Source organism: Onychostruthus taczanowskii, unplaced genomic scaffold (genome assembly GCF_017590055.1).
Source record: "Onychostruthus taczanowskii isolate IOZ18803 unplaced genomic scaffold, ASM1759005v1 scaffold12, whole genome shotgun sequence".
Lineage (NCBI taxonomy): Eukaryota > Metazoa > Chordata > Aves > Passeriformes > Passeridae > Onychostruthus > Onychostruthus taczanowskii.
This window is the reverse complement of record NW_024498351.1, coordinates 625547-768789: the sequence shown is the minus strand read 5'-3', so window position 1 is coordinate 768789 and position 143243 is coordinate 625547. Positions and strand designations below refer to the sequence as shown.

Sequence of the window (143243 nt, the reverse complement as noted above, 5' to 3'; positions counted from 1 at the left end):
ATGAGCAAGCTGTGTATGCTTCTGCAGCCCATGTCAGTCAGGAAAATTAGATCCTTACATCCCTCTCCCTCAAAGACAAGTAACCAGCTACACATCAGGCTGTGCAGGTCTCTGTGAGAGGCACGAGTGAGGCAGGGGAGAAGAATGCTGGCTTGGTTCTGCCATTGCCAAGGTCTTTCCGACAGCTGGTCATCTTGGAGAGCAGCAGTGAACAGTCTGCAAGGGCTGTTTGGAGATATAATGGGCACTTCTCAAATTATTATGGTATAAATACACACACACATATATATATAGACAGAGTGCTTTCTTATAATTATGACTCTAATGAGCTTTTTTTTTCCCAGTAAACCATAGGAATAAAATACCTGCACATTTGTGATTGTTTTAAATTATAGATTTATTTTTGTTTGCTTTTATTTGTTTTAAGATGAAAGCAAACACCCCAAGGTTATCCTGAAGAGGATCTAGGCATGTGAAGCTTTTGTTAATTCCACCTACAGAGAAAAGGTAAACTTTAAATTTAAAGGATGTTTCATACCATAATAAATGCAGTAGAGTCAACTGATTAATTGCTAGAGAAGAGTCATATGGGCTAATTTTCCACAGATATGGCCAGTACTGTCTCTGGTGTCTATGCTGAAGGTTATATTCACGAGCCTTTTACAGAACTGCTACCATTCTTTTGCAAATTCTTATGCAAACTGTGTTAGAAATATTTACTGTGATCTTTTTACCCTCTGTCCCTGTGTCCCCAGTAAGAGGGCAGTTGATTGAAAATGCAGAGACCAATGAGAACTTCTATAGAACATAATCTGAGGAGGCTCTAAAGACTACGTCAATCATTTGCTGACCTTTTTTTCCCTTTTAAATTAAGTCAAGAGCATTGAAGAAAAAACACAGCACAAATCCTCCTGAAAGGGTTAAATTTTTCCCTAACAGCTTCTCTAAGCAGAACTTATATTCTTAGTCTGACTTAAGGATATGGAATAGAAAGGCTGCCAACATCTGTTGTGGTCAGAGACAGATAAAAGAGACTAATTCAGAGCTGGAAGAACCCATGTACAGAACTCTGTGTTGCATTACCCTCTCCACAAAAGCACGGGAAACAGCGTTCGGTGGAATGGGCAATGGAGGCTCACCTAAACTTCCACCCTGCAGAGACCCAGGAGTTTCACGTGTTTATAGGTACCCCACCATCTCACAGAGAGCACTACATGAAACCTTTAGCTTCTAACTGGGGAACACCAGGCTGAGAATACTTCAGAAACACTGAGAGTATAACCACACTGTTATATAAGGGGGGTGAACAAAAGAAAGGAGAGAGACAGGTGATTTATGAGCCTGCCAAGCACTGGAAAAGTTAGCACAGAACAGATTAATGTGCTAAACAACTTTGGGTGTGGATTAGCCCAATCTTTATTAAGGTGGCCTGATAAAGAGAATACACATATAGACATGAAGAAAAGCTAACGCAGTTTCATTGACACTCTAACTCAGTTATTAAGCACACTTCATGTAGACAAGCCTACAACTTACTGAGACCAGCAACTCTTCACGAAGAAGACCACTGCATTATGACAACATTTGACAGGCACACAGTCAAAGCCAGCTCAAAATCTACAGACTGCAGAACTCCTGTGTGTCGTCACTTTTGCCAGAACTGATTTTACTATAGTAAGGGAACGTCAGTACCTGACGTAGTTTTCAAAAAACAGTTCTTTTATAAAAAGAAGGGAAATTACAGGCTGGTAACTTGGTTACGTTACAATTGAGATTGAAGCCCACTGTTTAGTACCTAAATGTTGTTTTGGTGCATGCTCAGCTGTCTTTATTCCAAGGAAGCAGCCAGCAAAGCCAGTAGAAGCTCTGCCCAAGGAAGGGCAGCCAGCCTGCCTCTAGTATCATAAAACCAGATCTATACCTCACCTTTTGTTTGCATCAGTAAGGAAGATTCAGGCATAGAACTGAATTTCCCTGGGGCAAAGGGACAAAGGGATGCAACCAGTCAAAACCTCAGCAGTTGAGATAAAATCTCTTCTGGATACCACCAGCCATTTTAAATTTCACTTTGCACTTCTTGATCTTAACAGCCTGCAGAAGTTCACTGAACATTTACCCTTTGAAACAGAAAACTCAGTTGGAATGGACGTACCACAATCCTCCAGCCCAACTGCCTGACCAAAAATTAACACACATTAAGAACATTGTGCAAATACCCCTTATCACTGACAGTCTTGGGACACAAATCACCTCTCTAGAAAGCTGATTATAGTGTCTGGCCACCCTCTCAGCTCCCTAATGTTAAGCCTGAAGCTTCTCAACACAGCTTTATCAGATTACAAAGCACTGTTTGCACCCAGCACTGGATCAATAATTAGGAATTCTTTAATAAACACCAGTTACTTCCTGTTTACTTTTAATTTTTGTGCATGCCTCAACAGGTGTCAATTTAAAGGCTGGCTTTTCTACTCATCCACCACATTGTCAAACTTTTTATTAAACCTAAATTTTTTTCTACTCAGTAGCACAATTATGTATTAAATACAAAGAATTGTTAAATCATATTTATTGAGGTTTTACCACTGTTGGAGACACATATTTTGCAACATTAAAAGCCTCAAAATATGTTTTAAATTATTTATAAGTATTTGTTTTGTCATATTGTTTAGTTTTTTTTTTTCAAATATAAATGTGTTTTGAATAACTGATCTTTACTTTAGATGCATGGAAATCAATTATTTAAAACATATTTTGAGGTTTAAACAACTATACCATGTCTACTTCTTCCATAATCTCAGCCTGCATGTATTAAAACCAAGATGAATCTGCCACTTAAAGACTACTTGCTGCAGCTAAATGAAGAATCAGATACAGCTCTTGGATCCCACTGCCTGTATCCCAGTTAAACAATAAGCCCAGGAGGCTGACAGCAGCCTTTGTGCAAAAGGTGATCCAGTAGGATTTTGCCATCCCAAACCTGCCAGACTCAAGATCTGTATTTCTGGGACTGCCATGGCAGCTCCTTGAAAAAAGGCAGGGTCTGAGCAAGAAATAGGAGACTTCAGCACACCACATGAGCTCTTCATGTTCCAGAGCCCAAGGCAGATTTATCTGGAGGCAATTTACCACGTGTAATTTACAGCAGACCCTCGCTGGAATGACTGGCACTCTTGCAGTGCTTCACATGTGCATCCAGCAGCAAGCTGCCACTCTGGGTGGGTGCTAATGCACAGGTCCAAGTACAAAATCCAGCACCAGACACACCATGGGGGTCTTCAGCTCTCCTTGAGAGAAGCTGAGCCAACAGCTCAGCAGCTGGGCTACACACACCCGTGGATGTGCCAGGATGTATCCCCCCTACTTCTGACAGGCATAATACAGGTTATTTTCTTGTTTTTAAGATTTGACAGTGTTCTTCAATAAATAATGAGGTCAAATAGTTATAATGAGGTTTTCAGCCTAAGAAATTTGGAGTTTTAACTCTTAAGCTGGTCCTTAGAGATGCTGAGCACTGGATTCATGTAATGGAAGAAATGCATGAGAATATGCAAGAATATGCAACTTATGAATCTGTGAGACCCTGGTAGCCTTTCAACAGTGTTTATGACCATGTAATTCAAAAGGCACTACCTGATAGTCTTTTGTATGTCTCATGCCCAATCTATAAGTTGCATACCTGAACCTGAGCCACAGCCTGTGCAGCAATAGCATCCACCCAGGAATATCTGCCATATGTGAGGGAGAAGTGCTTTGGACATCACACACTGAAGGTGTGTCCCCAGTGCACCCTGCATTGCAGGGCAGATACCCAGCCTTCAGCAAATCACCTCCCAAAGAAGCAGCCCAGACTAGGCAGCATCAAGCTCAGCAGATGACCTCTCTGTCTACACTGGAAGAGACCCAAAATAAGCAGAACTTAGATAATTTTATTGAAATTACAGCATCAGAAGTCCTTAACTAAAACCAAAACAACCTAAAGTAACATTCTTGTTACTTTTTCTTCAGAGTGGTAGGAGCAGCTTTTGTTCAACCCAGTGCCAATCTTTCTAGATATTAATATACAGAAGGTAGATTATATTCCTCTGCAAACACATCTTAGACCCATAACACCACTGTACTATCAAAAAGCAACCTCTAGCAATCTCACACCACCCTGTATCCTCACTGTTTTCTACAGGGAAGCAAAGCCTTACACTGCACAGGCAGGGAGCAGAGTGGTGAACACAGAGCTGCCATGTCCTCGATCACCACCCTGAATTCCAGAGCATCCTTTGGCTTGACCAGAGGGAAGGAGCTCGCTCACACTGCATGGGCAGCAGTTCCTGAACTGCCAAGCAAGATACCAAACTTGTAGGAGAACACAAACCTCACCAAAAACTTAAACAAGTAGATTTTCATTAGCCAAATATGCCCATGCATTATGCCAACAACATGGCAGGTTCTTAGTTATTCATTGTAATGTGCCCACTCCCCTCTGGGAAAGGACTAGAGACCTTCCCTGGATATTTTATGCTGAAGTAGCAGAAATTGTTACAGCATCAAGTATAGCATCAGTATTTCATGTTCTCATATTGCAAACCCTTTGCCACACACAGCAATCTCACCAGCTTTGATATTTATCAGTGACAAGAAAGTTCTTTTAAATCCTCACAGCAGTCAAAACACCCCACCAGGGAAAGCCTGGAGGATACCAAGGAGAAAGGACAAGGCTGGATTCATTATTTTTTTAACAGCAGCCCACTCTTTCAAACCAGTTGATACTTCTGAAGGCTGTTTGAGTGGTGGAACTGTTCCTAGGCTATTAATTTGGTGTAAGTATTTACTCTGAATAATATTTTTGTGATTCAGCTGCCAGATCGCTTTTATCTGTAGCAATTTCCAGTTAGTAGGTGTCATTTGCACATTGCTTTACATATATTTAAGGTTTTATGGATTAGCCGTGTGTTTCCCAGCTTTGTAACAGATTTCCAAGCCTCTTGTAAGAGCTGATTCAGCAATAGGACACCACAGGCTACAATATCATCAAATATATCTTGGGCAACAGATACATATTTTGACTTTATCCCTCACACTGCATCAGAGGTATAAAGTATTAGGAATACCAGCTTCAGGAAAACAGCAGATGTTTTTGCTCCCACAAGACCACATATTAAAATATGAGTAATGGAGAACGTGCCTACAGCCTTCCATAGACTGTCACCATTTTAAGTAGCTAAAATAAAGGAATGTCTTTTCACTCTTTAGCCCTTGCATCCATGGATTTTATGGCACTTTTTACAGTCTGCCTAACACCACCTCTGCTTGGCACCAAGCAGTCACACAAGACAAGAACCAAGCCTCGGCAGGTTTACAGTTAAAAACAAAAGAAAATATTACCTCAGGGAAAAAACCCTTGTAAGATCAATAAATATTATGCTCCTGTTTCACAGATGGATAGAGAGACCTTTCTGTGCTATATTTAATATACATAGCCTGCAAAGCAATACAGCACAAGCTTTATCCAGGCTGGGGATCAACAAAGTAAGAAAACACAGAACTGGCACAGTTCTTCAAGCAAGCATTTTTAAAAAGCCCCAAACTTCCAGTTATAACAGACTTACACCAGTTTATATATCGCTTACCCCCTCCTCCTTTTTCAAAGCCTCAGCTTTCTCCATTGTGGGTCGAGGAGGGCAGCAATCACCCACAGCAATCCCTGCCCACAGCACAGCAGGAAAGAAGGGAACCCACTTCCCCAGCCCCTCAGCCCTTTATAGTTTGTTTTGCCACCTGGTGTGAGACCAAGCTGGGATGAATCCTCCGGAACTGCTCCACCCAGAACACCAGGCTGTGTAATTCATGCAGCCTCATGGCTGTCAGAGCAGAAAAGGAACCAATCCATCTCCCACTGCAGCAGCAATTCTGTCTGCTAACCAGGGCAGCTGCAAGTTCTGCAGCAGGCCCAGAAGAAAAGTGTCGTGAGCTCCTTGCAAAGTTCCTGCAGAAATTGTTCCAACGTTCATCAGTTAAAAAAAAAAAAAAAAAAGCTACTCCCTCTCCTCCATGAATAACACCTTCCCAAAGAAGTCCCACTTGCAGTCAAAAGGACACTGGCACTTTGTTGGCACAGACCTTTCACAAAGACGGCAAAAAGAGTTGAAAGTTGTCAAATTATAGGGAAGCACCAACATTTCCCCATGGAAAAGAAAAGGCTATCAGCAGCAGCCTAAAAACAAAAGGGTTGACTTTTGTTTACGATATTGACTGTGAGAGCAAACTGGGCCACCCATTTAGAGCTGGATCCTGCTCCCTGACTGCACAGCTATTTTTAACTTCTGTCTTTTTTTAACAAGTCTGGCTATGAACTTTGCTACAGCTCCTCATACAAAGAGAATTCACAGACTTTCAGCAAGACTGCCATGTTTTAGATTAGGTGGCAATTTTAGCTGAAAAAATGACAAGGAAAAATGCGGCTTCTCTTACTCAGCAGATCTGTGCCTGTGTGTGTTTGGTTATAACATTTTCATGCTGGTGACAAAACACAGTCCCCTTGTTCTCAGTCATTCAGCCTGCAGAGCTCAGAGACAGACCATCCATATCCTATGGCTTCCCAGAGCACTTGAATCTTGAAGGCTTTGTTGTCTGGTTTGGGTTTTTTGTTCTAGGGGAGATTCTTTGGGGATTTTTTTTTTTTTTTTGAGGGGGTGGTGGTGCTGCTCTTTGTTTGTGTTATTTTTTTATATTTCTGTATGTAAGAAGTACAGGTGGATCTGCCCTACAGCTGCCTAACCACACTCTGTGTGTCCAGAATCTTCTCCCATCCAGGACCCTCAAGATCTGTTCAGCTACCAGCAGGCAAAACATCATGGGACTCACATTTAAGTTAAATTTATGACATTCTCACATAAATCCTCTGCCTCCAACAGCTAGAGCTTTGAACAAAACTTGTGAGATTTACGATAAAAATGACCAGGCATACAAAAACACCGCTGAGGTTAAGCAAAAACTTCTCAAGAGGCAGGTCTGCAAAGCAAGTGTGTCTTTTGGCCATAGCACAAACTCTCCTCCGGGCCTGTTGCCCAAGAGCCAGCTTTGCCTGCCCCTGACAGTGAAGCCCAGTGCAAGCAAAGATGTCCCAAAAGCCATGGCGCTGACTGCCACATGTACTGCAGAGCACGCTGCCTCTAAGAGAACCTGTGAGAGGCGGTGCAACGTCCAGGTCCCTGCAAAAAAAGCAGGAGAGGACAGAGGAGGAGCAGCCCTCCCTGTCCAGGGATGTGTGGGACAGCCTGGTCTTGAAGAAGCAGCACTCCTACAGCCTTTGTTCCTTGTGTGTGTTTGATGGCACGTGAAAGTGGAATTCCTCAAAGCTGGCCACAACACAGATGACATAGGAGCAGCTGAAAACTCTGTTCCTTCCCAGTGGCTCCCTCCAGAGCCTAGCTCTCAGCTTCCTTAACTTTAGGGGAAAGCTTTATTTGGGGGACGGCAAAGGTGTTGATGGCTTGGGTTTTTTAAAATATCTGCGTGATTTCATTAGATTCCCTAAGATAGAAAACTTCAGAAATAAAGCAGCCAAATACATAAATAAAAGTAGAGGAAAAAAAAAGAAAAAAAAAAATTATGTCACCCTCAAGCAGTTCCATCAAGGGATGACATTTTAAATCACATCATGTCTCACACCCATTTCTTAGTGCAAAATAAATCACTTGAACAGAGTGCAAGCCAATTTTTACTTTAAAAAATGTTGTGTCCTAAGGCTCTCTTCTTGAACTTCAAAAGCATACTTCATAATTACTCTACCTATCAAAGGAAACTCAATATTTCACCTCCAACCTTGCTCTGCTTGTGTTATAATTTTTAATTGTTAATAAATTATATTAATTTTAAACTGGTTATTCTCTCTTGAAATTACATATTTCAAATGGGTATGCAAACTTATTTTAAATTAACATATTTACCTTAAAATTATATATCAGTAATTTGTTTATGACTTTTCTTGCCTCTTAATTCTTGTATTAGGATTTCAGTCTTTGGTTACCTCATTTAGTTTTATTTGAATCCTGTTGTCTCAGTTTAAGAGTCCAAACCTATTTCATAGAGCTTGACATCTCTGGCAAGCAAAAACTTTTATTTATCTGGCATATTTATATAGTTTTGTATGGACTCATGCACTGCAAGGTCTTTTGTCACAGCTGGAAAATGTGGAGGTCTTGTTAGCAATTCTAAAATCTGCTCTTACAGGTGCATGCATTCACTCTTAAAGAACACAACACATTGGTTTTTATAGAAGGGCACATTGTTTTATTTAGATGTTTTACTTAATGCACAGTCCTTGCAAATACACTCAAGAAAGTCAGGCATGGCAGGTAGGGTGTTTTCTGAGGAGGAGAGGGTGCCTCTGGACAGGAAAGCAAGGTTCAGGGCATATTCAAGTGTCATAATGAAGGCATCACTCTTCGTAGATTCCCAGAGTCAGCATTTAAGAGTCCTCACTGATTTATTAAAGCTGGTCACATGCTTAAATTGATAAATAACAGTTGCAAAATGATAGAAAAATTTCAGCACGTTGTTGCCAAAATGACATAAATCAACACTCTTAAAAAACTCCAGCGTGCAGAAAATACCTTCATGGCAGGACCAACCAAAATAGCCTGCAGAATCTTGTGCCTGAGAGGAACCTGTGCAGGGAAACAGGCAAGGAAGTTCACCGAAGCAATGCTCTGCTGGATTCTGAGGCTCTCACCGTGGAGCATGGCATCCTGGAGCACACTGCAAAGGGAAAAAACACATCCAGTTGGTGAACTTGAGTATGTGGCTGAACAAAACATTTCCCCATTGAAAGAAAAATCTTCCCAGAGAGGCCTTTAGGATTTCTGGGCAGAACACAGGAAAGAAAAGCAAACCAAAGATTGTCCCTGAAGAATATGTTGTCAGTGTTAGGCTAAGATCAGTGCCTACAGGACACTATTCAGTACCAGGTGGGTACTCTTTAGTCTGCAGGGTGATTTTTTAATAAAAATTATAAGATGAGGACTGTCTCACCGTTCCAGTAAATTACATATCTACATTAAATTTTATTTTTTCTCCAAGGATCAGTAGATGACTACTTTTTTTTTTGCCAATTCTAGATGAACTCTGGCTACCAAATCTACAAGACAAATAGCCTGTATCTCAGTCTGCTACTCCCCAAACATGACACATTTTATCATCTCGCCCTCATTATTCCTTATGTACAGCAGTCTTCCTCTAGGAAAGAAACCTGGTCTTGTTCTTCCTTCAGCCAAGCCCTCTGCTCACAATGAAACCCACGGAGTCAATCACCTTTTTTGAGTTCTGGTGACACCCATCACAAGAAGATGGAATAAATCACAGGAAGATGGAAGAAGTACAAGTGCACCAAAGAACAGTTTCAAACCAGATTCATAGTTTTGAATGAATCTCAAGGCAGGCTCCCAAGTCCCAGCTCATGAAGATGAAAATGTAGCTCCTAATTCTCCCCATGTGTTTCAAACAAAATTTTATGAATGAAAGATGGATCTTCTTCCCCGTTGCTCCCTTCTAGCGCAGCCCCACCCAATTCCAGACTAACCCACCTCCTCCTAGTTCCATCTCCTCTGTGTGGTCAAAAATAAAGCAGGGAGCTGCACCAGCAGAGACACTGGATTTCTCCTTGCCAAAGAAGCAGGCACATGAGGTAGGAGGCAACATTTGCTGGAAACCCAGATGTTGAAACACGTGTTCTTCTCCAGAAAAATGAAAGAGGAAATAATAATGTGGAATGAGGCAGTGCAGTTCCTCTCTTTTATGTTGCGAGAACTTCCAAAAGAGAAGTTTCTTTCAAACAAAAGTGAGGCATGGGTAGTTTTCCAAATGTTCTCGTTTATTTATGATAGTTGTCTTCATTTAATGAGCAACGTGTTTTCTCTCAAGTCTGGCACAGCCACTGGCTGAAGCAACAGATGTACCACACTGATGATCCTGAAGAACAAAAACACATCTGTCTGCAGTAGTTCTTTTGGACTCTGAGGACTAAGTGTACAAGCCTGTGGGAACTTCACAAAGACTTGAAGTCCTAATTTATTCATTGTTGATTTATTTATATACCTTTATGCAAGAGCTTTAGTGCTACGTGATACTGTATATAGAAAATTTTAGGATGCAAATTACATTTTTTCCATATTTTAATATATCAAGCAAAAAAAAAAAAAAATAGAAGAACCTTTAGTCATCTATGAAATGACATGTTGTTAGATCTTTGTGTATTGAGGCAGGCAGTGGACATTTTATAATGTACACAATTGGCACACCTGGGAAAAAAATACATACACTGCTAGCTGAAATGCCTAATCTCTTCTTTAGCACATTTACAGTTTAATTACAAAACCTACTGAACAATTAAAATTCAGGTCAGCACACTGCAGCAATATCAGGCTTTGATGTGGGGTCAGTATTGGTCACAGTCCTGTACTCATTACACAGGTTAATCAATTTGGTGGAGTAAATATGACAGGACTGACCAAAAATCAATGTAATTACCATTGCTCTGAGAGCACAGGCAAGCACGGCTGGTTTATGTGTTTGTAAGTAGCATTTTTGTCTAACAAGCAGAGATCCAGAGCTGTTGTGTAAAGCAGGTTTTTTTCTTCTGTGAGCAGAAGAAACTGCACTTGTGACAGGGCTGGGAATGTGTGTTTATGACTGCCCCAGCCCTAGCCCAGCTCATGAGACCTCCTCGTTTTGGACGCCTTTCAAACAGTAACCTTCCATTTTAACGGAAATGGATTGCTACAGCCAGATCAAGGATTGCTTTCTCTTGCCCAGACATGGATTCTCCTCAGTGCCCAAATAACAGAAACCCATCACAATCTGATCACCATCAGGCTCAATAATCAGGTCGTTATTTGTCCAGCATGAGGGATGTAAAAGGCAAAAGTGTCAAACGCCTCTGAACTGGAAGAGAAGAGAGACTGCTGCTGGTTTTGGGTAGGATGCACAGAGATTGCTTCCTGCCCCAAAAGCCAGGAGTTATCGGGTTGTTCAGCCTGGGATTTTCGCAATAGTCACTGAATTTCTGCTGAAAAGAGAGTGACAGCAAGGAGGTTTGAGCTGGGATTTTTGCAACAGTCACCAACCTCCCAGGGAAATTCAGTGAGAGCTGAAGAGTTTTGATCCCTTGCATGGAAGTTGATAGCAAATTAATATGCATTTCCATGGGGGCAGGAGTGGGTCTGGGTGCCACAATCCCATAAGCTCTTTTGAAAATCACAGCCTTAAATGGTAATATTCTGATATTCCAAATATGTGGGGTTAGGTAATTTTTTCTAATTCTAAAAAATATATTAGTCATAATTTTCTTCTGCCTTTCAGTTCCTATGAGATAAAAGGAGTCTGGCTTTACAAGCAGCAAGATTTACCAAAGTAGCTCCAGAGAAGTTTTAAACCATTTTCTACAGTATTTCTGACTTTTTTTCCCCCCAATTTTTCTTCCTGTAAAATGTGTACCATAGAGGATGTAGGACCGAGGGCACTGAGGTTTGCCTGGGTTGACTCTGGGGCGTTTGCAATGGGTGTCACCTGAACCCTGCTGCTCACCCTGGTGGCACCGTCCCCAGGAACAGCCCCAAGTGACAAGGGACCAAGGGGGGGGCTGCGGGGACAGCCGGAGGGCACACACAGCCAGACAGAGCAGGACACTGCAGTGCCCTGCTGGGCTTTCACTAGGGTGTGTCAAAATATTATAACAGGGCAGTAAAGAAGAAAATGTTTTTTTAATAAACCGTGCATCGTCCCTTCATAAAGCAGAAGTTTAACTGCTGTAGAGACAAGGTCTGTGTCTCCTTGTGCTTCTTCACTGGTGCCTATTTCAGCAGCCCCTTTATAGACTAGAGGAATAACAATAACAGGAGCATTTAAGTGTTGCTACAGTGCTAATGCTTAGTACTAGGAGAAGGCGTTGATGAACAGCTCTTTGCTGCTCATTTTGTGTTTGAGTCCTGCTCCCTACAACACTCTGCTCTCTCTTGCTCCCCACCCACTGCATTTAAACGAACAAACCACGTTTTCTTTATGTTATCTCCGCCATCCCAGGAGCTTTGATCACCAAAGGAAACATGTCAGAGCTGGCAGTGCTCTCATTCTGGGGAAAATGTTGATATTTTGGACTTATTTTTCTTGTGCATCAGAATGACAGCAAGTATTTTCAACTAGTTTAGTCTTCCAAGGAAGGAAAGCACTCTGGTCAGGATAAGCTAATTTCACTTAGCTTTAACGTATCATTTGTAGGCTGACTTTATTTATTTTTTTAAGTACTTTATAACTGCCTCCTAAAAAAATTAAAACAAACCTTCAAGGAAAAATTGCTTGGAAAAAAAAAAAAAAAAACCCTGAGGCTGCTTATTCTAGCAGTAATTAAAAAGGACATATTAATATCTTGCTTTTATATAAAATAAAATTCACTAAAATGACCACAAAGCCACTATACATTCTTCTTTAAAAAAAAAAAAAAAAAAAAAAAAAGGCATTTTGTATGGAAAAGCATTGTGAGCTATTTTTCAAAGAAAAAACTGAAGCTACCAGGGACAAACACAATGTCTTTTTGCTCTCTTTCTCCTCCTTATTACCAAGTTTTACTCCCAGCTGTTCTGTGGACTTTAGCTGGGTCACTGCAGCCATGTGGGAGCAGACAGAGTGTTACCCCTGAGCAGAGTCAGTGGAATACCAGCACCCCACTAGGGACTGTAGAAATATGTATGTGTAGCAGACTGGGAAGTGTCAGTCACTGGAGCCTTCCCTCTCACCCTTCACAGCAGTAGAACTGGTCCCACGATGCCCTGACCATTTTCCTCTATCTCCAGAAACTTCACGTGGCTTCCTTTTTATTCCCAAGTCTGGGAAACAGGGGCAGTCCAAGGGCAGCGCAGTGCAGAGCCAGCAGGAGGTGCTCCTATAGCAAGGAAATCTGTCCAACAGAATAAATCCTACATCTGTGGCACCAAATTTCCCTTCTGCTATAACACAAAACACATTTGGCATACTCAAAAAAGGGCTTTTGGCATAGCAGGGGAGCCAGTTTGGGATCTCCTACTGCAGAAATCTAGATGGGTGCAACATTTCTCTTGTTTTTAAGTTACTGTAATCAAGCAAATTGCAAAGGAGAGAGGAAAAAAAAAATGTTGTTAGGTTCTAGTAGACTTGCAATTTCTGAATTTCTTTTACAAATGCCCAAAGAGTATTCCATCTTTATCCTCCCAAGTCACTGAGAATAACACATCAAAGAGCATGTTTGCATTTCTATAATAGATAACAGCATTGACATAAGCTTCAGGGTTCATACAAACTATAAACTGAATTATCAATCGCCTGTCTCACATATTTATAAACTGTAAGTTAAGCCTGAAGAAAAAAAAATTCCAACTACAGGTGAAATAATTATTCCAAAGCTTTTAAAGAGTCACTTCTGAGGTGCAATCTGAATTCTAGGGCGTGTGAATTATCAGTTTGGTTTGTACTAGCCTCTGCTTGCATAGCAGGAGTCAAATGGTAACCTGGGCTCTGCTGATCACTGCCATGGCAAGGCTGACATCGCTGTTTGAAGAAGAGATTGGGTAAAAGCTGCAGGTCTCTGTCTCCCTGGCTGAGGAAGGAAGGGATTTCCTCCTGCCATGCTCTTGCATTACCTCCAAAGCTCACGAGAGCTGGCACTTTCACAGTCCTCTGAGACACCAGAGCCAGAGCAGAGCAAGCCCTGATGGCCCAGAGCCTCTTCTTACAAACCTAAAACTATTACAGACTAGAACACTTCTCCTCGTGCCTTAAGGTGGAAGAAGGAAATTCTCCTTATTTCTGTAAAGCTCACACAGGGAGTGCCCGTTTTGGGAGAAACCCTAGTTCCCAGGTGAAGATGCGTGTCAGTGGGACACAGTGTCTGCAGACAGCTTGAGTCATTCATGCAGCAGCTCTCTGTACAACCACATCCAGGGGTTTGTGCTATGTTGTCAGAAAGGAAGACAAAGTGAAGAGGAAAACATTGCTGAAAAGGCTTATCATGCTGCCTCATGCAAATGTGTTGGAAGAGAAATTGAAACCCACAGGTCAAATCCCCTTTTGGAACTCCAGTACTGGTCTGCGCTCCTCACCAGAACTGCCCAAAGCAGCTCTTCTGCTCAGCATGTCCACAAGGAGAGGTAAAAACAGGAGCCAGAGGGAATAATGGCAAAGGTTTTGAGGTGGGATGTTCTTTTCCTGGGTAGTTTGACAAAGACCAACTGGATTCTAAGCTGGACGTGTTTGTCTCTAAACCTCACAAAAAAAAGAGTAGGCCCAATATTTTATATGAACTTCTCAGTAATATGTGGTTCTGGAATATACAACAGCCTGTAGGCATTTCAGACATGCAAAATTAGGAGACTAATTATTACAGTTCTGGTTTGAAAATTCAGACCTCTCCTGTTTAGGACTTAAGAAACTATCTTGTCTGAAATGACTCTAATTTTTCATCTTAGAGACTTTATATTGCATCAACCCTAAGTTCTTTTCCACAATACAGATAGGAACAATCCATTTCCTTGTGGATCCCCTATTGCATTATGCAAACACTGGAAATCCATTAAATCCAATATTATTAATGACCCTGTAACTGAAATGATTACCTGGGGGCTTTTAGCCATATGACAAGAGCTTTTCTTGAATGTATTGAGCATTTACTTTTTTCAAAAATCTTTTCTGACAGACAGGAGTGATTCCAAACAGGACCAGATGTAACATATCCAAAGTTTTGCCACGTGGTGACAAAACCACCTTTTGGAGAGTCTCTTAGTCCTGTCAGCATGATCAATTCTTGTTCACTTATGACTGCACCACAGTTGGCATTAGGATTTGGGGTCAGAGCAGCAAAAGGGATTCTGGTGACAATAGCAGCATTCACGAGCTCTGTCAATGCAGCATGGTTTATTTAATTCAGCAAACACTTAGCTTTGGCGGCAGAGAGAGGCACAGCAATGCAGACAGAAATATTAAGGTAAAAGTGCAGAGAAAAAAAAAATCTCCTGGTTAGACCATGTCTAGATTCAAAGGAAAATTGAGGGGGAGCAAGGGAGTGTTGGGGTTTCTCTTTTATTTATTTTGTTCCTGGGTTGTTGTTTTTCTGAAATAGAGTCCTGCTCTTGTGCTGCAAGAAACATGAGGTGAGGATCATTCAGTGATGAAGGCTCTGCAGCTGACAGACTACAGGACAGATTCAGCTCCCTTTCTTCAGCTGCGCTTCTCTGCAAACTGAAACACTCTCTGCTTTTTCTCTTTGGATACATTATCTAAGAGGATCGATACAGAGGAATGAAGACAGCTTTCTCAGAAACAGACACAGCACTGAAAAGACACTCCAACGGGCCCTAAAAAGTACTTGACTCTTGAATAGGTTAGTATTTAAAACATTGGACTGTATAAGTGAAAAATGAAAAACTGTTCCAGTAGAATATGCACCAACACTTTAAAATGGAAGTTTACAAACAAGAGACCCTTTGTTCAGTGGCACCATTTCCTTTGGTGTTTGGAGGCTTTTTTGTTCCTTTCTGGCTCCAAACTGCCTCAAAGAAACTGAAAATAAACCTTGCTCCAAAATCTTGCTAAAAAAAATTACTTCTAGGTTGAAACACAGAAAAACCCACACAAACTTGATGGGATGGTGTACTTGACCAAATCCTGTCAAACAACTTAAGAATTTGGTGGCAATGGAGAAGTGGGGCAGATCCTCATGCACATAAAGAAAAAGGCCAACACAACCCCAAAACGTGGCTGATAAATAACATGCAGGTGCAGTTACTATTGAATGCCCCCGATGTTTCCATGTGACATCATACTCTCAGGTGTCTTACGGGTTTCTTTGCTCCAAACGTCTGACAGCTTTCCTGCAGGCACTGCTCCGTAGCCATCACATCTGACCGAGCTGCTTGTGCCAGATGCTGTGAAATTTGAAGGAACAAGGGCTCCAGGGTACTGTAGTTGTTGTGAGGATCCTTCAGCTTTATGGAGAGTTCTCACCTTCCCCAGGACAGCATCAGCAAAGGTTCATCATGGACTGTAAATCACGTGTTTCTAGGCTGCATTCAGCAGAGGTGTGTTCTGAGAGAGAAGTTGGGCTAACAGAGTTCCATGAGTAGGTTTGTGTTCTTCTAACCATTTAGCTTGGTTTAAGCTTTTAAAGCCTTACAAACTTAGAGAGCTGTCCTTATAGTTTTTATGTAAATTAAATAAATCGGTATTCCTGAAAAAAGCCTACTGATAACACCTTCTGCTATACTGGTGTGTCTGAATGGCCAGACCTACTCACCTTTATAAAAGAGATGGTGGACTGTTTATTCCTCCTGGGAAAAGCACTTTGGTTACTGGCACAGGCCAGCACAATAATTTGCACAGTAGAAAACCTTTCATTGCTGAGGGAAAGTGCAGCCACCACCTCAGCCCAGCTAGGTGTGCTCACATTGTCCCACAGCTACATGGTCTAAACTCAGGCAGGGCAAGCAGGCAACAAATAAAATGTCCTGGTTTGGCTGCCTCTTGCCTTTCCAGGGAGAGATTGTGGAAACCACTTCCAGCAATCCTGTTGGGCACGGACTCTTTCTTCCTTGGCCTGATGGTACCCATGTCTCTCTCTCTGGAATCACAGCAATTTTGAAAGAAGCTCAGCCCTCAGGTCAATCTCAAGCCATGCATTTTCCACATCACCCAGGTGATGGCTGGCATTTGGGCTCCTGACAGAAGAAAAGGGCCAGAGAAGTAAAATGTTAACTGTTACACACTTACATTACACTAATGTCAATTATCAGGGAATTTGGATATGGGAATAGGCTACATGTGGAGGCTACTGTCCCTGGAGGTGTTTAAGAAAGATTGGCCGTGGCACCTGGTGGCATGGCTTAGTTGACGTGGTGGTGTTCAGTCATAGGCTGGGCTCAACCATTTCAGAGGTCTTTTCCAACACCATTGATTCTGTGGCTCTGTGGTAGGGATGGATCTGAGAATCAGTGTGAAGAGTGTTGCTGCCATTTCCTCCTCTACCAGATAGTAAATGGGTATTAGTGCTTTTAATGGGAGTAAGGCACAAAGGATGCTTTCCTTGCATGACAGATGACAGCCACCACAGGCAGAGACCCTCAGCCTGGAGGGAGGATGCCCGGTGGGAGCTCTTGCATTTGTGCAGAGCCCCACAGAACTGACAGGCAGGCACTGGCCCAAGCACGATGGTCACAGGCATCGCTCCACGCTGAGTTATATTTAACACAGGAGCCTAAATTACACAGCAGATCAGGAGAGCTCCCTTTGAAAAGGCTAATAAGGTGCCACCTGTCTCCCAGGTCAGAGCCAGGACTTTTGAAGGCAAGTATGTTTGACAAGCCCCAGATCAGCTGAACAAAGTAACATTAACAGGGCCCCCTCCTCTGCTCGGGCACTGGGCAAGAGGCAGCTGCCCTGGTGGCTGGGGGAAATCGGGAGCAGCCCCAGGGGATCTTGCAGGCTTCCCCAGTGTGGCTGAAGGGACAAGGAGCTTCTGAAAGATGAGAATGAGCTGAAGGAATTCATTTCCCCAAATGAGGATAACTCAAATAAGTTCAAAGATATGAACTTCCTCCAGAGCACAAGCTTCTCTGGGGCAGAAACCTGTTAATTTGGAGAGCATACCATGTGTAACAGGGGCTGTGTGGGCAGCTCCACAAACCATGGAGTGGAGAAAGAGGGGAGACCTTCCTGCCCGAACCAGACATTCATTCACACAACATCAAATCCACAGCCCAGGTCAGGGCGTGGATGAAGTAAACACACCTTACTGCAGCCCTGTGCAAGAGCTTGCACAAAGTAATGTACCTGGACATCTCCAAGAGCTGCCCTGCACCCTCCCTCTAGATCCACCTCTGCAGTCTGCTTCAGCTGTTTTTTTTCAAAACATCTGTAGTAGTTTCACCATTTTAATATCTACCTGCAAAACCTCCCCATGCTTTGGGTTTTAGTGAACTACAAACTACCTTAAAAAATGCAACATTAAATTAAAGAATTCACTGTTCATAGCTCCAAGTAGGGAACCAAGTAATTAATATACAGCTTAATCTACAGCTTCTGCTATCCTTATACAGCTCCAATGCTTTGGCCTGCAGCCCCTTTGCCTTAATTGCTCTCACTAAAGATAGCACTCTTCTAATGCAAAATAATCTGGTGAATCCTGTGCCCATATCAGGGCTAAATGCACAGTCTTTAAGAGGAAGAGAACTCAAAATTATAAGGTGTTTGTTCACATTCAAGGAAAAACTTTACTGAAACTCAAAATAATATATCTTGAAATGAAATCCTGTTAAAAGCTGATTTTTCTAGTTATCTAATATTATTCTGGTTATGGCTAATATCTCATGGATGATCCTTTGCTAACTTATAATGGTGAACCACAGCCTGCCTGCATGCCAAAGATACCCTCTTTAAAGAAAAATAAATACCACAGAACGCTTCTGATCTTTCTTGTATAAAGATTTTTTTAAATGAAACACTGTTTAGATGCTTCACAGCCAGCAAACATAAATAAATGTAATAAAAGTAGTCTTGGCTGTGAGAGAGGTCTGAAAAACTGAATTCCTCAAGGGACAGACAAATAAAACAGGGAAAGTTTTATTTCATTATCAACATAAGTAGCAGCATGCATACATCAGCTGGTACCAATCTTGGTTACAGCTTGAGGCCAGTGACCGATGGCATGCTGCAAATTCACATCCTGACTTTTCCATCACAGCATGCATTTGAGTAATTTTCTGCAGGTTTAGATTTTCCAATCTGCACTCCTCTGCTGCATCACCTTCCGTGTGCCTGGAATGACTGCCTGCAATTGGAGGTTCAGGGAGTTTTTAGGCTGGAAGTTGTATCCAACCAGTTGTTTCATAGACAAAATGAATTTGTTTAATCCTTTTCTGAATCCATTCATCCTGTCAGACTCCACAACATCTTGCAGCAAGAAACTTCACAATTTAATTACACATTGTTTGAAAAGGTATTGAAGTTAGTAAAAGTTATTAAAGTCTTTTAGTCAGGAAGAGTATTATTATCTGGAGTCTCTTGTTTTGTTGAAAAGCTTTGCTGCATGGGCATGGGCTGTTGGCTCAGCTGCCGACTGGAGGCTCACCCAGACATGCAAGTTTTGCAGCTGCTCCTTCCTTCTGACCAGCACAAAGCAGCAGAGGAGGCAAGACAGAAAGAGGAGAGAGAAAGCACAGCTTTCTGTGGAGATGTACAGGCCCAAAGCTGATCAGTCATGGTGTAACCCGGCAGATGAGCAGCAAGGGCCACAATCCGAACCCTTGCTTCCACCCTCTGCAATAGCCCAGCCAGCCTAAAGGGTCCCCCTGTCTATTTACCCTTCTCCAGCAGGGCAGAAACCATTCTCCTCCTTAGGCAGGGCATATTTGAAGGCAGCCTGAGCACCCATGCTCTGGCTGAGCTCAGCGGGAACCACAAGCAAACTGGGAGACTCAGAGCAGCACCACACAGGGAATTTTGGAATTTTAAGTGACAACATTCACTTACAGCTTTCTTCTCTACCCCACACTGTCCTTAGTGCCACCCCCATCAGCTCTTTTTCAGCATGGGGTCTCATCTGTAGGTCCCTGATCCAGCACAATTATGAGTCAGGGTCTGCAGAATTTGACTGAAATCTCCTTGCATGTGATGTTCTCCTTTGACAACTTGCAGAACTTTTGCTCACATTTCTTTACTTCCCTTGATCTTTGAGAGCCTCTCTGAAACTCTTAATTACAAGACAAAACTGCTCATTTCCCCTGGATGTGGACACAAGTAGTCTATGAGACCCACTCAAAGGAAAATGGAGCTAAAGGTGAAATGACCAGATGAAATGCTCTTCATCAAAAGGTGAGCCCTAGCTGCTGTCCCTACAGGTTGTGCCTCTCTGCCTTCCAGTCACCATGAAGACTTGTATTTTCTGACCTGAAACTGTGAAGCTGTGATGAAGCTGAGATCACAAGGCTCTGAACAATACCCCAGACTCCCGCAAACTCCTCTTTCTCTGGCACTTCCCTATCAAACAGTGCTGCCTTTGACTGGTACTCAGCTGTTACAGTTTAATACCTCTGCCAGGCAAATTAATGGCACTTACTTCCATGGGAAGTGAGAGATGGTACAGTAAAATAAGACCCAACTCCAAACACCATTCTCAGCAAGAAGGAAAATTCGCCACCTCGTTATTCGCCTTAAACATTTTCCCTGGGGGAGTGCCGCGTGTTTCACTGAGGCAGCAAGATCCTTGGTACAGCCTGGCTGCTGGTCCCCTCCCCATCCAGCTGCGTTTCGCGATGGATTTGGTCAGACAAAGGTCAGGGAATTTAAAAAAAAGTAAATAGGAGTCATGTACTGCGAGCACACATTCACTGCATTGCTGAACTGTCTTACTAACCCGGGAGTAGCCTCCCACACTCCCATGCCGTTAGTGCACAGCTGCTGCTGGAAAGTTGCCTGCAGAGCCTCTCTCCCCTCCCACCTCTTTCAAAGGACCTTGTCTGGAGCTACCAGGCTTCTGCTGGCAATATTTGTCAGGGAACAGAGGACTACTGTCACTTAAAAACAAGCAAAGGATTACAAGATGCTTTGATTTCGTTGGGAGCCCAGAAAGGGAACGATCGCCATTTCAAAAGCTAGAAGGAAACACTGGTGCACAGTCAGCTCTGAGTGTTCATTATATATTTGGCAGAACATATCAATTGGTGTATGCTGAATTCCAAAACAGGTCAAGCTAGAACCAAGCCAAGGGCTATTGTAAAAGGGTGGCTGCTTTACAAAACACCTCATATACTTATGGGGCTCCAGATACTAATATTGCACTGTACAATTAAGTACAAATAGAAATAAACATTTTCAGCATAAGGCTTCCAATGACACGTGCACAAAACCCTGCAGAAGGCCCTGAGGGGCTTTGCCTGGTGCATCCAAGAAGTTGCAGCGTGAGACACTCACCAGCACTTGTGAGTCCAAGCTAGAGGTGCAGAAGCAGGACTCTGTTGGAGGGGCCTTTGAAAGCCTGCCCACAGACACTGCCCCTGGGTGTGGCATCCTGGCTCCCAGGGATGGAGAAAATCTCATCCGTTCTGGGACACGAATAACATTTATTTATTCAGGAGCAGAACTTCCCCCTCCAAGAAAGTAGGAAATGTTGACGTAAATGGGCAAAACTGCTACTCTGAAATTAAAACACATTTCCTCAGCTAGAATCTCACATTAATGTGACGTCCCACAAAACTACTAAAGTTTGGATTTTCAAAGGCCCCTTCAGGGATATTTTACTCCACTCCCTTTGAACATCTTTTTGGTCCTTTCAAAAATGCCAGGCTAAAAATCCCTGCTGGGGGGCAGCATGTTGCCATGCTCTTTTCAGGTCTTACCTTTAATACAACATTAACCTCACATTTTGCATTTTTCCAAGCGTGGATTTCTGGGTTTAGTTCTGAGTCCTGCGTCCCCTTTTATCCACATGCTGTGGATTATCTGATCTGATGAGTCATCAGAAATAATCCTGCAACGGCACTGCACAATGTAAGGGTTAGTTTGCAAGCCACTTTGTGTCATCATTTATTTGAATAAACCATGCCACTTGCCCTGTATTTTATCTTGCACTCCAAAAAAAAAAAAAAAAAAAAAAAGCGCAGCCACTAACTACTATTTTTATCTCAAAATAAGATAACAACATGTGTTTACCTTCCTCTAAACAAAAGCTCTTACAGTAAAAATGCACTGGTAAGATTTGCCCACTCAAATCTCATAAAGCCCATGTTGTTGCAATAGCTAAGAAAACCTAGCTCTTTAAATAGCGTAATTCTGGGCTAAGAACATTAATGGCACCCAGAACTGGAAAGCTGGATGTGTAAATTAAAAAGCAAAAAGCACATATACACTCTTAATATCCTAATACCTATTACATGTGATCTCTTTCAAAGTAGCTTTAAATGAGAAGTGCAGTTACTCTTTGATATAGCTGCTAGAAACATAGCCAGGATGCCCTTTGTTATAAATTTGAAAAATGAGCCCGTATTTCGTAAAGGCTCATAGTAAATGAGTCTTCAAAACCATAACATATTATTCCCTTTTTGGTTTTTTCTCTATTTAAAATATAAATCTGCACCAAATACAGAATTGTTCCCTTCACTCGGCAGAATCCTCTTGATGTGACTGTTGGAAAGAATCCCTTTCAGCCACCATGACAGGATAAGTGCAATGAGAAATCCACACCACACCTAAGTTCCCTCAAGGCAACGAGGAACCGGCATCAGCATCATCTGGAGGCCACGGCAGGTGACCCACCCAAGGGACACAGGCCATGGAGTGTGAGCCACAGTGTCTGCAATCCAAACCTGGACCCAAATCCAAAGGTATGTCAGATATCTGGACACTGTGCTTGTAAAAGGAACTGCACCACCAAAGGGACTGTGCCTGGTACAACATAAGAGTGAGGGAGGACACTAGGTTTTCACCCCCAGAAATCCTGATCTCTTATTTAGAGCTTTCCCTATGGCGATCATCAGAAGAGTCTCTTTAACACAAGAATGAATTTATTCTCACAGAGTAAAAAAATGCCTTAGAAGTATTATCCTTGTTGTAGAGGCACAGAACAGGTCCATATTTGCAAACACATCCATGCAACCTGAGGCAGCCTGGGGCTGGCTCCCCAGTGACGCTGTGCAGCACTGAGATGTGCAGGACACCAGCAATAACTCTGCAGAGTCAGGGCTAATCATCACATCCCTGCTCTGGCCCTGCTCACCCCATGTCCTGAAGGAGGAGGATTTATTTGCTTCAGAAGGAATTTGGGAATTCAGCCTATATATTCAACTTGCACATAAATCACGGGTGTTATCTAAATGGGGTGGCAAACGCAGACCCGGGGAACACGCATAATTCACTCACATTGCCTTGAAACGGCACCGAGAAGGCTCGGTTTGAGAAATTTTAAAACCCAACATTATTTGTTGTGCTTTGCAGTCCTGAGGGAGCAGCGAGAGCCGGGTGACATCCCCGCGGGCCCGGGGCGGGCAGGATGTGCCGGGCGGCAGCGGGGCCCCGGGGATGCCCGTGGCGCAGCCCGGCAGTGCCAGCACGGCTCAGAAAGAAGCGCCGCTGTCCCTCGGCAGCGCGATGCCCGCCGGGGAGCCGCGGGGAGCGGCGTGGGCTGCCGCAAAGGGCGCCTGGCCCCCGTGCACCCACCCCTCGGGGGACCACCCTCGACATCGCTTCCCAGGGGGAGAAAAAACCGCGGGGGGTTTGCCTAGAAGGATTCCCTTCGAACCTCCGAACGGGCCTCGCGGGTGGGAGAAGGGGATATTTGCCGCTGGTTGCCCTTTCTCAGACACTACGAAGGAGTTCTGCCCCTGGCCCGGCTGCGCTCCTGGACGCGCTGTCGGGCGGCTCTTCCCGGCGGAGCCCGCTTGGCTCCACAGCCCGGCGGCTTTAAACAAAAGGCTTGGTCTCTTGGCTCGTTGGTTGGTTTTTATTCTTTTTTTTTTCTTTTTTTCTTTTCAAAAAACAACTGTAACCCCCTTTTCCGAGACTATTTCTCCCCCCTCCCGCCGGTCCCCCCGACCACTCTGTTCGCCCTGCTCCCCCTTGCCTCTGACTGGCACGCGTCCAGGACGGAGGAATTTTCCTTCCCCCCCCCCCCCTCCCCCTTTTCTATTATTTATTTATTTAATTTTACTTTATTTCCACTGCACATTTCGGCTCCAGCTCCCCAAACTCTTTGATCTCCCCCGCTGTCTCCTTACCCGGAAGAAAACCCCGGCTCGCTCAGCTGGGAGCTCGGCGCACACGTGGGCGCCCTGGCGCGCCTCCATGCTCCTGCCAAATTTAGTCACACAAAGAGCTCGGGGGGGGAACCGGGGGGGGATGAAAGGGGCCGCCGGCGGGACATCAAAGGCGCCGCCGCTCCGCCCCACTCCCGCCCTTCCCTATATAGGGGGCGCCGGCGGCGGCCCCGCTTCGCACGCCAGAGTGTCCCACGTCCCCGCGCCCCACTTGCTGCGCCCGGAGGGGTCGGCATTGGCACCCCGGTTCCCCCCTCTCAGCCCTGCTGAAGCTCCACGGGGCTCGTCCCGCTCCCCGAGCGCTGGAGCTCAGCCCGCCCCAGGGCCGGTTTGCCCTCCCCGTTCTCGCCCCCCAGCCCGCCCTGAGCCCGGGCAAGCCGGGCTGGCCGTCGGGGAGTGCTCGAGGTGCGGGTCACTTCAACGCTGAAAATGCAAAAAACCCCAACAAACAAAAACTGCTCAACTCCCTCTGAAACGCTAAAACCCATTCAAACGACCAAAAAAAACCCCCATCAAAACCTGTCCAAAATTAAACAACACAGCAAACAAACAACAAAAAACAAAACCAGAACCCGGTAATATACAAACTCACGTTAAAATCAAAAGAGGGAAAAAAGAAGAAACACCTCAAGCGCAAAAATCGCCTCTACGAAAGTACCAAAGGCGCGGTAGCCGCTGCGGAGCCGGGTGCCGGGCTCGGCGGCGGGCGCGCTCCCGGTGGCCCGGGGAAGGCGGCGGTCCCGCCGGGGGCGACAGCGGGGCCACCGTGGGGCGTCCCCATACCCTGGGCCTTGCCTCCCGCCTCCGGCCGTGCCCCAAGGACTGCGAGTAAAGCGACAGCTTTGTGTTGTCTCCAGTCAAATCTGACGTTGGAGTTGACGTTTCCTGAGTTTATCTTTTTGTCGTAAATCATTACGGTTTCCACACACACATTCCCCCGCCCCGGTCCCGCCGCCCCCATCCCGGCCCTTTTCTGCCTTCAAAAAGGCAAAAAACCGATCCGGGAAAGACTCCAGCCCACGTAAAGGCACGGCGGAGGGGCGGGGGGCGGCTGCTTTTCCAGAGGGACACGGTAATGAAACAGAGGAGTGGCCGCGCTGCCGGCTCCTGCGGCGGGGTCCCTGCCTGCTCCCGGGCCGCGCCTCCCCGTCCCGTCGGGAGAGCGGGTTGCAACGCTCAGCCTCTCGGCGAAGGTCTTTTTTTTAGAACGGGACCGTCCCGGGGCAGCTTTGCCCGGCCCGGGTGTCCGGTGCCCGCCGAGCGCCAGGAAAGGGAAGAGGAGCGGGAGGGATGCGGAGATGTGCATCTCCGCTCAGGAGCCATCCCCGAGTTGTCTGTCGTTTTCCAAACAACCGCTTCCCCATCGCCTCTCTGCAGCCGTCTCCGGGAGAGAGGGGGTCTCCCTGCATCTGGGGAGCACTGCACAATTAAGCCCTTTCCCAGAAGTTACATTTCTAATTTCTTCCTTTCTCGATCATTTATTTCACGCACTTGTTCGACTTGGCAAGTCCATCCCTCGTTTCCCGCTACCTTGCTCCCTTCCTCGGGGTTTGGAGGGTCTAATTCCTCAGCTGGATTTTAATTACCCGTTCGAGGACGATTTCGCAGAGCCGCGGGCGGCGGCGTGGGCAGCCGGGCTCAGCCCGCCCGTGTCCCGGCCGGCAGTGCCGCCGTGCCGAACCCAGCATCTGCCGAAAACGGATTGAGCATCCACATGTTCCCGTTCCTCCGGCTCCCGGCGCTTGAAGGTTTAGCAACCTGACGGGGCATGTGCAAAGCACAAAGCGCACTTTTCCGATGCCAAAATACTGGGAAGTTGTTTCCTGCAAAATGTGCGCCCATCGTGTTCGCAAAATAAAAGTTGCGGATCCTGACGCTCCCCAAGCGCAGCGCCTGCTTTTGTCTGGATGATTTTTTTTACTGCACCCGTGCCCTGTCGCCGGGTGATGCCGGATCAGCCGGGAGCTAACGGGGCAGCGCGGTGCTGGAGGAACGGGACAGGCTGGAGGGGTGAATCCCCGTTACTGCTCTGGCTCCATTTACCGGTCCGAAACTAGGACGAGCTCACCCCGGCGGGTTTCTCCCCGTCTCCCGGGGGCTACTACTCGTTTCTGCCGGGCACTTGCTGGATTCAATGGGGATGTCTTAATTCTGCCCTCCGTCCGATGCGGGCGCGGACAGAGCCTGGTCAACCCCTCGCACACTTCCCACACCGGAGCAGCACCATGTGGCGATGGGGAAAGCTCAACAAAGAAGCCCTAAAAAAGCAGGTCTGTCCGCCCTTCCCGGGGATGCAGCTAGTGCCTGTGCCCTCCTCGGCGGGCTCTCGGCTGGGAAGGGAGAGGAGCGGCAGTGCCCCGGCGCACCCCCAGCGACGCGGACACGCACCCACAAACGTACACGTGTGCGTGTAGGTACACACACGGACAGAGAGCCTACTCCGCGCAGCCACAGCAAAGTTTGCCCGGGGGCAGCCCCGCACCCGCTCCCTCCCGCCCCCTCGCGCCCGCCGGCTGCGGCAGGAGGCCCCGCGCCGGGCGCTGAGCGGGGGCGGCCGGGGGCGTCGTGCCGGCAACTTTTTCCCCTGCCCGCGGGCGCGGAGGGAAGCGGGGGGGGTCACCTCCCCGCCCGCTCCATCCCTCCCCTCCTGCCCTCCCTCCCTCCCGGGGCTGTTTCTTCCTCGGCCCCCCGCCCCTCGCGGTGCCGCCGAGCCGAGCCCAGCCGTGCCCGGAGCCGCGGACGAAGCGGCGGACAAAGGCCCGGTGGGTGCGCGGCACGGGCAGCGCCGGCCCCTTCCCCCGGGACGCCCCCTCCCCCTGCCCGCCTCCCCCCAGCCATTTTAACTCGGTCCCGCCGGGGTGGTGGCAACTTCACTCGGAGGCGAAGCGCGGGCGGGCTCCGCTCCCCTCCGCGTCTCCTCGCCCCCGGGGTGAGCCCAGGTCCCGGGGGGGATGGAGGGGGGTCGGGTCTCCCGGGGGGCGGTCCCTGGCGCGGTCGGGACACGGGCGAGCGTATTTCGACCTATTCCGGCCGTGCGGCGCGTCGGGGCGAGGGTCCCCGGGACGTCGGTATCGTGCGGAAGACGGGGTACCTCGGCCCCGAGGGGGCGGGCGGACAGGCGGGGGTCTCCGGCTGCCGAGAGCAACCCCGAGGAGTTCACGGGATTTTTTTCCTTCTTCTCTCCTCCTTCTCCTCCTCTCTCCTCCTCCTCTGCCCTCCTCCTCCCCCCGCTGCTCCGCCCGCTCCCCTTCCCGCGGCGGGCCGGCGGCCGCAGCAGACGCCGCGCTGCCGTGAGGATGCCGCAGCTGCCGGGGGCCGGGGGCGGCGGGGGGGACCCGGAGCTCTGCGCCACCGACGAGATGATCCCCTTCAAGGACGAGGGGGACCCCCAGAAAGAGAAGATCTTCGCTGAGATCAGCCACCCCGAGGAGGAGGGCGACCTGGCCGACATCAAGTCCTCCCTCGTCAACGAGTCCGAGATCGCCCCCGGCGCCAACGGGCATGAGGTGCGCGGCCGCGGGGCTCCGCGGGGCAGCGCGGACCGAGGGGGCGCGGGATGCCGGCGGGCTCCGGCCGCCGCCGCGGGGAGGGAGCTTCGGAGGGGCACCGGGAAAAATTTCCCGTAAGAAAAGAAATCATTCCACCCCAAATCCTGTCTCCAGAGGTGCGCCGGGCAGAGCCCCTTCCGCGCTTCGGCCCGGGACGAGAAAGTTGCCGCGAGTTCCCCGACGGTGCGGTGGTATTAGACCTCAAGCAGCCATGAAATTTCCTCAGTAAAATCAGCGGGGTCGGAGCGTTAGCTGTAAACTCTTTAAGGGATTTGCATAAAACTGTTAGGGAAGAAATTCCCGACTCTAAAATAACTTCAGGGCGAGCTGGGAACCTGCCTTTTAAAAAATTCTGTTTGGAGGGGTTTCTTTTTCTTTTTCTTTTTTTTTTTTCTTTTTTTTTTTTTTTTCCTAAAGATCTGCTAAGGAGGGCAACCTGATTTTCATTATTATTATTTTTGGTAGCTTTTTACCAAGAGCGTTTTGACCGCCAGAGCGCCAAATATTTTCCAGAAATGATCCCCTTTCATTAAATGAAGGGTGCTTCTGCTAGAAATGCTTTGCAAAGCCATGTAGTTATTCACGTTGTCATAAAACAATAGTTTACACAAATGTTTTTGGTACAGTTGCCTTCCAAGCGACTTAGGAGGAAAAAGAAAGATGTTAATCTTGTGCTCTAAAATCCTCTCTTCCTTCAAGAAACTGTAGCATTGTGTTTGATAAATGAGCATCCATACAATGACTTTTCTTCTTTTTCTTCTTTTCTGATGGTGGATTCCTTGTGGTCAGGTTTCCAGGCAGACTCAAGCACAGGATTCCTACCATGATAAAGGCAGAGAACACCCCGAGGAAGGTGAGACTCACACAGTCCCGTCTTGCAATGTTGTCCCTCTGTGACCTGCAACACAGTCCTCAAACTGGAACTTGGTTTCTTTTGGAAAACATAAATTTAATATCTTTTGGAGGGAAGGGATGCCAAAGCTTTTTCAAAGCGCATTTGAAAAGGAGACGAATGTGCCGCGCATTTATCTTGAGTGACCAAATGGTATTCCAGTTGTTTAGAAACTGATAAGTAGGCCAAATGGATCTTCACTGAAGAAGTAACTATTTTTAGGATATCACCTTAAATACATCTATCTCTTCACTCATGCAGTGTACAGTTGTGTTCAGAAACCCTCTGCTTTTCCCCATAGCCAAAGTCTGTCACTTAAGTCTCTTTTTTCAAATCTAAGTATGAGCAGATCTGCTGCATTTTTTAATATATCAAGTGTTTAATTTCGATTGAGGAGGACAAAGGAAGTAACAAAGTTAATCAAATATCATTTAGGAAGCTGGACACGCATGCAAAGAATGTGTGCTGTGATGGGTGGGAGATTGTTTAAAATCAAATGCTTATCATCACAAACTAAACCAGATTATAAATTCCGTATAAAGACAGAGTTCAGTCCGGGTACTTTCCAGGACTCTGTGGCCATCTTCCTGCAAATTTGTAATTAAACGGCCTAAAAGCAATGATGTCCATGCTCATAGCATTTGGGCAGTGAGGGGGAGGTGTTCACCTCTCGATAGTTTTCAGCTTTGCATCTTCTTAAACCCTCACTTTCAGGTCGTATCCTTGTCAGTGGGCATGTAGGTGGGAGACCTGTTCACCCAGTTTGTGGGACCTGGACCCAAACACTTATTTTTTCCCGATCAAATAGCCTCTCACTGGGCTTCCCTACTGACTGTAGTACCATGTGTGCCTAACAGCCTCCCTCCCAAATTGTTAGGATCTCCTTCCAAGCCACCCCCTGCCCTTTAATTGTTCCCAGTGAGCATAGTCAGAATGAATTGTTCGCTGCACACACTGTCTCAGCAAGAGAAGGAAATTGTTATATCTAGTTATCACAGCCTTGTCCTCCCTTTCCTAACAATGATGTTGGAAACCCATACTGGCAATAATTCTGAATTGACAAATCCTAGAGGCATGTATAAAATCGGGGAAAACTGCTGCGTGAGAAATGTGATGTCATTGCTGATGTGTCTACTTTGATTTCAATGAGTACTAGCAAAATTATTTATTTTGAGGCTACTCTGTATTTTAAACATAAACTCCTCACTGAGAATACTCACTCCTTTAAGAATTTACTCTTCCTAAAAATAAATGTTTTTACAAATTGCTTCGTATCATTTTCTGTCAGCAGTAATTTCCATAAGTAAGGAAACGTTTGCAAGCAGAACATTTCTATATATGCACAGTACCTGTTTGAGTGCTCTAACTCATGAGAAATGCATATGTGGGGAATAATGTAATCTTTGTTTCATCTTCCACAGGAAAGCATCCGGACAATGGCTTATACAGCAAGGGACCATCGTACTCTGGTTATTCTGGGTATATCATGATGCCAAATATGAATAACGACCCATACATGCCTAATGGATCTCTGTCGCCACCCATCCCCAGAACAGTGAGTTATCTCTTCCAAAGGCTGCTTTTGGCAAGCTGGCTTTTCTTCTGTTTGGTCTGTTTACAATGGGGTCTTTTGGGTAGCTTCAGTGACGAGGAAGGTTGAGCTTCTGCTGTTCAGAGCCTCTGTCCAGTGGAGTTTGAGAGCTCTTAGTGGTGTTGGTCTTGATCACAGTGGAAAAGCTGAGATTAATGTCTGTGAACAGGGCTGGGGGCTTTGTGGGGGGAGCTCTGGTTTACTACTGTAGGATAATGTATGGCAGAATGATGTAAATGCTGTCTTTGTAGTGACTGGGACAGATGTGAATTTTCTGGCTTTAACTCTTCGTTTGTTGAGGAAAATCAAGGGCTGGAAGCAGAACTGCTAAAGTTACATGACAGTAAGATGAGAAGATTGGATTTTTTTTTTTTGCTTCAGATGTGGCATTGCTCTTTGCTGATTTATATTTATTTCCACCATCAGTTGGTCTGTGTGAAGGCTTTATCTATCTGGCAGCTTTGCTTTGAAACATACTCTGTATCTTCAGCCAGAAATTGTGAAATGGTTGTTTAGGAATTAATATCAACCATGATGCAGTAGTTACAGCTTTCCCTTACATTGTGGTGAGCACTGATTCTTCCAGGTTGGTCCCTCTGTTTCCATTGGCGTAGATTCGTGTTTGATGGATTTAAATGTACTTTTAATTCTGGATAGTCAATTCCCATTTATTTTTGTAAGCCTCTTGGTATACATAAAGAGCAATGGAGAGGCAGTTAAAATGAGCTGTGGAAATTATATTAGTAGAACCTGAGTGGAGCGGGAAACAATTTGCTTGTAGGCATCGTGCTGGAAAAATGCCGCTGCCGTTGTGCGTGCTGTGAGAGGAGGAGCTGGATGCTCTTACTTCCCTGTGATGAAGCAGTTTTCCCTCTTACTGGCTCCTAGATTTTTTTCTTGGAGGTTTCTGTCATGGCATTGTTTTGCTCTGTGGCGTTCGTTCTTGATTTTTATTCAGGACGGTGGCATTTGACTTCAAAAACAAAAGGAAGGGAGCCTGATCTGCACTGGTAATTTGACAGCAGCGAAACGTGTTAAATTAGCGTGTGTTTGGAGTCGGAGTGACAGGGTGCTTTGGCACTGCAAAACACATGGATCTGCATTTGAAAGATGCAAAAACTCATGCAATATATTGCTTTCTATAGCTGTGGGGTTTTTTTGTGTATAAATTCCAGTTCAGAGGCCTACAGCCATATAGGGTGAAGCATGATGATCACAGTCTGTTGATATTTATTGTTGTAAACGTTGTTCTACATAAAACTTCCTTTTGGATGTATCATAGGGAAAAGCATGCAGCTTTTCAAGAGGGCATCGAGACTCAAAACTGCCCTTTGGAGGACTAGGAAACTTCAGACTTTTTGGGGTTTTTTTTACCCCCTCTTTGCCTTGTTACCTTCCTAAGAAAGTCCTGAGTGCTAGTGCGTGGTTTGGAACAAGAAAATCCAATTAAATTATTCACTGAGGATTTTCCCCATATATGCGTGCCATGGGGCTGCCACTGTTTATAGATCTGGCATCAATGCCCTCAGAATATCATCTTGCAGAGGCTCTTGAGGAACTGCCCTTTGTGGGTGTGGTGGTGGAGAGGAAGGGGGGAAAACGCGTCTTGTTTTTAATTGTAAAGCTGCCTGCTGAACATCTGAGGGGCTAATTTAGTTCAGTGCTGCTCTTGCATGTTGCAGCAGCACCACTGTTTCAATAAAACAGTGCTGTTGCAGGGCTGCAATGTTGACATAAGCCCGGAGTTCTTTCAGTTTAACCACAAGGCTACACGCTTGAGTTATTAAATAATTTTTTTGTTTAATTGAACGGTAATCTTTGCTAGGCTCGTTGCTGACAGTTGGGGTTTAATGCGCGCAAGATCAAAACGCGGCATCCAGGAGGTGCCACGCTCGCTCTCCCCGCGGCTTTCCGCGCCGCGCTCGCCTCCGAGGGACACCAGCCGCTGCCCTCCAGGTTTGCTCTGCCTCCCCTTCCCAGGGCAAGCAGCAGCTGAGATCGGCAAGCACTGGAGGCAGAGGTCTCCCCTGGGGTGTCAGTAGTCCCCAGCCATTTGTGCCTGGTGTGTACCTGCGCCCTGCTATTTGCATGACAAAGACGCTTCTTGTTGATGCATCTGTTGCCTGGAGGTGTTAGCCAGGATTAAAAAGGCGCCCTGGGGCGCTGAATCTTTTTTTCCACCTTGGAAGGACCTGCTGACTGCAAACTGCCCCGGGGATGCGCCCCTGGGGGACGGCGTCCAGACACAGGGCAAGGACCATCTATGAGAAGGGAGAGCAAAGCTTTCCTGGAAAGGGAAAAAAGTTACTTTCATCACCATATCTAGAGGAGGGGAAAAAAAGCCTTTCCTTTTTTTAAAAAAGGCGAATGCTTTAACAGCTTGCTTTGTAAAATTAAAAGTGCAAATGTGTAGTCAGACACAGCTTGCCTAATAAACCATAATAATAAAAAAAAAGGAAATCTAATTTCAGTGTAGCTTTTGGAAGGGAGAGGGTGTTTGAGAAGGATTCAAAATCTGCTGTTGTTAGAGAGGTCTTGTCTTCCCCATTCTCCTCCTCCATTTTTTTTTCTTTAATTTTCTTATTTTACTGGCAACTGATTTGCTGTTTCCAAGTTGTGTTAGTAGGAGCAGGAGAGTGTTAATTGCAAGTTCAGGTAGAGCCTGGTGCCGCAGTTTGTGTTGTTATCAGATAGGTGGTGAGTGGAGAAGCTCAGCGTGGTTCGGTGGCTGCAGGAGAAGTGGCAGGTGATGGTGCCAAACCGCAGTAACACCTGGTGAATGTGCATCCTGTGTGCTCGAGATAGCTCGTGGTGGTTTCTGAGCGTCGCAGGGGTGCTGAAGATGGGAGATGGAGACAGATGTTTGTTTTCTAACCTGTGGGGTTTTTTTCCTTTGGTTAACAAGACTAGTTTTGGGGTGGCAAAGCTTTCTTGACTCTTTGATGGGAACGCGGGAACAGAGGAGGTGACTGAAGAAAGATCATTTCTCCACGCTTTAAATTCATCCAGACGATAATTTTGGTTTTATTTCTCATTCCCCATGAGTTAAACTTCCTATGGAAAGATAGGGGATTTCTGCAACCCGCCTTTTGTCTGTTGTTATGTGTTCTTGGGGTCTGGGTTTCTTTCTTCCTGGCTCAACTGCCGCTCTGTAGCAGCTGGATGTGTTAAATAGGTTGGAGGATACAATGTATAAACATTTTATGGCAACTTGCACAATGCAGCGTATCTGAAAGTGACCAGGAATTCCTCCAAGAGCCTTGGATTGCTAGGAACAAGGCAGGACTATCCCAAATTTTGGATATTCCTTGTATGTTTCTGTACGGCAGGTGGTACGGAGTTAGTTCCCATCTTGAAGAGCTGATGTCCCAGGAGATTCAGAGGATAATGTGGGCAGAAGGAAGGATGAGGGTAGAAATAGCAAAAATGAGTGGCTGTGGAGCCTCAGTGAGAGGGTTTTGTTTCCCTCGCTACATCTTCTGTTCCTCTGAAAGCGGGACTGATTCACTTGCTTGTGGGGAAATTTTGGAGCCTCAAGGGGAATAGATGGAAGCTGCAGAAGGACACAAACCTGATTTTCATTGTATTGTCTTTTCCTGAGAATTTGCTTCCTCTCACTATGGAGTTGTAAGACATTGCTGGAAGCTGTGGCCAGCTGAAACCTCCCTGGCCCAACATGAAATAAGCTTGCACAGTGCAGAACTTGTGGCTCGACTCCTGCTCCCATATCACCCACCAGAAACCTTTGCTCTGATTCCCAAGTTGACATTGGAGCAGGATGCTCTGGGGCTTTAGGCAGCTGTGGTCCTGTCACAGATGTCTCTTTTCCCTCTACAACCCCAGGTCCATGCCTGAGGAAGTGGGCAGCTGAGGGGCTCCACAAGCCAGAGCTGCTTATCCAACACCGAGGCTCTACAGCTTCACCCTGCGTGGCGCATGGCTTTGCAGTGCAGCTCAATGATGCCGATTAACTCCTTAAATAACTTTGAAATCAAGCACACAGGAGCACAAAAGCTTCCTGGCTGTATGGAAGCAGAACTTGATGGAGTGTTTTAGCATTTGCCCAGGGAGGAATTTTAGCACTGTTTTCTGAGGAGCTCACTGAGTCTTGCCAAATGGCAGCGCCGGGAAAGAACAGGAGTCTACTCAGCCCTACTAGTGGCACCTCATTGCTGCAAAGTGTCTCTCAGCTGCTCTCACTCAAGCATTCATGGCTGGTCAGTCTAAGTTAGTCAGAGTCAGGCCACTGTGAAACATAAACCCAAGCCGTGAATGGTCATGGGATGAGTTTTGGTGGCGTTTTCTTTCTTCCACGTAATAAGATGGATCCTCCATTTGGAAAAGGGGCAGAAGAAGTTACCACACTGGCTCTAGGTTGTCCTAGTCTGAAGTTTGATCTGGATGCTGCTGATCAGAGCTCCAGGCAGAATCTTAGGTATATAGTTCATTGTTACCGTGATCTTTGGCACATACTGGTGAAGAGAACACCTTTTCAGCTTTTGCTGCCTCCTCCTTGTCACATTGATGCAATTAGCGAATCTATGTAATTGTGAGGAAAACAAAATGTTCTCCTGATGTGTCAGTGCAGAGGCAGCAATTGTGAGTGTGTGTGTGTGTGGCTTGAGCAGAGGCATTATCAAAAACCCCACCCACTGCAAATCATCAAAGTTGGAACTTTTGTATAGCAATACATGTGTGTGTTTGTCCTAAATATCCCTTTTTATTTCTATACATCTAGGAGCTGATTCAATATAAACTTTAGATGGTAGAGCTGATGCTTACTTTTTAAAGTGGTTTAAGCAAAATGTCATTCCTGTCTCTTTTCCAACTTAATCCCAGCCCAGAAAAAATGTTAATAAGAATAGCTTGTTATGGGCTGCAAGTGCCAAGGAGGATATGGCTCAAGAAGAAAGCCTGAAGCTCCACAGGTTCAGGCATCAAAAGAGGAAAAGGCTTTTTCCAGATAGTTGCAGCGCTGCATGCCTGCAGGCATTGAAAAGCCTGGGTACCGCAGGCCTGGCTTCTCTTGAGTACTTAACTTCTGTTTATAGTTAACGAAAATGCCTACTGATATGGGAAGGAAATAACCCACACAAAAGCATTTTACTGCTGCTTAATATTTCTGAAGTCCTATCAGAGGCATGTGCTTTTTTTTCTTTTTTACTAGTAGTAAAACACCATGTCTCTCAAGAAGACAAAGAGACAAACATGCAAGAGTCCATTTTAACATGAACCCCGAACATTTTGCGATGTGAGGTCTGTGTGTGTGTCCTGCTGTGATCTCCTGTGCTGCTCTCACGTGGATGGACCCTGACCCAGTGTCTGTCTGGTTCAAGAGAAACACTGCTGGGAGCCAGGCAGTCTGTCCTTGACCTGGTCGAGTCAGGTTGTCCTCAGCTTCTGTCCTGCCTGCTGCTGCAGGGAAACTACGTGCTGTGACTATCCAGCTGTGCAGATACGGCTCCCATTTACCCCAAACTGCCCTGTCCAGGATAGCAGACATTTCTCTCTGAGCTGGATTTGATTGTAAGATATGTTTGGAGTGAGGACAGTTCTCATCTGGCTGTTGGGTTTGGTCCCTTTCTGCAGGACACTGGCATGCTGCTCCTGCCCCGGCACTTGGGGATTAGTGTCTCTCTTGCTCCGGCCCTTCATAACTGTTAGATTCACTTAAAAAAACTGCACTCAGAATAACTTAATCTAGCAACCCAGTGGCTTCTATTTGAGACTTGGATCTTGTGGATATGTTTATTTAGTTTGGGATTCCCACTTCAAAGGAATCTGTCCTCTCAGCAAGAAAGTGATTGAGCACTTAAATAAAAATGTATTCATTGAATCTTTGGGATTGAGCTAAAAGTGCAGTAGGGAGTTAACGTGTACACCAACTGTGCTAATCAGTCAGGGATTGCCTGCTCTCCAAAGGGGAAGAAAAGGAGCTTGAACTGCCCAAGAAAATATGGCTGCCCTTCCATGGCTTCTGGTGGTGGTGTGCTTGCTGGGGCTTTAGATGGAGGATGAAGGAACTAGAATATCTTTGCCTGTGATCTTCAAAGTTACCAAATCCCTTGTGTAGAAGAGCATTTTCATGGAGCTGAAAGGTCGACTCAATGATTGTTTATTTTCTTTAAATGGCTGTGGATATAGGTAAGGTTGAGGCATAAAATCAATGGGATGAGCTTAGTCAGCAAAAATTACAAGTGTAATGTTATGGGGCTTCGATTGAATATTTATAAAATGGGCAGCTCAACTTAAAAAGTAAGTGTAGTGCTGTCACCAGCTGTAACACATAAACCAGAGAATTGCTTTGGCTAGGAGTTATTAAGCAAGCCAGAGAGCAGTTAATTCCCAAAAGCATCTGTCTATCCAAGCACTTTCAGTACTCCAGCCCCGTACTTCAAACAGTGCCACACGAGTCAGCGGCAGGTCTGCTTCACCCAGACCAGGGCGGGGGAGGGAGTCCCTTGGGAGCATGGGACTTCATGCAAGTGTTTGCCAAGGAGTAGGGTACATGGGCATGTGCTTGTGATGTGAGGCAGCCCTGGTGAAGCTGTTTCTGCAAAGAGCAGCAGAAAGCTGCTTGTGTGACTTTTCTTTTTTTTTTTTTCATTTTTCCTTCCTTGCTTTCTGAGCAGGGAAGCTTTAAAATAGTTTGAAACAGGCTGGTGCTGCACATCCAGCACAGTGCCAGGCTCTGCACATAACCAGCAGCCCTGCTCTGAGAAACCTGGAAACTGTGGGAGCTGCAACGAACCTCTCAGTGTCAGCACAAGGAGCGAGATTGCACGGAATTGCAAGGCATGATGCTGAAATCCTGTGGATACTGATGACAGCTCAGCTTCACCTTAGCTGACTTGAACGGAGGTGTGTATAGGGTTGCAGTCATTATCTAAAGAAAACCAGTCTGGAAATTGTTTGATTCATCATGTATGTTCAAAAAAACAGGGAAAAGGATGATTGGACTTTGGTTGGGCAGTTTTGTTGGCTCAGAAGTGGAGAGCGATGAGCTCTAAAGTGCTATCCCTGTAGGCTCTGTATTTCTGAGTAGGCATCCTAGTGACACTGACTGCTCAGAGCTGTCTCTCTGTAACTGGTCACTTAGCTATGCTATGAGGCTCTATTTCTTCGATTTTCTGCCTTTTTCTGTGTTTCAAAACTGTCTCAGAGGTTTATCTTTGTGACCGTCTGTTGTCTCTCCACAGTTCTGGCGTATCTTTTTGCCTTGATCTTTCTTCATCCCTATCAAGTCTTGCATTGGCAAGCTTTGTCTAGCATAAAAAAAGTACAATGTTGAGGTGACGATTAAAGGTGTCAACACTTGTCAAACACAGACCATGGTCTGGGAGAAGGCCTTTTGCCTGCTGATGTGCTAAAACGCAGATAAACTGTGTCCAGCAACACAAATATGTTTACTTTGTTTAAATGCCACAATCCAGTGATTTGTTGAGGGTCTCTCCTTTCTGAAGTTTGAGAGGTGCTGTATTGGGTTCAGGAAGCTGCAGTTATGAGTGTTCACTGTGTTTTTCCTCGCTCTTTATTTTGCTCCCTGCCAGTCCTGTATTTCCTTCATTGCAGTTTCGTTTCGTTCCCTTGTGCCCTCACAGTGAGCAAGGTTCTTGCCACCAACCCATGTTCTGTCCCATGCCGCAAAATTCCACTGTACATCTTCTTCAATTAGTTTTTACAGGCTGGCTTCGTTCTCACATCTGTGCCCTCTCCTCAATTTAGGCTTTGTGGCAGCTTGTTCCATCTTTGTGGTCTGATCAGCAGCACTTCTGTATCTTAAACTGAAGAAACACTTGTGTACAGAAAAGTTGAGGTGAAGCCAGAGAACAGCTGGGCTTGATCCAGTGCAGGGACCCCTCCAAACTGGGAGAGGCTGATTTCTCCCCTGAACCTCTGCATGTGAACTAGGCCCTGCCAAGTGTAAAAACTGTCCTTGTGCTCACATCCAGATCCTCCTTTTCCAAATACAAACGTATGTGCAGGTTCAGCCTCTCGGGGAGCTTTTGGGAGCGGGGTGGGAGCTCACAGGTGAGCGAGGGTCAGGTGTGGGAGCCCAGGGTGATGGGGCAGGCCAGTCCCCTGCAGCCTGCTGCAGATCAGCATGGGAAGGAGCAGTGAGCTCACCCAGACGGCGCTGGGAGAGCCAGTGAGGATCTTGAGGAAATAAGCCATACATCGAACATACTGGAATACATTTTTGAAAACTCAAGCGACTAAAATAGTTTACCCCCTTAGAATGCCCCTTTTTGGCTGCCCTCTGACAGTAGCATGCTGGGCTCTATTTTGGTCTGGTTTTTACTGCCCGATTACGTCCTGCACACAACTGAAATTCAGCTTGAAAAAATAAGTTTCAAATGAATGTGTTGGATTTGAAAAAATTGTTACTCAAACCGTTCTCTCTTGTGCTTTATTTCATGTCTTAAATAATCTTGCTATAGGAAGAAAAGGAAGCTGTGCTGGATTTAAAGGCAAAAGAAAAGAAATAAAACTTTAAAAAGCTTAGCTCTTAAGTGTGTGGCTTTTTCAGGTTTTGTTGAGACTTTTTTTCCCTATCTCAGTTATTTTAAGGATACTTCTAATATAATAGTGCAGCGATCCTGTTTTAGATGTAAATCTTCAGAAGGAAGAATTGGAATAGGAGAAGCACAAGAAAATGCTAATTTATTAGGTGACTCCCCAGACAGTTTGACAGCAATATTGCAAACACTTTTTTTTTTATAACTGGCAAATATAATCTTCTTATCAGAGTGACCTGTAAGAGGATGACTTCATACTTTGTAATAAGGAAATATTAAGAGACTGTAGAAGAGCTGGTCAAAACAGTGTCTTGGAACATTTTTTAGTTCAAGGGTGCTTCCAAAACAACTTGTGTAGGGAGCTTTCCTTCTTTCTTTGACACTTTAAATCCTTCCTTTTATTGCTTTTTCTTTCCAAGGATATGTGTATAAATGAGAATAATGCAGGCTAATGGGGCAGAACAATAAATGTTCAGTCGGGAAACATGGTTGAATCAAAGCCAGTTCAGAAACCCCTGTGTTTGGGGCACAGGCAGACTTCCTAGGAGAAGGAGATCTCAGTGGTGGGTTTGTGAAACTTGTCTTCCATGACTCTGAGTAAATACAGTCAGATAGTTAGTAGTGTTTACTGCACAAAAATGCCCTCCATTAAATGAATCTCTCTGGGCAACCTCTAATGGACAAATTATTTTTTCAGGTTCAGTCAGCAGAAGAGCCTACAGGTGGGTGTTTAATTTTTCTTCTGGAGGTAGCATGTCACAGCCCAGGAGCCCATAGCTGATGTTGGCCTTTCTTGTGTTACCTGTGCTTCCTCTCTCTCCTTTGCTGGGTTCTCCCAGGAGGGGATGGCTGGTTAAGACGGTGGCTGAGATTCGATCCCAGGAGGTTAAGCCAGGACTGGCAGAGGTGCCTGTGGTAACCTAAGAGCCGCTGGTAAGTTCTAGCTATTTTGGGGCTGGAGGAAAAGTTTGTGCCTGTGCAATTAAGCATGAAATAGGTAAATTCTGTGTATAATTGCCCAACCTAGAGTGTAGCATGAGGACGTGACCCGTGGAGATTGCAGTGCATCAGTGACTGCGGGCAGATTCCTGGGAAGTATCCCTGGTGCCCATGCTGGCACTGGGGTTATGTGTGTGTTCGTGTGTGTGGATGTCCTCTGCTTCCCCCCACTCCACTCCCAAAAGCAAAGGCACAGTCTGGGAGGAGACTTGTGCAAATGAGGCCCCGAAAAAGCAACATTTGTTCGGAGCCTTAGAGGAAGGTGATGGCAGAGGTGGGAATAAAATCCGTATTTCCTGAGTTCACTTTGGGAATTCACCTGAAAGACAGCTCACTTCTAAACATGTGTTTCTTAGGTTGGTTTTGGTTTTAGGTTTTTTAATGAAAGCAAATGAGAAGTCTGAGAAAGTGTGTGGTGGAGGGAGGGAAAATAAGAGGATTGAAGCCAGTGCAGATAGGAAAATAGTTTTTGTCAGTGCTGGCTGTGGCTGTGTTTCATACCCAGCCTTTGAATGAAGGAGCAAACAATCTACTGAAGTTTCTAAATAAAAGCAAGAAGGGGCCTAAGAGAATTAGCCCAAAAAAGGTTTTGTCAAAAAACAGACTTTGTGTTTTCTCATTTTCCCTCCCTGCCACACAATAGCACCCATATCTTCCCACTTGGCTTTCTGTTTGCTCTCTCCCCTGCAGGGAAGCAGACTATTTGCCCTCAGCATCATTATTTTCATCCCCCACTTTTGTCTCCCTCCCTGTCAGAAGTTGAGTGCAAACACAATTAGATAACGAGCACGGTGCGCTCCCTCTCCTGGGAACCTGCCATTGATTCGCAGCTCCTGCACACAATGTGCTGGGAATGACCAGCCAGGCTTTCTCTGTCAGCTGCCCTGGCACTGGTGTGGTGGGACTTTTGTTGTTTACTGTAAGGATGGGAAGACCTCAGAGCAGCTTTTTGGGATGTTATCTCGGCAGCAATGGCATCTATCTTCCTCTTCCAGCCGTGGTGGGCACCTGCCAAGGCCTCAGCGATGTCCGTGCCCTGTGCCTCGGCAGCCTCTGGTGGGAAGAATGGTTTACAAGGAGGTGCTGGCTCATTTGCAGCTGGAAGCTTTAAACTTTTCCCTGAGCTTCCTGAAATATCTTCTGTTTTAATACACTACAGTGCAGCCAGGCTGTGTTCACTGGAGCACAGCTCTCAGCTTCCTAAGCAGTGTGCCCTGGTGCCACTGCCCTGCCAGGGTTAGCCAGGTCATCTGTGGCCTTTTCTTTTGTTTCTTCACACCTCTGTAGCTACAGCTGATACACTGTGGCCACAGCTGGTGGCTGCACGGTCCCCGCACCACAGCCACACTTAAAACTCAGTTTGTTGTGGTCCTGCAGGCCGTCACCTTGAAGGGATTTCAGTTCCTGATGTCCGGAGTGGGTGAGGTTGGTTGGCAGGGTTGCTGGCTCTCTCTAATGTGGTTACCAGAGAATCCAGCATGAGGAGAAGCTGTGCCTCTGCTTGGGCACGGAATGCTGCCTGTGCAGGTTATGGAGTGGGCTGCATGGGGTGAAAACCTGGCCGACAGCCTCCAGGTGCCTCTTTTGGGCTAAATAGTGTCTCTTGAATTTCACTGAATAGCTACAAATAAGGAGCAAGCTTTCAAGAAAAAGTATCAAGTAGCAAGTGAATCCTCTGTAAACGAACACAAAAGTCCCCGGAAGGGAAAAATTAGTAGTAATTACAGTAAAACATACTTTTTCATCATAGTAATGGTTTGATGTTGAAAGGTAGGGTTGCAGCATCATGTAAAAGTTATTTTTCTGCTGTGTCTTCATAGTGGTGAGTGTTTTGGAGACCTTTGCAATGCTATGCATGTTGCTTAGTTTTTGGAGGCTGGCATTTGTTTCCAGATACTTGAGACTCCTTGTGGGATAGGCAGAAGTTGATTTAGCTGTCCTGCAGATAATGGCAGCAGATCCCTCTGTTTACAGTGACGGCTTCAGCTCCCTGTGTCTTTCCACTCTTTCCTCTGTGTTGGTTTACGAGCATCCCTCTGCTTATCAGAATGAACACCAGAGCCACAAAGAATTAGTCCCGACTTTAAAAAGCAGGCTGTGCAGAGGAAGCAGTAAATTTGTTAGGGATGGCAGGAGAGTAGAGGGAGGAAAAACTCCAAAACCTTGGATTACAACAGAAAATACTTCTGTCTTGATACAAAAAAAATTATAAGCTTTTACATCTTGGAAAAGAGCTTGCTATGCTTGACTCTAATTTCAGCCTCAGTATGGTTAGTGTGTTAAGGAACAGTCAAAGTGAAAATGAGACAGTTTCCCAGCCTTGAAATGACAGGGACATAAGCTCTGTGTCCATAGGGAGGGAGGCCAGATCCCTTTGCTGTTGTCTTTGAGTCGGGGTTTTAATGACTACAGGGAGGAAAGGAGTGTTAGTACAGCAGAACAAAAACGATACAGCTAAGAGGAAATTATTTTTATTGCTAATATATGGGTGCTCGTAATGTTTAATTCTTTACAGCTTATGCTTTATTTGCACATTCTTCCTTCCTCAGCACTCCGCACACTGTAGCAGCAGGACCGTATTTCAAAATTACTGCTCTTAAAGGCTCCTATTCAGTGGTTTTACCATGAATAAAAATATTTGTCAAAGTTGCCCTGGTGCTCAGACTGGGCAGCGCACACACAGAGTGGTTCAGCTGCTGTGCCCTCCTGGGCTCTTGCTTTTTTACATCCTCCTTATCCTCCATCCTTTCTGCTGATAGTTTGTTAAAGTTTCCTGGGAATATTTTTTCAGGGTAATGTAGATGTACGTGTAATTAAAATTCATTACAGTCTTCTCTTGATAGAAATTTACTTTTGTTTTCACCAGCAGAACCAGATGAGGAGAGAGGAGGAGCATGGGAGCATTTGATGCCCCTGAAAACCATATTGTGGCAAGAGTAGCTTTAAGGCAGCCCAAGAATTGTCTGTATGACTGGAGTAGAGGGAGGCTTAAATAAAGCTTTGCAGTATTTTATACTTTTAGGTCATTATTTATCTTTTTAGATAATTAATGGAGATTAAGTGTTCGCCATGTGCTGTGCGTCTGGTGTAAGGTAAGTGAACTACAAGGAGCTGCAGAGGGGAGACAACAGCCTGGGCATCTGCATTATTTTCCCTTGCATCAGGTGCTAAAAGTCACTAAACGTATTGTGAGTCACAATATTTTTTCCCAATTTGACTCGCTTGCCCAATCGTATTTTTACTTCAGCCTTTAGGCTTGAAAAAGCATGTGCATAATCAGTTCATTTTGTGTGGTCTAGGCTATAAAAATGCCCCCTCTGTTCTTTCCATATGAAAAACGTGTTTTTAATTTTGGGGAACTTATATAATTTTCTGTGCTTTCTTTTGTATCTCAGATTAAAAACAAATGCTCCCTTCCCCTAACTTTGCATGTTCCAATTACGGAGTTGTGAAAATAAGTCATCCTTCAGCTTTTGTTACTTTAAAACAGCTATCGGTGATGTCAGAGTCAATACTAAAAGCATTAAGAATGCTGGCAGAATGTAATGCAGCTGCAATCCAACATGATGTTGGAAATGGGGTTGAGAGCATAAAGGCTTTCCATATTCCCAGGGCGCACAACTGCTCGCGGCCTTGGCTTTGATCTCTTCAAAGGCTGCTGCCTCCTCCTAGATGGAGAGACTTGGCTGCCACTCGCTCGCATTGAAAAAAGGCAGAGGTCTCTATTCAGGCAGAAATCAATCACTGTGCAGAAACAATTATGTGTAATTCAACCATCATGAAAACAGGGTGAGATTATGGGTTTGTTACCTGAGTGACTGCGTGGAGATGGGGAGCAGCGGACGCGGGAGTCCTGCTGACATGCCACATCTTGATGACAATTATAGACACATGAATGATGTGGCGGGCGGGGGCGGCAAGATGACAAATGCTGGTCACGCTGTCCAGCAGAGCAGAAAATGAGGTTACAATTGGGAGATAATGTTTGCATATGTAACCATATTTCAGCAAGCTGGGCAACTTCAGGGAATAGCAGAGACTGGCGATCGTAAACAAAGTCCGTGTGTGCCGTGACTATCGGCTTTCCACGATACAGAAATGTGCATGTGCAGTGAGAAACCCCTGTGCCGCGTCCTGAGGAGCTGCTTGTTTAAAACAGCCCAGAGGCGTTTTTGTCCAGTGGTAGGGGGGAGGGAAGGATTGCCTGGGAAAAGGAGAAATCTCCAGAGTTTGGCTCTCAGGAGGCAGAGGAAGCAAGCGAAATCCATCTCCATCCCTCGGTGTCTCGGGACGGGGTGGCATTAACATGGCAGTGAGCGATGGCTGTTTACCAGCAGCTCTGAGGAGCGTCTCTGTCTCCTGCCTTCTCCTCCCCGCGGGGATTTTCGCTGGCCTCATGGCAGCGCATCTCTGAGCGAGAGCATTTCTACATTTGCATGGTAACATTTTGGCTGCAATAGGCTGTTGGTAGTGTGACGTGATGCTCAAAATATCTTCTGATGTATAATGGCCTCCTTTAATTAAGAACTTTTTTTTTTTCTTCCCCTGAGTGGTAAGCACTAGCTGTCTCTCTTTAAAAAGGGAACTGGCATGTGCAGTATCTGCCATGAGAATATTTATTTAAAGTATTATTGCTTATAAAGTCTCAAAATAGTTTTCCTCCCCAAAAGGCAAAATAAAACACAGATGACTGATTATAAAATGGTATCCCTGCTCACTTTGGTACACAGGATGAGCTTTACCTTTTATACTGCTCGGGCTTAGACATCAGAGGCGCAAGAAGCTGCTTTGAGTTACAGATCTTCAAACAATAAGTCAAAACAAAAAATCAATCCCTCCAGTCCCTGGGTGCAGTTAGCTAAAGATAAAAGAGAAAAATAAAGTTATGCTAAAGCAGATAGAGGAAAGGAACAGATATGCCAAGGAAACACAGAGGACAAGTGCAGAGTTGAAGTGGGCCTAGTGTGAGCCAACATCAATGAATTTTTATCTTATCAAAAAGTTTTAGGGTTGCCAATTCTTTTCAAACTGGATCCACTCTGCTCCAGGGCTGCTTGAAGCGTTGTCTTCAATAAAAATTGCTTCTCCCTACCCCCCGCATACCTCCCTCTCACTCCTAAATGTAATCACATGCAGGGATTAGGCTGCACCTCACTCAAGGTATGAAACTTTACTGCAGACTTCAACAGTAAATCAAGGACTCTGATAATCTCTTGTTATTACAAATATGAGCTGAGATTTCTTTTTAAGTATTTGGTGAAAGATGTATAATCTAAAAAAAAGTAAAACTGTTTTCTTCTGGGGTTCTTTCTCCCCCCCTACCCCGCCTCCCAATAAATTTAAATTACAAAGGAATTTCTAAAATAGGGTTTTTTTAATTGATTGGAGTTCTTTAGCATTTTTTCATAGTTCTTTCATGAAAATTTCTATGCCAGTTAACTGCCTTTATTGAATCAAGTGTATGGCTTAAGCCTTAACCTATAAAGAGGAAAGCATTGCACCTCAGTGTTGTGATATGCAACCCAAATCCCTCTGTTTGGCTCTTCAGGACTGACATCTCAAGGGTCTAATCAAGCCCAAAAAAAAAAGAGGTCTGTTGGCTTTGACCTTTTTCTGTTTTTGTTGCATCTTTTGGGGTGTTTATAATAGGGCTGAGCACATGTTTGTGTACTGTCAGGAGGAGCTCAAAGTGTCTCTTGGCATCCCTGGATCAGGACAACTGGTGCTGGTACCTGGCCATGGGCACATAAGAGGCAGACAGGAGATGGCAATGCTTCAAGTAATAGCTACAGAAAACATATCTATCCAACCAAAAGTGAATAATAGACCTAGGTTGTACATTGCCTTCAAAAATACCCGGAATGAACGGAGAGTCAAAGGATTTTGGGAAGTCTTGTTGATGCACGACTTCAGCTCAGTAGCTGGTGTCTCAGGGCCTGTTTCCCTGTCTACAGTGTGGCATAATATCCATTTCAGAGGTGGGGCAACAGAGCAGAAGAGGAAGAATAAAGGGTTCAAGGTATGCAGATTAAAGAATGCTCAGGCAAGGCTATTGATGTTAGGTCTTGCTCTTCAGTGAGAATTTGAGGGGGCGATTTCAGACAGCTGCCTGGTAAACTGGAGCTGGATCTTCTCACTTCAGGCTGTTGAACTGCTGCCTTCGCTGCTTTGAGAAAAACAGAAGGCACCCTTTTCTACGTGAACAGTTGCATGAGCTGCTGCAGAGGTGTTTATGGGATTGTGAACTGAATGGAAAAAGGGTTAGTGAGTATAGATGTTACTGTGAAATATGGTATGGAATACATGGCCCACGCTGTGAAAAAAATGCTATCTCTAGTCTCTTGTTTCAATAAGGTGGAAGTTACTGTGGGTAACTACTTAGAATGAATGTTTAGCCAGTTATTGCCTTAAAAAAACCACATAAAAATCTGCAGCTAGATAATTATTCCCATTCATCTCTGTGTAGATTACATCCTAAAGATAATATTTTTTTAATTGCTTTAATAGTTCTCCTTATGGTTGTCTTCTTTGAAGTGAGGAGCAGCGTGGCATGATACAACAGCAGCGGCTGCACAAGGAGCTGAACTGAAGCTGAAGGCTGCCCAGCTACAGCTCAGTGTTGTGGACCTGCTTTTGTCCTTTACCAGTTTTGATTTCCTTCAGTTCACCTGTAGGTGAAGCCTCTCAAAAGAAAAATTGTTATGGTTTTGGAGGTAAAAATGGGCTTGGTACTCACAATGCTTGGTATCGGATATAATGCCTGCTGACTGGTGTAGTTTTTGCAAAAGCCAGTGAGAAGACCAGTGGTCCTTGGGATGGCTGATACAGAGCAGAGATCTGCAAAATAATAATCCTGCCCAAAGGAGGAGGATATGTGAGGCCTGTGGTGCATTGTGTCCTTCCTGAAGAATGCTATGCACAAGCTGCAAAGAGTATTCGTTGAGTCAGGATGAACTAGGAGACTTAAAGGGGCGTAAGCAGCCCACTCTGAAATGGAAAGTGCCTTAGCTTGACCTTATGGAATATATTTTGCTTTTTTGTGTGTTTATTTGAAGGATTTGTTGAATGGAAGCAAAGGTTGGAGCAGAGGTGAATGGGAACTGCAATGCTCTGCCTGGCCCCTCTGCCTCTCCTGCCCTAGGAAAGCAAGCTTGTACCTAGTAGCTTTGGGAAGCATCAGCCATCTCTCTTTCCCATTTCAGATATTTTGGTTGAAGTATCGAAGACAAATGTGTTGATTGGACCTGGTTCCTCTCAGTGTGAGGCTTTTCTTTCTTTGTCTTTTGATCTGGCCTAGCTGAGCATCGCAGCAATAGCAGCTAATTGACTTAGCCTGTGTCAACTGGCTGCAGTACAGAGACTCGGTTGTTTCAGCTCTCCCAGTACAGCATGCAGGGGATAAACCCAGTAGCTAAATGCTGTGTCAGGCCAGGATGGAGCCCGGGCTAAATGCAGAGCAAGGGCACGGCGTGGAGGTGTGTGCTGAGGAACAGGGAGCCCCTGGGAAACCTGTGGGATGGCGGGGCAGACATGGTTTCTCAAAGCTGGCCTACTTGGCCTCTGAAGTAAACACTAATTTGCGGTCTCTTCGTAGGGAGGGAGCAGTCTAATAACACTGGGATAACTTTCTTGCCAGCTTGTTGTTCAGGGCAGCATTTAACTTCATCTAATTGGGACACTCGGGTTTCTAGAGTCAGCCTGCAAAAACGGCAGACAGTCTGAAGGTGCCAGATGATTTGCTAGATGCCCACGATGAGAGACACATGGCTGGCTCCTCTGGAGGGTGACACCGGCTCACTAGCACGAGCAGACACTTCTGGCAGAGAGGGGGACGGAGCCCTCCTTCGATGGGAGCGGGAGCATCAGTGGGTGCGTGGGGAAAGGCTCAGAAGCTGGATGTGGCTGCAGGAGCCAGGAGTGACCAGTCTTAGCTGCTGGGCACACTTCTGCCCCGGGATATGGGATCCTCCACGGACAGCGGCTCAGAGGTCTGCCCTGTTCTGTCCCAGTGGAGCCGAGCCTTAAATAACAGGCAGATGTTTGCAGAGCGTGTATTATGGAAATCAGACCAGTCATAACTTGACTGCTCTAAAATAATGCACGTCTCTTCTAAAGAGCGTCGGCTTAGTTTTTTTTGGCTCGAGGCAGAGACAAATTTGTGTGCGCAAGGCAGTGGCCTGTGTGGGGCGGCCGGGGGCCAAGCCGGGCCATTCCCATCCCTCGGGGCACTCGGGCTGTCCCTGGGCGGCACCGAGCTGGCAGCGCACCCCCTGCTCCGTGGGAGGGTTTCGCTCCTTCCTGCTCCTCCTGGCCATTCCCAGCCCCTGCCCCGAGAGAGCTGGGGGCGCAAGGGTCTAATCAAGCCCACCGAGGCAATTAGGAGGTTGCCGAGGCAGTTAGGAGGTTGTCGGTGTGGCCCCGCAGCTGCTGATTTGCATGTCTGCCTACATCGGGCAACTTCCATGTTCATCCACATTCCTCCGCAGGGCTGCCAGCACGTGGCTGTCTCTCAGGAGCTCCTTCCCACGCCCTGGCAGGTGCTATCCAGCATGTGACACGAGTGCTGTCCCCGGTGCCCCGAGCTGGTGGGCTCAGCAGCGCACGGCGGCTTGGAGGCCTGTGGCTGCCGCTCAGAGCTCCTCCTCCTCCTGCAAAGGAGTTGTGGGTAACGCCGCTTCGGCCTCAGCGCTTGCACAGGGTCACCTCCAATTGTTAAAAAAAGGTTTTAAAAAGTTAATTCTGTGTCAAAACGAAGCCTTAGTCTTGTTGGAAACTTTGTTTATTTTTAACATTTCCTGTCTTTCCAAGCCTTGGCCTGTTCACATTGCCCTCGAGCAGGTGTTGGTGCTGAGGGAGGAAGGCTGTCTCCTTGCTCTCCCTTGGCAGCCTCATCAGCCGGACCTGGAAAAGTATTGAATTAGCTGTATTATGCCACTGATTTGAAGTCATTACTGGTGTAAGCCGATGCAGTTCCATTATTGTTGATGGGATTGGGACTCTTCGCGTCACAGGTGAATTGGACTCAATTAACCAAAGCTGTGGTCTTAATTAGAAGCTTGGCTTTCAGTGGCTCCTCCTAGGCCCTGGAGGTGGGATGCCCCCTGCCACATCTTGCCACCCCACAGGTCTCAGCGAGTCAAGGGGAGAAGGTGCCACTTTTTCCCATGCAGCATCTGCATGGGCCATGGGGCATCCTCTCTTGTGCTGCACATCCGCACAGCTTTGCTCTGCGGGAGAGGAAACCCAGCACAAAATGTGGAAAGTGCAGACCTGCTCCTTTGGGCTTGCCAGTGCAGACACTGGTACCTGTGTTGTGTCAGCTCTGGATCTATCCCCATAGCCTAAGTAGTCCAGCCAGGGAGTGAGCATCTTGCCCTTTACTTGAGAGACAATCAAGGGTTTTGTCAGATATTTGGCTTGACAGGCAAAGTGGGAGGTTTTGTGTTTTCACTAGCTGACAAGTTTTGATGGCCATGCCTGGCTCTCCTGGCACCTGGATTAAGCAACACATCTGTAAGCACTTTATGAAAAACCTGATGCCCATTGTTGCGCTTCTAAAAACCCCAGCACAGGGAAGGAATCAGCCATTTGTGGGCCTGGCCAGCAGCACAGCTCCCAGGGAGGTCCAGGGTCCTGCATCCCTCTTGGCCTCTGTGGAACAGGAACCTCTATCCAGTGACCTTGAAAATGGTTTCTTGCACCCTGTCTTCACCTTTCCAAGGAAAGGGCGGCTCTCCTGAGGCACACTCGTGCTGGGGTGCCAGCACGTGCCGCTGCAGCTGGGCTGGAATGCAGGACCATCCCAGGGGCATGCCTGGCTGCCTTCCCTCTGCTGCTGGAGGGGGCGACAGCCTTTTTTTTGAAAGCACGCACCCTCCTGCTAAATATAGCATCAGTGCAGGCTCTATTTTTAGTGTGGATTTTAAGTGCCTTTTTCAGCAGAAACCCTGCAGGATTTCAGCAACAGACCCCACATCTGGGTGTCCTGGGGGTTTCTGTCCTTTCCCAGTGAGGAAGGATGTGCAGGGGATGGAGAGCTCATGTGGTGCACATCAGTGGCCCCGTGTGCCACGTGCTCACCCGGCTGACTGCTGCGGAGCAGGCGGTATAGCGGCTGATTGCTGCCTCCTGCTCAGGAAGAGCTCCTTCCTCTACCTGGCTGCTTGCTTGTTTTGTCCTTTCACTTTCCTCCCAGAGCTGGTAGGAGCACAGTAGCCACTTGGAAACCTCTCCTCCAAGCTCAGGTGTGGCTGTGGTTGGCAAGCCTGCTCTGGAGTGACTGAACAATAAGTGTGGGTGAATATTGGTTTAACCTGCAGCCTCATCCCTTTCAGACCAGTCTCCCCATTCAAAGTTAGGATTTGGTACCGTTGCTGTTGCACCCTCTCCTGTGTCTAGCTGTGGACTGGCACTCCCTCTATATAGCGGGGAGGGGGTGAGAAGAGGAAAGCCTGGGCAGTGGGAGAAGGCTCAGCGCACTGTGGTTTGGGCTTGTTGTGAGCTGTGTTACTGTAAGTGCTCGCTCATCTGGTTGTACTGCAGGTGGCAGCTTTCCTTGGGCCGAGCAGGAGTTTGAACCCACAAGCAGCCTTGGGGGACTGCCCCTCTCTGCTCCACAGCTGTTATGAGCAGCTGCCTTTCCTGGTAGCCATCCAGAAGGACTCAGTGGTTCCCTAGCAAGTGGTTGGAAGATACATGGGGGAGACCCATGCTTAGCACCTCTGAGTTTGTGACCTGCAAAGTGTGCTTGTAGCTGCACATGCTGTCAGCTCACTGCATGTGGCCTGTGGTGGGGAGGCAGGGGAGAGAAAGGTGCTGCTATTTTTGTTCTGGTGGTGGTTTATGATGGTTGTTTCATTGCCTAGATAGCTTACAGTGGGTGGCATTCACATCAGACACTACCCCACACCTGAAAAACAAAACAAACAAAAGCTGAGATAAGCGGTGCTTTAAGGAAGATCAAAAAGTTGCCTGCATGTTTCTTCTTTGGGAAACCTACAATGCTACTGACAGATCAAATGCAGGTTTAGGTGTGTATTCATGGGGCCTTGGTGGGCCCCGTTTTTCCCCTCTAAAAATGGCAAATGAGTGATATTACTGAGGGGATAAGTTTGGTATGAATCATCCCATCAATGCAGGAAAGAAGTATTCTCTGAAAAGATTATTTTTGACTCGAAGTAGATGGTCAGACATAGCCTCAGAAGTTGCTGGGACAGTGCAGTGTGTGGTGGGGGACAGTAAAATGGCTGTGTTTCAGGCTATAGCCACATGAAACACACTTCTTGTTATTTTATCTCCCTGACAAACTTGCAGTGGTGCGCAGGGTACTTTGTGAGCCTGTTTTATTCTCATTTCAGCTTGTCTGTGCAGGAGCAGCCCTTGCTGGTGCTCAGCATACACCTCTGTGTATTTCCAGCCCTCTTACCTCAGATGGGCTGAGCCCCGCTGGCCAAATGAAAAGCGTAGCATTGCTGAGCTGTGCTCTCCTGCTAAAGGTTTATGTGCATCTTCATTTCACTTGCATAACTTGCATATGTAGGGGCTACTCTCTGCTGCTATTGCTATGCCACAAGTCAGCCTCTAAACTTAGCTCTGAGCCAAGACATCTTCCCCCAAAGATGCACAGCGCTTCTTTCTGCCGTCACTGCTGACAGGAGGGGTTATATAATTCAGAGTTCCTCTTTCAGTGCTCTGCAGTGCCTGTGCTTGCGTTTTACCCTTCTCACTCCATGCGTGGTGACTCTTCTGCCTGGCAGGGGGAGCGGTGCCAGGCTGTGCCAGTGTGGGCAGCGGGTGCCTGGCATGCACGGCTGCAGGAGCTGCCACTGGTGTTTCAGAGGGCACGGGGCTGACTCTTCTCCGATCTAAGCAAAATCCTGTGCCAGCTGGGCAATGGGGAGAGATTAATGACTGCCTTGGAAACCAGTTTTCCAGCCTACTGGCCGGAGGGCAAGCATCATGATAGTTGTAGCAGCTGGTTTGGAGAGGAGGGAAATGAGGGGAAGATAAAATTGCACATCCAGAATGCCAGGGTAGCCTGTGTCCATGCTTTGATGTCTTCTCCCTCCACATCCTCCTGTGGGTTAAAAATGAAACTAGACTGCATTTATAATGGGTGTGTGAATATCTGTATTTAGCTGCTGCGAGCAGCCTCCTGGACTGAATCCTTGTATGTGGAGAAATAGAGTTTGGCCAAATGCAGGAACGGGTGTTTTCTGTGCTCTCATTGTGGAGACACACAGACACATGTCATCTCATCAGTTCAGACATCACAGCCTAACAAATTCTGACATACATGTACGTGCTGGGTTATGAAAAGGGATAAAGGGAGATTAAATACCCTTTAATTCCTCCTTAATGGTCCTGAAGTGTCTAAGTCATGGTTAGGGCTGTGGGAAGAAGGCCCATTTGGGTCTGCAGTGAGGACACAGGCACACAGGTTAATTTCCAGTGAAATAAACAAATGTAGCTGCCTCTAAACCTCTGAAATCGATTTGCACATCCAGCGAAGCAGGGCTGAACATCCTCCCTGCAGTGCCCATTGCAGAGGGCAGGAGCCACCCTGGCACCTTCAGCAAGACCAGGGCAAAAGATGGGGTTCCTCCCGAGTGGCAGATGGGGTTTGCACGTGGAGGCAGGTAGCTCAGAGGAATTGTTTTCCTCCTGTTACTGTGCAACACTTCTGCATCCACTTTTGCATGGCGTGCTTTAATCAGCAGCCCTCCCCTCTTGGCCCCCGGGCCTTGAAATTCCACAAAACCCAATTAAGAGAGATGAGAGAGCTCTAGCATGTATACATATGAAATTTCAGAAGGCTGAAAAAGAGACTCTTAATACCATAAAGCCTGCCCTAAAGTAAAATTTGCATCAGAAATCTACATAGTTAACCCCGTGAGGAAGACAGAGTAGCTGAGTACAACTTTTTCCCCCCCAGAGGGGTAACTTATCCAGGTCTGCTCGGTTTGGCATCAGCCTGCTTGCAGCTGAGGAGTGCTGCAGACCAAGCCCTGTGCCTCATATCCAGCCTGCAGAGAGCATCAAGGAATTGTAGCTCCCACTTCAGAGACTGTGCTGCAGTGTCCCAAACAGAACAAAGCAAAAAACCACCCCAGCCTGAGAAGGATCATGCAGACTTCTCTAGGGTGGTAACCAAAAGCAGACTGGGTGGATGAGGTGCTTGTGTAGACTCATTAAAGGAAGTATTCAAGACTGATCTAATTATCACTTACAGATTCAGTACATTCAGCCCAGTGTTCCAAGTATTTCAGGCCTTACTAACCTGGCGCTACACTGGCTTGTTTAAATTGCCCATCTTGAACTATCCTGAGAAAGACAGCCACCTTTAAAAGAATTACAAGCGAACAAAAAACCCTCAGCAAATCCACTCCTTTCTGTGTGGCTTGAGTGTTGAAAGGGGAACTGGGGATAGAGCTTTATTCCCCTTCCATGCTTTTATCTATCGCTTTTGCTATCTTGTTTGTATAAGATACAAAATTTCTCCCCCTATGATCCTACTTAGAGCTTAATCACATACTAATTGGGGACCTTCTGTTGCTCTGCTCTTTTTTGAGTCTCTGTATCTTTCCTAAGAACAGTGCACAAGTACCCTCTTCAATTAAGAGAAATTAAACAAGAGCTAAAAACTCTCATGTGAAGGCTTTACATGATTCCCTTAGTTGACAGCGATGGGTTTGGCTGTAAAGTGGCTGAAATCTGTGGAGGACGGTGGTGGGGACTGGGCAGTGTGCTGGGAACACAGGTAAGTATTTCCCTGCAAAAACACGAGGCCTCAAAGCTGCTTTTTTTATTACCTCCGGATTCTGCAAAGGGCTGGTTATCTCACGCTGCGAGCCAGCATGATCAAAGCCCCGGGAAAGGTCAGGCATTCCTCCAGGAGTGACACTCAGCTGCCTGCCGGCAGCACTCCTGCAGCCCACAGCTCCCACAGCCACCCAGCTGAAATCCTTTATCTTGTTAACGAGGGAACCTACAGATTAGCCAGCCTGGCCTTAGCTTGATGTCGAGAGCATGCAACACCTGGCCTGGGCCTTCTGAAGAGGAAAGGTGGTTGTTTTTAAAAAAAATAATGTTGTGGGGGAGGCAGCATTTCCTTCCTCTGACTTAGCGGGAGAGTTAATGCTGATAAAAGCTGTGCTCTGTCTGTGCTACACCGAGGGGCTGCTCTCTTCATGTTCTCAGCTCCTAGCTCTGTGCAATTGATAAAAACGGTGAGTGCCAAAATCCTGGGCAGATGAGAAATCATCTACAGTGTCTTCCAATGGGAGGATGTTGTTTTCTCACTGATTTGATAGACTTTTGATGGACTCTGTTTGATAGACTGGCATTCAGTTTCTCACTTTGAGCTGGGTGTCCCCCACGAGCTGCGTGTGCGTGGACAGGGAGGTTTGGGAGGGCGAGTGGAAGGAAGAGGTGTTTGAGATGAGCAAATCCTGTCTGTCTCTGCTTCCACATACGAGGTGCCGTAGTTCAGTGGCATGGGAGAAGTACATCCCTGAAGTAGGGGTGACAAGGATTCACCCCATGGTTCATGGTCCTGTCCCTGGCTGTCTGGAGGCTGACTGTCCTTAGCCTGCTTGGTTGGCACAGGGTATTTGGCATCTTTGTCTTCAGGCATGGATGCTGAAACTCTGAGAAAGGCAAGGGGAACTCTGCCTATTTTGTGGTGTGAGTTGTATCTTGGCTGTGAGGTGGTGGAATTATGTTAACTGCCTGAAATTTGGGGTAATTTTCATTTTCAGATGCAGCTAAGGTATTCTTATTCTAGGTGTAGGATAAAAGAAAGAGGGACCATAATTTTTCTCCATCAGAAAAGGTACTTTTGCCATAAATAGGAAAATAAATTAATTTTTTTAGAGCAGAGCACTTGATTCCTTGATTAAAAGGCTTAAATGAATGTCCCTTAATCTGTCTCTCAGCCTGTTTCTTGAAAAAGGGGGCAGTAAAAATTTGCCTCTTCTGCAGGTAAACATGGGAAACTGTGTGGCTGGTGGACATGAGGCCTCTCGAGCAAACTCAAAATGTCTGTGTGCAGCATCTATGGGACCTGCAGCAGGAGTGCCTGTGTCTCCTGCCTGACTGCCAGATGATCCTCAGATCATCCAGCTAAAAAGTCTGCTCCCTCTGCAGGGGAGGGGTGAGGGTCTGGTCCTTCCCTCTGAAATGATGGCAATGGGGAAGGAGTCTGCCTGTTCTGGTAGGAGCAGGGGAAAGCCAGAGAGAGCAGGAAGGAGTAGGGGGAAAAAAGCCCAAATAAAAAACTGTCTCCACTATGTGGTTGCCAACTTTGGCCACGTTGCTGGCTGGGGTGGCAGCTGGCGGGGAGCATTGCTGGCAGAGTTTGCCCAGCCCCAGCGCCAGGCCGGACTGGACACAGCAGCAGCAGCTCCAGGGTTTGCTGCCCCACAGCAGCCTCTGTAGGATGGGCAGGTCTCATGCAGATCCCCTGTATGTCCACACCAAAAAAGAAAAGGATTAAAGTTACATTGGGGCATCTGTGGCACTCTTGACCATTTACCCTGTCAGCAGTGGAGGGGGGTGAGGGGCTGAGTGTTTCCCCAAGCTCTCCTAGCATGAGCTATTTTTTTGCCTGATAAATTGTTCAGTGGTGTTTTGCAGACTCTTTAACACGCTGTATTTCTCCCAAGCACAGACTTTATTGCAGTGAAAAGAAGCAAGGAGGGATGTAGTTATGATAAGAAATTGTCTATCCTGGCCTCTGCCATGCTTTGAGGGGGGAGTTAATTGCACAGAGGAAGACTAATTGAATGAAAAATCAAACTGTTGGTAATGACAGAGTGATGGTAAACTTCGGAAGTGCCTCTTTAATGCAGTCAAGCATAACTCTCATATAATGTTGTTTCGGTTTAGTAGGATTGAAATATAATTGCAGGGTGACCCTTACTACTAGTGGGGCTCTGTGTGCAGCTCTAAGCCCATCTGGAAGGGTGATTTACTGGAGGCTTGGGCAATCTGGCAATTTAGGCTTTTTTTTATGATGTTTAGACTTCTACCCATGTTATAAAGCACAGCCCAGGGCTTTTATGAGGACATAGGTGCCTGCTGCACAAAACTTAGGTTGTGGGCCGGTGTGGTTTTTTTTTGTTTTGTTTTTAAGAGTGATTTTTAAATTTTAAAGGCAGCTCTTGAATTTAAAAAAAAAAATCAAATCTAGCAGCAGGCAGAAATATCCTGTGCAGGATTTAAAAGGCATCACGTGTCTTGTGCACACCAGCAACCCTTTTTAAGCCCTGTGGCCAAGTGGGTGAAGAAACTTAGTGCTAACAGACCAGAATGAGTGGGGTGGGAAGAGGGAGTAGGTGAGCCCCATGTTTCTTTCTGTCTCCCCATCTCATGGACTGCCACCGCAGCCACCTGAGTGTCTTCAGGTCAGTGCCCAGGACAGCCATGCACCTGCATGGGTAAGGCCTGAAAGCTGAAGGAAGTGCCTGGTTTTGGGGAGCCTGAGCATGCAGTAAATGAGCCAAGCAGGGCCAGGAGGCCCAGGAACCTTCCCCGGGGTGAGTACAGGGCCATGGAGCAGAGGCAAGGATGGGTGGTGAGCAGGGCTAGTGAAGAGTTGGAGGAGAGCCAATGCCACCAACGCAGTGAAAGATGCATTTCCTTAGAATCATAGAATATCCACACTTGGAAGGGACCCACAAAGATATCAAAGCCCAAGTCCTGGCCCTGCACAGGACACCCCAAGAGTCACACCACGTGCCCGAGTTTGTGTCCAAATGCTTCTTGAACTCTTGTCAGCCTGGTGCTGTGACCACTTCTCTGGGGAGCCTGTTCCAGTGCCCAACTACCCTCTGGGTGAAAAACCTTTCCCTGGTATCCAGCCTAAGCCTCCCCTGACACAGCTTTGCTTAGGGTCCTGAGGACTCCTTGGATCACAAGTGATCTAACTCCAAAGCTGATGTAGGAGCATCTCTCCAGGGCTCCTTTGCTGGTTTCCCTCTGTGTCTGGAGGCAGGGCTTGTTGTGAGGTTGCCATATCTGCTTTATGGGAAGCGGAAGAAAAACATTTCCTAAACTGCCCTGGGAGAGATGCACACAGCACAAAAGTGGGGTGTTCTATCTTACCTGGATATCCTTTTTCCACTCCACCTGCAAACAGGCAGCTTGCACAGGTCCATTATAATTACAGTCCTCCCCTTACGTGAGTCATCTCCCACCATCAGCCCATGGCTGGGAGGCATCAGTCTGGATTATTTTATGTGTTCTAAGATGCCATTTGGCAAACAAGACTAAAAATAATGAGCATTTAGATTTTTGTGTCAGTAGCTCCGCATCCAGCTGTGTTATGTGGTAGGTTTATTGCTCCTCCTTATTTCAAGAGTCCAATTGAAACATTTGGCATCAATGGTTTGGGTCAAAAGAAGTGTTTCCAGCCCTGCTTCTTTGAGCCCATGCCTCGTTCAGGTCATTCGTTCCTTGTCCTTAGCTGTGTGCTGTGATTTTTGTATTTTTAGCTACATTCAAATGTAATTTTAGGGCATGTTTTTGTGTCTCATTGATGTGACAAACCCTCGTGGGAATGATCTATAAAATTAAGTTAGTAGCTTTTCAACACTTCTGTTTCTACTGAAATCATCTTGCACAATGTGGTAGAGAAATAATTCCTGTTGTGACCTTCTACTGATGGTTCAAATAACCTGTCTAAGAGACATCCTGTTTCTGGAGGGCCCTATTGCTTTAATTCCTGTTAAAATTGGTTTTGTCTTCTGTGGAACAGTGCTGCTGAAATTAAGTACTTGCAAATGCGTTTTACCTCCAGATAAACGTTGCAGTTTGCATTTTCAATCCCAGTGAAGCTTTAGCAGGCTGCTACTTTTGGCCTAATCATTTGTACATTTTTAGGGATTTTTTTTTTTTTTTTAGTTTAAAAATGAATATTTTATTTTAAGCCTTTGGACCATCTTGCCCACATCCAGTGATGGATGTCTAATGAGATGACTTTTTGCCTCCACTAAATGGTTATATTGTTTGCACTGATGTATGCTAAGACTTGATGCATTAAATCTTTGGTCATTAGCCGATGCCATTAGCAGAAAAGTCCAAATCACTTAGAGCTGGGACTTAAGACTTTTCATTAAAACCTGAATTTGCATGTTATTGGATAAATCTGTTAATACGGTTTAGCCGGACTCAAGGAAGTTACTTGAAAACTTTTTACAGTGCGTACGCAGGGTCAGTGATGCCCGAGAGCCTCGAATTTGGAGAAGATGTCCCCTCTGAGGGCATGTGCTGAGCAACCCCTGCATCCATCCCACCCGCCCTGCCTGCCCCACCACCCCTAATGCCGTGCATGCAGCCCCAGCTGCAGCACTGCACTTCATGCTGGGCTCAGGTCTGCTCCTCTGCTGCCAGGAAACCCCTCTGAAGGAGCTAAAATCCCAGCAGCAGGATGTCCTCACCTCATGGCTAATTGGGGCAGCCACTTTGGAGCCAGAGGGGGTTTGGCCTCAGCACTGGTTTCGTTGCAGGAGTTTTCAAGCAGCATCAGTGTGGTGGGGAACAGGGCTTGCCAGAAGCAAAGGCCAGCTGAGAGGAGTCATTGATGTCATCAAATTCATCACTCCTTTATCATCACATCCATTCCTATATTTTTTTCTTTTTGTCCCTGGTTTTTTAGAGGGTGGATGAGGCAAGAGCACTTCCAAAAACTCAATCATGTTCGGTAGCTTGACCAGCCCAGTGTGATCTCTGCTTTGCTAGAAGTAAGAAGATGCTGCCTGGTCAACCTCTAAGTTGCATACTTCGCCATGGTGGACAGAGATTTTGAAAATGTAAAGGTGTGCCAGGTGCTTGGACAGGTGTCGAGCCCTTCTCCTTACTTCCCATGTGACAGAACTGTTTTCCCAATACATGTCATACTCTTGCATTTGCTCAATTGAGAACATCTCTGTTCAGTGCACCTTGAAAACTGCAGCTCAGAGAGAAGCTGACCCATTTCTCAGTTTTCTGGGCCTCTGATAGTCTTTGTTATGACATATGGTGGTGGATAGGCTGTAACATAGACTTAATATAAATACATTTAAGAGAGGTCCTATTTCAAGCACTTTTGATCCACTGTGTGTGCAGTGCCGAAAGGCATCTTCCTGTCACCAGGGTGCAGGATGGATTTTTTTCTTGGTTCCCCCCAGGAGCCTGGGTCTGTATCCTGTGGGACTTGAGGAGGCCGATGAGGAAAAGTCATCCCATCCTGTGACGCACGTTGTCTGCCAGAACAGAAATGCTGGGCTTCAGAGGTTGTTGTCGGACAACCTGCTTTCACACAGCACTTGTGTGCTTATGCTTATGATGGAGCTTTACTTGCCTGAGCCGTTTCCAAGGTTTGAACATTGGAAGCACATCCCTCTGCCTGTGAGAGAAGCACATGACCTTGTGGGTCTGAGTACGCTGGAGAAAATGCCAAAGTTGTTGTGAGCAGGGATCCTGATAACCTCGAGGCAAGCAAAATAAGCTCATGTCTTTGTCTTAACTCAGCAGACAGCTCTGGTGACAGAAACCAGAGCAGCTTTGTCCCCAGGAAAGAGCTGAAGATGGCCCAAGAGGTGACACCAGGATAGACTCCAGCCCCCTTCCCCCCACTCAGAACTCCTGGGGATCCCTGGTCGCATTCCATTGTTCCCCCCTGGCAAGCTGCTGGGCTCTGGGCACTGGCTCTTTTGATGTCCAGCGGGCTTCCTCTGGTGGCTTAGGACAATTGTCCTTATTGTCCAAGCAAGCAATGAGCCAGAACTCTGCAACCCAGGGACTCAAGCTTGGGTTTGTTAAAACATTGCTGGGCCTCTCTTCTCTTTAGCCGATAATGAACTGGAAGTGTTCTTGACAGGTCAGGAAACAATGGGGAAAACATTTTTCAGCTGATGGAATTGCTTGTATGTGACAAGGATCCACTAGGCTAAAGAAGGGATACTGTGCAGGGTAAAGGCCCGTGGGCTGTGTCACCATCCAGAGCATTTGTAGTGGCAGCAGTCCCATTTACCAGGTTTTTGGGGGTGCTATGAGACTCCTGGGGTTGAGTGTGTGATTTGATGATGCAGATTCCTGCTTTTTGGGCATGGGGCTCATCTTTACATCAGGAAAAAAAAAAAAAAGATGAGCTGTTCAGGATGGCCAAAGTTAAAGGGCCTTCTTGCAGAAATCAGAGCTTAAAACAAGCATTGGCTGTCAGATTGTAGAGTGTTTGCTGGCAGCTGATCTCCATCTAAGAGAACTCATTGCCGAGTTTAGAGATTGAAATAAGACATTGCAAAATATCGTAACAGGGAAAGCCTTTTCTGTGAGCATGTGGCTTTTCTGCTAATTAAATGCCCTATCAGTGATATTTCCAAAACCAATGGGTGTAAAACTGGGTGTAATCTCTGTGTGTGTGAACTCGCAGTGCAGAAATTGACGTGTGCTTGTCCTCTCCTGATCAGAGCCTTACAAGACCTGCCTGGCTCCCCACATGGTTCAGCAGAACTCCGGGTCTCCCGACAGCCTTCCTGAGCGGGCAAGAACAAACAAATTAAGAAGTCATGGGAGAGAAGAAAATGGAGATAGCAGGGGATTTCTAATCAAGCTATTTTAATACTGGGTGTGCTTTAATCACTTACTTAATGGCAGTGCTTAATGAACACTTGAAATAAAGCATGTTTCTGTCAGATATTCAACACCCGTGTTTTTAAAGCTGTCTTGAGGGAACTCAAATGCTTATTACAACTTTTCAGCAAAAAAAAAAAATCACAGTTGTGCTATATTAATTTCCAAGATTGAAGGGGAGGGAGGGGTGAAAAAGTTGGAAAAAGACAAAAATGTAAACAAGCCAATAGTGGTGGTTTCTCACTAATGTTGCAATATAGTGACTGAATTTAGTGACTGATTATAATCCATCCAGCTAGATACTTATTCTAGGTTTTGTCAAATCACATTTATGCTCCCCTGGCTGTTGCACTGAATTTCTTACTACACACCAACCCTTTGGGCTTCAGGCAGAGCAGTTTTCTCCAGTTCCTCTTGCCTGTCCTTGTATGCTTCCTGCACTTTCAGCCATGACACCCCTTTGCTTCAGGTGCTGATCTTTGTGCCTGTGGCATGGTCCTTTTGGCCATGAAGCTGCCTTTCCATGCATTGCAGACACAGCCACTTGCTCCTGGACTTCCCAGAAAGGAAAGGTGAGCAACTGGAGGTGTGAGCAACTGGAAGAAGGTCGCAAACTTTTCCTGCTCCCAAATAACCATGGGAAGATCTAGCATGCATCCTGGGTGCCTCCTTTACCTGCTGATGAGGTACTGGCAACTTCTTCTCTCCCAACTTCTAAGGGCTCCTGGCATGGTCTGGCTCTGCTTTCATGATGCAGTGTGTTCTTGGGAGATGGGGAAACTTTCAATAACTGACTTGGAGTAACTTTCTTGTTCTGCCCTTTCCTGACTCCGAGCACTAAGTGCAACTTGGTTCGCCTAGTGAACTAAGAGTTGAATACAGTACATGAGGAAAAGGAGGACTTTTTTTCTGACCTCGTCAAGCCATCAGTCTACCCCCTGAAATGTGTGGTTTTGATTTTAGTTTTGTTCTGAGTAAGTGTTAGCAGTTGTGAAGCTGAAAGTTTCACATCAGCATCGATGCAGCATTTCACTGCACCTCCTTAAAATGGCGAGTCCCTGGGGTGTCCCCCCTGCTGTTGGTAAGCATGAAAGGTCAGTGAGATAAATGGCCTCCTGCTGCCCAGTTGTGAAGCAGGGTTAAAAGACTGCACCTTTTTTATTTGTCTTTCATAAATCACAGTATTCCTAAGCCCCTGTTTCCTGTGAGCAGTGTGTTCCTGTGGGTGTGCTTTCCTATCCCCCCCGTTCCTTTTAGCTTCAGGTGAGGCTAAAAGTAATGCTGCAAGCCACCCCCCCCAAGCATAGCCATTCTGGCATTTTCCCAACCGCACTGTCCAAGGATTGGAGAAGGTTTTGAAAATTAGGCATAAAATGATCTCTGCTGTCAAGAGCCTAGAAAGAAGGTGGCTTTGGACATAAAACTCTTTTCTCTAAACAATAGTTTAGGGACAGAGGAGTAACCGGAGCTCTCTGTATATTGACCTTGCTGCATCTTTGCGGAGTTGTCTATGAAAAGGGATTGTACACTTGCTCCCAGGGAGGTGGCAAGTTGTCATTGCTATTACTGCTGGTGCTGATGAGCTTGTTTCTTCTACTGGTAACTAGTTTTGGCCAAAACACATTGCAGTTACCTCTTCCTTTTCCACCACTGGTGCTCCTTTGCTGAAGCCTGTCCATGATGACCCAGACGTGGGCCTGGTTTTGACATTGCCCCAAAATAACATTCTTCTTGAGCTTGCATTTTTATTGCAGCAGCTAGTCAGAAAAGGCATAAATAAAGAGTTAGTTTAGCCATTAAAATGCTGTTGGTATTTTGAGAGGACAGCTGAAACTGCTGTCTTCTGGGCTGCTGAAACCTTCAGCCTAAGGATGATTTTGGAGCTCCAGAAGTGAAAATAGGCTAAAAAAGGGATGAATTTTTCTTGTCTCTTTAGATGAAGGTAGCCTTAAATTCTCCCACAATAACATTTAGTCCTTTTATTTTGAGGTACTGCTATAACAGTAGTGGAAAGGTTTGGGGTTTGGAGATGTTTTGGTGATGGGTTTTTTTTGAGGAGCTATCTGTTGTGGTTTTCCCCTTAACGCTTTCTGTCAAAAAGTTGATGCTGTTTCTTCAAATTCCTTGAAAGGGAATGCATGCATTTATTAATCCTACAGTTGGTTTGTTGATTTTTTTTTTTTTTTTTTTTTTTTTTTTTTTTTTTTTTTTTTTTTTTTTTTTTTTTTTTTTTTTTTAGTTGACTTATTTTAATCTTAATTGAGAAGACCATCTGCAAGTATCTGTAACCAATGCCTAACTTACTGACAGGAGAGGAAGAGTGGACAGGCTGGGGCCTTTTTTTTTGGCTTTTTAGAAGTGACTTCATGTTTAAAGAAAAGAGAAAAAATAAAAACCAACCCAGCACCTCTTTGGATGTTGCTGAGGGACGCTCGGGTCCTGTGTGCAGAGGCTTGCTTGCCTCATGGTTCTCTGCAAAGCTCCCTGCCTGCCTGCGACCTCCTTTGTAGATGCGTGTCCTTTGAAGGGTCATTAATTTAATATCTTTCTCTGTGCAGCAGCTGGAACAAATGGTGGCCCCAGCTCCAGCAGGAGCTCCCAGCTGCCCGCCTCGCCCAGCGCTGACCTACAGGCATTTTTGCCGTGGCTGTCTCAGGCTTTTTATAGTTTTTGCACACTTGTTGCATATAGGATACCTTACAGGTGTGGGCCTTCAGTGAAGCATTAGCTGGGTGTTTGGGGAGGGCTTCAGGTTTGTTTTTTTCTGGAGTCTTGCTTTTCTTCAGAAGAATTTCAAGAATGAGGGAAAACTTACTGGGTTCAGACTGAATTTGTGCTGCAGCATTTCATCATGAACTCACCAGAGATAATCTGAACTGTCTCACAGTGTGCTCCTCGGATGAGAGGGCAGGCACATGTCTGAAATGGTGAGTGGCTCTGCGAGTGCAGGTGCAGCACTGCCAGTGCAGGGCACTCACAGGGGTCACCCAGCCATGTGGCAGCAGCTGTGCCAGTGTTGCTGCCAGGGGATTTCTCACTCTGCTCCTTGCCCTGGCCAAGATGCCTGAGTAAGTTTAAGCTTTATCACTTGCAGACTGTGATTGCTGTTTGCAAGGGAAGTGTTTGCTGTTGTCCTGACCTGTTCCTGAGTTACTTTAACACAGCAATAGCTTTAAACAGATGTCCAGTGCATAGCAAAGCTCCTGCTGGGATAATGCAGACTGCTGGGTCAGGGCCCTCTTCCCTGCAAGCTCTTACCCTTTGCCCACCAGCATTGTACTGGGGATTTTGGGGTTTTATTTCAGGTCAGTCATAAAACTGAATAGCAGTTTCATCTTAGCCCTAACTGGCCAAATAATTTGGCTCCTGCTGTTTCCAGTACAGTTGGTGTCCTTCAGGGGACTGTCCCCTGCCTGCATTGCCTCAGTTCAGCCTGAGAGCACATGCTTGGGAGAAATAAAAGGTATCAACTGGGAAGGCCAAGCTGATGAGAAAAAGCACCCCAGGGAGGGCTGCACAGAGGCCAGCTCCCAAAGGATGCTGGCGTGGACTGTGCTGCAAGACTGTGCTCTGGGACTGGAGCCCTGGTGGCCGTGTGGTCTCTGAGGAGGAGACCAGCGAGGTTGAGTCGCTCAGGAGTGTCCTTTGAGCTGAGTGCTGTGGGGCACAGCTGTGTGTCCCTAGGCTATCCCTTTGTCAGTAGCCTTTAGTGTTTGTAACAGGTAACACATGCATGGTAAGGTGTCCTAAAACATAACAGGAGGTCTTCAGGTTGTAAACGACAGGTGCTCATTCTTAGTAATTTACTTTTTCCAAATTGCTTATCTTGTGCTGTGCTGTATGTCCCATTCCCTTTACTTTCCAGGTCGTGTGAAAAGCCTTAGGCACAGAGAATAGAACTTCACTGGTGTGGTAATATATCATTTATGTGGTATCAAAGCTATGCCAGGGACAGCTTCAACTAATGTTCAGCTTCTACAGATTGTCTTGGAAATGAGAAGAGAAATGGAAATTTAATCCTCATTCACTTTATTGTGGTTTTAGAAGCTGCTTGAGTACCTACTTGCATGAAAATGTTACATTTTGGTGGGTGGATAAAGTATAATTTCTGTACTGAAATACCGAAGAACCTCACGTAGGACAGCGTGCAACTATGTAATTGTCTCATTGAAGGCGTGTGGACTGATTGGGTTTTGTAGATTTTCAGGCTGTGCTGAGGAGAAAAGGCACTCTATGGACCATGCCTGAATTAGATATAAATGTCACCAGTGTGCCAGGGAGAGCTGGTTGTGGGCCTGGTCAGCAGGTGCTCAGCAAGCCATGGGGAACGGAGTTCCCCCTGTAGGAGGTCATGCTGACCAAGGTTGGATCTCTGTCAGTCTCTCAAGTGTTTCTGCAGCTGTATGCATTGTCTTTGGAGGATTTGGGGAGACAAATGTAGTAGGGATGCCATGTTTGTGGGAGGAGAAAGCCAGTGGGTAAGGACTGGGAAGCAGTAGAAGCAGTCTCATCAGCATAGTTTTGTACCTCAGCGTGAGGCAGGATTTGGCCATGGTTCCCAGCCCTGGAAAGCAGTAGTGCCCACTGGGAGCAGTAGATGGTGGAAAGGGCTTTGGCAACATCCCCAGTCCAGGTGTCCCCAGGGTAAATGGTGCAGGGCAGTGTCCATGGGACTGGATGGGGTGCCTGGGGCCAATCCCTTACTGCAGCAGCAGGTGGGAGGGTTGAGAGGGTGGCAAGAGGGGCATCCAGGTGCCTGCATATGAGGGCTTGGTCTCCTGCCCTGAACCCTCTCTGTGAGGAAGGCCCAGATAACCCATCTGGGTTGCCTTGTAGGGCAGGAGATGTGGCAGAACCACTTCAAGTCCGTAGGGCTTTTGGAAAATATGTCATCAGGTCTTTCTCCTCCTGGTTTCATTGTGCATGTGTCACCCTGTGTGTCCTCCTGCTGTTGATCACTGTGGCCATCTCGGTGGGACCAGAGGGGACAGGGAGACTCAGCCTGTGCCCACTGAGCCCCCCTCTGCTGTCTCACTGGGGCAACCAGCAGGATTTAGCTGCCAGAGATCCCTGGGTCTTCCCAAAGCAGTGTGGGGCAGGCAGGCTGGGAAGCTTTGCATTATTGCTATTTTTTATTATTACTTTTTTTTCCTCCCAGTTTCTGGCTCTGCAGACCCCCAAATGCTCTTAATGGAGATATGGCCTGTTTATATGTTAATTTTAAGCCCGCTGACAAGCCGTTTGCTTTTCTCCTGACTTCTCATGGTTCCTCCTCCCGTTGAAAGCCGCTGCCATGGGCTTAGGGGATAAGGTGCCGAGAATTAGAAAATAAAATAAAATCTGCAGGATGCTGGAGAGCAAGGGGGTACAGGGATTGGCATGCTCCAAGTATAAATGGGTGATTTCTGAAAGCAAGGAACCCTGATACCAGGGGCGTGCATGACAATTACATCCAGTACAATACAAAATGTTAATTACTAAATTTTGAGAAATTAATGCTGATTAGCAGCTGTGTGTGTGTGTGACCTAAATACATCTATTGCTTATCTTTATTCATAATATACAGTTTATTGTTGATAAAGTAATGGCTGAATGGTGGGCTGGCCCACGAGTCTCATAGCTAAAGACTGAGGCCTGATTTGTAAATCGTCTGAAATTTGTTGGCATCTGTTTTTTGTGGAATTTATACGGATGGGGAAGATGAATAGCAGTCTGAGCTATCCCCTTTACAACTCAACTCATAGATATTATTGAGAATTCATATTGCTTTTATTATTTGGTCACAAAAATGCACCTAATGCTTGTTGGCTTTAAAACACCTACTAGCACTGCTTTCTCTCTCCATCTTGCAAAATATAAGACAAGGCCGAAGCTTAAATTAAAATCCTCAGGTTCTTATCTCTTTCCCACAGGAAAGCAAATCTGTGTTGAAAACCGTAAAATTAAGAGGAGAGCAAGGATAGCATAATTTAGCAAAAATTCATGGCACCAGATTCTGAGCTATATGACTGGAGGGATAGGTCAGACATTAAGAAGATACTGCCTGCTAATGCAAGTTCCTTAAGGTGGTGCTCTGGAAACAAGGAAAGCAGAAAATGCTGCACTGGTTCCCATTTGCTCCCTTTCCTGTACTCCTACCAGCCTTAACAATAAATTGAGTTGTCCATTTAATAACCTGTCTTTTTCCAGAAGTCCAGAAAAATCATGGACTTATGCATGGAGCTTTGTCTTAACATCTGCTTTGTGCCAGAATTTCAACAGTGACCTCAAGGAAAATTAATTTCATTGGCCTCTTAAATTATTATTATTATTTTAATTCCTTATGTTTGGCAGCTGTCCTTGCTGTCAGTGTGTCTGGCTGAAGGATAGCTTTCTTTTGGGGGGGGGGGGGGGTTGGTTTATTAAAAACCTGTTTGTTCCATAATTATTTGTGCTAAGGGGCAAGGTAGAGTGGCAGGGCACAAATGAGGAGTGCCTGTTACATGCTGGCATCATCACTGTGCCTCGTCCCACCTTGGAAAGAGCAACTTGAGTTTCAAGCAGCATTAATAATGCAGGATTTCATTGGGATTGAGCAGTTCTGTTGTCTTGCAGCCTTGATCTTAGGGGGTAATTTTGGACAGCATCCTTCTGTCGTGCTGGCTGCCTCCTCCCCTGTGCCTCTGCACTCTGGGAAGTGCTGGTGGGAAGTGTGCATCTTGCCCTGCTAGGACATCACCTTATGGCACCCATTTCAGGACCCTTGTGGGTGTTTGTAGCGGTTTGAGTTCTCCTTGATAGAGTCAGAGGCCTCCCAGCTCAGCAGGTTTCCCCTCCAGCTGAACCTCTTGAGAGGCCACTGCCAACTGCTCATATATGAAATCAGCCTTCTGAGGGTGGCCCTTTAGTTACCAGTAGACAGACAAGAGTTTTCAACCAGAGTTTGTAAAACTGCAAGGGAACTTGCTGTTCCTCTGGTGATGGCAGGGGTTTGTCCCATCTGTGCCATGCCACGGCCATGCAGGAAGAGCAGTGGGGAGGAAGAGGGAAGCTGATGAAGCTTTTAAGGCTGGAGATACGGCAAACCTGTACTTTAAGCCTTCTTTTTTTAAATGCTGTTCCCGTAACCAAAGGGTTTCTCCAGCGCTGCTGACTGCTGTCCTGGGTCACAGCCCTTGGTGCACGGTGCCTGCCTGCCCGGCACGTTGCTCCTCCTGCCCTGCAGCTCTCCGTTTGCCATTTCCGCAGCCCTGTCTCAATGTCTCCCAAATGCCTTTCTTCCTGCTCCCGGCCCCCACCCATTTCCCTGCATTTCCTCAATATCTGCATCCCTCTTCGGGTGCCAGTGGTTTGAGGATGCCGATTCTGGCAGCAAACCTGCTTTCCATCCACTAGTCCCAATGTCATGTCTGTCCATCTGTTTCCCCCGCTTCAGTAATGCAAATATTTAAAAATAGCATTTTGGAAATGTTGGGTGGTTTGTTTTTTTTATCAAAACAGAAGCCTCACCTCGCTAACGCAATTTAATCTTTGTCCTTCTCTTGCAGTCCAACAAGGTGCCCGTGGTACAGCCTTCTCATGCGGTTCACCCCCTCACCCCTCTTATCACCTACAGCGATGAGCACTTTTCCCCGGGGTCACACCCGTCTCACGTCCCCTCTGACGTCAGCTCCAAACAAGGTGAGCCCATCCTTTCCCAGCACGGTGGGGATGCAGGGTGGTCTGGTGCCCTTTGTGCTGCTGACAGAGCCAATATTACCAATTTGTAATATTTTAGAGGGAGGCTTCCGGGTGCACATGCCCACTTTCAGAGATGGTAATTCTGCCCTGATGCTGATGCTTAACTTGGCTACTTAAATTTTTATGCTCCTTCTAATGTGATAATTTGGGCTTGCTTTTCTCATCAAAGTCTTTCAAAATCTCAGTAAACAGCAGCCAGTCTTCACCATCTCCTGTGGTGCCCAAGGCTTGCAGCATGCAAATACAGAAAGGGCAGCCATCCCTCACCTCAAAAACAGGGGACAAGTACTTCAGTAGTGGTGTCATTGAAAGATTTTCTTTCACTTTATTTTGTGTCCTTGTATTCTGGCTGTCCATATTCTTCTGTATGTCAGTTAGCATAATCAAAGCATAGCCCATAAACATAGTTTTGAGCCTGTGCAAGTAAAAGCTTTACAAATCTGACAGTTTTTAACCTTCATGTGCTGGCTGCATTCTGCAGAAAGCATCTTTTTAGATGTCCGAGTCATGGATGTCAGTTTTCTCTGCACCTCTAGGAGCCCTTAAGGAAAACACAAAAGCCTCCTAGATCCACGTCTAGGAATGTCAGAGCAGCCCTGCTCAGGGTCAGTCTGCAGGCCCCAGGGAAGAGCAGACAGTCTGCAAGGTGTCAATCCCAGCCTGTGCCAAGTGCTGCTGCCCAGTACCCAGGAGAACACAAAGGGTTCCTGGGAAGGGTGTGCTTGCTTGCAGTGGGTTGCAGGAGCTGGGGAGGGATGTGATGGAAGTTGGGGAGGTGCAGAGGGAGGACTGGCCATGGCCTTCACGGGCCTGAGCCAGGGTTTGGTAAGAACCTCAGCAGAAAAAGCCTGCATGGGAGAGCTGGTGGTGAGGAGGGAAGGAGAGAGAGCAGAGGCTTTACAAAGGCATTCACTGTAGTCTGGATATCTCTGCATGGGCAGGAAGCCGTCAGTGCCACGACCGGGCCTGGAGGGTGCCTCTCCCTGCCTCTCTCTGTGCTCGCGTGTCCCACCATGCGCTGTGGCACCCATTTTTGACAAAATCCTGAAGCTCTGCTTTACCTGGGCACACATCCATATGCACAGTTGTCCCATTTATTTGAAGAGGCTTTTAGTCATCATTGTTCAGGGAGAGAGACTTTTTTTGTTCTGTCTTTCCCGGAATGCCTAGGTTTTACTTTGGCTGTGTTGTGGAGATAATGACATGGGCTACATCCAGAAAATGCTATGGCCTGGTGGCTCTGTGTGGTTTTTGCTGTTTGTTGGTTAGGTTTTGTTTTTTTCTAGGGAGGGGGAATACAAAAAGCACTCTGCCTGGAAAGTCTGGCCTGTAAATACGCATACAATATCTTTTTCAGACTTGGAAGAAGCAAATGAAGACCTCCTGTCCTCATTTGTCTTCCTCCTTTGCATCAGTGCCCAGGAGAAGGATATTCACACTCATTCCTTGAAATCCCAGGGGTGCCATGTGATAAGAGAATGGGATTTCCACCTCTTGCAGAAGCTGGCTGTGACAGCTGGGGCACAACCCGCTGCTGCAGTTTGTGAGCTTAAGAGGTTTCTGCTTACTGCATGCTGAGTTTGCCCTTCTGTGCCCCATCTTTTTGCCTTTACCCCAGTTTATTTTTGTATTCCTGCACAGCAGACCCCAACTGAGCAACATCTGGTTTGTTGGTTTCTTGTTTCTGCATCGTCTCTTCTGCTTCTTCTCTACCCTCTCCCCTGTCCAGCATCCCACCAGTCAAGAGTGCAAGCCTGCGGAGGGCCTCTGCCAGGAGGCACAAAGCTCATTGCCCTCTGGAGTTCCTGAACGGGCTCTTGATCCCTTTGCTCAGTGTCTGGCAGAGATGGAGATGGATGATGTGGATAATGCAGGCTGGAGACTACTGGTTTTGTCTGGGATGGTCTCCTTGATGTGTGTGGTCTTTCCATCCGTACTCCCTGTTTCGGCGCCACCGGCGTGTGGGAGCAGCCACAGTGAAGTAGCCCATGTAGTTGCTGCAAAGAGAGGATTTTTTTTTTTCCTCAGGTCCTCTGCCAAACGCCTCCAACCATTGTTTCTGTCCTCGCCTCCCACTGTGGGTCTGGAACAAGGCACTGCCATGGTGCCCTAGCCCTGGTGCCCTCCTCCCATCAAAATCCTCCAACAAGGGGGTCCACAGCTTGCCCTCAGGACTGCCTCTCGCACCCAGGGCACTTTGGGATGGACACACACAGCACTGCCTTCCAAAAGGCACTCACTTTATTTTATTTTTTTAATTTTATTTTTATTTTTCCTTAACCCTCTCAAGAGAACTTGCTTTGGAGGGCACTGGCCATGTGGTAGTTCTGTGTGCTCCTGAGGGCACTAGGTGCTGGTAGCCCTCCATAAGGGGCCAAAAGTTTTGGATTAGCAGTAACTACTGTGCATTAGTTAAGAGAGAGCAGTGTTGTCTCCATGGGTCAGAACTGCAGATTCTGGGGAAGGAGTGGCCCAGCTCTTTGTGCCAAACCTGGTCTGGCTGGGGGAAGGTCATGTCATCACTTCCAGAAGCATCAGTCATCATCAGAGGTGTGGGAGATGAGACTCTGGGCTTCTTTTACACCTTGTTTGGTTTTCTTTTATTTTAACCGCTCGGAAAGAGTGCTTCCTCTCATGTAAAAGCCCTGGGATATGTAAAGTGTTTCCTTTCCTGTCAGCTACCAGCTGTTTTACACCTTTGAAAAGACAGCTGGCCAGAAATTTGATCCTCACTTAGGGTGTGGTTCCAAGTCTGAAAATTCAGGGTTTTTGAGACAATGACACCACTGGTATTATTTTCCGTGCTTTCCTGCACACGGTCCCGACAGATATTCTTCAAATCTTGTAATTAAATTCAGAAGATTTAAGTACAAACTGGCAGAGGAATAAATCAGTAACATCAGTCTGTAAACTAAGTCTCAAGGTAGCACACGCTCAGTCTTGGACCTTTGGAGTGTTACCACATAAATATTTAATACCCTTTTAAAGCAGCTGATTTAGCTGTGAAGTAGACTTAACAATTGCTTCTGCTTCACCCCCTCTTCCCCAAACACATTTAAATAAACCAGTGTCTTTGTGGCCTCTGCAACTGTAATTCCATGTCTCCTGGGGGCACAAGGTTTAGGTGAAGAATGGAGACCACAGACCCTTTTGGGATAAGGATTAGCTTTAATCTTGAGGTGATTCTTGCAGTTGTAGGACTCTGTGTTCTGGGGAATGTGAGCTGATGGATCATTCCTGATGGGACTCTTATTTTTCCATGAAATACTGCCATTGCAAAACAGATTGACCTTGGAGCCCACAGGAGTCAACTTGATGAAGAGCTTAGTTGGAACTGGAGTGACAATTGGAAGCCAAATGAATCATATCAAGTGTGACCATTACAGGCCTGAAAATGATTCTTAATTAACCACTGATCCTCTGTGGTAGCAAGTTTCCAAAATCTGTGAATCCATAAGGGGACCCAAGAAAATATAAAAGTAGCAATTTACCTAATCTAATAGCTCTGCTGTGCTGCCTCTTTGACAACGCTGTGTTTTCCCCTTGTTTCATGATGTGTTAGAGGAGGTCCTCAGGATCCTGTTGGGCTTGGTGAGACCATTGAGAGGACAGTAGTACCTAATGCACTTCACAGGAGATCTAAACTTGCACAGGTCCTTACCCATACATTTATTTCCTCCTTCCCTGCTGTTTTTTCTGGTATCTCCCTTTGAATTGCAGTATCGTGCACAAATTGTTTTACAGGTGGCCTGTGGAACCCTTTTAACACTACCCAAGGTGGTTATTCCTTATCCAAAGCACTAGTTCCACTGTAGTATCAGCTGGGAACTGTAGGTCATATATGGAGTATTTTGAGAGGAAATCACTCATTCTTCTGTGCTTTTTAACAGGCATGTCCAGGCATCCTCCAGCTCCTGATCTCCCTACCTTCTATCCCTTGTCTCCAGGGGGGGTTGGACAGATAACACCACCTCTTGGCTGGTAAGACTTTTTAGCTTCTTTTCAGACAGGTGCATGTTCACACCATTCACTATTGTTGAATCAATTGCAGCAATTACAAAATAATAATAACGTCATTCCAGTAAGAAATTGCTGCTTTATTTTAGTTGAAAAGATGAAAAAAATGTCGATCTTTGAAATTAAATGAATGTGTTTTTTGAACACTACAGGAACTGAAGTGTGTAGATTTCACTTTGAAGTCTGTATGTTTCTTATGGCTCAGATTTGTGGCTCTTAGCTTTTGGAAAGATAGCAGGAAACAGTTCTCAAGTAATTAAATATAAATTTTAATAAACAAAATTGCAGTTACTGAGGAGAGGGGAGGTAAGAAAGAACTTTGAAGTGTGGGGGGTGGGGGAGGAAAATCTTGAAACCGCCCCAAATGGAGAACAAACTTTTGTAGCCTGCTGGTTTTTGCAGTTTCTGTATGGAGAGAGGCCTCTGTCACTGGGAGATCTTGCTGCTCTTGCTAATACTAGCACTCTCATGATCTCTTGCTGCCACTCAGGGTGTCATTTTTCTTTTGGTGGAAATGTGGTATTTTCTGAGGAATAGATTTGGCAGGGTGCTTCATGTCTGCTTGGGGTAGATATGTACTTGCCTTCAGTTCTCTTGGAGCAGGGAATAAGGCAACTCGGCCACAATTTCAATGCTTTAGAATCTGTATTGTGACTAGTCTGTGCCCATGCAATGAGGGATGCAGATTTTTTTTTTTTTATTTTTTTAATGTCTCCATGAGAGGGAAACATGATCCAGATGACAACAGGCAGAGAAAGTAGAGAGCAGAAGATGGTGAAATGTTGTATAGCTGGCATATCTTTCAGGAAAGGCCACATGCCTTTTTGGAACAAATAATTAGTAGATATCAAACTAAAATATGGAAGTATCTGACAATCTATTTTTTTAATCTTTCCCCCCACCCCCTTCCGCATTTTGCTGCTTAGCTGACTCCTCACTTCCACTGCCACTAGGCAGTTGCTAGCACGCATTTTCCAGATGTGGTCAATTATTTCTTCTGAATGGTTTCTCAGAGCAGAAACTGGGGGGAGGGAAGAGGGAAAAGAGAAAGAAGAGGAGAGACAAGATCCAACCTTTCAAGGCTCAGGGATGTGTTCAGCAGCACTCACCAACAGCAGGACATACTCAGCTGTCCCTTATGCTGTGGCTCCCTGCTGTGAGGTAGCACTGTTGAGACTTCCTTTATTATTTTTTTTTTCATTTCCTCTTCCCTTTGAGCATTGGTCATTTCTAGTAATATGCTCCAAGAGTGAAATCTGTGTCCTGAACCTTACAAAGGCCAGGTTCCATTTTTCCTCATCTGAGAGCTGACTGACCAGTCGATAAGCAACTGTTTGAATAGGATTGATGTGTGTGGTGTCCCTCTGGCTGGTAGAGGTGTTTGGGCTGGTACTAGCTCACATTACCATCCCATGCTACTTCAGGGTGTTCATTGTAGTCATCAAGTAATCAAAATGTAGTAATGATGGTAAAAATTAAAGACCTCAAATGATGGACTGGTGGCAAAATATTCTGTATATATGGGAATGCAAAGGAGGCAAAAACTTCACACAAGCTTCTCTTACTGGAATGCAAAGTTTGATCTTTAAGTAGTAAGACAGGCTTGTGTCGCTGTGGGCTTTTATGTGCTTGGGTTGGGGTTTTTTTATGGAATCAGTTTCTACCTAGAAAAGCTGTCCACTTGTACCTCACTATAGCATATGCCAATGGAGAGAGTCCTAAGTTTTCAAAGATTTAATAAAACTGTTCAAAAGGCTTTTTAGCTTAATAATTCACCATCTGGTGTTCTCACTCTGATCTACAGTAGAACTATTCGGAATAAGATGCTTTTTTCCTAAGAGCTTGTTTAACAAATCTGATTCCAGTGCTTCTAAAACTAGGTGAGAGAGGGATGGAGATAGAGAAGTGTGCATGAGTCTGTGTGCCTTGGGGGAGGAAGGCTGGTTATTTTGCTTTCCCTCCCAGTGGAAACTTAGATTTCCACTTTCAATAGCAAGGGAGAAAGTTCAAAGCATTTAAGTATTCATTAGTTTCATTAGCAGAACTCTTGAAAGTGTTAGCTCTTACTATTTATTTGTGATTAGTACTGAGTTCCCATCAAGAGCTTGTAACTCTAGAATAACCGTTGAGTACCATATCATATGATTGATGGGTTCCTTTCTTCTGTGACCTCAGGCAAGGTCAGCCTGTATATCCCATCTCGAGTGGATTCAGGCAGCCCTATCCATCCTCACTCTCAGTCGACCCTTCCATGTCCAGGTAGGTGTAGGAGGTGAATGACTGAGTGGGGAGTAACTGCTGGCATTAGAGGGCAAGTTGCTCTTCTGCTTGCATCTTGGTCTGCCTTTGCTTGCTTTTCAGTCAGCTAAACCCTTATGCATACATATTTATTTAACTTTTGTGTGTATATGCAGTTTGCCTGGATCCCACACTGGTCTCATTCAGCATTTTCTTGTCAGTCTCTGAAGTGTTGCAATGAGGAGCACCCAGTGAATTGTCAACAATTAATTGAGCTGTTTCATCTGAAATGAGTCATTAGTTCATTTCTAGATGCAACACATGGTGTTGTGCATAGCATCCTTGGGTTTTGCTCATGTCAGTATGCAACCAGGTGGATTGTCACTCTAGTCTGCGTTCTCTAGTTTCAATTTCAAAGTTGTTGGTAATTAGTCTTGAATCACGTAGGTAATGCTCTGTGTGGAATCTTGCTCACAAGTAGGTATTTCATAGCCCAAAGCCACTAATGGCAGGGGATGCCAGCACAGTAATTGCACTGGTGTGTGACTCAGGCACTGTGTTTTTATGTCGAAGTGCAAGCAAGCAATGCTAATTGAGACTTGGCCATGACACACTCCAGACCTCCTATGCTCTGCTTTCGCATTCTAAAGACAGCTTCTGCATCCTGTGCTTGGTGTACAAGAGGTTGCAATATACAATTCTTGGGGTTTTTTTCTGTCATCTGTAGAAGAGACATCCTCCTGCACAGGGATTTAAGGCAGGCCATTGATAAGTGGTAGGTCCTCTTACCTCTTTGTGTGTGGGCTCCTTTGGATTATCACTGTCCCTTCACTTCTTTACAGGGGAATGATAAACATGTGCCTGTCAGGGTGATTGGGAAGAAAACACATTCTTTCTCCGTGATAAAATCACTTGATTTGGTTACAGGGCTTTGTGTTTCCTTTATTTTGATCATGAAGGAAAAGGGCAGCAAGGAGACTAGGGAATGACGAGAGGCTGGATGGCATTCCTTAGCCTTCACTCATTCAGCAAAACTTTGGAGCATGAGCTTTTCATGTTAACCATACTTTCCACCAGTTTAAAATACAGCATGCAGGTTTTTTGCTGCACCCGAGCTTGCAATGCTCAGCACCTTCAAGATCTGTCTCAGCTGTCCTTGAGAACTGCCTGGGTTAGTAGGGTGGGATTATTCAGTTAGTGGTATTTTGATTTTATTTTCCATTTTCCTTCTTGTACAAGTGAAAGGAAGCTTTAATTAGGACAAAAAAAATCTCTCCCTGCTCCCATCCTTCATTGAGGATGTAGGATTTTCAAAGTTTCTTTTAAGCATTTGAGGTAAGAATAGTGGGTTTAGATGAAATTATGTTAAAATCTTTTACCCTAAGTACCTTGAAAAGTAAAGAGAGCCATCAGGGACTTCTTGAAAATACTCTTCTTTCATTTTATTTGTTTCTGCATGGCAGTTTCCTCCTTTGCATTGGCTGGTGGTGGATATTTCAAGGATGTTGATATCTTGGTGTGGAAATACATTTTTTTTTGTTAAGAAATGTGTATTTTTATTGCTAGACAGTGCAACAGTACAAATATTAAATATTTCTTGTGTGCATTGCTAAAAGTGTGTGCCTGAAAACTAGTAAAACAACTCCTCTACAACCAAAATGTTGACTCATTTGTTTGTTTTTCTTGAATAATTGGGCTACAATGCACAAATCTTAGGCAAATATTTTTGGTGTACTCTTTAAGAGATGTCTTCATTGCAAGCTCCATAGCATTTGCATTCTTGGAGTGTCCTGCTGCTGTTATACATGTTTGATGCCTGTCCTCAGTGGGGTTATAGACCTTGCCTTGTTTTCTCTTTTAGGTTTTCACATCACATGATTCCTGGTCCTCCAGGCCCTCACACAACTGGAATCCCTCACCCAGCTATTGTAACACCTCAAGTAAAACAAGAACATCTGCACAATGACAGTGAGCTCATGCATGTGTGAGTCTGCCTTTCTGCTCTAGCCCTTAATGAAATGTTTGAGAACTAATTCCATCTGAAGAAGTCAAGGATGCTTTAAAAAATGTGCCTTTCATGACCTCTTTGAATTTTAACTCTTCTCCTATAACTAAAACAGGGACTCTGGGCTACTGTTTACTAAGGGTAATGAGAAGCCATTTTTCATTCCACTCCAGCACTTTTAAGCTGTTGGCAACAGCCATCTTGATTCAGTCATAATCATGGACCTGTCCAGTTGTGACTGGTTCTTGAGTGTGACCTCATGAACTTCTGCTGGAAAAGTTCTTACCTGCAAAATTTGCTAGTAAAAAGCAGTCTCATTGCTTAGTACTCAAAGGAAAAGACCTAGGAAAGAAGGGGATGAGAAGCCACTCTCCTGCCTGTGGCAGTGGTCTTAGAGTACCATGGAGAGCCTTTCAGAAAGAGAATTGAGACAATTTTGGAGCAGATTCACAGATTAAATGTTACTTGCTAGAGAATGTCAATCTATTGTCCTCCCTGAGTATTAAACTAAAAGATATGAAAGCGGATGGGACATGACCACTGAAATTCTCATTCCTACTACTCAAGTGCTACTGTAACCACAAGTTAGTAATTTTCCATTGGATCTTTTTAAGTTGAAGGCAAATTAATACTTTTTTTCCTTTCCTTTCCCTTTCCCAACCACGTTTTAGGAAGCCTCAGCACGAACAGAGAAAAGAACAAGAGCCAAAAAGACCTCATATTAAGAAACCTCTGAATGCTTTCATGTTGTACATGAAAGAAATGAGAGCAAACGTTGTAGCAGAGTGTACTCTGAAAGAAAGTGCAGCTATCAACCAGATCCTTGGCAGAAGGGTATGTACAGCAGTGTTTGTGAGCGCTCACGTGTGCTGCTAATTTGTGTTTCCCTTTAGCTGGGTGTGAAGGCTTTCTGCTTGAGGTGATAACTGATGTGCAACTATCAAATTAGCTATAGAAGATACAACATGAAACAAAAATGAAAGCAGTATCTCGATTTTCTTTTTCAGCATTAGCAACATCATCGAATTATTTTTTGTTCCTCTCACGTTGTGGTGTCAGCATCTCAGACATGAAATACCCTCAGTCATACACAGAAGGAGCATTCTGATCATATTCTGGGTCCTCCCTTAGGATACTGTCCATCAGGGCAGGAAGGCATCATTCAGAGATGAACCCTGGATGCCACTGGAGATGAAACTCAAAAGTGAATATAACGTGGCCCAGTTGTAGTCATGCAGGAGGGACCCACAGAGGTCATGTAGTCCAACACCTGCACAAAGCAGGTCCAGTTACCTCAGGTTGCTCAGGAACCTTTCCAGCCAAGTTTCGAATGTCTTCTGAAGTCATCAGCTGCGGACTGATGATCCCAGTTCATGTACCACAGCCATGCTCAGCACTGTATGCTTCTGTGGCATGGCAGTTGTGTTTTGTACTTTCCATGCTCACAAAAAACCCTGTGCAGGCCAGCTCACGGTACAGCCTTTGTGTTCTCTGCCAGTGTTGTTCTTCCAAGGGAAGGCAGCAGAGGTAAATGCCCATTGTGCAACTGACTCCCAGAAATGAGGAAAGGGGTGACTTCTGTATTGATCTGAGTTTGAGTAGGGATTATTCAAATTCCCAGTGAATACCTCCTTTTGATCACTGACCAAGGCAGTATCGAGAGGCACTGTGACTATAGAAAACCCTATACTTTTAAGTGGGAAACCAGTACATGACCTTAAAGTGCTCCTTTTATATTAGGGTTGGAAGACTTCCCCCTCCAAACAGAGCAGAAATCTACTGGTACTTCTCCCAGTTCATGCAGTCTTCTGCTTTCTGTTGTTCCTGTTACCTCCTCTTAAAGGGCATCTTGATATTTGCCTATTCCATGCTTTCATGCAAGATCCGAGTCTTTAGGATCATGTGTGGGCCATTTGCTTAAGAGTTGGACTTATGATCCTTGAGAGTCCCTTTTGAGTCACAGTATTCTATGATCACTACCCTTACAAGTGATGGCAGTCCCAGATGATTGAGCTTCGTTGCTTAGTGTGTCAGCCTTGTTTTCTTGGCCTGAACCAGGGCAGTGGCTTATTTATCTCTGTTTTGGTAAGGAATCAGCCTCAGCCTTGTGTGCTTTTTCTGCAGCTTGGACTCCTCTTTTCAAGTTACTGTTCTCCTTGAAAGTACCTCAAATTCCACTTTTCCTGTAGTGCAAACAAGGCATGAGTTTTCCAATACAATTGCTTGGACATTAATTACTGTCAAGTGTTTTGTGTTCAGTCATCCTGGTCACTATTTACCTTGTGCTGTCCCAGAGGAGGAGCCACCTTTGTTCTCATGAGGTGACACTTTGCATGCTGCTGGGCTCCCTGATACCACAGCATTGTGTTCACTATCTTCCAGTTTTTGGATGTGCATGTAGAGTTTGAGAGTTGCAGACAGGCTGAGCTTCTGGGCTGTCAATAACACATCCACCTTGCTAGTCAAGGCAGATAAGAGCCATCCTCTGCTGTGTAACCCAACAACATATTAAATCATACAAATGTGATGTGATCTGAAATCATAGTTCTGTATGTTAGTCTTGTATGAATGTCTTAATGATTTCTTAATTATTGTTTGTCTGGTTTTTGGATTTTTTAAATAACTTCTTCTCCCCTTACTTCCCCATGGATGTTGTCAAACAAGAAGACGCATCTAATGCTGCAGCAGTGGAACTTAATTCTAAATAAAAGGCCTTTACTCTTTCTGGTTCAGGTCTATGATAGGTGTTTCAACAAGAACAAAATTACTAGATACTAATGTAGCTGGTACCTTTCCAAATGTGCAGGTGGTTTTTGGGGTTTTTTTTGGTTTTTTTTTTTGTTTGTTTGTTTGGTTGGTTGGTTGGTTGTTTTGGTTTTTTTTTGTGTTTTTATTGGGTTTTTTTATTGTTTTTTTTTGGGGGGGGAGGCATTTTTAATTTTAAGTACATGAAACGAGGAAATTTATTCCTGCTTGGCTACAAAGGTCACTCATATAATTTGTAAGACTGTAGTTCTGTGATTTTTTTTATCTTTGAAACTTTTGCAGTTGTCATTTCCTTTTTCAATCAGAAAGTAGGTACCTTAAAGTTCAATATTTAGAAGATGATTTTGGAACAGGGCTGCTGGTGCACAGAAAGCCTTCTGTGTTGGCATTGAAAACTTGTGTTTAGGGGCTGCTTGAGACCAAGACAGCAGACTCTTCTGTCAAGGGGAGATTGCTGCCCTTTAAAAGCAGCACAAACCCCCTCAGTTGTGTCAGGAGCTACAAGCTGGTTTTTGTTGCTGTTTTTTTGTTGGGGTTTGCTTTTGTTTGTTTGTTGTTGGTTTTTTTAAGTAGTGTTGGGAGAGCACGGTTCTGTGAGCAGATTATTTGGTGAGCCCTGTTTCCATAAATAATTTTGTCTTGCTCAAGGCACTTGGCAGTTGCAGAGCTGACAAATGCCTGAAAGTCGTTAATAAACACAGGTGCTTGTAATTGCTAATGAATTTCATTTTTGCAGTGGGGAAGGACTGAATCAAAGTCACTAAAACACTTGCTCAAGTCATCTGTTGCCTAGGTATAAGTTAGTTCCTAGTCTAAAGGTGTGTTTATTTTGTTTGCAGTGGCATGCTCTCTCCCGTGAAGAACAAGCAAAATATTATGAACTAGCTCGTAAAGAAAGGCAGCTACACATGCAGCTTTATCCAGGCTGGTCTGCAAGAGACAACTATGTAAGTCACTCACTTGAAGGTTCTTCTTTAAAATTCATTTTCTTTTTGTAACTTCCAAAATTACTATTGTTTCTTCTTTTCCTCTGTAACATGTGGAAAGTTCTGGATGAAGGGATGGTGAACATACATATAACATAAACCTTATATTTGTTTTCACTTTTAGCACCCAGAAAACTTGGGTTGTTGTTGTTGAGATGATTCTTAGAAAATTCACAGTTTTTGAGGGGTAAAAATAGCGTGGAAAGTTTTTTCCTAAGACAATGGCCAGTACTGTCTGGAAGCTCATGTTATATTGTACAGCTGTGAATTTTCCATCATTTTCTGTTTGATCATTTATTATCCAGAAATCTTTCTTAGACCTGAGAAAAAAAAGGATGTCTCATTTTCAAGAGAACTGAAAGCCCAGGGGTCTCAATGCAGACTGACCTTTAGCTGAAATTAATTCAGAATGGTCCATCTGTGCAAATCTTGTATAAGTAATCTTCATGGTAGAGACTCTTTTTTATACATAGATATATAAATGTATATGTAAGAAGTTTTCTTACAGTTACTCTTGTTTTATAATTAAATATTAAATAGCCTTCACTGTATGGTTACATTCTGGTGCCTCCAATGAGCTGTCAATGTAGCCAAATGTGATGATATCAAGCTCAGAAGCTGCAGTCCTGAGACACTGATCCTAACCCGAGATCTGAGCTCCTTTCTGTCCCTGCATTAGATGTGACACCATCTACTGGGATAGGAAATGTACATGCTATATCTGGCTCAATTTTCCTTCTGCATTAGGGGGACAGTAGTTTTTCTCTACTTCAGTGATGTCTTTGGACATTAAGCATTGAGGTACCTAAACACAGTGTAACAGAGACTGTAGAAACTGGCACAGAACGCATTGACACAGAAACTATGTGATTAACTCTGAAGGAAATGCTCTGGCCTTGCTGACATGCATGCCCAGTTCTGTAAGCACAGACACAACTGAAAGCCCTAGCAGCTTCTTTCTGTTCATTTTATATGGCAAATAAACTGTCCTGACACTACACAGGTAGGGTTTATTTCCAGTAACCAGACCGTGTCAACAGAGCTGCCTTGAAGTATAGCTGGGAACAAACGGTCTTAGGGAAAGACTCCCTGGAAACAAGGGGGTTTAGCTTGTCTCAAATTCACTTGCTGGAAAATCACACCACTTTGGAGTCTTATCAGCTCGTGCTTACTTGACATCAAGCTTCAAGATGGTCCTGTGATGTTTGGTCACGTTGGCTTTGAGAACCCTGTGCTCTGCCCCAGCCTGTGCCACACAGCACAAGCAACGGACCTGTGGTTTCTTAAAGGCCTTGACAGACATTTGGAGTGTGTGAGGTGGCACGTATGAGTTATCTCTTTGATGTGCTTCCAACCTACATCCTGTGTGGAAGTATAGCTCTGACATACTCCAGTCCTGTATGTTACAATGAAGAACTCTGCTAGCTTCCTCTTGCAGCCCTCCCCTCTGCCTCTCCAGGAATGCACACGTTCTGCAGTGGTGGTCAGACGGTGGTCATAGGAGAGCACAGTTTATTACTGAAACTTTTTCAGATATGTGGCATCTTTTTTTTTTCTCTTCAGTTTTCCTAACTTTAGCAATCAAAAAGTGGAATTGTAATTATTTAGCACAGGTATTACTCCAGTATTTTAAGGGTTGGAAGTGACTTAGGTGTGGTTCTTCTGTTTCACAAAACAGTACAAGTAAAAAATGCGTACGGTTTGGTTTTAGTTCTTCTACTTTGGTTTGCCTGGTTTTAGGAATTTTTGCCTTATTTTAGGAATTTGAAGAAAATGTTAAACATTGTTATTCAACTGTTGAAACTATCTTTTTCATATGTTTTTATTACTGATACCCAAAGCAATCATGCAAAATTGTGTGATAGACATGAGAAGCACAATGTTTTCACAACGTGAAGGTGTCTGTGTGCGCTGCAGTTGTCAGAAACTATCTTATTTGGGAATGCTGACAACTAGTTTTCAGCCCAGTCTTACATTTGTTCACTTGTGTTATCTCATAGGTAGATCTCAGATCATCTTTCAGTTTATGCTTTAGCACTTGATGTCAGCCTGACATAGAGAATAAAACAAATTTTCCTCCCATGACTTTTCCATGTTAACATCTGCACTAATGCACTTTCCTCTCTAAAAATGCATTGCCTTGGTGCCTAAGTGATGAAGCATATTGCTGGGAGCTCCCCAGAGCCCTTGAAATGTGTTTTCCAACTTCTAGTCTTGGTCCTGACTTTGGAATCCTGCTCACAAGGCATTGCCCAACCCTGTTGCCAGCCTTGGGATAAATAAGGACAGGAGCTTGAGAGTCAGGCAGGCCCAGACTGTCAGAACAGAGTGGAGGCTACTTAAGTTCATGTGCTGGAACTTCATCACAGCCTGTATTTGGAGTCCTCCCTTGCTGTCTGTCGATCAGTGAGCACTGCAGGGGTTTGAGGTGGTTTCTCACATCACCTGCTGTCCATCTCAGCACCTTGCAGAGCCAGCTTGTGGAAAGGTGTGTCCCAGCACCTGTGCCTTCCCCTCTGAGGCCAGTGTATGTGTGGCATGCTCTGTGCTGGGACATGCAACTGCCAGCCATGAGAGTGGTGGGGCCAGAGGATGGGCAGCAGGCTGCAGCCCTGCTCACAGAAACTGCACCAGCCTTTGCCAGAGCTCATCTGTTGCAGCCTGTCTGGAGGCTTCTTTAAAATATAAATGGATATGATTTTTTCTTAAAACACACACAAAAAGCTTTCACTGATTACAGAGGGCAATGAAGACAAGACATATGGAGGAATATCAGTGGTGGTTAGGGTGACGCAAGATGACTGAGGTTTAAAATTGTGGGTCTAAGCTGACCTTTTGTTTCAGTTGACAGATTGTGTAAAGCAGGAGCTGTGGCCATTTCCATAGATGGGGGTGCAGGAGGAGGCTGAGTGTGTAGGTTGGCAGGCTGTGGCCAGTGTGGTCTCTCAGAAAGACAGCTGCCAGGCATTCATTTTTGTTCTGCACTTCAGCCGTGTTAAGGGTGCTCTGCTGTTCAGTCTCTGCTGTTTGGTTATTGCAGAGCACACTCTCTGGGCACAGCCACAAGCAGACTTGGCTTTTGTTCAGGTACCAGCATTATCAGAACAGCTTTAGTTGGCTGGTTTGCACCCTGGGGACAAGTCGTGGTTGTCCTAGGTACTTTCAACACCCTGTCTGCTCCTACCATGTATGACAGTGTAAGTATCTGAATGTGTGAAGAGTTCTTGTAAGAGCCATAAATTATGATATCAACATACGTGTCATCAGATTATTGAGCATGAGAAGTCTTTTCGGTGCTTGCAGCTGCCAGTGTTAGTTGAAAAACTGCCAGAAATTGTAATTCCATGTGGATATAAATATATGTATTGCTGATGTGCATATTTCTCCACAGATGCTCAGAGCAAACTTTGTTACCATTGAACTCTTTAAAAGTGGGATAGAAAAGCTACTCTGAAAATAATTGGGTTTTTTCCTAACATTTTCAGTGTCCAGATGACTTTTGCTGTGAGGTAAGTGACAAAAAAACATTCTGTGAATGTAGTGGCATGATAAAATTTCCTATTTTTCAGGGGAAGAAAAAGAAGAGGAAGAGAGAAAAGTTGCAGGAATCAGCATCAGGTAGGCCATGACCACCTCTTACTTGCCATTCACCTCAGGTGTATTTTAGAAACCAGGGCTTGCGCTATTTAATTTTTACAAGCTTTTGTCTAACACTTGCTTCTGGTGGATGTTTTAAGATATTTCCCTTGGAATCTAAGTTTGTGAACATGCACACAACCCATGCCTGCTTTCCCTTACACCTTCCTGTGCAGCAGTCCTGACGGCATCAACATCTTTGGCTGAAGTTAAGCATTACTGCAATCACTGTCCTGCTTTACCTTTGCTTTTCTCCTCAATCTCTGTTGTGTCATCTTTAGACTTAATTATGTCTCAAATACTGTGTGGTATTTTTGGACACTGGAAACTTCACACAGATCTTTTGTAGTAACTGTATTTTATCTCACTGTATTTTACGTTTCTTTGTACACTAACAGCTGCCTAGTAGGTTGGCTAAAAGCATCAGTGAGGTCTCCTCTTTGCCTTTAAAATATTTATAAAGAAACACCCTGTTTTCCCCAACAAAAAATGGCTGGTATAAGAACCATAAAAAAACCCAAACAACAAAACCAAAAAGCACACACAAAAAAAAATCCATGTAACACTGTAGCAAACAAATTTACTTGGAATGTGCAAAAACTCTGTAACAGAAATTTGTTAAAGGAAAACAATCTTCTACAGGTACAGGCCCCAGAATGACAGCTGCCTACATCTGAAGCATGGTAAGAACATCTCTAAAGCTTTCCTGCTGATAAAACTGAATTGTAAAATAAGCCTCCTTTAAATTTTATGCAATAATATGAATTTAGCAAAAATTGCAGAACTACCATATCCCAAAGCTGATGTTACTTTGATTACTGATGGTTTTTATACCGGCTATCTATTAGGTGTTCACCATTTCACTGCTTAACCATAATATTTTCAAATTGATCATACCTCACTGACTCACTACAAGTCCACCTGTGAACCAGGGATGGGTTTATTAAGTGGTGCAAGCCCTCCCAGACTGTCACAGCTCATAAGAGCAGGGTAGACGATGGCTTTGAAGCATATTTTATGGCCTGACATCAACAAGATTCTGGCTGGCTGGGTACACCTTTTAAAAACAATTTATTCACCTGTATACTAACAAAACACCTGCTAAGAAAATGGGACTGTATTTCAGTTGTTTCAAGAATTTATCCCACAGCTGTACGGTGGTATTTCATGTGTGGTGCAGGTTGGGGTTTTTTGTGGTTGTTGTATTTCCAGCATGTGTTTTCTTTCTTTATATCACATTACCTGCACTGAGGGTGGAATGACTAGTGATCACATGTGTGCAACACCACCATCTAGTCAGCTTGTGAGTGCACACAGTACCACAGTGAGATTCTAATTTCTCAGTGTCTGTGTTGGAAGGCTCATCCCTCTCTTTCTCTCAGTGTGATGTGTTTTCTAGTAGGAATGGCATTAATTTGAAATAATAGTAGCTTCCAAGCTACTAACCCATAATTGCACTTGGGAGATCCCCAAGAATTCCAGGAATCATGCAAATAAAATTACAACTTTTCAAAATCACCTATGCACTGTATCAGAAATGGGCTCTGTCCTCTCTGCCTTGTTTGGCCACAGGTTCCCTGTGGCACTCAAGAGCAGTCAGCAGAGCAGGCTCCTGTTGGCCTTCTGCTCTGCTTGGACTTTCAGCCTGAGAAAGCCAACTTCACTTTCCTGTGTGCAGTGAGTCAGTCAGCAGTCAGCATGATTGAAGCCTCTTCTGAAGTTATGCCATTATGCTGGTTAGTCTAAACTTGGTTAAGACAAGACTTTGTTGGTTTGTTTTTTTGTTTTTTTTTTTTTTAAAGCTGAAGTAAAGTGAAAAGGCAAAATGTATGCTCTTTTTTCTTCCTAATAAGCAGAAGTTTTTCAGGCAAGCAGGCAGCCTTGCCCTTTGCAATGTGCCTGAGTCATGCTGATTTGAGATGTGGATTGCAGTGTTGGGGGTCTGTAGCCTATACAACAAATGTAGCTGTAAAATATTGTTACTTAGAACATTATACTGAAAAATAAAGTGCTTTTACCTTGAATTTTATAATTGATATTTCAGCTTAGTTGCCCAGGTCCATGACTGTTGTGAATATTTTTCACTTTGATCTTAACACAGTACCAGTAGGCAAAATACCCATAATTTTATCTGAATTCATGCAGAGTACTTGACTGGGATTGGAATATAACTAAGGTTCAAGTGACAGTGTAAAAACAAGGAATATTTGGTTTCTTGGATGCCTTACAGTCTTGCCTATGCTGACCTACTTTTTTGGAGTTTCTCTGCATTTTCTGTATGACAGGTTGAATGTTCTGAGTGTGGGGTTTTTTCTCTCCCTTTGACCTTTACACTCCTGCCTTCCTTTGTCCTCTTAGACTTTGTAACAGTGTGGAAACTGTTGGCAATATCTGTCTCTGTCTTCAGGCAATTTGTAACATAGAGTCTGAGAACAGTAGTATGTTCTTCAGGGAAGGGGAAGTGTGCTGTTGACTCCATATATGCCTGTGAAGGCAGCCTCACTAAGTGTTTCATGCTGAGTGGATGATCTGCACTGGAGATGTACAGATGTGCTCTTGCTGGAAGTAGATGCACAGAACAATTTAGGGAACCTGAATCAACCAGACTTCAAAGTAAACTTCTGAAGGTTAAGGCTCTTGCCCTCTGCAAGCCTAATCCAAAGAATGTTTTGCCCACAAGCATAATATCTTACCAGGCCCACAGCAGAGCTGTTGTAGTCTTTACAGGATGGAGATAATAAGTTTGGGAATAGCTTTCTTACTCGCATGGATGGTGTAAGGAAGAGGGAGAAGGAGGGTGGGAGGTCTGGGAAGGAGACAAGCTTCTGTTATCTGAGAAGAATCAGAAATGAGTAGGTGGCAAGACCAAAGAAAGAATCTCAAGATCAGCACAAAGGAGATCAGCCAGGGCTGTAATTACGGTGATGTAAGTGAGAAGGATGAAATGGTGGGAGGGTTGTGTGGTGGGATGTTCAGAGGAAACTAACGGAAGAGACATGCAAACAGACATGATTTAAGATACTGTGAAAGTTTTGGGTGTGGGGTTTTTGTTGGGCTTTTTTTTTTGTCCATGAACATTCAGCAAGTAACTGATTTTTAAGGTGGACTCTAATCCTGCTTTATGACTTGAATATGATTAGAGTGGTAAAGTCAAGGTGGTAGCATTAAGTTGCCCCCTTTCCAATAGCTGTACCACAGCAGGAGGCATCTTATGGCTTCACTGCTTAGGATTTAAATGAGTTCTGTGAACTCCAACCTGCTGAATGGCCAATTTGTAAAACACTTCAGAATGCTCTAGGAATACTGTGACCCTCTGCACCAGTCTTTGCTATATTATCCTGGGTTACTACAAAGCGTGTCCTTCAACAGTTGTAGAACTGTCCCAGGAAGGATTTTGTTTGCAGCTGACATGGCCCAACACAATGTTTGAAATAACTTTAATTTATTGAAGGAATAATTATTATTTATTATCTTCTTTTGAAATCAACCAAGAGTGGAATTTGACCTGATAATGCTAAAAATAAATTGAGGCAAGGCCAGGGAGGGAAGGGGAAACGAGGAAAGCTAAGATAAAGGACAATGTAGAGATCACCCATTGAGCACCTTTCTGAAAGATGGTTTTTTACCTTAAGCACAGCCTTCTAGGGGATTTGTAAATAGGACCAATTTTGTCTTGAAAGTGGGAATTTCTAATTTCCTATCAAGAGTGACTTTTGGAAGAAAAAAAAGAGATGATTTTTAGCATCTCATGAGTATTTTGAAATCAGTAAGGGAATAGAAGGGTACTAACAAAAATTCCTCTTTGTTCTGCAGCATGGAAATACTTAACTTCTTATGACTTGCTCTGTACAGAACTCTAAAAGGCATATCTTTCAACATATGGCAAGATGCAACTGGGAAACTACATAATTTTAACATTGTGTTTTGGCATATCTTCAAGGGCTAAAAAGAGTGATAGAGAAGCTTAATAGACATCTGAAAACCTGTGAGAAGTATATTTGTGGCTTGCAAAATTCCATGACAATTAGCATCTGCATTAGCAAAGCTTTCAAAACCAAGAAAACTTGACTAATACTGATTTGCAATCAAAAGTACTTAAAAGGATGAGATTAAGACCATTTAACTTTGAACAGTGAATTATCTTAACATTTCGAACTTCCTACATGGAAATTGGAGCCAAATTTCAGCACAGAACTGATTTCTGGGCAGTAATTTATGACTGGATTATGTTTTCCCTATTACATAACTATAAAAAGGAGTGAGGCAGTGAAAGCAGACTATAAAGTGGACCAGCCCACAGCCACAATAGTGTGGAAAAAGAAGCATCTGATGACTGTGGTTGTGGTTGACCGTGGGTTTCTGTCCAGCATCTGAGAAAGGAGATGCAAAGAGGATGTGGTACCTACCTTTCTGAGGCATGTTTTCAAACCCGGGTTGTCCAGTGCTCTTGACATTGCTGCTGGAGTAGTTCAAATTGAAACAAATGCTCCACCCCTTCCCATAGCTCTCGACTGCTCAGAAGCTTTAAACAGAGCTTGGAGAACTTGCACAGAAGTTAGTCTCTGTGAGAATGTGTGTGGTGATGGTGGTGCAGAGATTTGTCCTGATTTGCTTTAAAAATTGTTTCCTGTGTGACCCATATTTCTCTATCCCCGATTTTGCCCATGAGTAGTGGCCTTCAGCACAGTCAAGAGGGACAGAATGAGCAGAAGAAGATTTCCTGGACTGAAATATTTGTATTATTTCAGATAGGCATAAAATTTCCATAGGAAACAAGTATAGCCCCCCATACAAAATGATCATAGCCCTCAGACTATTTCAATCCTGGCTAGGATTGAAAGGGACCTTAAAATCATGTAGTTCCAATGGCCCCCCACCATGGCCAGGGACACCTTCCACTAGACCAGGTTATTCAAAGCCTCATCAAATCTGGCCTTGAACACTTCCAGAAATGGCACAACTTCCCTGGGCCTCACCACCCTCACATTAAAGAATTTTCTTCCTAATATCCCATCTAAACCTATCCTCTGTCAGTTTAGAAACATCCCCCCTTGTCCTATCACTGCATGCCACTGTAAGAAGTCCCTCTCCAGCTTTCCTGTAGGCCCCCTTTAGGAACTGGAAGACTGTTGTAAGGTTTCACTGGAGCTTTCTCCAGGCTGAACAAGCCCAACTCTCTTAGCCTGTCTGCAGAGGAGAGCTGCTCCAGCCCTATGAGCATCTTTGTGGGCTCCTTTGGGATCAGTCCAACAGGTCCATGTGCTTTTACTGTTAGCGACCCCAGAGCTGGATGTGGCACTGCAGGTGGGGTCTCACCAGAACAGACCAGAGGGGCAGAATCCCCTTCCTTGCCCTGATGGCCAAGGTGCTTTGGATACAGCCCAGAATACAACTGACTTTCTGGGCTGTGAGTGCACATGGCTGGGTTTCTTTCACCAATACCCCCGAGCCTTTCTCCACTGGGCTGTTCCCAGTCCATTCTCCACCCAGCCTTTATTTGTGCTTGGGATTGTCATGACCCAGTTGCTGGACCTGGCACTTGTCAAACTTCAAGAGGTTTGCACAGGACACCTCTCAAGCCTGCCCACACCCCTCTGGATGGCATTCTGTCCCTCCTGTGTGTCCCCTCCTGCAACTTAATTCTGACCTGACATTGATCTTGCTGAGGTGAAACACAGAAGCCCTCCTTTCTTCCAGGCTCTCTGATGTCAAGGAAGAGGTAGAAGAGCAAACCCGAAGAGAATCCATGTGTTTGCTCTTCTGACCCTGCAGGTGGCAGGGACAGAGGGGCACTGACACCTGCTGGGAGAGGTGCAGCAGAGCAGACCCAGGTCCCTGCTTCCCGTTATCATCCTGGGGGAGGTCCCTTGGGAAGGGAAGGGAAGGCTATTTTCAGTGTAATCACTGTGGGAGGCATAAGTGAGGGTAGTAGCAAAGCATAGGTTTTACAAATTAAAGAACATCAGAATACTTTCAACTAGATAATGAGCATAGATATGGGATTAGAGAAATAAGAAAAAATGTTAAGAATTTTGCAAAATGAATGCAACATGGTCAGTTATGAAGCTGATCTTCAGCTTTTCATATTTTAAATTGACACTGACAAATGGAAAAAAGAGGTAATTCAGGAGGTCAGTGTGTGTGTTTCTTTTGTTGGAGATACTCAAGTTGCAGAACCTACTGTGAAATTAGAGATGCTTAATGAAGTTTGAACTTAACCACATTTACAAGTGATTAAAAACCCCCTTATTGTTTCACTTCTGAGGTGTTAGCAGTAGGCGGCTTGGGCTAGAATGAAGGAGAGCAGTGGGACAACTATTGTTCTAACTCTTCCTGTGGGATAGGGTGGGGACAGGGAGTTGACTGCTGGTGCACCATTCTTCTCTAGATAAAAACGGTATATTTTGGTGGATTTAGTAAACTCACCACCAGACTGAGAAGTCTAAGGTCATGAGAAAAACTCAGTAGAAACAACCTGTTTCATAAATAAGATGTAAGGTTTTGAAATGTTTCATTTCCAGTTGGAAGCAAGCTTCAGAATTTTTGTGTTTTTCTCAGGTCTGCATTGCAGTTTCACTTTTTTTAGTGTATTTACGTGAAAAATTTCAAAATGAGTTTTTGATACTGTGTTCCTGGTGAGCTAGAAAGCAAGTCTTTATGGGACTGTCAAAGTCTTTCCCATTTGTTTCTGGAGACTAAGCTTGGGTGAAGTCTGTCTTGTAATTTCAACAGAATTGTATTTAAATGCAGTTCTGTCAAAGTTTAGCAAACCCTAGCATACCCTTGCACTAAGTTTTGCTTCCATTTGCCTCTGATTTTAGAGATTATGATTAAAGAGGTTTTCTGATATACATGAATGCAAACCTAGCCATCCTGAAGACAAAATTAACCAAAAGAACAGAACAAAACCTAAGAGCCTTAATCATGACATTGCAAAAGTCACTGCTAATAGATCAAACCTCCTCATACTAGTCAGTTCCTTAGTCCTCTACTTTAAGAATTTTTTATGCAATTCATCTTTTAAATCTCTGACCCTTTACCTGCTTGTTAAGACTGTACCATACAGACAGTTTTGAAAGCTTGCAGGTTGGAAAGCTGTACAAGGAAGGAAGCTCACAGCATGGCCAGCTGAAGCACCACTGTCTGGCCAGTTAAAACATGAGCTGGCAAGTCAGTGAGATGTTACGGGCTTTAGTGAGAGCTTTCAGGACAAGATGTTTCAGCTCCTCCTCCCAGAGGCAGGAGCAGATGTTGAAAGCATTTGTGCAGTGAGGGTGTCACTGGCACTGGGGTGTAATGTGTGAGCAGGGTTAGAGGCAACTGAGGAAAATGGTACCAGTGAGCATCGCTGAAATGGTGTTCTTGCCACGGGCATCACTGCAGTGGGATCAGGGCTTGAAGAGAGTTAAGTAGGCTTAAGTGAGCAGAGAGACATAATTTCTGAAGTCGCTTCCTCCTTGCAAAAGTTACAGGATATGTGTTCCCTCATTTATATTAAGTTGTGTCAGAGTTAAACTCAGGAGTTATGAGAGCCTTCTATCTATCCTTCATCTCAGGGATACCCAAAATTGCACGTGGTAAAATATTATTGCCAAAATAACTACACAGAAGTGGTTTCTATGGTGTAAAGGCAAATGCACACACTAGATGGGACTACATTTTGATGAACAGTTGGTTTTCTTCACATATGTGTGTCTTTTGAGGTACACAGACTTCCTGTTGTGTATTTTGGACCAGCAGAGATTTTATGATGAGATGAGTTAATTGCATCAAAGTGAAGTTGGTATGTTTGAATTCTATAGTGGTTTCTGTGTACTGTTGTCTTATGCTTGTAGCGTTGCTCTGTGGACGCCTGAGTGTAAAAGAGTTGATGGAAGCTCAAGAAGATATTCAGGTTACATCTGACTTGCCTTTGGTTTCATGAAAGCAACTATTTAAATTATTCCATGTATCAGAAGATCTAGCTGTTGAGATTGTCTTTCAAAGTACTGTAAATTCTAACCTATGTTTAATTGTGGCAGAAAAAAGAGATCTACAAAGGAAACTGTACCCGTGTTATTTCTTTCTTCTGAAAGAATCTTCACTTACCGCTTTACCAATACCTCACGTTCTTCTCCGTTACAGCAGCTGAAAACTGAAGTAGCAGTTTCAGTTCTCCTAGCTCTCAGTCTAGAAAGCAAATCATTTAAAAAATAGTCTCCTGAATATTTATTATATGCCATAAAGATACAGAAAGGAGACAAACCTGTTTCTTCCTCCCTCTTCTTGGCCTTTAGGATACTGTTCCTCTTTAAGAAGCTGCTAGAGACAGCTGTCTAGAGGCAAGCTGGTTTTTATTATAAACATGGAGCCTCTCTCCCCTCCCACACCCAACAGGAAAAACATGTCTTGGGTCTTCCAGTAAGATAATTTAAAAGATTCTAGCTAAGTGATAGAGCTTGTAGTTTTGTGCTGCCTACACTGGGGGCCTTTGATAAGAGCCACACCTGCTTGGCATCATTGCCATCAGCTGCACAAAATGGGAGCCCTAAAATACCTGGGTGTTTTCTGTGCTGAAACTAATCTGCTCTGGAAGAGGTCTCTGGCTTGGGAAGGCTGGGGGAGGAATATTCCTGCTGCTCACTTAATGCATCTAGCTGAGGTCAAACTAAGAGGACAGAAGTTAGGACTCCAGGCTGCACCTGTAGCTAATGGAGAGGTATTTTCAGGGGCAGTTAATTCAGGGCATTTAAAACAGCAGTGAATAATTTGCTGTTGGAGTTTCCATTCACAGTTAGCAGCAATGGACTGAGGTTAAAAGTAGCATGGGGGATGGAGGGTTAGGCAGACCAAGAAACACTTCATACTAACATAGTTTCAACATGGCAGCATCTGTTACAGTTTTATGTCATTTCTTTGGATACAAAGGCAGCTTAAAAAGTTTCCTCTGCTGCCTGCTGGTATCCAGCTCTTACAGAGAGGGCTTTTTCCTGTCTCCCGTAGGTCTCTCCATCCATGTTTTGTAACAGCTTGTGGGACCCTGCACCAAATTAGATTACTTAAATGACTGGGGTTTTGTTGGGAGCTGCTTTTTTTTGTTTAGAAACAACAAGGGTTGTGGAGTGTTTGTTTGTGTTTGCCCTGAACATCTCAAGGATCTGGTTTGGGCTAAACCCACAAAGCATGGCACAGCTGGGCAGGAAGAGCAGCAGACTGCAGCGCCGGCATCTATCTGCTTGCGCCTGAAACCCTTTCCAACTCTGCTGTTAAAGAAAATACAGAGGGACTTCACAAACACCCTGAACCACCCTGATAAATAATGACCTGCTTTTGCATAGCTGGATTTCTGGATTATTGAATAAACCATGGTTGGCAGTAAGTTGAACGTGTTCGTTTGGGACTTACAAAGAAAATTATAGTTTCAGCTTTTGAGTCCCTGAATTTGCCATGTCGTTTGCAGTACTGGATTAAAAGACTGGTTTGGATATGAACTTTTTTCTTTTTAAAAAAAAATACATGTAACTGCCTGTTATATGTAGTCTTGTCTCTCAAAACTGTATCCAAACAATGTGATAGGGAAAGGTGTAGGAAAAAAGTACCTAATTTAAAATGTTTAATATCCCTTGCCCTCTGTGAAGGATTAGGTATCTCTTTTACTCAGTACTTATTCCTGTACTGACCCGGACATTCCTGACTTTCTTCAGTAACTTTCTCTGATTAGCGTGACCTGGATGAAGCTGCATAATTCTCTCCCTTGTTCTAGAAAAGTTAAAAGACCAGAAGGGAAGAACAAGACCTTTGCAGACCCACCCTTCATCTATCTCATTCTGAAACATGGGGAGGACTTCAGATCCCCTTGTGATCGCCTCAGCCACTGAGCCCAGGCTTGCTAGGAGAATTTAGTTTTACTGTAGCAGTTCCTGAATTAGTTTTATCACTCGATAGTAAAGCTTTTCTTTTTGCACTTCATTATTCTTTAATCTTATGTCTGTTTCTTACTCGAGGTGTTGTTTTCTTTTTCTTTTTCCCCTTTCCTCCTGCAGTCAGATGTACACTGCAAATGGCACAGACAGTGCCTCCTATTGTGGCTCAGGCTCAAGACTTCACATATGTAAAATGTGACTTGCAGCACTTTCTTTGAAGCCTAACCACAGCCAGGGAGCTGTAATTGCAGTCTTTGATTTGTGCCGACTTCACTTGTGGATTGGGCTTTGCTAGGGCATGCCTCGCCTGGCGAGACTTCAGCTGCAGCCCCCCAGTGAAGCCTTAGATGTGGGAAGTCTTCAGTCTCCTTAGCACATGCCTGTGGTTTCTTGAAAAGAATCCTGATTTGACCTGTTTTATATCTGTAAGGCAACACCATCATCACTTGTATTTTTTAGGTATTATTCAGTTTATCAGCAGTAGAAGCTATTTCCAGCGTGTAGCCTTAATGTGCAGCAGGAGAAAGGCTGGGTTCTAGATGCTGTTTTCAGGATAGCTGCTCTATAATTTGCTGTGCTGCTTGGAAATAAAAATACGTGGGGCTTCCCTGTGCCTGTCCCCTTCCAGAATCACTGTGGTGTCTGCAGCCTCTCTAGAAGATCTGGGCATAGTTAGGAGCTATGGAAAGGAGGCAGGGGCTGCAAAAGCTGCCTCTGGATTGAGAAAGAAGCAATGGCTGCTGTTGGGAAAAGCTGAGGGCCAGAGCAAGGCCACGGTCGTTATTTTAACCTCCTGACTTCAAAGACAGCTTGCTGGTAAGGGAAGGGGGGAGGAGGCAGGGAACCATCTCAACAGAAGAGCATTTCATTTCCTTCAGTGAAGTAGACATTCCTGGCTGCTAATGGGGAGTAGCTCTGAATCACAGCGCTTGTATCAGACTGCTGTGAGCTACTGGCCTGGCGCCTCAAGGCCATTCCTCAACAGGAAACTGAATGTTTTCATGTAAGACTGAGAGGAAAACCTTCCCAGGAAGAGCAACCTGGACCAAACCTTTGAAAATCTGGGATGAAAAGGCACAAAATAAATATAAAGCTGCAGGGTGCTCTCCCCAGTGTTGCTCTGCTGTTTGCTTGGCCTCTCTTTCGTGCTCCTTGGAAAGGTAGAGCCCTTCGTAGCTCTTTGATCCGCACGTGTTACGGAGCACTGCACTACTTTATAAAAAATTTAAAAAAGGCAGGAAGCTCAGGAGGCTTTTTTTAGTTGGGACATGGGCTGGTTTTATGAGGAAAGAGGAATTGAATTAGTCAATACAGGCCACCTCTGTTGAAACTGCTGGTTTGCCAGTGGACTTTTAGCTGTGCTGTTTAAGAGGCCTCAGTGGCTTTAAATGTCCTTCTGTGGCTACCAGCAGCAGGAGTAAGTTATTCCTGATGTATCAGGGATGGCACTATGTGGGCAACCAGGAAGTCTGCATCAAATTTAAGCTACACAGAGCAGTTTGCTATCAATTCATGCTGGTCTCTTCTACCTTAGTCTGCAGCTAAACTTAGGTGTCCTCAGCTTTCCTTTCTGCTGTAACAACAGCCACATGGGTGACCTCTGATAAGGAGTCAACTTGTTTAATAAGATTTTGGAACCTCAGCTTATGCTGATTAAAATCAAAGGGTACAAAATCTTTTAGATTTTCTACCCTGGACTACATGAGGCAGTGTAACTCCTTACTCAGGAGCTGCCACACTACTCAGCCACTATGAGTGACACTTTGTATGGCGATGGTTTACATGGAAGCTGCAGCAGTCTACCCTGGACTACATGAGGCAGTGTAACTCCTTACTCAGGAGCTGCCACACTACTCAGCCACTATGAGTGACACTTTGATGGTTTACATGGAAGCTGCAGCACATGGGAGGTGGGAGCTTAGTTCTAAATGGCCCTGGTTTAAATACTGCTGAAATGTAATGTAAAATTTGCTGATTAATTCAGCTTGTGGCTCTTGCAGGCTTAAGCAATCTAACTATCATGATTAGTCTAAAAGAAGTTTGACTTGTGGTTTAAACCATTTCTTCATAAACTTGTTCTGTCTTGCCATGCGTGACTCAAGGTGCTGGCAGCGTATCTTTATGTGACTAAGCATTTTGTGTTTCTTTTGGTGAAAATTCGTTTATCTTCTCCACGGAACTGCATTCTTGTGCTAATTTTGATCACTCTCAAAAGCTTTGCTCATTGAACCTTCTATTTGTTAGGCAATTGAGTAGTACATGGAGACCTAGAGGTTAATGTTGATTTTTCTGAGATACCAGTAATCCCCAAACAGTTACTGGAGACTATGTGTCCATGTATGGAAAAATGTCCGACTCATTAGAGAGATTTTGGGTGGGGACCCTGTTGTAACCCACTTGTCTGCATCAGAATGGCAAGGGTTGAGTTGAGTTGGCAATTTCATAAATCAGCTGATGTAACCCAGAGACCTAGGCTGTTCCCCTCTGGATGAGCAATTCCTATTAGGCCTGTACTGTGGGCCATTTGACATGCTCTAAGACTATAAATCCTTCCAAGATCTAGTGAACTTTACTGCTAGGGAGGAGATCCATGGTTCTTACACAGCTGGAAGATGTTCCCTGCCCCACTGAAGAGCAGAAGAAATCCTCCCCAGTCATGAGGATGGATGGTAGAATCAGTGTTCACACAAGCCTCATCCACCACATTCCTCTACCAAACTGCTTGCAGAAGACAGCATTTTTTCATGTCTGCAGGGAGCAGAGCTTGAGGCTCTGAAATAGAGGTTTAATTGACCTCAACCACTGCACTGCAGTACTAAAGCCCGAGGATGTCTAATTTTGTAATGGTATCTGGGTCAAATGTTGTAGATAAATGAAATCCACTACTAAAGGGAAGAAATTTTGTAATATGCTGGATGTTTAAAACCCCACCTTTCTAGTTGGTATCTCTTTGCAATGCAAAGTACTTTCCATAAATATAGTTGCAAACTTCAAGCAAAAGCAAGTAGTAATAAATTCTGCATTTAACTTTGACATTGTAATGCACATTCCACTAGTAGAGCTGTAAGAGTTGCAGTGACCCATCACCAGCTTGTTTGAAGAATTTTTTTTTAAAAGGCTTCAGATAGTCTTTATCACACTCTCTCTCTCTTTTTTCTCCCCCCTTCCCTGTAGGTGGGAAAAGAAATGCTTTCTCAACTTGCAAAGGAAAGGCGGCGACACCAGGACCCCTTCTGGAGATGGAAGCTTGTTAAACCCTAGGTGTGTCCTTCATCCACACAGACCACCCCCAAGGAGTCTGTCTAGGATGTCATTCACCCTGATGTCACTGCTAGAGACACTGAATCATAAAGACAATCACTGCCAAAATCCTTCACTATCACGAGGTCCAGCCCCGATATAAATAGAGCAAATGAGCTCCTGGGTCAGCAGAGCAGCTTTTGTCTTCACCTCTGCCTTGCACTCTTAAGCCCCCGTCTCATCTGTGTCCATATTGAGTCAGCAAACACAGTAGCATGGCTGTCTGTGCCTGCTTCAGCCAGCAGAATTATGTAGACCACAGCTGCCCCACACAGCACATCGAGGGATGGAATTTGCCTGGACCAGGATGACGCGCTCAACCTTCTTTTTATTTAATGGTGCGACAGGATCAATTTTGGTTTTAGCTTTTTTTAAGAAACTTGAATGCTTTTATATTTTAACTTTTAGTTTGTAATTTCTTTGGTGTATATTTTACTAGGTATGAGCTTAAACAAGTGTCAGAAATCTGAAATACTTTTTAAATAAAAGGAGTTTCTTTTTTTTTTTTTTCTGCCAGAGGAAAAATCTGTATGGAAAAAAGGTGGCTGTTTTGTTAAACTATTTGTAACAAATAGTGGCCTCTCAGTCTATATAATACAGTGTCCTATAGAACTAAATAAATGTAACAACAGTCAGCTGGTCAGTAGACATGTTAGTCTTGCATCATCTACTCTGTAAACATAAGCAATACATCCAGCAAATCTGACTGCAGTGAGTTCTCCTTCTCACCCATTCCCCTTCTCCTTGTAAAAAGCCCAGCACTTGAATTATTACTTCAATTGTTCTGTATTTGTATCTGTTTTTGTTAGCCTGTTAGTGGGATTTTATGCCAGTTGTTGAAATGAGCATTGATGTACCCATTTTTTAAAATAGTAAGGCACAGCCTTTGCCAAAAATACTGTCAACCAATTTTTTTTGTCATTCCAGTTTGAGTTAATGTGCTGAGCATTTGTTTTTTAATAAAAGCTTTGTAATAAAATGAAAGTTAACTGTCTTTAAAAATTGGCTTTAAAAAAAAAAAAAACCAAACCAAGAATGGGTTTTGCTAGAATCCCTCAAAGATGACAGAAGCAAACTTAGGAAGGCACAGTCACTTGTGAGGCTGAAGACTTTTGGCTCAGTCTTCTGTTGTAGGAAGTACAATGTATCTGTTTGGCTGTTTGCTCACCTGAAGTGATTTTGGAAAATGACTTTTTCTTTGTAAAGTGAAGTCTCAGTTCCATACCATGAATAAGAAATGGGGAGGGTCAATGGTCCCTTGTGCTGCTCAGGTAGCTTTGGCTTAAGTGGAAGTATTAAGGATCCCTCCATCATCATTTTTCTAGCAAAATCCTAAGGAAGGAGCAGTGGTTTTAAGCTGGTGATTACAAATATGAATTTGCTTCTTTCTGGATGCCCTCCATGCCCACACAAGAGGTAGAGGCCTACAGTTAAATTTTTTGTAGCTGTATAAATTATCCCACAGCCAGGGACTGAAGCTGGCTGCAGAATCAGCTGTGCAAGGCCTGGTTTCATGGTCTGAGATCCACAGTCAGCATGGCCTGCCTACTGCCAGAGGTGCCTGGGAGATGTTCCTGCCATAGCAAGCAGCACAGCTGCCTCACTTCTACTAAGGGATGTAAGAAAAAAACAGACACTGGAGCCATAGATGGAACTACTGCACCTATTTGTGAGTGGAAAAGAAATATTATGAACTGTACATTGAATCAGCATTCTTTATATTCCAGCTCTCAAATCTTGTTTGGTGTGAGAATGGACTGAGTCAAGCTTAAGCTACAAGAAATTACGTAGGTCAGTTACTGCTAAGGAAGCTTTGGAATTGGATTGTTTATAAATGACCCTTTAACTCGGTTGCATAAGAAATTTCATAATTAAAAATGTTATAAAACAACTTCCTCTTAAACCAGTGTGCACTGCACACATGCCCAGTTTTAAGGCTGTAACCAGACTATTAGTTCTTGCAATATTTATTTCTAGAAAAAAAAAAAGAAAAACAAGAAAAACAAGTGACCAGGCTCTCAGATGGCAGGAGAAAATATCTCTTGAGAGAATAGCAACCGTATACTGGAGTTTTGCAAGACTTGGCTATGTTTCCATTCAATTATCCCAGCCTTTGCTGGAAACCTGTCTGGCTTTTGGTTTGGGGTTTGGTTTTGTTTTTTAAAGGGGAAAAAAGGCAAGCACTTAGTGCTGTAATTGTTCTAAATCAAGGATTACTGCAGTGAGATCTGCAAATTACATGTTCCAAAGACAACAGTTCTCTTTAGAACTTTATAAAACATGACTACTTTGTTTAGATTTTGTAATGGCTATTTAAAGAGCCATTTATCCATTCTGAAAAAAATTGTTCCCAATGGAAGTGTCAGCTTCATGTAGCACATTGTCCCCAATACACTCTTGTGAACAGTTGCCTGCCTTAAGGATGAAAGGTATTTCAGCTCTAATAGTGAAGAAAAAGAATTTGGGAGCTAAAAATAATACCTCTGCTGTTAACATACAGTGAACAAGCACCATGTGTTGGGCTCATTCATAGATCAAAGACCTTTCACATACAGCAGCTATGGGAAAGGTTAACTAATATGCAAGGCTTAGCATGCTGCCATGAGAGCACCTGAAACAGAGTAATCCTGCTATCCTGGAATATCCCAGTGACTTGGGTCTGTCTCCACTCCTGCCCTCCCCTGCTACTTGGCATTTGCTCCTGTGGGACTGAAAGAGCCCTCACTGTACTGTGCCAGCTTGTCAGTGGAGACAGATGAGCTAGTAAAGATGGCCAAGTGATGATGGTGCTACCCTGGCAGTAAGACTAGGTTTAAATCCTTGTGACATGGAACAAATTATTCCTGATGAGACTCAAAACCAGCACCTAAATTCCTGATGTGCAATTTAGGCAGACATCAGAATCTAACCTTGCCTCTTTTGGGTGCCTGAGGAGATGATTATCATGTATTTCCCACAGAAAACATCTTCAAGGATTTACATGCTCCTACCTAATGGCTGATTTAATTATCCAGACACTTCTGTACAAGCATTCACAAACCACTCTCTGCCCCCACACTTGGTTCTGTGCATGTACTAAGAGCAGTTCTTGCACGGATCACAGCATGTGTAGTCTAGTTCATAAACACAGAGCTATCCCAGTACCTAGGAAACACACAGCCTTCCCCCTCCTCTCACCAAAAACAGCACATACAGAACAGGGGAGTTGAGCCAGGATTATTTACAGCTAATCAGGCCAACATCACAGGATGGTCTGGCTCCTCTTCTGGATTGCCTGGACCAGAGCCATTTTCCCTGTGTTACGTAAAAGAACAATGCTTCAGCTAACTTTGGCTTCTTATGCAGCAATTGATGACAGATTCACGAGTTGTGCTTATAGGGACTCACCAGCTCTACTGAATTATCTTCTGTTGTAGTTTCCACTTTGCATTAGGCAACAGAAAAAGCAGTCACTTAGTTTGATGGCTGGGTCAATTTGCAGAAAATGTATGACCTTAAGGGCCCAATCCTGGCTCTAGGACATCAGAATCCACAGCATCAGTTGTCTGCACTCCCTTAAAACCACTGCAGTGCACAAGGCTTTGAAGCAACCATTCTGTTTCCTTCCTGGCCTCCTGCTCTAATCTATGTGGCAGCTAATCAGGCTAAAGCAAGACTGGCAGAAAATGAAGGACACTACTGAGACTTAAGAAATGCCCTGTAACCTCTCCCATAAGGGAGCTGCAGTTTTTTCCCTTCATCTGCAAGGGGACTAACAAGCAAGGAAGCCTTTCCTTCAGAACAAGGACCTAGCACAAAATAGAACATTAGAGGGGAAATAAGTAAGTCCATAAATAGCTATGAATACCTTTCTCCTAAGTCAGGTCAGTGAAAAACTACTGGACAAAAAAGGAAGCCAGCCAAAAGGAGACGCTGTAACAGGAAAATTGTTGGCTATAAACACATTCCAAGATGAAACCAAAAACCTAGAAAGTATGCCCAAACACATTCATTTCTCCATGAGACATCAGGAAGAGAAACTCTGGATTAATGTACGAATTTACCCTTTGAGTCTCCTCATAGATATGAAGCTCAGGTTTAGAAAGCCAAGCAAGCAAATGGGCATCTGCCCAGGAAAAGGAACATAGGTGCCAGAAACAGGGGAAATAATCACCAGGTTTTGGCTGGGTCAAAACAAGGACTGAAATACTGCTCCCCATCCTCCCAGATAAGCAGTCATACCTTCAGGCCATGGATTTTAAATGATGGCTTCTCTTTGGACCCTCCTCCTGCAACAACCATGCCTCCACTGAATCACAGATGTCTGCTTGGCTGAGATAACAGTCACTGCATACCTGGTCTGGGAACCTTAGAAAACCAAGGTTTTCTTCTTGTGCTGTTCTACAAATCACATGTTGATAAACTCAACCATCCCACCTTCCAGAAACCCAACAAATACAAATAAGCAACAGGTTCATTAACCTGTCAGCTATGGAAAATCAGCATAAACCAGCAGAGGCAGGAGAAAAATTTCTGCTTCATACTAGAAGAGCAACTCACCCAAGAAGTAGTCTGCACTGTTCACTGTGCTGAGAAAAGTTAACTGACACAATAAAATCTTCAGCAGAATAAGAAAAATAACATACTCCAAAATTTAATGACAGTCAGAAGAGTTATTTGGACAGGCCATTGTTTGAATTTGTACAAATTTCCTACAGCTAAGAAAAGTGGCTAAAAAAGTCCTACAGGATATCTGTTTGGCTGAGTTAGGACATCTCTGTCTTTTAAGACAAAGAAAAAGCCACAGAAACAAGGACTCAGATCTTGACAAAGCAGAATGCTATAGAAGGATTAGTTCTTCTTGGCACCTGCCTGTGAAAGCAAAGTGCTGGGTAACAAAAGAGGAGACAGCACACAGCACAATATAGCAGTGACTACATCCCTGGACTGAAAAAAGCCCAAGATGGACAAGATTCTCACATTCTAGTTGTTGCCTTTGCTATCCTGAAATATGTTTCCTTTTTACTCTTCTCTGTGAAATGTTTAATTTTGTCATGATTAACATTAGCAGCAACAACTTCTTTCATTCTACACTCTGTTAATGCTAAATTAGTGGTAGTAATCATATTTGCAAACCAGTCATGTGACAGAACAGCCACTGCTTTTTTCCTGTAAAGACCTGATAGCCTCAAACTGTACTCAACTTTTTATGACAATAACCTGAAAGAATTCACAATCAAAACATCCTCATCTAATAACCCTCAAGAAATTTAACCACAAATGGTTTTAGCCACTGTTTGAAAATTCAAATTTTACAAGGCAGATTTCACGTATGGTCAAAGTTTCCCTTTGAGTGAGACTGGTATAACTGCATGACCCAGAAATCAAGCCACTCACAACACTTAGTTAATCACTGGACAGTCTAATTCTGCCTATACTGGTACTCTAAAGTAGTGACTACTCATATTTAATTGTTGAACTTACTGAAATTACATACTGAAATGGAATTGCAAACCATTTCTCAATATTCAAGTAGTTTATTCCCTTCTTCCTCTAGTCCATTTGATTTCACTTCTACTCTAGGACTCTTCCCTCCTCCCCCTTCTCTCCTGTGTTTGACGGACTCCTCTGCTCTTGGCCTGTCCTCATTGGCAGAAACAGTTCCCTGCTGATGGAACAGCTTTGCTAACTGCTCTCGCCCACTCAGAAGCAATGACCAAATGCTGGATTTCCTATGAACCTAAAAAAAATGGACTTAAATCTAGCACAGGTCTAACACTTACAAAATATTTTCATTCTGTCCAGTTTGGAAATAAATATAATTTGAAGGAAGAAAGGGGAGAAAGACTATTTTCTAGACAAGTGAAGGAAGAATTTCCCTGCATATGTGTTCCCCAAGCACATTTGAAGGATGGTACTTCCTTAGTTCCCAGGTATGTTGTGAGGATCAGATACAATTATACGTAACTCACGTAAACCACAGACAGAAGAATGAAGAGATATTTTAAATGAGATGCATACAACTACACTACAGGTATAGTTATCATAACAGCTACCACGCAATTATATAAATATGGAATATACTGTATTTATCAATCAAAATACAAAGAATTCTTCAGATCACCTTACTCCAGCTGTTGTCTCACTAGCATAACCCTTTGACATTTTTGGGCAGGAGTTAGCTCACTTTCAGAGGCAATGGCAAGGAAACCAAGACAGAACAGAGAGAACAAAGAACAGAGAAAGCTGATGGGTGTGGATTTAAGAGTTTCACCCAAACTATTTCCTATTGGGCACTACTGCTATTATAGCATTTACACTGCCATGACCCCAGTGAAGAGTGACCCATGCTTAGGCTGAGGGTCTAACTAGGTAGAAGTAGCAGCTCACAGAAAAGATGAAATGGAAAAGTGCAAACACCAGTTCCAGCTACACATCACTCTCAGCTGAACAATGAAGACTAGGCAGACTTTCTCACCTGTCCCTTTAACAGATTTCAAACAGTTTATTTTAGACATTGTGGCCAATATTTAATTAAATTAAGCAGAAGACAACTCCTAACCAAGGATAGAAAAGCCTGCCACATTCTTCGCAGCATACAGGAGTTGGGGTTCAAGGATGTCCTTGCTAATTCACATCTTGAAATCACTCCTAGTCAAAGGTATCTAAAATCCTCTAAGACATGCTGGATTTCCAGCTGCCAAATATCAAACTTTGTTACTTCTCTCTCCATTCCCCAGCAGATTCAGCAAGTTCCCTAAAGCCACTTCCTTGCCTGCAGAAGGTAGAATATGGCACTCGTTTTAGATTGATTTCCCAATTTCAATATAAATCTGTTGCAAGTTGAACTATGTGCCTGTGGACTAGCACTACTCTCATAATACAAATGACATGAAATTCTGAATCAAACTGGTATCAGCAATAGCTAAGCCCAGTCTTATCTGCCACTGAAACAGTTCATTCCCTAAAACCACAAGCAATTTTTCAAAGTCACAGTTTTCACTAGAAACTTTCCTCCTTGTAATGTTATAAATGTCTACCACTGTGGAAAAGATCTGGCCTTTGCTAAAAAGCAATGAGCCTATGGGTGAAGATAGTGCCAGTCGTATGATCATTTGACACACTCATTGTTTGCCATTATTCTCCCCTCCCACCTCTACTTCAAATATCACATGTCCATAGGCTAAGCAATGATTTCAGCAATAAACATGTGCAAATAGTCTTTAGAATATAACCCTGTCTTTGAGGTAAACTATATGTTCATCTTTTGATCTATGACAACCAAATGTCCTTACAAATTTAGATCCAAGTAACAATACTGGCTTCAGTTCATAGATTTGCCAGTTAAGCGTCAACTTAGGCAACAATAGCTTTCAGTCTTAGCCAAAAATAAAATGCTAAGTCCCTAAGAAAGAGAAAGACTTCTTCCTCAGTTTTATGTTTTTGTTTAAAGCAATAAAAAAATGGTATCAGAAAAACCACTTATGTGAAATTCATAGCATCTTCTCCCTGTCCTCCCATATTATCTCCTATTAAAATAAAAAATTACCATTTTAAACCCCTCATCTCTCTAGTACTAAATTAATTAAATTCCCCAAGTATCTTCTGTCTCTTACTCTAAAGCAAGCTATTTAAATGCCCATTCTCAAACTCACACTTCACACACACTGCCGTGTTCCTAAAAGCACCCTGATTGGTTTCAGAATCTACAGCCTTATTCAAATCAGCTCCCTCTCAATGAACTATTTCCCTACACTCTATTATACCCATGCTCCTCCTCAAAAGACTCACAGACATCTTTTAAGGCACTTAAAACATTATTGGGGTGTCCACTGCTCACTGTCTGGCACTGATGTCAGAGAAGCACTCAGCAATCCATCCATAAGCAGATGGGATAACCCTCTGACTCAAAAGGAAGTGAAAGGAGGGTGAAGAAATCAGGAGGCAATACTTTTTTCCAACAGTCAGAAGCACAGTGTGATTGCCACTGTCTGAAGTTACTAATTAGCAAGAGCAGAATTTTGTTCCTGCAAGTAATTGTGTTCAAGAAAGTAGACAAAGAAGAAACAAGAGGAAGAAAAGTATGAAAGTTGCTGTTTTCTTTCACATTGTCTCAAGAACTGAAAGGAGGTGGGAGAACTTGCCATCCAAGTTAATGCCAGCTCTTTTCTAATGTTCCCCATTATTTTGGAAATTAGGTTCAAGATTTAAAAGTAAACTAGGGCCCCCAAAATCAAGCTCTTCAATAAATACTTTTTTAAAGTTCTGAGAGGGATTTCAGTGCTGAGAAGAAATCATAGGAAGCTAGATACCTCATCTGTTTAGACATTCTGGAAAACATCACTAGGCTTCCAACTGAAATAAAAGGCCTTTAGAAATTTTACCCTAAATTGCAATGAAAAAAGAATTGCAACATCAGCTGTAAGGAATCCATTAGCCCTCTTGACATATTCAGAGAAATAAAGCAGTTGTCAGAAACAGTTTACCTTTTACAACCTCTTTGGAGAAAACTAACAAGTAAAAAGCCGGTGAAATACAAATACCGTGTATCTTACACCTGCTTACGCTTGTGGCTGTGTAGGAATCAAAGCAGCAGGTCTCAAACAAAGTTAATGTAAAGTAGGTGAAGATTCTGAGTTGAAGTAAGGACTTCCTTCCAATGACTGCAGTACTTCAATCCAAGTCAGGGCACCACTGCATGCCAAGGGATCAGGGATCAGAATGGTCCCTTCCTTGGATTATATGTTACTTACAAAGATCCTGCCACCAACAGAGCAAAGAAATGTCAGCCTGAGCCTAACCAAGATCCACTTACTGTAAATATGTGGTTTTACCAATTTCTATTGCACAAATGTTTAATAGGTCCATTTGAGTATGCAAAGATAATTAAGAAAAAAAGAGGAGGTTTTATTTGGTGCTAATTCACCACATGCAAATTCCAGCTGTTTACTGTAGACCTACCACCAAGCATACACTTCTTCCCACAGCTCATCAGAAAGCCTCTTGCTGGTGAAAGTGGTTAATCCACAACATTTTTGTTGCTGAAGCCAAGACTCCAAATGGGGGGTTTAAGTTACTAATGACAAAAAACTTGCATTCTTTAACTAGCAAATACTGTAAGGGTTTCTCCATTTACAGAAAACCACCCAGAAGTGGTTGCTGGCAGAAAAAAATAGACCAGAATAGAAGAAGCTGTTACCAGGCAGGACAGAGATGCACAAAGCAAAGCAGCAGCAAACAACAGGCTAGGAAAAATCCTGTTATCTAGCAGCATGGGACAGCCAAAGTAAGCGACAAGTTCCTTAGTGCCCGCCAAGCAAAAGCCTTGTGCTAAAATATCCTCCTGTGCTGTGGCCAACTTGCAGCCTCTGACCCCAGGCTGGAAACAAAGCTTGGCCTCACGCCTCACTGCGATGCCTTGTGCCACCACATGACAAAAGAAATGGCTCCTCTAATAACTAGGTTTGATGTTTTGTATTATTCCTGCCCCAGAAGCAACCAAAACTTCCAGCCAGCATTAAAGCTTTATGGTGCTGGTTTCTCTGCAAAGAATGCACTGCCATGAGTTATTTTCAATTTATGGAAAGCCAAATAGAAAAACTCTAGGGGAATCAAAGAGAAGAGTGAATTGAACAAGTGCAAAGTTGCTCCACAGGCATACAAACCTAAATCTACTATATTATCAGTAACACCTAACATCATCACAGATTGTTCTGTGATCTCATACATTTAAATTAAGACTCTGCATAGCACTGCATTTATAAACGAATAAGTATATTGGATTGTAAATGGTATATAAAGAGCGATTTCAGTTTTGATGTGAACTTTTGAGAAGACCATAAAGCTCAAGGCAGATCATTCTACAAATCATCTTTACAGTTACCAGATTGTGGCTCTACTTAACCCTTCTCTAACAGAATTCAGTAGAAGCACATCCCTCTGGCAGTGAATAACAGAAAAAGCTACTGAAGGAACATATAACATGAAAAGATACTGCTCTCAAAAGAATCACAGCATCTGCTTTTGTTCCTGGTCTCAGCTCTTCCAAAAAGCACAATGAAAAGGCATTATTCAGGTCAGTTTTATAATTGCTCACATGGTCACAAACCGTAGTGAATAAAAATACTGAGATGTGGGTCACTGCTATGGTACTAGTTAGAAAAGAACGTAGCACCACAGCTACAGGTGCCTCTATTGAAAAAATTAGCTCCAAAACTGTCAGCAGTAAATTCTTAGCAAAAGTTGGTCTCTACAAACTACAGAAGCTGTGTGTAGTTTGTCCACATCTGTAAAGTCACTTGGTACTGTAAAGGGGCTTTCTCTAGATGCAATAACAAGCATGCACTAAACAGAGAATACCCACTAGTACCTCCCACCTCCTAGCACCATGCCTGGCCACAGGAATACACTGCATGGCATTAGCTTACACCTAACTCACTTGCAGACTTTACTGACCAAAGCCTGGCACAAAGTCAGGAACATACAAGACCTTTTCACATCAAAATCACATTTTGGGCAGGCAAACAAAACAACTATTTTTCAGATGCCCTTCTCATTCTAGTAACAGATACAGATTTAACAAGACAATCATATCTCACTACACTTCATACAGCAAATATCTTCTTTCTTGTTTCTTCACCCTGATAAACATTCACTAATTTGTAATAAGTGGGTCTCCAGTAGAGATTGGCTGATGAACCACAAAAGTTTCACAGATACTTTGAGGTGTGTAAGAGCCCCATCCACAGAACAAGCCACCAAATATGGCACTAAGAAAACAAACCAAAACCACAATGGAATCTCATTCAGAAGCCACCACCTTGCTTTTCAGAGACCTGATTCACTGCTGAAATGCATGGCTGGTAGTACTGGATCTCTGAAGAGCCCATGCTAGATGCTGGAGTTAACTCCTGTTAATTGGTTTTTGAAGGATATTTGCATTGTCACCTCAAAACCCTTGGGTGAGATGGCTTGGAGGACAAATACAATTCATCTATGAAAGAAAAAAGATACCTTTTCAAGTTATTTTATGCAGTTGCTGAGTCAATCAATTATTCACACTTAATTCCTCTCCAGATCAAACTTTACTGCAACCTCTTGCACTTTATTCTCCAAAAGCCACTCCTGCAGAGCACCCTCCTCTGCCCAATAAAGATTCTGCTTTCAAGGCCCTGTTTAAAATTTGCTGTGCTCCTGTTTTCTCCCCCGCCGTGTCAGCAGCTAGGTTGACCACAGATGGAGCACATTTGGCAGCTGAAATGACCCAGATGCTGAATCTGGAGCCATCTTCCCAGCTGCAGTCACTGGGCTCACGTCCGACTCCTCAGCTGCTGGCTGTCAAGCTGCCCTCAAGCTGTGCCAAGCGTACGTCCCAAAGCTTTGACCAAAGTGGGGCAAATGCTCTAAATCTGTGAGGCCTGCTGACAGAAAGGATAATAAAGACTAAAGGTTTTAAAAGTAGGCAGTGAGGGAAACCAAACGCCCTTCCCTCCCTTCTCTTCTATCCTTCATTTTTTCCACAATCTCTTTTCGACTATTAATAAAAATTCAAGGAGAGCTGAATGGCAAGAGCAGTTTTGATGTACCACATGCTAGTCTCAGGTAGTGCCCAGCAGGAGATTCTCCTTCATTTACACTGTGTGCAGTGGAAGGTGGCTCAGGTACCTCTGCTTCAAGTCACAGCCACAGCAAGGGATGGGAAATAATCTTTACTAAGGAAAAGGTGTCAACAGACATTTCATTTATTTCATTACATATTCATACTTTAAACTCTCTAGAAATCTTTAAACTATTAAAGCTGTAGAAATTCTTGTAAAATTCAGGAGTGACTACTTAATATCCTACTTCTGGCTAATTTCCTAATTTTCCTCTCTTAAAAGGGGCTTCTACATTCTCCATGACTCCCCACTGAGGAGCAAAAGAAAAGGCTTACCTTGTTTCAAAGACTACAGTCATTCAATTACCATTCTGCATTCTGATCTAGATTTAAGAGGGAGCATTTGAAATTTTCACCTTTACCTCATCTCTACTCATCCTGGCACAGCACTTCACATGCTGATAAAACTATCCCCACCCAACATTAAAGTATCTCCACAGGGCCTATTCTGCGAAAAAAAAAAAAAAAAAAAAAAGTCTCTTCTCAAATATACACATACTGTACCTGTTAGAGCTCCTGAAAAGAAAACACTGTTTCAGAGGAAGTTTATTTTTCTAAAATATCACATTTACTTGTGAAAAATATTTTGCACATTTAGCATTAAATAGCCTATGTCTTGCCATAGACCTTCCCCTTTCCAAATTAAAGATCATCATCCAAGTAAAGGGAGCAGTAGCAAATTACTTCTACCTAAATGCTTTTTGTAAAAAACAAATAGCATTTTTTAAGACACAAGAGTCATACATATTCCATTTTTAACTACTATTGAAAACAGTAGTACTGAAGCTAATTCACCCTGCAGTATTTAAAATTCACTAAACTGAGCTACAAGCATTAAGAACCTTCAGTGAAATAGACTTCATATGTAAGAAGGGGACTGTATTCCAGTAAAACCAAGTAAGTTTAACAACATATTAGTAAAGAAAAGAGACTGTTTATAGTACTGTTTCTTTCCTTTAACCCTTTTCTTTCAAGGCAAGTGGCTCAAAATTAAATATGTAATTAAGGACCAGGATCCAATAAACCAAAAATTTTATTCTCTACTCAGAAATTTCTTATGTGATCATGTCCTCTGTCAGCACTCAGTTTCTATATATGCAATCTGAATTAGATGATGGAGGAGAGAGGAAGAGGCAGCACAGCATTAAATAATTATTCATAATTTCTGGAACTAAAAATATGTATATAAGCACTAAGTACAGAAAGTAAAGGAACACTACTACTGAGTTGAACTGGAACACCAATCCTCATGCCCACTTGCTCTGCCATACTTGGAGAAAAGACAGGATTTGATGCACTCCCACCACGGACAAATTCAGCCCTGCTACACCCCAAGGAAATGAAGTTGCAAAACAGAAGGTGCCTCACACAGCCAGAGACACTTATTTGTTTACACAGCACAAACTCCCAACTGCAATCCTGAAGGCACTCAACTATGGTAGTAGTGTATGGGTGTAAAAATGACACTTTAAATACAGCCAATTTACAGGACTCTAGAAAACATTCAAAAGCTTTCACCAGCATCCTAGCTTATGCCCCTGAGAGCAGATATCCCCTAGAAATCTTCATTATGTTTCTACAGCACCTAGCAAAAGTAGGCCCTCAACCACTAATTGAAAATGCTAGAAAACCCCAATGCAAATCATGAGCTTTTAAATGCTTTATAGGGAACCTTCTGTTTGGGGAGCAGCCTCTCATTGTGGGATTCTTTTATTTGTTTTTAAAGATGTCTTTCAAAACATTATTGTTCAAGGCACTGTAATTTACATCTACAGATTAGCAGTGCACTTAAGAAAAATCCTAACAAAACAACCCACTGCCTTTCCAAGGCTGCACTTGCTAGTGTGGGAAGAGACTGCCACCCTGTGGGCTCCATCCAAGACACAACTGCAAGCCCTCACACTCAATACAAAATTGTTGAAAGTTTTATTTTAAAGAAAGTGAGGTTATTTTTAGGATTTTCCCCATCAATATAATAACGTCTCAAATACATAAATTCACTTGTCATTCTGTACTGCACCTGAGAAAAATCAACATTTCATGAAGGCACTGTACATAGAAAGCTTTTTGGAATTACAAAAAAAGACAATCTACCAAATCAAGCATTGACCATAGTTAACTAGTGCAATCACTCAGTTCACAAGTGAGTTATGTTCTAAATGCAGTTTGTGCCACCCTTGGGAAGGTTTAAACACCTGTATTATGGCAATGCTGAATTGCATATACAGATAGTTTAACACCTCTTCAGGTCTGGAGTTCATTTGTATTTGTAAAATCCTTCTCCAGTCTTTTTACCCAGCTTCTTTTCTTCTACCAGTTTATTCAGGAGTGGGCTGGGTGCAAAAAGAGGATTGTTGGGCTCTAATGAATGCCACCCTGGAAAGGAAGGGAAGTGGATGAATTAGTAACAGTTCTGTTTATATGCAAAGTTAATAGAGATCTGCATGTCCTTAGAAAAACATTCAAAGGTCAGAAAACTGAAGAAGGACTGGAACTTATTCTATGCTCTCTGAGACCCAGCAGTACAGCTTCATAAAGCCCAGGTCAGTATTGATGATTATGCACAAATCTAAGAATTAGTCTTCAGGCTCAGTGCACTCCAAACACCTTATAATCTCCACAATTGAGGAATTTTTAAAACAATTAAGGTGAACTTTTGAAACATAGTTAAGTACAAGGAAATAAAATAAAGGCTCTGCTGAAAAGAAATTCAAGTGCAAAGAAATTCCAAACTGAATTTCTACCTGCGAAACACATGGTTACTTAGAACAATATAACACTACTCCACAGCACTGACCAAGAGCAAAAGAGGTTCCACTGAAAATGCCATCATCAAAGTGACATTCTGCCTCAGAGAATGTTTGAGCTGCTCATTCAAAAGAACATAACAACCACCAACAAGCCATCAGCAATTATGCATGGTTTTGTTACTGTATTGGCATTCACCCACTTATTAACTGAAGTGACAGGGAGATGGTTCACTTACATCTTTTGAGATATTTGCTGGGTTTCCTATTAATTAAGAATGAAAATACAGCTGGTAGAAAAAGGATAGGGAGTCTCAACATTTGTTGATTTTCACAGAATTCCCCACCTCCAGTACATGTCACCCTTCCCACTGATTCTTTTTAGTAATATAAAGTACTATTAATGTTAATATCATTATTATTTTCCAATAGCACTTGATAAGGTCAGCAAAGCCACCACTGTTCTGTCCCCATGTACAAAGGGCACAGGCATGCAGTACAAATGCTGTACTCACACAGCATTCTGAGCTGAATCCTAACTCCTTTCTCCTCAACAGTTCAAAGGCTATACCAGAAACATTCCGTTTAAATAATTAAGAGTCACATTTGCATTAAAACATCTACAATTTAGCTAGAAAGTGGAAAGGCAGAAAAAAGAAGCATGCAGTACCATCTATAATGTATTTACTGGTATCCAACCCAACATAGTCCAGCAGTTCAAATGGACCCATGGGATAGCCAGCCCCAAGCTTCATAGCAACATCAATATCTTCCTTTGATGCATCTCCTAGAGAAAAGATTGACAGTTTGATGAACAGAGAAGATTCCACATCTCCTTGGCACCACTAATAAATAATTAACAGGGTGTTATTTCACCCTGGTGCAGCTCTTCACAGAAATCTCTGCATGTTTCACAGCCACAAAAACTGGAGTCAGCATACACATGCTGAAGCATAAAGCTGAACCTCTCACAAAAAAAGAAAAAAAACAAAAAGCAAGCCCTGCAGGCCTGCTTTTCATTTTCCTGGTTTCCTCTTGCATTTCAATACAGAGCACTGCACTGCTGATGGAGCCACAGCTACCATGCTGACCCTATCAGAACAATTTAAAGGAAGAACTGGTCAGTATGAAGAAACAAGAGCTTCTTTTAGAGGCAGCAGAACAGGGTAAGTAAGGAAACAACTCAATTTTCAATTTCAGCTTCATGAGATCAGCAGCAGCTTTTGAACGATGCACAGGACAGAGCTATCCTTACACTACAGCTGCCAGAACACAAGTGATATCCAGCTGATGGGTAAGGCAGGCATGGAGAGGGGAGCAGCAGCATCTGAGTAACCTGCTTAGCTACAGCACCTATCACCAGAGGATATCTGTTGGAATCAGAGATGGCAGATAAGAGAGACCTGAAACGACTGTGCAGGTGCAGTTGCATTCATGAATTTCAAAATTATTTTAAAAGAAATAATCAAAATTATCAGAAATTTGTTACTTCTACTTCAGTCTGTGCCTATAAAAATACAAATCCTGCACTGCCACATTGTCACAGTTAACTTTAACCTCATTCTTTAGCTGGGAATACATATTTTAGACTGTCATCAAAGCAGATGCACCTCTACTGCATACCTCTAACCCAAATTTTGAGGAAGGCAGTGCACTTTCTCTGCAGATGCTACAAAAAGGATGAAGTTATACAAACCCCAGAGGTACTTGTTAAGTAACCTCCGTGCTCAATGCGTACAGGCATGCACGGTGTCCGGCAGCTTGGCAGACACAGCCCGTGCAATTTATATGCCTAAGATCAGAGAACCCTACAAATAAATTTACAAAATCTCTTGTAAAGGTAACAACTTCAGTGACAGTTCTGTATGAACTAATAATTTATATATACCTCTTTTTACTCTTTAAAGCTGACAATGTTTTTTTTTAAGCCACATTTTATTTCTGAGAAGCTGCAGAGAATAGCCGTACCTAATCCGAACATAATTTCGGTTCCCCAAATTCAAACACAGCTAAATCCTCAGCTCATTTGCAGCTGATGCAGGTATACAGACTTGTTCTCTCAACAGATTTGTCTCACTTTGTCAAACTTGGGACTTGGCCACCCGACAGTTCAATTACAACACAATAAAAAGCAGTAAAAGGGCAAACAAAGGCTATATCCCTAGCTCATTCTAGTCTGTCCTAGTACAAAGCAGACTTCCATAGAAACTTAGCTGACTGCTTTTTAGTTTATCCACTAAGGACAGAGCAGTACAGACCACTATATATTAATATTTACAATATGCCCTGTTTAAGTCATTGTTAATATACTAAAGATATATTGCTTATGCAAAAGTGCACATTTAACAGAATGAGATTTTGTACAAATAAAAATGCAAGGACTAGTCCAATAAAATGGCATTTCAGTGCTTGGAGTTACCAGGAAAGAGACACAATTTCATTTAATGTAGATGACAATCTGGCTGAAGTGTCTACTCTGAGAATAAACACAAAGGATATTATAGAAATTTAACCTGATTCACTGGAACATATGAATTAAATAAAAGACAGCCATCAATCTTCCCAAGACATCAACTAGCTTTTAAAATAGATTTCATTAAAGTTAAAAAGTCACAAATGAATTTTAGCAATTTTGGAAATATCATACTATGGGAGAAGATACAAAAAGAATAAAGATTAAATCAAAATATTGTTTTGCTTAGGCAAAAGCACTCAGTTTTAACATACAAACTCAGTAACTGTTTTCTTCTGCATTTCATTAAAAGTTCTGTTGTCTCCTGAAATATGCACAATGATACATGTCACTTAACAAAGGCACCTCTTTTAAACACACTGAAACATCCATACACTTTATTCAAAATTGTGACTTTTTCTAAAAGAATAATGCCCCCTCACATTCATGCCTTTGCCTTTCAAGTCACTAAATTTGCTCTTTTCTCCCTTTGAGATGTAATTAGGTACATCTGTTGATGGATAAACAAGTAGTGTTGTTTCATTTTTTTTTTTTTTTTCAGAAATCAAACCATCCCTTCCATGTGCTTTAAAAGAGATTTTTAATATTTAAAGCATACTTGGTGGAATCCTGAAAATGGAGTGCTTTCATCTGTAAAAAGGCAGTGATTTCAAAAACAAAATGTTTCAAATGACATTCTTAGTAGCACAGAGCTACAAGCAGAGCACTTGAAATAAAAGCAATTATAGTCTGTAATTTCATCTTTATCCACTACATTCATTATTGGCTTCTTTTCAAAACAAGCTTCAATTCTTTGAAAAATTCAGTGGTTCTTTGGGGATTCATAATTATTTTTACCTACATATTAATGTAAAAGAGGCCAGCAGTGAGACTGGAGTTCCTGAAGAACCTATGTCTAAAAATCAACACAGAAGGGGAACAGGAGGTTTTATGTGGCAGTAGCTGAGCTCAAATCACGTCAGTGCCAGTGTCACAGTGTGACACTCTTACACACCACTTACCTCAAAACTGGTGGTTTATTTCACAAGCCCCATGTAAGTGAACTCAGGAGAACTTTATTAATGGTCCCATTATGGGACTTTGAATCACCTTTATCAATGTCTCCTGGGATAGAGAAAGCTCCTGAATAGCTGGCAATGGATATTTTTACAATGGCACTACACTCACCTTGTCATCTCCAAGCCAGAAACATTTTCCACCACCAGGAATTTCACACATAAGTATCTTCGAACTCTGCATAATCTGACATTTCAAAGTGAAAGCAAGGCCTTTCCAGCTACACACGTTGGCTCATATTTAACATTCTCTATTCATTTCCAGCCTTTAATGTCTGAAAATTTTGAGGGAACCCCATGGCTTTTCTGAAGCAAAGCAACATTTTGTATTGTTATATGTCAACATCCCTTGAAGTCAATATCCCACCAAGTACCTCTCTCAAAAAGACGAACAGCTTCCATCATATATGGCACCAGGAGACGGTTTACAATAAACCCTGGAGTATCCTGTGAAAAATAAAAAAGTGATCCTAAGTAAACACTCTTTACCAGAACTACACTCAATGCTACGTGACAAATCAAGTGGATGAAGACACTTATTGTATCATTACTTAAGATACTCTCTGAACGGTATTTTTCATCTCATTTATCTGATCAATATTAAAGCATAAAACATTGTGAAATTCAAACAAGGAATGGCACATAAACAGTCATCATGACTGAGAACAATAAGACTACTACAAGTCAAAGCAATTAATCTTAAAACAATTTAATATGGCTAGTCTTTTCTTTATCAAGAGTCTAATGATATGATTTCCTGAAGGTTAGGAAAAAAGTAGTTCTTCCCTAGAAGGTTTTTTTTGTGTGTGTCCACTACCAGAAGCACTCCTGACGAAATAGTCTGCTTTTCCCCCACAGCTCACTGGTGATCCATACTTTTGAAAGTTAGGATAGATTTAACAGCAAACATCAACACTAACAATGAAAAGATAAGACACATGCTACAAGAAGGTAACAAATGAATACAAAACTTCTTTTGCACAAGCATCAATCAAAAGCACAATCAATCAATCAAACACAAGAGAGTTTTGCAAATATAGCATTATTTTGAATATTATTGCTGTTTCAGATGTTTATTATTTATTCCACTTTATCTCAATATTTCATCCAGAGAAGCCCAAGCAAAGTTTCCCCTATAGGCAAGAATTAAAAATAAAGAAAAGTTCAGGTGTGAATACTGCATTATTATCAATCCAAGCTAATTTATAACAATTCATCATATATTCTACACGTTGCATAGTACTAAACAGGAAATAGGAAAAAAGTCAACTAAGGCCACAGAACAATTTGGTTAGAATTTAGAGAACATAGCCAGAATTAGAGTCCAGCATCCAGAAGCTGAATTAATTAATCCAGTAACTATCAGATTGCAGGCCCTTCTTTTTATTATCAACTGTCTCCTGGGGGCTGTGAAACCCAAAGCAGTAGCTTGCATAAAGCTATCCAGACCACAGCTTAATGGATTCAGAAAAAGTGAGCTTTCAAAGTAGGGTGTTTCTCTAGAGAAAAAAACCCAAAGCTGAGAAGAAATTAAGATTAATACGTGTCTAGTTACTGCAGTCTTAAGAAAAACTTGCAATGAGCACACACCATGGAGGATTCAGCCAACGGCTTCACAGTAGTAGAGGCAATAGATTTGTGTCTGGCATGGCTAAAGACGAGCTCCTGCTTAAGCTCTCCAGCGTATGCTTCTGCAGGACTTGAAAAAAAAACTCCACAACAGTAAGCCCCGATACCTGTGAGTTTTGCTGCTCTAGACAAGATGTCTAGAGTCACTGCACTTTGAAGAATTTGTGGTAAATGTGGGTGTTTTCTTTGTCAAATTGCTCTTAATTATGAAGACAAACAGGACAAGAAGCAGCCTGGAAATTTTTGAAGTGTGCTCATACATCTACTAAAACCTACCACCTTAAAATTAACAGCCTACAAGGACAGACCCTCTAAACACTATACTGTCAAAATGTACTCACCTTACAACTGACAGGACTCTTTCCTACTGCTTTACTGAAATCCACAAGTGATTCAAAAGTCTTTTGGCTGGTCATTGGAGTCTTGATGACCTGGGTACAAGGAAGGTAGAGAGAGCATAAGCATATTTCTGAGCAGAATCTCTCCAATTTCCCCATTGCAGCAATGTAAACCAGAACACTCTTCCAGAAATTCACAAAACATTTTGCAGAAAACCAGCTTGACTGTGTAGATATGTAACAGCCACAGAACACTATTTTACACATAGATACAGCATTTTGCAATGTTGTGTTTCTTTAAGACACTTTCCCCCTCAGCCTCTATGGAAGGATGGTAAAAGGAACTATTCTTTGAAAGCACACTTAAGAGATTATAATGTATCAAAATAACTCCAAAAGCTACATAGTCTTTTGTCTTGGGAAACACAGACATCACTCCAGAGAATCATTTAAACAGCCGCAATTCCTGATATAAGAAGTTCTAGCAGCTACTCCACCTCTCCACAATCCTCTCTCAGGTAATTTTAGGGACTGATAAGGTTTCTCCTTGGCCTCCTTTTCTCATGCTAAACAACCCAGCCCCCTCAGCTGCTCCTCATGTGAGTTACTCTCTGGACTCTTCACCAGCTCTGTTTCCTTTCTCTGGACACTCTGCAGCACCTCAATGTCTTTCTTGTAGTAAAAGGCCCAGAACTGGACACAGCATTCAAGGTGTGGCCTCACCAGTGCCGAGTACAGGGGGACAGTCATGGCCCTGGTCACACTGGCCACACTATTTTTGACACAAGCAGGATGGCATTGGCCTTCCTGGCCACCTGGGTACACACTGGCTCACATTCAGCACCTTTTCCTCTGGTGAGATTTCCAGCCCCTCTTCCCCAGCATGTAGCACTGGAAATATTGAAACAAACACGACTGACTTTGTTTCAAAAGTGACAAGGCAATAAGATTTCATCTCCTGACATTTTCTATTTATTTCTACAATGGTATCAGCAATTCTTATTAATAAGCCTCCCTGCTTGAAATGATGGCTCTAAACAGCACCTCTGTTGGCAGTTCAGTGGAGAACTCAGGAGCCTTGACACTGAAGGAGTTACCTCTGTGTCTTAAAGCCGCCCCTCAACAGAGACTGCAGCACCTCCGATCACTAGAGGTAGCAAATTCCACATCAGAGAGCTGCAAACAGAGATCTGCTCTGTCAATCTAACTGAAATCCCACTGCTGACAATTGCACTGCTGGGCTAGAGCAGTAGCTGATGGAACATGAGGATAGCAGCCCCTGTATAAGGCGTGCTTATAAGACACTCACCTCCACGAGCTTCATCATAGGCACAGGATTGAAGAAATGGAGACCCCCAAATCGGTCCTGCCTGGTGGTTGCGTTTGCCATCTTTGTGATTTGCAAGGATGAAGTGTTGCTTGCAAATATCGTATGCCTGGAAATAAGAAATATATAGACTGCATAAAGGACAGTAGGAGACTGAGGCACCAAACATAAATAGACATCCACTGGCTAACCATCCAAGAATCCTCAGAAATATTCCTGCAGTTTATCGCAGTCCTTTTTCTGAGGTCTAAGCACAGCAATGATTAAACAACCACTGCAAATTTTATTTCACTCCCCAAATCCATTCTAGGTAATTCCTTCAGATCCATTCTAGGTAATTCCTTCAGCAACCCTGGAAACCTAAGGATATTTTTATTTGTTGTTAACACATTTACACATTTATTGAAACCCAATCATATGCCATGTCAAAAATGCACTTTGGAGTCTTACAAAAAGTTTGCAATCTACTTCGTTTTAAAATTACCAATGACAGACATGATGAGCAAACCTACCACCAGAGAAAAGATTTAACAGGGAAAAAAAAAAATCTGAGAAAATTTAAGACCTGCCATGCATAGGACAGTGCAAAATATCTAAAAAATGCCAAGAATTTTAAGACATATATGAAGTCCTTCTCCAGACATAAACCAGATTTACTAACTGCAATTTATAATGGTTTGAGTTTTTTGTTTGTTTGGGTTTTTTTCCAGAAATATTTCAAAACCTCAACAGCTCTGCTATCACACCAAAACCTTAGAGAAATGGCTTTTTCCCTACCTTTCATTTTGGGCTGCATCCAACTACCCCTTCAAAAAGTTATCCTGCTGTACCCAGCAAATGTTTATCTATGTTGATATTTTGCTTACATTGTACTAAGATGTAACTGAGCTTTACAACAGAGCTTTCAGAAAAGTTATGTTCAAGTCATGGCAACATTTTATAGTGGCATTAAAGAAAACATTTCAAGACAAAAACATTCAGTTTGCTTTCCATATTTATGATGCTTTCTTTTTTGTTATAGTGAAGGAAAGAAAAATTCCTGAAAATTCTTCTTTACTCTTCTTACAAATATTCTTTTATTATCTCCCCATCATAAAGTGGCCATACGCTGTTCTGAGGTGAGGTACTAAAAGGAGCATTCTGCATTTCATAGTTTTGACTTTGCAAGGTCAGTGCATACAAAAGTCTCACCGAAAATTTGCCACTGTATATAAAAATTAAAATATTCATATAAAAAGAAACACATTGATGTGTGAAATACAATCATTGCTAGGTTTATAACTGAGTTCACTTAAGAGATTTTACCTCAGTACCTCTTCCGTAGCCTCACACAATAGAAAGCCTTGGAAAAAAGAAAATAATTGGATTTGCCCTGTGAACAAGTGCATTTTAGTTACACTTTATTCTCTGACCAACCAATTGATTTCAGTTGAGTTTAGAATAAAATTTTGATGTCTCTGTGACTTAGAATGACACAATCCACGCTTCAGATGGCAGCGGAGTTGGGAGGCTTTGGGAAGCCAGAACTAGTGAAACCGCAGAATGGCTTTCCCGGCAGCAGAGTGCTTTCTCTTGGTGCCATCTAGTGGCTCAGGAAAAGACGTCAAAAGCAGAGCCCAACGCAAGAGAAACGTTAATAAATATTTCCAATAAATCCAACTCTTACAGTCCAGCTGCCTTACACAGCAAACAGTGAACAATACCTCTTTTTTAACAGTTTTATAACACATTCATTCTAACACAGTGAACAGCTGAAACACACGGGCCAGGTCCAAGATGAGTTTCCACATCTAAAGGCAAATCCTAGACCGAGGAATATTGATGGGCATTTCCAACATCCCAGAAAAAAACAGAAATCAAGTACAGAAAAGTTTTTAAAGTGGATACGCAAAAGTTCTTTTGTCATATTCATTACAACTGCTTGGAAAAGTGCTGCAGTGTCTACAAAAATCCTAGCCTGACCTTTTTTAAAATTGAAATGCAAGACTAACTCCATTCAAGAAAAGGAAAACAGAACTGAAGAGTGGGTAGCAATGCTTTACTCTGCTCCAAAGATGATGACCACGTAACACAGTAATAAATAGCAAATATGGGGAGTTTAATACCGAGAGGAATATAACATACAATACTGCCTTCTACATTTTGCAAAGCTTCAAGAACATAAATTTTTGCTAAGTTCCAAGAACTTAAACCAATATGTTCTCAGACTAATGTCACCCAAGAAACAGCATCCACTATTTCAGCTGGACAACTACCCAGGTGGGGAATACCCTGAGTTTCCAAGGTGCTCTGGGGTTGCCAAATGCTCCTGGCTTATTACATTTGATTTGAACACTTAGGAGGAATTTCCTCCCCACTCACAAATACAACTTCTCTCAATAAAAGAATAGCTTTCGCATCCTACGTGTTTACATCCATTTTCAGAGGAATTACAGTTACCTTATAAGAAAAGGAAAAGGAATTAAGTTAACTGTGCTACTGTAATATTTTAGTTTTTTGCAGTTTCCAGACTTAATTATTTTCCTTGGACAGGTCTCCATAGTGCAAAAATGGGAGATGGACAAGTACATGTTGCAGCTGAGAAAATGCATGAGACATGAAATACATCACAAAAGAAGAAAAATGCAGGGTTTCACACACTTTGTATTTCACAGACACAATTCATCATCTTGTCAGAACAACTATAACATAGCCCCTTACATTTCCACCTGCTATCATCCACCCCTGTGGGGAGTCCTGAGATTTGAAAGAACCCAAGTCGTCCCTCCACAGCATCCTGATCTTTCCTGGTCTCTCCCTGTAACCCACCCTTCAGAGGGCCATCAATGCTCACAGCCCCTCAGAAGCTAAGCTCCTCCTGAGACTCAGAGCTGTTTTTAAACAAATCCTGTCTTTGCTACCAACTAACCACAAGTCTACCACTGAGCTGACACAACATTTAGTCCTAACCTAACAGTTAGTTAGGTGTATATATTTTGAACTATTCAGCCTTAGAAAAGGCTTTGGAATCTTGCACTGGCAAGGAGAGCTTTCCATTCCAGCACAGAGCCATGTAGGATGAGTAAAGCTCACGCTTCCTTCTAACACATGGAAAAACACTCATACAGGTTCCTGCCTTTCCCCACACTAAGCACACCATCTGCAACTCTATACTCTCTCACAGTTACAAATTACCTTTTGTATCCACAGCTAATATTTTAAACACTTGACTACTAAGTATCACTATTTTACCAGTTTTTCATCTAGATTTTCTACACTGCAACCCTTTTTTTTTGTCATCTACTTAACCTTCCTTTATCCTACACATAAGATATCTGTATGTTTATAATAGCTTCCAAATATCCTCTTAAAAAGAAAGGCTTCTTGTCTTAGCCATTTTTCCAAGCCTGCAAAATCATCCCTTTTGCAATGGGCAGGAGCATATTTGAACAATCCCCAGTATCTTTTAACACTGTGATGTAAAATTAGATGTTTTACAGCAGCTATGCTAACAAACAGCTCAGTCTTACAAAAAATAGCATCAGGTGTTCCAAACATACATATTTTTAAGTGAGGCTATAAGTCCCCAAGCCCACATTTCCTTGCTGACTGGTTTTAGACAGTACATTTAGTACACTCCAATTTGCTCAGTAAATACTCAGCCAACCAATTTTGCACAAAATAGGCACAAACCAACCATAACAAAGTACTCTCATAAATGTCAAAGGCATCTGCTTACTTTTGTGTGTTAGGACAATGGCAAGATACACTGTGCTCAGTACATGGCTGCTTGTGATCATTTACTGTGTTCAAAATCACCAGGTAATTTTAATTACTGACAGTAGAAGAAAGCCTGAAATTCTCCCCAGGCTAAAGTCAACTAATGATAATATCTTTTCTTCCTTGATATGATATTCAAGGCACAGCTTGCCCAGTTGACAGCCTAGAATACCTCTTAGCCAATACCCCCAAATTTACCTGCACTAGTTAAAATCTCAATAAGCAGTCAAGGTCTTGTGATCCTGACTCATCAACTACAAGGCTCAAATTTCTGAGACTGCATGCTCACCTTAATAGTGTTTTTGGGTTTGGATACAATTCAACAGTGGCTTCCAACAGTTATCAAATATAGTTCAAAGACATTTCCAGGGACTTTATGTAACTGAATGAGTATCTACTAAAATACTATTTACCCTTTTACATTACACACAATAACCAGCAATGGCTGTTTCCTAACTTTTGTAATACAGAGTAAAGTTAGTTCACTTAAGACATTATTGAACTGACTGAGACTTCTTAAAACTTGTTTATGACAGGTGTGCTGGAAACAAACACCTTATCCAATTTATCCACTTTATTCCAATTCCCTATTTAAGTATGGGAACACAACATTAACAGTAACCCATGTCCACTGGAGCAAGTCAGTTCTACTGTTCTGCATTTGTAGTTGGGTTAAGATTTGAAATTGCCAAGTAGTTAGGCAATCTTAATGACTAAACACACCTGGAACAATAAATGAAGCAGTGCAACAAGCAAATGAAGCAATGCAACACACCTGAGAATGTTTATAACATAAGCACCTGGCACAACAACTATTCCACACCAACATGATAGTCTAGAGCTAGTCTAAGACAGCAGAACTCATTCTTAAATAAAGCAGCTAAGAAAACAGAGAACTAACTGTGAGTGTAAAAACAGAAAATAGTCTAAGTATCAAAATGTACCAGGAAAAATATACATACTCTGGTGCAAACTTATCCAGTGTCTTGAAGAGGTTATTTTTAACTTCCAGGTTCTCCACAATGGCTTCTATCACCAAATCCGTGCTGTGAACCACTGATGCTGCATCTGTGCTTGTTGTGAGGTTCTTCAAGGTCTTCTTAATGAACTCAGCACCAGCCTGAAACATTTTCAAGCAGCTGTAATGTCTACTTACAGTGATTTAATTTACTTTTATATGAGAATCCCCTTACTTTCTCTGGTAGTTTTAACCCCCACAAAATGCAGGCAGTCTGCCACATTTCTGTCAAATCAATAAAAAAGTTCTAAGTGTGTAGAGATACGATGCTTTCCACTGATAAAATTTTCCTAGCCAATCAAATCTGTTTTGAAGCAAATAGGAGACCTTTAAAATCAATCTTTTAGGAAGACCATTTGCTGTAGTCCAACCTTCAGCAGAAGAGTCTGGGTGATCACCTGGTTGTCAATCAGTAGCTACAGTTTCAGTGAAAAAGTGGGGAAAAATGTTTCCTCACTCGTAAATCTGTTGACATAGTTTGTGAGGGCAGAAATCAAACAGAAATGCAAGACTTTTAGCCAAGGGTAAATGGAGACACACTACACAAAAAAAAACCCCTATATGGTAGAATATAATGTCATACAAAAGGTGCAAGTATTATGTGGACAGTTTTCTTTTTGATTAAAAGGCTCTCCCTAATGATATATGTGTGCTCTACTTATAATGCATAACCGCAATATCATAATTTCAAAATGTCAGGTTTTATTCTTCCAAGTTTTCCTAGAGGAATAAAGAAGGAGGTGTCAACCTCAGGCTTATCTGCAAACTTCTTCTTTATCACTCTCTTCAAACTCTCTTCAATTCCTTTTGTAGACTTTTTAAGGATTTCATCTGACTGGTCAACTAACACCACAGTGTGACCACTGGCTGCTGCAACCTGGAAGATAAAAAAAATAAAAATTCAACAGCAATGTCACAAAACAACCAACCATACTGATTTGTGTTGACAAACAATATGCCAGGCATTTAGGCACAAGAGAGCTAAAGTACATCGAATTAAATGCACTTGACTAGAAAAATCATAAAAGCCTGTATACAGCTGGGGTGAGGCTGAAGGGATAAAGGTCTCAAACAACTTGAGGGAAAAGGAAAAAGAAATCTCTCCCTTACACTGTCTGCAGAATCTTTTGTCTGAAGGCATCTGAATTCTGTGGCTACAGAATAAACAGCTGTCTTGAAATGAACAAGTGTTTTAGCTGAGAGCCTTGGATCTTGTAAGGAAAAAGGGCTGTGGAGACCAAAATGGAACACTGGCAGGGTGAGCAGGTGGCACAAGGGATGGCCAACCCTATGTCATCAGAACACAGCTCTGCTGTCAGGCCATGAGCATGTCCTTGCAACAGGAAGGTGACAGAGAAGCTGGGAGCAGCAATGGACATTTGCCACTCCAGGATTCCACACAGACACAAATGGCTGCAAAGTCTCCTTTATCTGCACTTGGCTACACAGTGCAAACACTGGCTCAGCTACACACAGCACTACTGGACTGCCTTTTTGGTTGGAATTTGGCTGGTATTTAAATTAATTTCAAACACTTAACGTCACTGTCTCACACTGCATCAGCACATTAAAGATCAGCTGCTCATTATCTGTTACTTGACTTTTACTTTATTTATGTTCCTCTTGTTAGTTAGCAACAGCCTATCTTCACTTCCAGAATCCTTGAACTAACAGAGTTGTGATTTAGTTACTGTGTAAAACAGATATTAAAACACAGTTCCACTGATGGTTTTAAAGTGACTCAGCTTCAGAGCTTCCCTTCTGCAATCTTTCACCTTGCACATAACCTTACATGTGATGTCTAAATACTTATGCACCCATAAGACCTACTCCAACACAGCCAGCTGAAATGGAAAGTACAGCTATCTCATGAAGAAAAGCATTGTGATATTCTCATCCAATCTGCCTCACTAACCCAGCAAATAAAGAAATGCCAGACACAATTTCTTAAGTGCTCAAAAAGGGATGAAAAGCAGCTTTGTTAATAGGGTACAGGGGAGACACCATGCAGTGTTATAATGACCTCTGCTTTGAGAGAAGCTTGGATTGATATACTGGAGGCAGATGGTCAGCACAACAATCCTGGGTCCTTAACAGTGGTAGAGGCCTGCAACCCCTGTTACTGTCAAATACCAGACATGTTTCTCTTAACAAGCTGCTCTCTGAAAATGTGCAGTCCAGCAGAACAAGATCAGCACACTCACCTGGAAAATTATAAGCTTTGCATAGTCTGCATCTTCCTCAAACACGAGAACAACTTTTTTTCTAAGTTGTTCTTTGATGGTTCTCCAGTGGAAACCTCAAGTATTACAATACAGAGGAGTGTTTTTATCAGAAAAGAGAACAAACAACTATTTTTGTAGCTAGAACAACTGCCTCTGCATTCTATCTGCTAGAGATTTGCCAGAAATGTAAGAAATCTTTAGTTCTGAGAAGCAAACTATTAATTCATTGAAATGGAGAAATGCTATTCAGGAGCTCCAGCCTCACTGTCAGTTTCCACTCGGGATGTTTGCCTACCCACCTTATTCTTTGTTAAGTTTGTGAATTACCCTGGTATACTGGGCAACAGGTTCTTTCTCTGAATTAACTAAGTGCCAAAATTTTCAATCACTGAAAGGACACTCCAATTTAATGTCCTAAAGCTATCAAGTTAAAGGTGAACTTAAAAGCCAAAGGCCCAAGATTAAACTCTGGGAAATTAAGTCCTATTTAAATATTAACCACTTCATAATTCTGAAGATGACTGACAGCTAAATGCTCATTTTAGCTGCTACATTCTACTGGTAAAATTTATAAAATATCACTAGATATGCTCCCTCGCCAAGTTAGAAGAATCTTCTTTCCAGCCAACATTTTCCACGTATTTCCACAGACCAACTGACTGTTTACAATTAGTCCACGCACTGTCTTAAGAACCACCTTAAACAATTAAAGCCATCAGCCTTGTTTCTTCTCGCCAAGCCGTCTGACCCGAAGACGGGCGGATCAGCTGGAGAAGTGTGAAGTTGAGCAAGCAGAGAGGAGCGGAGCAGCAATACTTTGTACCCCGCCTCGGCAGCAGCAGAACCCAAACCCGCGGCAGCCTGGCAGCGGAGCGCAGGGGCGCGTCCCGGCACGGCCGAGAGCCAGCGCAGCCACTGCTTCCCACACAAACACAGCCTGCAAAGGCAAGCGCAAAGGAGTTTGACCACGGAGTATAACACATCCCGAGAAGCGCCAGGAGGGTGGTTACGTTTAGCTGTGGGTTTTATTAATGCTGGTCTGCCAGCAGACCGCTCGCTCTCCCTAGAGCTCGCCCGGGGACAGCGCGGGGTGCAGCACCACGGCCGGGCTCAGCTCCGAGCGAAGAGCCCCAGCGGAGCGCGGGGACGCAGGAGCAGCAGCCCGGGAAGGGCCCGCGCTGGCCGCAGGGCTCGCCCCGGGCCCCGGCCGCCATGGCGCCTCCGCTCCCCCCCGCCCCGCGGCCCGGCCGCCTCACTGCGCTCACCTGGGCGATACCGGCGCCCATGAGGCCGCCGCCGATGATCGTGACATGCTTGATGAGCAGCTTCTTGGCTGCCGCCGTGGCGGCGTCGGAGGAGGCGGCGCGCACGAAGTGGCGGGTGGCGAAGGCCATGGCGAAGGCGCGGAGCGAGCGGCACGGCCGGGACAGGCGGGGCCGGGCCGGGCGGGGCGAGGGCCGTGCTCCGCCCCGAGGGAAGGCAGCAGGTTCCGGCTGCCCGGTCCCAGCTGCCCGCAGGGGGGGAGGCGCGTTGGGTCTTTCACCTTCGCTAGCTCTGCTTCCTTAAGAGCCAAGCAGCAAGGGCAAGGTCAGCACCGCCGGAACGCCCGCGAACGCCCGGCTGGCGCTGGGCCGGCGGCCGAGGCTGCGCTGATGCCCGCCCTTTGCCTCAGCGCTCACCTTGCCGCTGCCAGCGCTCACCTTGCCGCTGCCGCTGCTCGTGCTCGCAGAATCGCTGAATCAACGAGGCTGGAAAGACCTCCGAGACCATCGAGTCCAAGCCGTGACCAAACACCACCATGTCAACTGGGCCATGGCACTAAGTGGCACATCCAGTCTTTCACCAAACACCTGCAGGGACGGTGACTCCACCACCTCTCTGGACAGTCCATTCCAGTGTCAAACCACCCTGTGAGCACAGGGTCCAACCTAAACTCTCTGCCGGTCAGCTCAAGGCTGTGTCCTCTTATCCTATCACTGGTTGTGTGGGAGAAGAGATCTACCCGCACCTGGCTACACCCTCCCATCAGGGAGTTGTAGAGCGACAAGGTCTGTCCTGAGCCCCCCTTCCTCCGGGCTAAACAATGCCAGAGCCTTCCTGACAGGACCTGTGCTCCAGACCCTTCCCCAGCCCCTTTGCCCTTCTCTGGACACCCTCCAGCACCTCAATGTTCTTCCTATTCACATCATTAGAAGCTCTCTCTCCACAACAAAAGCTTCCTGACTAGAAGGGGATGTTATTTCCAGGCTAGCACAAGATACATACTAAACAACTATAATTAAAAAAATAAATTAAAAAAAAAAAACAAGAAAAAATTCTTCCACTATAAAAACTAACAGCTGAATCATATCAGATGCAGACTGCCCTGATTTCCATCTAATTAATTTATCACCAGAAAGACCTGCACTTCAGCAGCAGCTGACAACACTGCAAGTACTACTCGAGTCAGCACCAGGGTAAACATTAAGCAGCTTGTTTTATTCAAATAAAGTGTTGTATTCTCATATCTCTGCACTTTGTACCACAAACTTACTGCAAAAAAATTCACTTGGATTAGGTAGGAGCAGGAAGTGGCTTTGGGAACAGCTTTATCCAAAGACCCCCTTAATCTTTGTGTATACAAATGACAGCTGAGTGGTAATTAATGAATTTCCCCTAAAAAACAAATAAACAAACAAAAAATAGCAGTATGCCAAGTAACCTGCACTGTAACTCCAGGGCATAAGACACAAGATTTCCACCTACAGCTCTTGTTGCTGAGTGCCTGCTCCTGGTTAACACCAGTGCTGTTACCCACCCCTCCCCACAAACAATTTGGTTGGCTCCTGCTCAGCCCTGCTCTTCCGTAGGGAAGGATCTCCCACTTTTCCCTCGGGGGCTCTTTGCCCTCTCCCCCAGGCTCCACCTTGGCACCCCTTTCCCTCTCTGCCCTCTGCCTCTCTCGATGCCAGAAGTCCAAAAAAACTACACCCCAACTTCTGCCCCGGTTTTCTCTCCTGCAGACTGCACACCTCCTCCTGCTGACAATTCTTTTGCTCTTTTATCTTCCTCATCTCCCACCCTTCCCCCTCTTCTATTCTGGGTAACTGTTTTTAAAAAAACCTCTATCATTCGATCATAACATGCCTGGCAATGTTATTTTCCCAATTTCACTTTGTTTCCCCACCTCCTTCACTCCTCATCCAAAGCACTTTCAACATTTTCTCACTCAGAAGCTTTTTCTGCAAGATGCCAAACACCACAAGTTCAGTCAGTAAGCGGAACTGATTGAAATGACTTTGCAAAACTGTGAAACACTTACTTGGGAATTACTTTATTCAAAATAAAAACACATTGAAGCAAAGTAATTTTAGAAATAAAGATATTTGCAGCATTCAGAAACAGTCACCTACTTAGCATACATTTTTCAACAAGGCATTTGAGATGCTTCCTCTGCTAAAAAAAGGAGAGGGGGAGGATATATTTACAAAAACAAACCAACTTTGCTACCACTCTTTACAGCTTGCCGAAGATGGCAACACACTTTGAAAACCACAGATTTTGCTGCTTTTATGCTATTGTTTAGTTACTTTTATGGTATCCTGTGAAAATTTCAATGCACCTGGAAGGTATGAAAGACAGGTCTTTATTGTCATTTCCAACAGAAGACCTTGACGTGGTTGGAACTTCCAATCAGTAGTTTTAGCCTGTCACACACTGCAGCATTTGATTACAGGTATCACCAAAAAACACGTTCTCAAAGTAGTATTTGTAGAAGGCTAATTCTCAAAGGTGACATTTTAAAATAAATTCATCAGGCAAAACAAGTACAAAACAAGCACAGTTTCACATACCAGGGGATTATGTGAATTGCATCTTCTTTGGAATCTGTAAAAAAATACTAAAGTGCTTTTCAAATGTGTCCTCATTGATGAAAAGGACAGGTATTTTGTACAAGTGATCAGTTGCACACCAACATCATTATGTTGTTTAAAAAGGCATTTCAACAGAAATATAAATATTATCAGCACTTAATTTTAGCTTCTCAATTAAGCATAAATTTAGGATTTCCAGATAAAAATCCCAACTCTACAGAATCTATTCATTCATTGGAAAATACAAAATTAAATTAAATAAAGTGCTTAATTCTCCAGTACTGTCTGGTTTTAGAGCAAGTTCACTGGCATTGGTACCAAACTCAACTTTTTATTATACTAAGTTTTCAAACATTTCATACCAAAAAACCAGACTCACAAACCTATATAGTCCAAAATTAACCTAATTAAATTGAAAAAAATTTAAAAGAATTGAAAGTTCTCACACAAACAGTGGGATACCTGACCAACCAAATACATAATTCAAAAATTAAGGCACTCTGTTATTCAAAACATGTAACAGAAAACCTTAATTTAAATGATAATAACTATCTTACAGTCTTTGTTAGGCACTACCTGGCTTTTAAAATTTCAAGGTTAAAAGTGACAAAACCAGACATTAATTTAAAGCTGAGAAGTTGTCTCTTCTTTTACAATTTAAGTTTTGTTTCTTCTATGAAATAACCAGTTCTAAATTACATTCAAATTCACATTCCAGTCTTGTATACTTGACATTAGGAGGGCTCTGGGTATTCTCTAGATCTCCAGTGAGGGGGAAAAAATCTTTAGAAGAGTATATAAGAATTAATGTGATACAAAATTCTGATAAATCAAAAGGAGTGTTAAGAGATTAAAGAATTATTAAGAACAACTATTTAAAGGTTAGTTGTTACACAGCCCCCAAAAGATCACTTTCCGTGTCTGAAATACAAAGCAAGACTGAGTGCCCTGTTCTGAAACAATTAATGAGGTTTCCTTGGCAGCTGGTTTGACAGTGGTTAAGAGCATTAAGATTCTGCATGTGAAAAAAGTACTGATACACTAATGCTGCATGAACTACAGATACTTTTACTCTATATGGAAGATAATAAAGAGAGAGCCATTATATCCAAACCTCAAGTTTGTCAGCTTCCTCCTGTTCCTGGTAAATGTATAAGCAGTACCTGTACTGCTCCAGTGATGCCATATTTGAAGACTCCAGTTACCAAAGCCAGAGTTTGTGGCAGTACCGTCCACACTGCCTGTGGATGAAAAACCTGAGCACCAGCCTCGACTTCAGGACTACACACTGTAGACGGTAGTGTTCTCCCAGTGAGCAGCTGCTGGTCCCGTCCAGCCTGCAGCCACTGCTGCCATGAGGTAAACAGTGAACGCCAAGAGGCAGCACAGATGTCTTGAATATGTTTGGCACCAGAAAGAACAGAGTTCTGCTGAGTCTTGTTAGAGAATTCTGCTCTCGTTTGTATTCTGAGATAAAACATCTGCATCCTGATGCTGCACACTCATTTCATGCTGAGAATATGCAATATTCAAGGATTTGGCCTCAAATCCTGGCTTTTCCAACTTGGTACCTGCTTTTTTATATTGAGCCCTGAATCTCAAGGATATTTGGATCCAATCTACTACACCTATAAGTTAGTTGCAAAAAAGAATCGTCCAACATTAAAAGTAATGTCATTAGATAATTTCCAAAAGTGTAAGTAATTATTTAAGCCCAGTTATAATCTTGATTTTCACAGAAAATGCTAACAATCAATTAATTAATACTTTTAATATTACATTATGTGCTTCACTCCTTTGGTAAATATAATGTTTATGTGTGGCTTTCACAATTTTTTACAATCACTATTTGCCAGAACAGGAACAAATGTTTTGGACCATTCTCCCATAATCAACATTTGACAAACTGACCATAACAGACAGAGGTTAGGCCCACCAAGTTTTAATATCAAATTAAAAACTATGCTGTCAGTTCATTTGTGGAATGCAACAGCTGACAAAAACAAATCTTCTTTGCAGAAGGCTAAATGGATCATTCTCACTGACTAGGAAAGCCTACGCAGTTGGGGTTATTTTCTGGAAACAAAGTAACAAAATAAGCTGGAAATAGTAAAAAAAGAAAAAAAAGCTGTATTTTAAAAGTGCAGTATTTCTTTGCTTAATCTTTTTTGACACTGCATCATTTCTTCAAAGCTATTATGTTGAATGGACATGGAGCTAAAGTCAGACCAAACCTTCCCTCCATAGATGGTTTTGCAGCATTTTCAGGGTACATAAAGGTAAAACTTTGCATAAGACTTGAAAAAATCAAGAACAGCTCCATTTTTGCCAACTGCTCTCCCATGCACACACGTTTACCTAAAGAACAGTTAGAAGAGAGGTATTACTGGCTTTATACAGTTGACCTACTTGTTAACACACATGTAATTCCTGTGTTCCTGTGCTACCATAGTCCAAAAAAGGCTCAAACTACTATTAAGCTATGACCTCTGAAGCTCTGGCCTCCTGTATGTGAGTCTAAGCCTTGCTCAGTTGTACTAGTTCATATTAACAATATTTACATCCACAGCAAAAGCAGTATCAAAGGGCAATTCATAATTTCTGTCTGGCGACTGGCTATTTAGGAACCTAAACCATTTTGCAAGCCACCAACTGTGATAATAAATCTACTTCTATAATTGGTCCTATGTGCAACTTCTACATCTCTCACCCACAAGGCCCTACACTTGAAATACCACCACCCACCCACCCAACTAATGACTCCATGTGGATTATCTTACCCATTCCAAAAGGAATGAATGACTCTTTCTTTATTAGCTGGCCATTTTCATCCAGAAATCTTGATGGTTGAAATTCATCTGGCTTCTCCCAAATGTTTGGATCTCTGTGTACTGACCACAGGTTGGGCACAATCACACTACCCTTAGGAATAGTATATCCCTGGAGCACTTTAAACAAAAGCAGAGACAGAGATGTGACAAGTTGCTAGAAGGAAACATGGGAAAAATAGCAGTAAAAAAACAACAAGAGGATGTTACAAAAAATTATTTTGATCCCTAGCTGTGGGCTGCAAATGTAGCAAAAGCTGAAGGCAAAGGTGATCTCTGCTATCCTGCTTGAGTCAGAATCACACAAGCCTGAGCAGCTGGAAAGACACCAAGTTACACACCAACAGCTTCTGCAGAGAGAAGGAAGCAGCAGTTGTCAGAAATGCACTCTCCAGCACCCCAATACTGTGACCCACTTTCCTCCTGCTCCTGTGCTGTCACAGAGCCCCACCACAGTCAAAGGATGGACTTTGAACTGTTGTGACACAAGGGTTTTGAAATTACTAGTCTCATTTCAGCTTGCTGCACCTCACAATCCTGCAAATCAAAACATTTGGAAAAGCAGATCAATTCAGTAATAGTTTTAAAAGCTGAGTATTGCTCTCTCACACCGACTGTGGCCAGTGCTCAGCTATGTCTATGAAAACACACAGATGAGTTGGAAGTCTCATTTCTTAATGTTTCCTGTATGTGTGGAGGTCAGTGGTATAAGCCTTTAGCAAACCAATTACACTAAACTGATGCTTTCAGACCTCTGTGTCAGAATGCCAAGAAAGCTCTGCTGTTTCAGGTACAAAGCTGCAGTCTCAGCTGACAGCTATGACTTAGCACATTAGTCAATACAAGCTGACCCCCAGAGAAGAAATCAGTCGAGATTAGAAAAACTGCTGGATGTCAGGTCAGGCATGCTGCTTACACAGAGAACTATGTCAGGGCCTCCTGCTTCCTATAAAGGACATTTTACATATTTGTTTTACGGCTCTAATAGGTACATGAGGTCTTTGTAAATTATCACTAGATGTCCCATCAGATTTTCAGCCCCAGAGGAAACGCTGTAGTAACAAGTCTCTAGAAATGCTTACCAGCAGTTTCTGAGGCCATTCGAGGAATAGAAAGGGGAACAACTGCAGTCATCCTCTGCACTTCCATAATGGTTGCCTCTGTGAAGGGCATTTGAGCCTTGTGAGCAAGAGAGGGAACTTTGTCACGTCCTAGAACTGCTTCAATTTCTGCGTGTACTTTCTCTGTTCCAAGGAGCAAGAAAAATAAAGAAAAGACATAATATGTGAGAAGACATCATCTCAATTTCATCTGACTGTGCTTGCTTCACTGTTTACACAGATTTCTCAAAAATTACTTCAAGACGTGATTCCTAGCTGAAACAGCTATGCCAACATTAGCCTTAGGAACAGACTCAGGTAAGAAGAAAACAACCAAGCACAGTCTTAACAGTCAAGAAAGCTACTGAGCTGACACACCTTGCTAGCACTTCACTATTGGAAAAGTACAGGAAAAGTCCTGCTGCTACTCCAAACATATTCATAACCTTACTTTAAGAGTTTAATTATACAGTCATTTGAATTATGACAACACCAAGCTTCTGCTCTGCAATTAAAAACTTGAACAGTGAGAGAACTGCATGCAGTGTGTGCCTGAGTGTGAAGAGATGGGAAAGTTTTTCATGAAGTTGCTTTAGATACTTCATTCTGGAGCAGGAACTCTGGTGCTGCTACTGCAAGCATTGAAGCCATTTAACTCGTTCTTGCCTTTTCCTACTTTCTATTCATAGAACCTAAACTCAGCTATTTCCTATTTCCCCCAAAGGCAGCAGCAGATGCTCCTTTCCCTTTGCAGCCCTTCTGCAAAGTCAAAAAAATTCATGAGCTTATGAACGTCCTCATTCATGGGGAGCAAAAAATATCAAATTATTTCCTTGCCCCTTTCATTTCACTGAGGGCTCAGCATACAAGTAATTCTCTTCACAGAAGCTTCCAAGATTCAGAATTTGCTTCACCTATGTACATACAGATGATGTGCCTCTTCTTGCAGGGAACTTGCAATCTGGCTACACCACAAAAGACAATCTTGAAAAAGGAGACCTCAAAACGAACCTTTATTCAATAATAATAAAAGACAGTTTTAATGTTTTACCCTTTATATCCTGCATACTTTCTGGTTGTTCTGCTTGCCTTTTCCAACCAGGCTGCTGCTACGCTTGAGGTTTTGCTCTTTTCTCTCCTGAGCAGTGATACAAGATTAAATAAAAGTTCAATGCAAAAAAACTGTCCCAGTTTCTCCAGCAGCATCCCCAAGTGCTGCCTGAACTGTGTCTGAGGAGCTGCTGCTGCCATCTACTGGGTTTGACCCAGAAATAAAATTCATGCATGAGGAACATTAAAAACCACAAAAAAATACAGCAAGAGATGTGCTGACAGAGTGGCTCTCCAGTACTTTCTTTGTGGGGGTTTGCTACTTTTATCAGGGACATATCATAGCCCTATATTCAGGCATGTGTGTTCACGGTAATCTAAACAAATAAATAAAGTTTTTAATACATATTAAAAAAAAAAAAAAAAAAGAGACTGTCACATACCAAATGTCACACCAGTGCTTTATCCTGAACAACTAATGTGTTCAGTGTTTCTAAAAATATGAGAAACTATACAGAGAGCAGCCAAACAGCAGCCTCTGCAACAGCATGTTAATTGAACTGCTCTACAACTTTTCATATATTTAAAAATCTCAGTGATCTTCAGAAGTCAAGGCCCAAAACGAAGTCAGGGAACAGAACAAACCAAATACTACCCATGGCTTCAGCACCATATTGTCCATCCACATCATTCTCTATTTCCGTGTAAAAAGCAAAACCGTTTTCCAAAGAGAAAAATAATTTTTTTTCCTCTGATAGCCTTTAGCTTTCCTTCCATGACTGCAAGCAACTTTTGTTACTTCTAAAGGATACACAGTTCAGGTATTTTCTGTAGGGAGGAAATACATTTAAGAGAAATGTATTACCAGGAATAAAAAAAGGGGCCCCATACATAGTTCTAAGGCAATCAGGATATAAGGAATGGGATACTAAAAATGATACAATCTTGGCTACTGAGCATATTTAGATTGCTTGACAAGAGCCACAGCGTAAGGGGAAATCAGAGACAGGTAATAAAACTGTTAGAGATCAGCAGGAAAGTGAAAATTGACTAGCACATACACATACTGTACCATACAGAAGGAAAAAAGGTTAAAAAAACAAACACAAAACTCCTCTAGATTCCATTTGTGTAATTTAGAATACATCTAATCCATGTAACTGCATATCAAGTCAAGCAGTGATAACACACTGCATTAAAACAGAAGAATAAGCCTCTGCAACAAAAGCTTACTTTACATTTGTCCGCAGTGAACTTTCTCCCATGTACTGAACTGGTGCCCAGTTTTGCAGTTCGGTTGACTTTGTGCAATAAACTATGATCTTGACCTATTTGAAGAGATTTTTCCAAACAGATCCAACTCAGGGTAGGTGAGACTACTACCGGTCATGACCCACTTAGTTTTGAAAAATTCCAAAACCAGAGATTCTGTTAACTCTCAGGGCAATCTGTGTCACTCCTTTGCCATGTTGACAGGGCAATTTTTTTTCCCTGGTATCTGATCAGAATTTTCTTGTAGGTTGTTTCCACTGCTTCCCTTCCCTTCCCTTCCCTTCCCTTCCCTTCCCTCCACTGCACACCTCAAGGGAGACTACCTCCATTTTCTTAGCACCTTTTGATCAGACAATTGTAGACAGCATAAGGTTTCCCCTCAGTCATCCTTCCCTAACACTGAACAAGACCAATTTGTTCTGCCTCTGTTTGTGTCCCCCTATCCCTCATCATCATGAACCCACCTGACTGCCCTGAGCACTCCAGACTGACAGGCAGAGGCCCTCTAGCAACACTGGCAGCTGGTGCTGGGCATTTGTGCAAGTCCAGTTCACTTAAGCTGTCTCTGATGTGATCCTCCTCTACAGCAGGTACTGTTTTACTTCCCCAGACTCTGCTGCCAGGTTCAAGAGCCTCCCTGCTCAGGGAGCCATAAAAGCAGACCTTAGCACTATGGTCTTCACACATCTGTCACTACTACACGCCTGGAATGTTACAACTGCCAAAGTTTTTCAAACATACTAAAGTTCCCAGGAATTGCATGGGAAAGATAAAGTTGTACCAAACCAGAAGAAATTCACAGATTAAAGGGCCATTTAGCACTTAATATACAGCACTAACCCAGAAATCATCATAGAACAGCAGGATAGAAGATGCCTGATTACATACCAGCCTTTCAAATCACACATACAACAGGAACCATTGGCTCTCCAAATGATTTCTTCACTGTCACTGCTAGCTTCTGTTTATGAGCATCGATCTGGAGCTTTACAGTCTGGAATAAATCACCTAGAATAAAAGTATTCTTACCTTGTACTTCAGGGTAAAGAGACATGTAGAGCAGGCACCACAGCAACGTGTTGGAAGTAGTATCTGTGCCGGCAATGAAGAGATCACCAATGATAAAAAACAGATAATCATCATTAAAACTGCTCTCCTTGTTGTTCTTCTCTTCCTCTGCATGGATGAAGTACATATCAATGAAGTCCCTGGGATTTGCTGCATCCAGCGTATCCCTGTGCTGGGCAATTATTCTCTTCAGAAAAGCAGTAATGTCTAACTCAGTTTGCCGAAGCTCCCGGAAAGGCCCAAAGGGAAGGTAGTAGAGCCACGGGCAGATGTTGACCAGGATCATGTAGCTGTTCACGCTCAGCTCCAGGGCGCGGGCCATGTTCTTCAGCATCGTCTTGAACTCGTCATCCTCGTAGTTAAAGCGCTTGCCAAAGGCCATGGAACAGATAACATTGGACACCGCGTTGCGAATGATTGGGAAGGGATTAAATGAATCCTTTCCGTGCTTCAGCATTTCCTCCTTTACAAAGTTCAGCTCCTCGATGATTTTAGGCTCTAAGCTGTGTCTCCCTACCCCAAAATGACGCAGTGTTGAGAGAGAGAATTTCCTCTGCTGCTTCCAGACAGGGCCATAAGGTGCAAAAATAACACCTGAAAGAAAAACGGAGAGACTGAAAGCAAAATGCCCAACTTTCAATTAGAAATAGTTCGCCATAACTGCAACCCAAGAGCCACAAGAGAAGGAAATTATACACACCAAATCTCGCCCAAGCACCTGTCTAGGAGCTAAAGGAAAAACACAAGGTTCTTTATTCTAGCTTTTGGAAATCCTGTCCCTCCTTTTCCTCATCACTGAAACGAATATCCAAGTTACATCACTAGTTTCATTAGACTTTGCAAGACACAAATAGATGGAGAAGAGGGAACAGTTAATCTGGGATATAAATTAGATACAGCCTTTTCTCCCCAATGTCCTGAGACATGAACTTCTTCAGCAAGGCATAACAGAAGACATTAAAACACAAACTGATTTGCGTTTTTTCTCCTTCGTGTTATACAAACTTCCCAACACTTTTTGCAAGTGTGTTTATTACAAGTGAGCTTTAAGTTATAATAAAATACAGGATACTCAACTGCAAGAAAACTGGGAAGGTGAAAACAGGTTCAGAGACACTTGGCAAAATCCTGCTTGATATGCATCTCAACAGTTTTGATGCCTGTAGGCACCTGTTCTGCATGATTGTGTCATTATGAAACACCATTTAAATTAAATCCCTATTACTCACTTTCAAACAGAAACATCTCTTATGTCGAATTAAAAGACCACACCAAAGACACCACAGGGTAACAAATACACAACCTGCAATTTCTAATGTAGTCCATGGTTAACCTGAGAAAGTTTAGTCATCAAACATGATCTAGTTCTGGATTTGTTCTTCTAGCAAAACAACACCACTTTTTTTTTTCTTTTCTTTTCTTTTTTTTTTTTTCTGGAAACAGAAAGTTACTTTGTAAAAGCAACATCAATTCTTCTGTCAACTGAAAACCTTAAAGTTGAATTTAAAAGGAGAAATGGCCATAAGAAAATAGAAGTAGTGCATAAGTACTAGAAGATGCATCATGTTTCAATACTTTACTTACATTTCTATTACAAGTTAATGTTCCTAGCCCTTAATGCTAAAATAATACAAACACATGAACTAGCTTCAAACATTCTAAACAATAACACTAGGAAGAGTCAGGACAAGCTCAGAATCAGCTGAATTTCATCTTCTCTGCATGAAGACATTCCTCAGGCAATCTATTCAAATGCCCACTTCCTGGCCCCTCAAAACACAGAACCAAAAACTTTCCAGATTTCCTCTCTCAACTGTTTCCTATTAGCACTGGCATCCTCAAGTAGGTTAAGTGAAAAAACAGGAGTATTTGGGGCTAAATTTGGCCAAGAACCAACTTGGGTTTACAGGGTTTGTGGCTGGGTTGCGAAAGAAACATGGATTTCTTGGAACAAAACAAAGTTATCACTGTTTCTATCCTGCAACAAATATCTCTAAAACAGGCTATGCATCCACAGTCTCTTCCCTTTTTTTTTTTTTTTCAGTTAGGAAAATTAGTTTTAGTATCGAAATACTTTCATAAAACAAACCAGACCTATTGTCTCGAATGTAAAAGAGACTTGCCTAGGCCCACAGAAGAGCTAACACCACCAACAAATGTCCCCACACACAGTGAGCCTCCCCAGCAGTCCTGCAGAGAGCATCGGTGTTTTCTAATGTCCCCAAACTGCTGCAGAATACTAACAACTGATTTGTAAATTGGGAAAGAATTACATAGAAGACAGATTAAGGAAGAAAAAGAGCATAAAGACCGAACAACAGAGGTAAGAGAAGAAAGCAAACTCTCAACTGCATCCCTACCAAGCTACAATAATGGAATAGTCCTTTGCTGATTTCAAAAGAAAATCTGCTTGCCCTAAAAAAGCCAAGTTACTCACCAAAGACATCTCTACTCTTAAAAAAAAACCCAAACAACAAAAACAACCTCCCCTGTAAAGAAATTAAAGCAAAGCAAAACAAAACAAACAACAACAAAAAAAAACCCTGAAGGCCATACAATAATAAATTCTGAAGCAACAATAACCAGGACTTCATGCTTACTACAGAGCCCTAATTTCTATAAGCTGATAATGAAACCCTTTCAATACAACCAACAATCTCAGAAAACCAGACAGTTCATTTTATTCCCCCTTTTTACACAAAAAAATTTCAAATCCTCACAAGAAGCAAAGGCTTACTTATTCTCCTCCATTCCCTGCATTTTTTACTGCTAGCTCTAGTGCTGCTACAATCCTGGGAACACTGACAAATCCAGCACTCATGACATTTAATAACATTTAACTTCTGTGTTGCCAGATGTCCACATCTGTATATGCACAGGGCAAGGCTATAAAGGCAGAAACCACTCTGATCTCATGTACTCTGCATATTCAGTCTTTGCTGCCTCTCATAGCTATAAAATACAAAAAAGTAAAATACTAAAATTAGACCACAGAAATGTCTTGTTTCTCTCCAGTCTACTACTTCTCCTTCTGCAAACATGTAATGATGAATTAAGAATTGAGAATTGACTACTACCTTCTCCCTTAAGTTCCTAGGTCATTTTCTATCCAGCCAAGAAGGCCTCCCTTACTTGCTAATCAAGTTGCTGAAATGTAGTATTTGCCATTTCTGATACTTTTACCTGTTCTCCCCCAGGCACAATTATTTCCTTTGCATCTTACATGAAGCAGAACCATACAGCTGACATAAGCCCCTCGTTCTTCTACACCATACCTGGCAGGGCAGCTCAAGGTAAAGACAAAACTATTCCAGCAAATGTAGCTTACAAGAAAATATCTCTCTAAGTTCATACCACAATAGCAAACTTACAGAATGAAGGAACCCAAAGAACCCAAAATGGACACCAAATCTCCCAGAGCTCTAGTACCCAAATTGTGGGTAGAGCTGAAGTTACTCATCATCCTGCCCTTACTGTTTCCTTTCCTAGTACATACTAACACAACTGCTGCTGTCCTGATCTACAGAAACCTCTCACCCACAAACTCCTGAAATTATCACCCAAACCCATCTTAAGAGGCCTCCAGTTTGAGTGCTGCAACCCATCTGCCTCCCTCATGAACCACAGATGAACCACACAAACACAGCACTGCAGAGGCTCAGTCATCTCCTCATGCCACCACTAAACCCACGGCAGCACAGGGACAGTATCTGCAGCTTCCACTGGCATTTGGAGAACCAGCTTGTGGGGGCAGTGGCCCCACTGCCCATATTTATCCTTTGTGCACTCAGAACACACCAGCCCTGTGGTTCACTCTACAATACTCCTACATCTGGGGCAATCCAGCATGCTGCTATCATAAGTGCTGTGGAACAGCTGGGGATGTTTTATGGATGCCTGGGCAGCCCTGATGCTGCAGTCCTCATGGCTGAGCACAGCTATGGTGACCTTACAGATAAAACCAAACCCAGAGCAACACAATGTCCCTGCCACAGTGCAACACAGACAGGCACAGTCCCGGGGCTGCTTGCAGCACGCTCTGGCTATGGACATCAGGTTCCTGCTACGGCCAGCTCTCCTGGAGCACCCACTGGTGGAAGCTGCCAGCTGCCCTGAATACTCTTTGCTTCACCATATTCAAACAAGTCTGACAGAGAACAAGAAACATATGAAATTCACAGCATTCAAGGAAAAAGAAATCTACCATGAGCCTGAATATGAGGTTTTACAGCACTGCTAAAATTACCTAACTCCTCTTCCCGTTTCCTCCTCCAGTTCTTGCTGAAGTACTGTACCTAAAAATACTCATGCATGAGAACAACGTGCCAGTAAGATCTGTCTTGGAAAAATATCACTAAACCAACACAATTCATCTTTTTTTTTTTCTTTTATTCTTTAAACTAATTTCAGCAGTGGCACCTGATAGCATTTTTTTTTTTTTTTTTTTTTTTAATTCTTTAAACTGATTTAACTGATTTCAGCAGTGGTACATGATAGCATTTTAATAAACATGATCTAGCTCACTCACTTTCTTCTCTCTTTACTAGGGCAATTCTGGTATAGGAACAAAACAAAAAAAAAAAAAAAAGAAAAAGAGATAAATGTTTCATGCACTTAAAAACCAGATTTCCCTGGTTTCTGTGGAAAAAAACAAAAATAGGGAAGTTTCACAACAAGCTAGCACACTAACAAGCCTTCTGGGATCCACCTCCTAAACTGAAAAAGGGTAAGTACATTTCCATAAAGACTGAGATCAGTAATGACCTAAAAACTAAACATGAAGAAATTCTACCTGCAGTATTGTCAGCATTTGTTTAAACCCTTCATGCTTTTTTCCTGCAAAAGCTAGTAACTCTCCTTTGGACTCTTAAGAAAAAAAAAAAAAAAAAGACAACCAAACCCAAACAGGCTCAGTAAGTTTGACAAGCAGAATAACACATTTGCAAATATCTCAGCAACAGTAGCTTGTACACAGGCAGCGCAGACTGTGCAGCCATGGGACTCCTCAGAAGCCTGATCTCTGCCACCGCTACCCTGGTAAAACTGGGGGAGTGAACAGTTTCGTACCACTGCCCAAGTACTTGGAATTTCTTCCCCTCACACAGCCAAAATCAGAAAGCCCGGAGGTGACAGATCAGCTGTGCCTTAAACCCTGCACAAATGCCAGTCACAGAAACAATGAGGTTGGAAAACACCTCTGAGACTGATTCCAATCCATGACCAAACACCACCTTGTCAAGGGGACCATGGCACTGAGTGCCAGATCCAGCCTTTCCATAAACACCTCCAGGGATGGGGATTCCACCATCCCCCTGTGCAGTCCATTCCACTGTCAAACCACGTTTTCTGTGAAGAAATTCCTCCTAATGCCCAACTTAAAATTCCCCTGGTGCAACTTGAGGCCATTTCCTCTTGTCCTATCCCTTATTACCCAGGAGACCAACCCCGCCCTGGCTACAAGCCCTTTTCAGGCAGTTGGAGAGAGAGAGATAAGGCCTCTCCCCTTGAGCCTCCCCTTCTCCAGTCTAAACCACCCCAGCAGCTCCTCAGTCCCTTTACTGCACACAGAGCCAAAGGGATCGGCCGCTTCAGTCACCCAGAGATGCTCTGTGCTGCACGGCACGGCACGGCCAGCTTCGCGGGGATGCTGCACCTCAAGGCAGGGCGAGGTTCTCTCTGTCAGCAGCAGGGCGAGGGACACACGCCAGGAGCAAAAAGCAAGTATGTAGTTCAGTCCACGATTCGTGGGAGGGAGTTATTTATAAATTTCGGCAGAGCAGCCCTCGGTCCTGAGCACACCGGTCTCGAGCTCCCGGGGTGCCCCGGGCACTTACCCTTGTGGTGGGTGATCATGAGGACGATGGGCACGGAGGGCCGGTCGCTGAACACCTCCGCCTTCTGCACCAGCGCCTCCCGCACCGCCCCGAAAGTGTTGAGGATGATGAATGGGCGGCTGCCCACGAAGAGCCGGAAGATGCTGCCGTACATCTTGGTGAGGCCGGTGAGGAAGACATGGGGCGAGAAGGCGGGGGAGACCCGGTTGCCCTTCACATCCACCGCCCACCTGCGCAGCAGCGGAGGCGGCAGAAGGGCGAAGGCGAAGTTACCCACGAGCGGCCAGGGCGCGGGGCCCGGCGGCAGCCCCGACAGCGCCCGCGGCCACCGCCGCAGCAGCCAGTAGCAGCCGAGCCAGCACAGGGCCACCAGCAGCAGCTCGGTGGCCGTGGGCGGCCGCAGCAGCCACGTCCGAGCTTCCGTGCTCGTCCCCGCCATCTCCCAGGCAGCGGGACCGGCGGGCTCGGCTCGCCGCCGGCGCGTAGCGGTTTAAGATGGCGGGGGCGGGCGGGAGGCGAGGCCGGCGGCGCCCTGACCCCGGCCCGCCGGGCTGAGGGCGGGAGCGGGGCCCGGCCCGACACCGCCCCCGCGCCCGGCAGGACGTGACAGAGCCCCAGTTTATAAAGGATTAAACATTAAACCCGCGTGTCCTGCTCGTGTAAATAAAACAACTATGACAACAAAAGTGAGCGCTCCTCCCCACACCCCCCCGCCCGTAGGACTTGCTTTCAAATGCTCCTCACGCAAATACCTATTTTTTTTAGCGGTTTAGAAGGGAAGGAAATGCAGATGATCTTTTTTTTCCCATTCCCAAACACAAAAACCCGGCAGTTCGAAACTTTCTGTTTCCAGGCCAAAGACGAACCTAGAATCATGTCCCAGCTCTTAAATTTTATAGGAAAGGGCACTTAAATTTTAGAGGAAAAAGACATGTAGCTCTCCTCCTTTCTCTCCAATAAAACAGCAGTAAAAAACCCCCAAACCCAGACACAAAAACCCAAAACACACCCAAACACCCCAGTCCCCCAAACCCACCCAGAACTGGTTTTGAGGGTAACTTACCCCTCCCTCTAGTAAACACTTTAGTGCACTTTCCCCAGCGGATCAGCAATATGAAATTTAACCTCTAGAGAGGTAATTAGACATCAAAACCTGCCACTGTCTGGTCTACCCAATAATTTACTGCAGCACCAGTGGGTTTAGTAAGTGCTCTTGATATACTCTTACTAACAGAGAAAAGTACTCATGTTTTGCCCACAGTGCTCCTTCTATAAAGTGATCCCCAAAAAAACCAAAAAAATTGACAGAATAAAGGGAGTTTTCCCATTAAAAAGGGTTTTGCTAAACAAACTATTTTTTAAACAGTTGAACATTCAGTAAAGATAGTGACAAGTTGCTCATAAAATAGTGGCTGAACTGTATTAAAAAGGTTTTATTGCAATTATACAGAAGTTACAGCAAATTCAGAAATACATAAAGCTTTAAA

At 43.7% G+C, this 143243-nt stretch overlaps 3 protein-coding genes across 5 annotated transcripts; 1 reads left to right on the top strand and 2 right to left on the bottom strand.

Moving 5' to 3' along the window:
* The first annotated feature begins 27109 nt into the window (after nt 1–27109).
* Nucleotides 27110–97518, top strand: LEF1 (lymphoid enhancer binding factor 1). 3 transcript variants are annotated; one of them, XM_041395808.1, is made up of 11 exons: nt 27110–27319; nt 28151–28214; nt 29675–29808; nt 67502–67634; nt 71585–71675; nt 73887–73970; nt 75811–75933; nt 76626–76788; nt 79560–79667; nt 83276–83324; nt 83985–84404. In XM_041395808.1, the coding sequence occupies exons 1-11, from the start codon at nt 27110–27112 to the stop codon at nt 84017–84019; spliced, it is 1194 nt and encodes a 397-aa protein (XP_041251742.1). In that variant the 3' UTR covers nt 84020–84404. The 3 variants fall into 3 exon arrangements, with proteins under 3 accessions (XP_041251742.1, XP_041251743.1, XP_041251744.1); XM_041395809.1 differs by lacking the exons at nt 73887–73970; nt 83985–84404 and adding an exon at nt 96419–97518; XM_041395810.1 differs by lacking the exon at nt 73887–73970.
* An 11676-nt stretch (nt 97519–109194) lies between these two features.
* Nucleotides 109195–126215, bottom strand: HADH (hydroxyacyl-CoA dehydrogenase). Its single transcript, XM_041427907.1, has 8 exons — nt 126016–126215; nt 123274–123402; nt 122470–122627; nt 117731–117857; nt 116425–116514; nt 114829–114901; nt 111597–111713; nt 109195–110555 (listed from the first exon to the last, which is right to left on the bottom strand). The coding sequence occupies exons 1-8, from the start codon at nt 126142–126144 to the stop codon at nt 110437–110439; spliced, it is 942 nt and encodes a 313-aa protein (XP_041283841.1). The 5' UTR covers nt 126145–126215; the 3' UTR covers nt 109195–110436.
* A 4567-nt stretch (nt 126216–130782) lies between these two features.
* LOC121331386 (cytochrome P450 2U1) lies at nt 130783–142310 on the bottom strand. The gene is made up of 5 exons (XM_041395757.1): nt 141757–142310; nt 135884–136516; nt 132515–132676; nt 131385–131552; nt 130783–130962 (listed from the first exon to the last, which is right to left on the bottom strand). Exons 1-5 carry the CDS (start codon nt 142193–142195, stop codon nt 130784–130786), a joined length of 1581 nt encoding a protein of 526 aa, XP_041251691.1. The 5' UTR covers nt 142196–142310; the 3' UTR covers nt 130783.
* Nucleotides 142311–143243: the final 933 nt, after the last annotated feature.

What these genes read in the sequence shown, in the direction of transcription:
- LOC121331386 (XM_041395757.1), bottom strand. Translation starts at nt 142,195, where the DNA reads ATGGCGGGGACGAGCACGGAAGCTCGGACGTGGCTGCTGCGGCCGCCC. An exon ending in CATGATCACCCACCACAAGG is followed by an intron (nt 136,517 to 141,756) that starts GTAAGTGCCCGG and finishes TTTTTCTTTCAG; the next exon opens with GTGTTATTTTTGCACCTTAT. An exon ending in ATTCATTCCTTTTGGAATGG is followed by an intron (nt 130,963 to 131,384) that starts GTAAGATAATCC and finishes ACTGTTCTTTAG; the next exon opens with GTAAACGTGTGTGCATGGGA.
- LEF1 (XM_041395808.1), top strand. Translation starts at nt 27,110, where the DNA reads ATGCCGCAGCTGCCGGGGGCCGGGGGCGGCGGGGGGGACCCGGAGCTC. An exon ending in CCGGCGCCAACGGGCATGAG is followed by an intron (nt 27,320 to 28,150) that starts GTGCGCGGCCGC and finishes CCTTGTGGTCAG; the next exon opens with GTTTCCAGGCAGACTCAAGC. An exon ending in TGACGTCAGCTCCAAACAAG is followed by an intron (nt 67,635 to 71,584) that starts GTGAGCCCATCC and finishes GCTTTTTAACAG; the next exon opens with GCATGTCCAGGCATCCTCCA.
- HADH (XM_041427907.1), bottom strand. Translation starts at nt 126,144, where the DNA reads ATGGCCTTCGCCACCCGCCACTTCGTGCGCGCCGCCTCCTCCGACGCC. An exon ending in CTATGATGAAGCTCGTGGAG is followed by an intron (nt 116,515 to 117,730) that starts GTGAGTGTCTTA and finishes CCTTGTACCCAG; the next exon opens with GTCATCAAGACTCCAATGAC. An exon ending in CAGTAAATACATTATAGATG is followed by an intron (nt 110,556 to 111,596) that starts GTACTGCATGCT and finishes CTTCCTTTCCAG; the next exon opens with GGTGGCATTCATTAGAGCCC.